This window comes from Apodemus sylvaticus, chromosome 6, assembly GCF_947179515.1.
Source record: "Apodemus sylvaticus chromosome 6, mApoSyl1.1, whole genome shotgun sequence".
Taxonomy (NCBI): Eukaryota; Metazoa; Chordata; class Mammalia; order Rodentia; family Muridae; genus Apodemus; species Apodemus sylvaticus.
The window spans coordinates 92,555,536-92,679,946 of record NC_067477.1 but is presented as its reverse complement, the minus strand read 5'-3'; the positions used below and the strand labels follow the sequence as shown (position 1 = coordinate 92,679,946).

Below are 124,411 nucleotides of genomic sequence, written 5' to 3'. Positions count from 1 at the left end.
CCTGGCCATAAGACAGACTCTTCTCTCAGATATGAGCTCTCTCAATATCTCCAAAGTCAACCCCACTTCTGAATATAAATGGTCATTTCTAAAACAACAATAGAGGACATTATTTAAATTTGAAATAATATATTATTAGGACATTTTTATTGCAGAAAAACATCATGAAGTCAGGAAAAGTAAGTAGGTATCATTTAACATTTGAAGGCTATATAGTAACTTTAAGGGTGGTTCTTTTTTAAAGTTTTTTGTTTACTCATTTTGTTTTTTTACATGTCTATGCCTGTATATGCCACCTGTATGTGAGTACCTGCGGTAGCAAGAAGAGAACATCAAATCCCCCCCCTCCACACACACACACCTGTTACACCTCATGCTGGGAACAGAACTTGGCTCTTTTGGAAGAATACTCCTTCACTGTTGACCCATTTCTCCAATCCCACGTGTGGTTATCTTTAAGCAACTACAAATTAAGGATTCCACAATTGAAAGCTATTTCTCTTCTTAAAGAAACAGGTCTCAAATTTCTAGCCCACTGTTGAGTATCCTATTACTTATTTATTTGCTATGAGTCACTAATGGTGGAGAACTTGTATTATTTCCGGTTTTTCTGTACTGAAACAACACTGTAGGAATAATCTGGTGCATTTTCCCCTCAATCAGGTCTAAAGCATTTTAAATTAATATGTATTTCAGATTGGCTTCCTGGGAAGCATAGTTTAATCTTGTAGATAACTGTTTATACTGCTGTCCTTATGAATCTCATTACAGACAGAGCAGCTAGTGCCCGGAGACACTGACTTACCATTAGCCTGCTACAACTTGAGCTTCTGATATGACCAGGAGGTAATTACCCATTAGCAGCTTTCATGAAACTTATACTCTCTTCATTGCAGTACTGAGTAGCCACTGAACAAATTTATGTTGAATTCACAGTTTACATTTTAGTATCTCATGTATCTAAATCAGAGCAAATGATCTGTCTTTTGTCTAGCCTACTACATGAAGTGAATCTGCTCTATGCATTAAATACTGCTCCTGTGTATTGCCATGATGTATTCTGGTGAAAGACTGATTCATCGGTCAAGGACTTCTCCAAAAGCTCAATGGCTATAGCCCCAGGCATTTATTCCCTCCTACTGAATGCTCTCAACAGATACCTGATAAGCATCTCTTGGGAGGCAGCCCTGTGTACACCACTGTCTATTCTAAGATGCCCTCAGGGCATTTAAAACACAACACGCAAAACAACCATATTCATACAACGCCTGGTAAGTTAGCAGATCCCCACTGCACAGCTACAGTCTGTTGTGCTCCTGTGCTAGTGCCAGGGGCATAACAGTGAGTAGCGGAGGCTATGACGCCTGGACTCATGGTTCATCTGTTCTAGAACGGCCCAGAATGTTTTTTTCCTCTAATAAGCATGTGACCAGGTCCTCACTGTGCCTGGGGTAGGACTGAGAAGGTCCTATGTGTGACCAGCCGTCAGTGCTAGGCTGGCTGTGACATAAGGAGAAAATGGCTTGGTGAGAAAGAAGGCATTTCACAAGGAAGGGATGGGAAGAGTGGAAGCAGGGTCCTAGTTCTATAAGCCGTGTGAGTGAGTACCACTCGCAGTGATGGAAGGTGAAGCTGGTGGGATGGGAGGCAGACACGTGGGGAATATGGAGACCATGGAGAGATGAAGAAATGGCCAGATTTCAGTGGCCTGCATACTGAGGAAGGGAATCTGGACTTCATACTGTTTCACAGATAAGGAAACTGATGTGCTTGGATGCGAGGGCACTTCTTAGTGACTGACGGGTTTTAATGCCTCGGGCCTTTGGATCTGTATTTCAGAGTAAGAACTTAGCCCAAAGTATGACAAATAGTTCTTCAAAGTATAACAAAATATTTTTACTTCAAAACAGACTTTCTTGTTAGAATTTTTTCTTTGGTTTTTTTTTTTTTTTTTTTTTTTTTTTTTTTTTTTTTTACCAGTTCAGACAAATACATTCTCCCTGCTTAAAAACAAAATTACAAGGGAAAGGCCTTGACACTTAATGTGCCTCTTTTATCATCACATTTTGATATAAATGTATGTTTTTAGTTCACTAGTAATGACTTTGCCTAACATGCATGAAATCCTAGGTTTGAAAAAGATATTTGCTTGCTAAAAATCACTTTATAAGATGATGATCTTAAACGAGCCATTATTTTCCTGGATAGATAGATACATAGATAGATAGATAGATAGATAGATAGATAGATAGATAGATAGATAAATAGATAGATAGATAGACAGATAGCTAGATAGATAGTCTGACCTTCCTTACAAGTAGACTCTCTGTCACTGTATATAGCAGTATATAGCAAATATAATTAATTGGTGCTGAAGAAGAAATGCCTCCTAAGCAATGATAGCGGGGCCACTTCTGGTAGACTTAAGGTGCTAACCAGGTAGGTAGAGCTTCCAAAGCTAAAGGTCAGCCAAATAGAAATGACATCACACTCTTGGGGGGAAGGGGGAAACCTCTTTGTAGATGACTGGATTATGGGCACCACACTTGATGAGCTCTAATCAGGACCACTTAGAAGTCAGTGAGTCTAGACCCTCACTAGAGTAAAGGTATTCTGTTAGCTATGGTGAAGAGAACCAACATGCCCTGTGTCATCCTGGGTTAGCAGAAGGCCAATATTTGAAACAGCACCCAATCCTGGAGTGAAACACAGGAGTGGCTGTTTTCTGATAGGATAAAAATGCATCCAGCTGGGGTGGGCTGGCCTTCCTCGGTCTGATTAGCAGACTTAGCAGGAACAAGCAAAGCACCTGTGAGGAAATGAAAGCTCCTTGGGGGGGGGGGGGGCAGGGATAAGCCCTTTCTTTCAGGTGAACTGTGCTACGGACATTGTGGTGGGAAAGGGCACAGGACTACCCATTCCTGAGAAAGGACACGGCATCCACTAACATTTCCATCACCATTTCCATCCCTTCATCAACACACTGGGGTCCAAGATCCTGTCCTCCCAGGTAACACCTACAGACTGGGAATTAGAAGCTACTGAGAAGCCACAAACACTTAGCACAGTGTTCATCTTGCTAATGAAATCCAGTTCCTGAATGACCCTAGGTAATAATTAACAACCCGTAGCTGCCTGGCGGTTTAATCTACTCTGTTGGTTACAAACTTGTCACATCGAGTCTCTGGGACAAAGACGTGCCCCAAACCCAACTAGTTTGAACCACAGGCAGCTTTTTTTTTTTTTTAAATTCTATTTGCATTTCTTAGTTTTCACCCTGTGTAGTTGGAGCTGTGGGGGAAGGGAGGATTCAGGTGCTTATGGGAAGCCAAGCTTTGACCTTTCAAGTAAAGACAGAATCTTGACTTAAAATGCACAGTTTAAAAAAAAAACAAAAACAAAAAACAAAAAAAAAAACAACTTTAAATACAGGAAAATAAGGAAATGCAGCATCTTCCTTCTGGCTTTTATTGGGTTTTTGAATCTTACAGAGCTGGGAAAGGCAGGTCACATCAACCAGAATAAAAATTTTGCAAACAACCTTTAAAATAAAAATTTAGATGGGTTGTTTTAAAAGATAACGGCTAAACATCATTTTAGGTTGTTTTTTTTTCTACAAAACTTAGCATCCGAGCTGGAGAGATGGCTCCGTGGTTAAGAGCACTGACTGCTCTTCCAAAGGCCCTGAGTTCAAATCCCAGCAACCACATGGTGGCTAACAACCATCTGTAATGAGATATGATGCCTTCTTTTGGTGTGTCTGAAGACATCTAGAGTGTACTTACATATAATAAATAAATAAATCTTATTAGCTGGGCGGTGGTGGCGCACGCCTGTAATCCCAGAACTCTGGGAGACAAAGGCAGGCGGATTTCTGGGTTCGAGGCCAGCCTGGTCTACAGAGTGAGTTCCAGGACAGCCAGGGCTATACAGAGAAATCCTGTCTCATAAAAACCAAATCCAAAACAAACAAACAAACAAACAAACAAAACAAAAAAAACAAAAACAAAAAAACAAAAAACCTTAGCATCCACCACCGAGTTAATACGCAGCTGCCTGCTCAATCTTCTGAGGATGTTTTTCTGTAAACACGGTGAGTCTCTCATGAATAAAAAGCAAAGACAGAATCCAGGGACCATGAAGGCAGGGTTGACGGCTGCATTGGAGTCGTAAGTATTCAGCTGGCAACACTTGTGTTAATCCTGCTACAAATCTACTTTTAAAGTTGTTCTTAAAAGAGCTTCCTCCTGCTCTCCAGCCCCACCTCAGACATCAGTCCCTGTGACTTATTCTCAAAGAATAAGCAACTTAGCAACCAGGTGCCCAAATCCATAACCAGAGAGTAAACAGGGAGCCGAAGAAACTCGCCCCATTAATAGGGTTTCTATGGTGTTCTTGGTAAACATAAGATTAGAACTTATGGCTGGGTGGGAAAGTGCGAGGCGGGCGGGTGGGGTGATATGAGCCACAGTCAGAAGCCGTTTGTGAACTTGGGCTTGAGAGATGGCTCAGCTTGCAGTGCTGTCAGGAGAACGGGAGTTCAGACCTTAGGATCCACATTTCCAGCCAACTCCAGCCCATCCCGGTAACCTCAGCCCTGTGGAGAGCCAAGGCAGGGGGCTTGCTAGGGCCTGATAATTTCCTGCCTAGCAAGAAAAATGTTAGTTCTGAGCTGAGGTTGGGGGGGGGGGGGGAAGGGAGGAAGAGAGAGACCTTGCCTCAAATAAGCAGGCAGAGAGTGCTAGGGGGAACACCAGCAGCCTCTTCTACTCTCTGCAATGTAGAATCTACAAGGACGTGCGCCCTCCAGTACTAGTACACATGCGTGCACACTCACTCAAACAGATGCATCAATCATTGATCAATCGATCTTTTTTTTTTAAGATTTATTTATTTTATATATGTGAGTACACTGTTTCTGTCTTCAGCCACACCAGAAGAGAGCATCAGATCCCATTACAGATGGTTGTGAGCCACCATATAGTTGCTGGGAATTGAACTCAGGACCTCTGGAAGAGCAGTCAGTGCTCTTAACTGCTGAGCCATCTCTCCAGCACTCTGGACTGGGTCTTGCCATCTTCTTGGGAAGTGAAACGCAGTGAGTATGGAGACTCATCAAAGCCTGAAAAGCTTGGACAGGATCTAAACGGCCACTTCAGTGACTGTTTTAAAGAAAGCTGCCTAAATCTTAAGCTAAGACCAAATTTATTTGTCACTCATGTTATACATCCAAACATATTAACCAGCTTAGGGACGACATCCAGCTCCAGATACAGTGGAATCGTGACACTTCAAGGTGGTCCTAAAGATACACCTACTGCTTCTGCCTGTGTTGGCCCCAAGTCCACACAGCCGCCACCACTGTAGGCTGACAGCCACAAAACTCTAAGTTATAGGGACTAAGAGGTCCCAGGAATTCACACACACAAAATCTCAGTCACTGCAAAAATGTGAGCGTCACAGCCATCTCTGAAGCACACACTGGAAGGAGGGGGGTGGTAATGGCTGACCACCATTGGAACCTTTAGGTTGGAATGGAGAGTACTATTCCCTCAAGGCAATCTGAGGGAAGTTACTGGAGGAATAGAAGTAACACAAACCACAAGCACAAACAACTACTTCTATTATAACGTCTATGGCACTGTGTGCCATGACCCCCTGGGCTACACTTTCCCTATGACAGAGGGTGACAGTAATGTGCCTGTGCCATCTTTAAGCAGTGAAAACAAAAGGCTATTATTCAATTCTATTTATTCATCCGACAGACAAATGGTATTCAATATCTATAATATACTAGAGCCCCTTCCCGAATGGGAAAGCCAAGTTGGACAAACTACAGACATAGCCTTCAAAGAGTTATCAGGGACAGGACCACAGTTACAGAACTGTGGAGCACTGATCTATGTAGTATACAGTGGTTACTTTTCTGTTCCCATGATAAAATACCATGACCAAGAAAAAAGAGTTTATTTTGGCTTGGGGTTCCAGAGGGATGAGAGTTTGTCACGGTGGGGGCCTACACAATGAGCAGCAGCTATGGCGGTAGGAACAGAAAGCTGAGAAATCACATCTTCAAACCCAGCCAGGAAGTAGAAAGAGGGAACTGGAAGTGGGGGGGGGGGATGTGCTTATAGCCACCTGTAACCTCACGTTTTCCCACCTGTCTACTTTGTTCCTGGAAACAAAGACTCTGAGACTTCTTATACATGAAAAGCCAATAGCTTTGGCTCTGTTCCCCAGCTAGCTCGCGTCTCAGTGATCTAGTTTATTCTATTTTCAGCATGCCACACGGCTGGCTGGTTACCTTCTCAGTTTCATGTGTCTGTCTCCTCTTCAGAGTTTGGGGCAAATCTCTTTCACGCCTGAATCTATTCCCAGAAATTCTCTCTGTACCAGAACTTCCATTTTCATCTTCATATTTTCTGTCTAAGCTAATAGGCCAACAGCATTTTATTGACAGATGATGCTTCCACACAGTTCAAGAGATTCTCTCTACAGGGTCAGGCTATGAAATCTCAAAGCCCATACATCCCTAGGGACAAATTTGCTCCTGCAAGGCCATACTTTCTAAACTTCCCCAAACAGGGCTATCCACTGGGGACTCAGTGTTCAAATGCTTAAGTCTATGGAAGACATTTTTATTCAAAACACTGTAAGGGGTATGCACAAAGGTGCCCTGAGATACCCAGTTGTTGCCTTCCAAAGCAGCAACTCATTCAGGAACTACAATACACAAGAGGAACTGGTTTGTGAGTGAAATCTGGTATTCCTGAAATGAACTAAGTCAGGTAGTGTTGGTTTTTTTTTCTCCTTAATGAGAGAAAGTGTGATTATTCATATTATTTTCTTGTAAAAGCAGACATTAAGACTTAAGAACTTATAACTACACATACACACACACACTAGAAAGAGAGAGAGAGAGAGAGATCAATTCTGAGTCTCCAGAAATACACTTCAACCTAATTTCAAAGTAGCCAAAATCCAATACTTTTCTGGAGAGCAAGCTTATGTAAATAGTCAGGTTCTCCCATCTAAAGATCAGTCTTGAATGCAAAGTCCTTGATGCCCCACTGTTAATCAGAATGTAAAATGAGACACATACTTGGCATTTAAATACCGTGAAGTGAGATGACCTTGAAAATGGTTCTGGGTGAAGTTTTTCAAGTGGTAATAATAAAAGCCTCCAGGAGCTAGCTGCCCCATATTCTTTGAGCCATAATAGCCAATAACCGGCAATCCCACCTGCCCATTCCAAATCGGAGAGTTCTCCAGAGTGAATATGAATGAAGGTGCAGCCAGCCAGAGTGAAGCCCTGAGCAGGCCGACTACCAAGACAGCCACTCCTCCTGAACTCGCAACATTTTCAGAAAAAAAGGGAAGTCGTATAAAATTTAATAAGCTGCACAAATTTGTTCATGTATAAAATTGGGAAGTATTCCTAAAATGAACTCAATAGGGGAGTGATGTCCTACTAGAAACAAATTCTTATTAGGTAACTAGACATATAAGAATTAAGGATGTTTTTAAAACAGAGACTAGTCTTAACTTTGATTCAAAAACTACTTATTAGTACCTCTGGTGGACCTGGTGGTAGGCTAGCCAGTGTCTGGGTGGGTGGGGGGAAATGTTGTACTTGTCCTTGCCTCATTGTCTCCTGGGAGAGATAAGCGCCTGAGCACATAGTTGGAGCATTGTGTCACAGACGCGCTGTATCGTGCATAATGCTGGAAGAGGGAAAGGCTGTGCAAAAAGCCGTGTGGATAAACAACTAAGTCACTGTAGAAGGCACATGGTAGTCATGAAGATATGCACTATAGCTTTTAAACAAGAGACTAATGTGCTAAAGGCTATAACTCTGAAGACTGCTGTGAGTCCTGGGGAGGAGCTGACTGGAGAGAACAGGATCTGGAAATAAGAATGTGGGGGGAGGGGGAAAGCAGGGGCTAGGGGGCGGGGGAAGACAGCTAGATGCTAGGAAACCAGAGCAGGACCTCATGATTAGGTCAAAGGAGTGCCTGAAGAAGATGTATCCATAATTTGCAAGCTGGGCTGGCTTCATTGACAAGCAATTTATACACTCTGCTGTCGCTGTCATTAGTAACAACATTGGGGTTCCAAATTCATTCCCCGATAATCATGCCAGGTCACATGAAAGTCCCTGGCTTTCTAGGTAAGGGGTGAACCGTAGCACCTAATCATCCAAACGAAAATGAACTCATCCTGTTCTCTAAAGCTGGGTGGAAAGACGAGCTAGCTCAGTTTTGCATCGATTTTACGTGCAGTTCATCAGCAAAGTGAAGCTACTTGGTGGCCTGTTAGCAAGTTCTGAGTCAGGTAAAGGATACAGATGTAGATAGACAGGAGGACCAGGCCAGTCAGTGGAGTCCTGGATGTGGATGAATGTGTGCAAAGGGGGGAAACAGAGAAGCTAGGACCTTTGGGAACACTGATGCTTACAGGATCAGAGAAAATGAAGAGAAATGGAAGAGGTCAAATCCAGGGAGAAACATCCGAATTGTGTCCTGGGCGCAGGGACTGGAGGAGTCTCGCAGAGGAAGGGTAGGGTCATTTGAAGCATATGTCCCTAAGAGGTCAAAGAGGACCAGGGTGATGTGTGTGTGTGTGTGTGTGTGTGTGTGTGTGTGCTCTACTATGGTAGAGACTGAAGCAGGCAGGATTGTAGTGGGGCAAAGCAGGAGCTGGGAGGAAGCAGCGAACCTAAGGACAAGAGTCCAGGCTACAGGGAGGGAATCATGGAGGGCTGGGGGCTTGCAGGGCTCCTTTCACTTCTAATTAAGAGGAAAGAAATCCAGCAGGTTTTTATATGAGCAGGTTGCTCTTAGGAGAGAGGAGGAGTGCTCTGCAAGCTCCAGATTCGACAAGATACTGTCTCAATAAATAAGGAGGAGAATGGAGAAAGACACCAGACGCCAACAGCTGGCCCCCAAGCATGCGCACGCATCACAGTTTTTGTTTGTAGTAGTGTTGGTTCCTGTGAGCGAGGTGGTCAGGAGAGCAGCCAGTCTCTTGAGAAGTGTTGAAGGTGACTAACCGTTGGCAAAGAGAGAGGACACTGGGCCTGGGGGGGAGGGGTGTTGGGGATGTTGGGGGAAGGGCGTTGGGGGGAGGGGTGTTGCGGGGGGGGGGGGTGGGGTGGTCGGCCAGCAGGACTTGTCTGCTACTGTAGCAAAAGCCAGTCTCAGGAAAGAGGAGTTGAATGTCACTTTCAACTTAAGTAGATGTAAACCAATACAAAAACTTTGGTCCAGGCCCTCAAGGCTGAGCAAGGAGCACAGACGTTTGTAGCGTATTACTCTTTTTCTTAATGTCTACAGACACCCATTGCAGAATTAGACCCTTTCAACAGCAGGGTATTCTCAACTCCCTGCAGGCTGTGCAGCCAGCTCCTGGGAATCCCAAGCATCTGCGGGGTCAGATTTTGGAGAAACTGCATCAGGGCAAGTGTTGAGTTGGAGAATAATTAACGCACGTTTCTAAACTTGAAGAACAGTCTACTCTATGGTCTAATGATTATAAACTTCCCTAGGCCCAATTTCATGTCAGCTGAGTTAAAAACTGACCAAGCAGCCGCTTAATCCCTTCTCCTTCTGAAGGCAGGAAAGCAATCAACTGACTGGTCTAATGACCGACTTACACTCCCTCCACTCATTCCAGGGTCAGACTAAGGAACGCTTTAAGGCAGTCGAGTTGGGCTCTTACAAAGGTTGGGGGTCTGGTCCCCAACCTCTTTTTCTGTTCTAAGGTCTCCCCAGTAACGGGACCTTCTGCTTACCCCCCATCTAACCTGGCAGTGCTATGAGAGGCTTCCTTAGAGCCCCTCCTCCCCCCTCCCTACATGCTTTAAGGTGGAGTTACTTGCAGGATTCTGTGTGTAGTGCGGAGAAGGGTGTCTCATCAAATATCTTCAATTTCCTGTCTGTGTCAACCCTTCCACCATGAGGGGGGAAAAGGAATTCAAGAATTTACCTGGGGCCAGGTAATACATAGGTTATTTTGTGTCTAGTCGAACGGAAGAGAATTCTGAGCCACAACTCCCTGGGTACCAGAGACTACAGGTATGTCCCGGATAAATTCGTGCGCAAAGAATGTACAGCTAGTGGCGTCCTTCCTAGGAAATATGAAGACACCATACATGTAGCACCCACCCACGCAAAGCTCTAGCTCTTTGATGCTGAGATGTGGTGTAGGGATGCTTATAGGAGCTTAAGTTCCTAAGAACTTGACAGGTTGACCCTCTTTCTAATGGCTTAACCTAGCTCACCTCCCTCCAGCGCTAGTTGCCAGAGTTCCTAGCCTTGGGCACACTTCGTGACTCACTACTTATAAACGTAAATGTATGAGTCTGCGGTAGGTCCTACCGGCCCCCTTAGCCGGCCGATCTACACACCTACCTCAGGGACCAGCCCCGACGCATCCCTCCCCAACTTGCTCCGCTCGGGAAGCACGCCCAGAAATGGACCCGCCAGCCCACGCTGGGAACTCAAGTACCAAAGCCCTACAGCTTCAGCAGACGCTGCCTTAAAACAAAAGAGGCGCCTGGGGAGGTGGGACCTGGACCTCAACCCCCACCCACAGCCAACTTGCTGTCCTCCGCCCCCGCTCCTGTGCGCATGAGCAGAGACGCCTCCCTCGGTTCCTCCCTAGGCGAAACTTTCTAATTCCCTTCTTTGGGCCGGTGGGCTGCCAGGAGCGGCTAGAGCGCTCACCCAACTGGGTGAAGAGAACAAAGTAGCTAAGCGACTTGACCCCCTTCCTGGGTCCAGCCCCCGCTTCCGTAGGAGCGGCAGGAAATGGAAAGGCCCCTCTCCCCTCTCCCAACATTTGCCTTTTCCCCGCTCTACCTCTCCAGAAAGGAAGACACGAAGAAAAGACAGGCAGCTTGCCTGCCGCGTCCTCCTTCCCGTGCTGCGTCCCCTCGGCTGCAAGGACTGGACATGGGGCTGCTCCAGGTGTTCGCCTTTGGTGTCCTAGGTAACTCAATAAGGGTTGGGGGAGGGGTGTGCTCCGGCGTTAGGGGAGAAAATCCCCAAACCGGTTTGCCCCAGCTTTGAAAGGAGTCTTGGGGGATCGGGGAGGGGAGGGAGTGGTTAGAAATGACGCCTTGGGATCGATCGCCACCGCTCTTGCTTTGGTGGTAGCCAGGGACCGCGCACGAGGAGCTCCGCGATCCCTCAACCCCTGGGTCCTGCGCACACAGCTCCGCGCTCCTGCAGGTTTCCGAGGTGATTGATCCAGGGGTTTGCACCTTTTACCAGTTAAACGCTCTTTCCCCACCACGGAAGGCAGGCTCCCTGGTGTGGCTGGGCAAGCTGCGGAGGGTCCGGGAAAAACCAATTACGCACAAAAGTGTCGGGGCCCTGAGCAGGCTTCGACTTTGGGAACAGATTGGAGCCATGTGGCTTTAATTAACCATCCTTGTTTGTCTCGGGGTGGCACCGTGAACAGTTGGGCCGGGTGCTTTGCTGGAATGGCGAAGCATTGAAGCCGCTACAGAGCTACAGAGACACACCAGCGGTCTCTAGCTTAGGGAATCAGCTTCTGTAAGCAAACGCGGTGCCTCACCCCGGCGTGATCGCCGGTGACCCTGGCGCGTGCACGCGGACATATGTTTGTGTCCCCCCCCCCCCCACGCCCTCAGATTTCCCACCCTCACACCGAGGATGCGCGCACTGCCGTGTGCACGCGGGTTTTCATTAGCGGGTGTGCAGCGCGTGGCAGGGTCAACCTCACTGCGCCCTAGTCCAGGCACGTCGAAGTGACTGGGTCACTACGTCCACCTTCCGTAGAGCGGCTCTGCTAGGCTGGGGCAGATCAGAGTAGACAAAAGAATCAGTTGGATTTCCTCGGTGCTGCGTTCAGCTGACTGCTAGTCAAACCTAATGACGAGTCTGGGTCCCCCCCCCCCCCCCATCCTCCCCTTGTCCCAGCTCTCCAGGCCACTGTGTTTTACTATGTATTCTCCTTTCTCTTGAATTCTCTCGTCTGCCCCTCGTGCTGTTTTTCTTTTGCTCTGGCTTGTCCGTTGCTTTCTTCTTCCTTCCTCCTAACCTTGTTGCTTTTTCTCTTCTGTAGCCCTATGGAGCACCCGAGTGTGCGCTCAGGAACCGGAGTTCAGCTATGGTTGTGCGGAAGGCAGCTGCTACCCTGCCACTGGCGACCTTCTCATCGGCCGAGCGCAAAAGCTCTCAGTGACCTCCACATGCGGACTGCACAAACCAGAGCCCTACTGTATTGTCAGCCACCTGCAGGTGAGGCGTGAATGCATTGTGGGCTGCATCCTCCTCCTCCCCCCCCCCTCCCCCATCAAAGGGGCTTGCCCAGGAGACTCCACATCCTGCTGTCAATCCAGATAGGAAGTACAACCCGCGGAGGAGCCCTGGGATTAAGCCAGTAACTCAGCCTGTCAGCTCACCCTGTCTTCCCAATCTCCATTTGCACAGTCGCATCCGCCTAACATTTCCTGCCACCTACCACCAACATCGGTAGGGGAAGCCCAGACTGCAGATGAGCTTGGCTCCTGTCCTGTGCCCTGTAGGGTCCCGTGTGTTTTGTTTTGTTGTTGTTTCTGCTCTTTGTTCAAATCCTTCTGAAATTGTGTGTTGAAGATAGTTCAGCCCTCTTCTATGATCGTTAGTGTTGGATTTTTCCATCTTGCGCTTGAGTCTAAGGATGCTCTAAGCACTGAAGTCTTTCGAGGTGATTCAGCCAGGATCAGACATCCTTCCTTATTGAAAAGCACTCCGGTTGTCATGGCATCGTGAGAGTGGAAGACCGAAATGAAATTTCTGAGCAGCTCATGCTTCTAAAAGTGGCCTCAGGTTTTAGATTTTGTTGGTCATATGTAGATAAGAGCTGGTGTGAGAAAAAAGTCATACGGTATTCTGAAGCATAATCTTTTTTGTTTAGTGTTATCCCCACCTCCCCCAACACCCCCTACCCCCCACTCTCCCGGAAAAATAAAGAGGCTGGAAATGGAATGGTGCCCCTGACAGGAACAGGTGTTAGTCTCACATGCAGGGCAACCTCCAAGGATTGCATGAAAAGCCTTCCAGGCCACCCATGTTCATGGATGACCTGGGCTTTGCACATGTAATATGATGGAGTCACACGTGGCAAAGTGTATTCCGCTCATTTGCTTCCAGGTTTATACAGAGCTGTCTAGACTGCTTCCTCCTGATTAGAAGGGAGGCTATAATTAAACTTTTTTTTTTTTGCAGTTCTGGTAATTGTTCTTCAGAACTAGTTTCCTTGACTACAAGTTAATGAAGGCAATTCATGTTACCTTTTCTAATATTAGCTTTTTAAATTTCTCCTAAAATGTCTTGCTAACATTTACTTCAGAGGTCAGGGTGCTCTGTCAGTGAGTCACCAGATCCTGAAATCAGCTTTGTATACAGCGGAAAAAGTCACTTAAAAGCAAGTAGAGCCAGACCCCCTGATGTGTGTGATTAGCTGCGACACTGTAGAGTGCTTGTCTGAGATCTCAAGATCTCTGTGAAACACTGAGGAGTATGCAATGACAGGGTACTGGAGTTCCTGATCCCTTTGTGCCCCCTCCACTCCCCACCCTGATTGTCCTCGGTGTCCCGCCCCCTATCCCCAATCCTCGAATCTTGTGGTGAGAAGTTAATTAAATAAATGCAATGTTAAAGTACAGTCTATATTGACATTACATCACCTCCAACCAAATTCTGTTTATAAGCTGTGTATTGGTCTGTAGATGTTCATTATCAACATCATTCTTAGAAGCAGAAATAATATGCATTGCAGAGAATGTAGACACGGAACCAAGCTCCACGTGGGAACGGAAGCCCTTAAGTGTTGTTGATGGTTCATTGTGACATGCTGTGAAGAGTAGAGATCTTATGCTGGAGTGGTTGTGACGGCCATTTAGGAAAAACAAGAAAAAAAAGAAAACAAGAAATGAGTTTACTTCTATGGAAGCCAAGGTCTGCCCTCATTCTAGCCTGTGCTCATGTGGGACCCTCAGAAGTACCCTCCATTTATAGAGAGCCCAGCATAGGACTTCCTGTCCCCGAGACTCTGAGCAGTTTTCAGGTCAGCCTGCTCGCCATCCCCCATCCTTTGACAAAGCGGAAACGTGGAACCTGGCTCCCAAGGCCTCTCAGGATGGGATGCGCTTGTTCACCTGTGGCTCCTGCCCATCTGTGGTCCCTGCTCATCTGTGGTCCCTGCTTCATGTAGACTTTAGAAAGTCAGGCCCACTGAATCGTTTCCTGTTCTTTTGGTTTTTTGTTATTGTGTTTGTTTGTTTGTTTTCCTTTCCTTTTCAGTTTGCATTATGTCAGCAAAAGCTCTGATACCTCTTTTGCATTTTACTTCAGAGTAAGCTGCACACAGAGATCAAGATGTAAACTGAGACATTTAATTTTGATTAAATTAGTAGCTTATGGAAACAGTGCCCAATTTTACTCTCTCTCTCTGTCTCTTTTTTTTTTTTTTTTTTTTTTTTTTCTTTTTTGGTTTTTCGAGACAGGGTTTCTCTGTGTAGCTCTGGCTGTCCTGGAACTCACTCTGTAGACCAGGCTGGCCTCAAACTCAGAAATATGCCTGCCTCTGCCTCCCAAGCCTATTTACTCTTGATCTTAAGTTGCAAGAAAGGAGGAAATAGTTTTCTGGAGCATTTTAGACAGTTCAGTAAGTTTAAAAGTCAGAAGTAGGTCATACGTTGTATAATTTTTTCACATTCATCTTTCTTGAAGGTGGTCATTTATTCTTTGTTCTGTGGACTTAATTTCTTTTTTTTTTAAATGACATTGCTTCGTGGTCTCATGCAACTGTTGTGTTTTTAGGAGGACAAGAAATGCTTCATATGTGATTCCCGGGATCCTTATCATGAGACCCTCAATCCTGACAGCCATCTCATTGAAAATGTGGTCACCACGTTTGCTCCAAACCGCCTTAAAATTTGGTGGCAATCTGAAAATGGTACGTGATTAGTGTGGGGACAAGTTCCATGGAGTGTGTCTGAGTGTTAACTGGGAAGAAGGTCCCGTGGGAGTTTGTGCCGTGGACCTCTGGTTAGAGCCCCTGACAGAATTACTGTCCGGAGCACCTAGCTTGCTCAGTCAAATATGACCCTCCTTCCTGAAGTCTGTGCCCTGTCAGGAAGCAGCCTTTGATGTGAGACCAAAGGAGTATGTGTAAGCCTTACCCGGAGGGGGCTTCTGGGGAGTGGGTGTGTACTGAAAGGAGTCAGGAGAGAGCATGGGAAGACTGCACACCTCAGGACCACCACAGAACACAGCACCTGTTGTTGTTGTTACCAGCCCTCCCTCAAGGATGGGTAACATCCTCTCTGCTCCTCCCCAACCTTCCAGCCACAGAAGATTCACGAAACAACTGAGAGTTCCCATAAAATAAGAACTGAGGAGATTGTGTAGCATGCCTCCTTGTTTAGCAGTGATGGGAATGCAGCCTAATCAATCACTCATCAATTAGATACGATAATGTGGCTTTGAAACTAAGACTGTGAAATCTAGGGAATAAAAAAGTGGGTGTATTGGTTACTTAACCATGTAACTTGGTCTTAGTTTTTTTGTTTTGTTTTGTTTTGCTTTTGAACAACCTGTTACTTTATATAAAACACAGATTGGCTTTAGACTTGAAATCCCCCTACCCCAGTCTTTAAATTGGATTCCCAGCTTGAGATTACAGGTGTGCACTGCCAGTGCTGCACCTCGTTACATCTTTTTTTTTTTTTTTTAGTTATAGAAGGAGTCCTTGTGGTACTGAACATAAGCTTGGCCATACACAACCTGGAAACAGCTAGATCTCCTCCTTCCGCATCCTGTATCTTTGGATACAGGCTGGTACCTGTTATTTATCCCATTCCTTTATGGCTTTCAGTGACTGGCTACAAATTGCAGGTTTTTAGAAGAACTTGGATTCTAGCTTAGATTATTGGTCAGTCTTGAGAATCCTATCGGATACAAAGTTGCCTGAGAGAAGGATGAGCCCTCTGAAAGCATGTAGCTAACTTTTCAGAGTCAGTAGTTTGTACAAGGGGATACACTGGTTAGTGTGGTTCCCTGTGAAAGACTATGTATGCATCTGAGTCACAGGTCTGCAGAAACAGCTTCAGCCTTTCCATGAGCAGAGAAGTCAAACTCTTCCCAACCTCCCACGCTCTGGAGTGACCCTGCAGTGAAGTAGAAATACATTGCTTCCTGGACATTGGGAGGATGGCCCCATTTTAGCTAAGAAATGTTAAAATAGTTTTCTATGTGGTTAAAGGTTTTCTTAATGATGTCGGGAGTTCATTCGTTTCAATAGCTTTGAGGGGAACAAAAGGACCCAGATGCCAGGAAGATTTTGCAAACAGTGGGCTCTGAGCTCTGTCACAGAGAGAAGATGAGATTAGACAGATGGGGTTTGGCAGCCAGAAAGTCATCCATTGTTACTATACCTTGTTGTCTCTGTTGTTTGATAGCTCACACTGGAAGACCCTCTGTGATGCAGACTTTATCTCCTTTCTGGGTGTTGGGTGGGTGCTGGGCGGGAGCTGGGCGGTTACAGGGTGAGGTTGAATCCAAGGCCTCAGGTTCAGGGACTGGCCTGGAATCCCCAGTGACTTTTAACTCACTCTTCCCAGGGTTTTGTTCTTTGATATGACAAGTTATACACCGTAAAATAATCTTGGTCTCGTCTCTGTGGATTTTTTTTCTTCCCGTATTAAGAGGAAAGCCCCCAGACCACCCTGCTTTATCAGACTGTGAATCAAAACGGAATGCGAGTTGGGGATACAAGATATAGTCCCTTTGTAACAGGAAGGTTGCTAGTCCTGCTTTGTACTTTACCTTATTTCATTATTTATCTCTTAGTTCTGAACAAAATCACAGGTTTTTCAGAAATCTAGAAGAGGAAAAATGTATAGTTGCTTAGCTAATACTTCACTCAAAAAAGAACTGCCCAGAGTAATCTTGCACGATGGTTCTTTTGAGCAAGTGAGATAAGGCTAGTTGCTACGATTGCGGTGTTTTTCTTTGACATTCCAACTAACTCGCATCCGTTCCAGTGACCACTTTTCCCCCCTCGGTCGGCTTGGCCACTTTCCAGCAGGCAAGTTTATTTCAAAAGGTCCTACTGACTTCCTGAGACTATACCAGCTGTAACATGATTCATGCTGACACATTCCTGTCTTCCAGACTTCTTTGCTTGGGAAGACAGACCCTGGAGGCATCTTCTTACAGGGACTGCAGAACAGTCCTCTTAACCCAGGGAGGCATCTTAGAGCTCGGTCTCTGGGGGTTAGGGGAGGGGCTTCTTACCCCTGGAATTCCAGGGGCTCTTTTTTTTTTTTTTTTTTTTAGTGTGTTCAAGTGAGTCTCTGACCCTGGGGCACCGGTTGCAGTGCAGCTTTGTTTTCGAAGGCTTTCCCCTCTGGAAGGGAAGAAGTTTGTGTTTGTTCAGGGACAGGTTTATTTATCTGACTGGTTCTTTGCCTCCGACCCAGAAGTGTAGTGGGAGGTTGCTTCCATCAAGGATGAGCTTCCCTGACTTGGCACAGATTACCCCTGGGTGCTACTCACCTGCTTTCTTTGCTGTCGGTTAGGGGGTAAAGTGATTTATTTGTATTTCTTCTGTGTCTCTGCAGACTGACCCCCCTACTGTGCGCCGCAAGTGTGTGTTGGGGGAGGGGTGCATTTGGCTTGGAGGGAGGGTTGGGGGCAGTGGATGTGGCTTCCCTTAGTGAGTAGCATTGGGAGGCTTTCTGCCAGATGTCTGTGGCAGTGAAGAAATCCAGTAAGAGGAACTCCAGAGGGATTTATGGAAAACTAAAGAATCATTCTGACTTGCTTTTCACCACTAAAATAAGTGGTGAATAACATCAACTCCAGCCTTAAGACGCAAGGGGAAACTTGGTATGAGGCTTAAGGACCATTTAGGAAGAGAGTCAGCTGTTCAGAGGCATCCCCCTCGGTCTTACCATTTCCTTTATTGCTGTAAATATCCAGGTGTGGAGAATGTAACTATCCAACTGGACCTGGAAGCAGAATTCCACTTCACTCATCTCATCATGACGTTCAAGGTAAGGCGTCTCTGCTGTCTCCAATGCAGACTCAAGAGCTCTGTGACTGCCGCATTCAGAGCCAGTCTCTCTTGCAAGTTGGCCTAAACCAGAACTTAAATGTTACTGTTGTCATAAGTTACAATAATTGTGGGGCTTTCAAAACAGGGGCATGAATAACTGCCCTTCACACATACTAGCTTCATGTCAGTAAGTAGATTCTCCATCCTAATTTATCTGCAGACTTTTAATTAGAGATCTCTTTATTCCTCCCATAGAGAAAGGCAGTGCTTGACTCCCTTCCAAACCACAATAAAACATTTGCAGAGTACATCTCTGATCCTTCATGTTTATATTTTACGGCTGAATTTCGTAACTGAAAACGAAGTATGTTTTAAATCTTAGGTTCCAAGATTTTGCCAAAATTGTGGGAAGAGTTTTACAGTTCTTAAAGAAACATGCATGGCTTCTTAAATGCAGATCTCTCTCTCTCTCTCTCTTCATTTTTCTTTTCAAGATGTAGAATGACTCTAGGACTAGGGAATGTCTCTGTACAAAGTGCCTTTGTGTCTGAAGCAGCTGCCTGGGAATGACAGACTTCACATGGCTTAAAGTACACGTTGACACACACAAAACTCATAATTTACTTATTGCTCCCCAGACTAAAATCACCTTTGAGTAGTTTTCAGTTGGAATTGGGGTTTGCTGGCATCCTCTCAGGGTTAGGAAAAGGGGCTGGGGATCAGTTTACCCCACTGGCAAGGCACCACAGAAGTCTCGCTTCTGTCTGGTACCCAAGTATGAGGAGCAAGAGCGAGGAAGGGTAGGAGTGGGAGTCAGAATGGGACTGGGAGGGGCGTCTAGCTCCGTGGTTCCCAGGCCTCTGTACCTCACCCCTTTGCTGTCCCCCAGATGACCCACTGACTGCTGGAGCAGGAAGGGTGATAGAGACACCTAATACTGACAGTGGTTGGATAAGGGCTGTTACTAACTTATCAGGGGCTCCTTGCCGCCAGCTGTCTCCTTTCATTGGCCACACTCAACCTTAGTGGTTCAATTCAAACTCTGCCCCATGTGAAGATGGCATCTTCATGTTTCATGACCTTTAAAACATTAACAATCCTCTTTACTGATGTTCGTGGCACCATCTGACTTTGGAGAGAGCATCTGCTACATGGACATGGATGGCTCTGAGTTCTTTCATGTGCAAAATCCTTTGAGTGCCTATTCTGTGGTTGGGTTCAAGGGAATAGTGGGCCAGAGATGAGATTCTGTTCTATACCTAGGTGCTGAAGGTTAGGCTGAGAAGGTGCTGAGATGTGGACTGTGGGCACAAAATGTGAGCCTCAGTGTAAGGGAGAAGGCTCATCCTTCCAGGTTCTAGCTTCTGGGAGACAGCAGAGCCCATACCAGAGCCGCGCTTCCCGTGCTCTGGGCTGGCTCGTCTGCCTAGTCTGCTCCTTCACTCTGCTTTAAAAGAAGGTGGTGAGGTTAATTAATGTTAGCTTGTATTGTGAGAAAACTTTTCCTGCGGAAACAAAACACATTCATCTGCTCATACCCTAAATAGGAAACCCAACCAATGAGTTTTATTGGAGTTGCAGGGATTGGTGAACAAGTAGCAGTTACTTATAGGAATATGGATGAGGAGTTAGTAACAGTAGCAGAAATGACTCAGATAGTTGCAGCTCCAAGGCCCACTTCGGCGTTGGTGACAGCTCACAAAAGCTGGGAAACCTGGAGCACACTGCATAGCCTGCAAACCACTCAACAGGTTAGAGAGTGTCCTTTCTATGTGCCTCACTTGAACTAACCCTCTTCAGGGTTAGATTCAGGCAGCTCAGCTAATTACTGCTTGTCTGGTAGCTGGTTTTGTCTGAGAGTTTTCTTTGTAGCTTGGCTTCCTCCTCTCAGCTTATATTTGGGACCTCGAGAATCTGGTCGGTTTCAGGGACTTCCTGGAGCTGTTTTGAGTTGTTTCCCTTCCTGCTCAAGGAGCTTCCTTCAGGATGGAATGTTTAAATCTTTGGAGGAGAGTATTACACAACAACCTGGTATAAGGAAAAAAACTTCAGGAGTGGAGACCAGTCCTGCCCTTTACCCTGGGCCAGGAGAGATGAGGAAGATTTCAGAGGGAAGAGATAGAGGAAAACTACTGATGGTCTGAGAGCAGTGAACCTTTTATGCGCTCTTTGGGCAAGGCTTGTTCAATAAGTACTGCATCTGTTTGCTTCAAGGCAGGGAGGAGAGGAAAGTAAGCATAGAGAAGCAGATCCCAGTCAGTAGGACCTCATCTCTTTGCTGAGGAATGGAAACTTTATAGGCAGTAGGGAACCACTGACTTGTTGGTCACAAAAATAAATTCGCAAGGAAACCCAAATGAAGGCACAAAGCCCAAACTCCAGCAGTTGGGTCTCAGTGGGTTCAAGGCCAGCCTGATCTATATAGCAAGTTCCAGGCTAAGAGTGGGATACATAGCCACACTGTTTTGTTTCTTAAGCTTTAGATTATAGAGCACTTTAAGTTTCCAAATGTCAGAAGCTCACCTGTCCTTAGAACCCTTTACCATGTATTCACATGCGTCTATATTCATGCGTCTGTGCTCCACTGCCCTTTGCCCCTGTTGCTTTGAGAACCAGAGAGGAGGAGGCCCCTACTTCCTGAGAATGGTCACTTGGGTGCTTTAGAATCAAAGGCTGGCCTTGAAGTGTAGAAAGCTCAGAGGCAGGTCAGGGGAAGGAAAAGGGCCGTGTCCAAAATAGCCTGCAAGTCTAAGTCCTTAGGAAGATGTGGCTCTCCTTAGTAGCACTGTAAAGGAAAGCAGGGACCAAGATGAAGAACTCAACGTTTATCCTCAGTCAAGCTGGCTCTGGAGATGGCTGCTCACTAGGTGGACGGGGTCTTCTTAGATTAGAAAAGCTCGTTTCTGTTCATGTGCCAGTATGCTTTCGTTACAGGCAGCCGTTTCCAGCCTCTCTGTTTACTATGCATTCAGCAGTCCCTGTGCAGCAATCTGGGGCCTGAGCAGGTTGATGACTAAGCAGGAGGTGGGAGTGGGGAGAGGCTTCCGTCCTTTAGGTGAAGTGTGTTGTTCCGGTTTCCAGCAGCTTCTTAACTCCGCAGGAAATTGGATGACTGGTCAGTGGCCCCTGGGATTTAGAAGTTTCCAGAGTGAGAGACAAGGAAGCACAGCCAGGACAAGCTTCTGTGTGTTTCTTCTCTGCTGCCTTCTGATACAGAGATGTCAGGCGAGGTGTGCCCCGCCCAAGCCTCTTGAGTCTTCCCCACTGGGTGCTTGGCCTCATGGGATTGTCTGTGCCTGCACACCCGCCATACTAGGTTCAGATGGTCAAAGGCGTTTTTCAATTTCTGTTCTAAGATCCTTAGTCTACAATTCTCTGCAGTTTGATTTAAAAAAAAAAATGTCTTCTTCTGTGCCTGGATAGGCAGAAAAGCAACTTTACATTCGTCAGTCAAGGACGCTAGCAGGTAGGTTAGCGGATTTTTGCAAGTTCCCAACATCAGCATCTGCAAAAGCTCCTTCTGCCGAGTGATGATGTTACTTAATTCAGGAACTCGTGTTTTCAAGCTCTGTTTTCTAGGCTGGCTGAGCTTGCCTTTGACTTTTCTCCACAGCAATTTGGCTTCCTCTTCCTAAAAGTGCGCACAGCATGTTCCCGGCTGTGAAGCATCTGCCCTGTGGCCCATTTCTAGAGTTCCGTCTGCTTTCTTTTCTTATTTACTCTTGACTGTGTCCCTCACGGCCTCCTCCTGAAGTCTTCAGCATGATTTGAGGGTCTTGTCTTTCTCCTATTCCCCTGGCCTGTTTGCTTTTCTGCTGGCTGGCGAGGAGGAAGATGCGCATGCGTGAGCACACAGAGCTGAAGGAAAAGGCAGTGACTGTTCCCGGCTCCCGTTCTCCCATGTCCAGCCTGCTGGGCATTTTCCTAGAATGCTGACCTTTCTCTTGCCATTGGCTTTGTTGGAGGGAATTCAAGTATTAAGTGATCACAGTGACTTCCAAATCCACATTGCACAGCTGAGTGCCACTCCCACGAATGGCTGGCCCCAAACGAGCATTCGAGGCTCGCCCATGTCATTTTCAACCCAGCCACCTGTGCTTCGGGGCCTTGTGCTTCTTTCCTATCTAAGATCTTCCACTAAGATCTACTAGATCCTGGATAACTCAGTAAGTACAGTGTGCTGTCGCTAACGGGACAGTAGACTTCATATCTTTCTGTCCGTATCGCAGCTCTTAGAGTGTGAGGCCTTCATCTTTCTTTGGTTCACCTGTTTCTTGTCATCTTCCATGCTTAGTGACAATGCTGTCAGTTATTTTCTGTGTATAATCTCTTCATTTTGTTAAGTCCCATAAAGCCTGTTAGTGTGTCCAACACTCATGCCTCCCTGTGCTGCACTGACCACTGAGCCTGGGGCCTCCCTCAGCTGAATCCCCAGCCCTTGAGATCCAGTTTGATGTCATCTCTCTGAAACAGCCTCTGGGTTTTGGTTTTTCCTTTAAAAATGTTTACTTTTGTGGTACAGTATGCGTGTCAGAATTCCCCATTCTTGTGTGTACCACTTACATATTAGACATATTCAGGATATCCCAAATCTATCCTCAGTGATGCTAGACATAGTCAGGATATCCTAAATCTATCACTGCTGTCAGCTTCTAGAACTTTATTGTCACCTTAGATAGGAAATCAGACTAGTGACTGAACAGTCACCCCCACTGTCCCCACCCCTCTTCCCCATGGCCCCTTTCTGTTCCATCTAAAATCCTAGGTGTTTCATATCTATGAACTCACAATATTTGAAAATTTATATGGCTTATTTTACTTAGTACAGTGCCTTCAAGGTCCTTGTGTGTTACAGTTGAGTACGCATCCCTTCTTTCTGCAACTGAACAATAGTCTATTGTATTTATCTCATTTTGTTCTTTTTTTGTTAGTTTATTTACTTATTCACTTTACATCCCTATATGTCCCCTCTTTCCAGTCCCCTCCCCCAACAGCTCCTCCCTTTCCTCCTTCCCCTTCTCTTCTGAGACAGCAGATATTCCCTGTATAACACCCTCCCACCCCCACCCCCACCCCCAACTCCCCACCCTTGGCTGTGTTCATCCTCTCCCACTGAAGTCAGACAAGGCTGCCCAGTTGGACAATGGGCTCCACAGGCAGGCAACAAGTTCAGGGAGAGCCCTCACTCTAATTGTTAGGGGACCCACATGAAGACCAAGCTGTACATGTGCTACATGTTGGGGGGAGGGGGACCTACGTCCAGCCCATGCTTGCTCTGTGGTTGGTGGTTCAGTCTCTGGGAGCCTGCAAGGGGTAGCTGTTGGTCTTCCTATAGAGTTCCTTTTCCTTCCCGGTTCCTCATCCTTACCCCCAAGTCTTCTACAAGGCTCCTGAGCTCCCTCTAACATTTGCCTCTGGGTCTCTGTGCTTCTTTCCTTTGGCTGCTGGGTGAAGCCCAGAGGACCATTCGCACTTCTTTCTTTACCAGCTGATAGGTGCTTTGGCTGTTGCCGGTCTTTGGCTATTGTGAATAATGCTGCTTGTTTTTTGCATTTTCTGTGATGGTAGTGTGGTGCTTGACATATTGTACTATGTTCGTGTGTGTGTGTGTGGGTGTGGGTGTGTCTCTTATTAGACTGTGTGAAGCATATGGATGTTATATAAGCCACTGACTGATGCATCTATAGAATGATTAAATGAAGCAGAGAGAAAACAAGCGTTCAAAATCAGTTCTCTCCTGGGCACGGTGGTTAGTATACCAAAGTGTTTGCTGCAAGGGCCTGTTCAAAAAGAAACAGTTTGCTGAGCTACCAGGTGCTGCAAGTGCTTCCTTGCAAGAACAGCCGCCACAGAAATACCGACCACACAAAGTCCGCTTGAGGCACACTGGGAGTGATGTTGTTTGAAAAGGACAAATTAGCAATCAGAAGCATCAAAAGAAACTTCTCTCCTGCTTTTAGACATTCCGTCCAGCTGCCATGCTGATAGAGCGGTCTTCTGACTTTGGGAAGACGTGGGGCGTGTACAGATACTTCGCCTACGACTGTGAGAGCTCATTCCCGGGCATTTCAACTGGCCCCATGAAGAAAGTGGATGACATCATCTGTGACTCTCGATATTCTGACATTGAACCCTCAACGGAAGGAGAGGTTTGTATGCCTCTGATTGAGTTCTCTACTTGTTGGTCTGCTTTTTGATCATTGTAAAAATACCAACCCTCTTATCTATTTTTAGGTGATATTTCGTGCTTTAGATCCTGCTTTCAAAATTGAAGATCCTTACAGTCCAAGGATACAGAGTAAGCTGTTTTGAAATAAATGCTTAGGTGGGAAACCGCTCTCGTAGAGGGCACCGTCCTACCCGGTGCTGTGTTACCCGACATCTTGATACTCAGTCTAGCATCCACCTAGATCTTCTTCCTTCCTTTGTAGTCTTCCAAAAAAAACTGCTTCAAATTACCAGTAATCAGTCTTCATTGATAAGGAACACATTTTGACTATGTCAACAGAACTCCAACAATTATTCTGACCAGGCCACCTTCTATTTTTGATGCCCAGTATATAAATTAGAGTGCAGATTAAACTGCTGTGATAAAACACCCCCTAAATATAGTTTCTGAAATATAATTGATATTTCTTTTGCTTGTATGAAATCAGCAGGATGTATTTTACCTGCATGTATGTATGTATACCATGTTCATGCCTGGTGCTCTGGTAGCCAGAAAAGGGCATCATATCCCTTGGCTATGGAATTACAGATAGCTGTGAGCTACTGTGTTGCCTGGAAATCAAACCCAGGTCCTCTGGAAGAGTAGCCAGTGCTTTTAACCACTGAGCCGTCTCTCTAGCACTTGGAAGGATTCTCAAAGAAGAACTACAGTTCAGTTGCCATAGTTTCACTGTATAAAATACAAGATGATACCCAGTTAAATTTGAATGACAGATGAATAACATGTTCTTTTTTTAATACCCCATGTAATGAATTTACTGGTACGGGGGAGCCCTATCCAATATTTATAGTTTTATGGTTAGTATAACTTTTTTTTTTTTAATGTATGCTATTTAGGACTGACTTAAACTAAAACTGAGGGTTTATTATCAATTCAATTTCACTGAGCATCTTTTATTACTTGCTGAATTTGACAGTCCTAGCTATGAAACTCTCTCTCTTCCTAGGATTGTCTACACTAGCAGAGTTAGAACACCATCACTGTCCTCAGTCTGATCTGTAGAGGTCAAGAATAAAGATAAGACTTGGAAGTGGTCAGATCACTTCTGTGCATTGCTATAATTAGTCTTGTAGCTAGAGAACAGAAGGTACTGGGAAATATCTCCGGCAAGATGGCCTGTGCTCTGCTAAAACTCTTGGCAAGAGCTCTCACCCACAGGCAATGGGAAATTACAATACTGAGAAAAACTCCAAGTGCCCATCATGACAAGGGATGTATCAAGGTTAGGACGGTGTAGCCTTTGACAGATGAGAACACCGTGAGTGCAGAGTCTTGCATACCAGATGACGGGGCGATGGAATGGCAGGTGATTCTGGAACTCTGGAGAGATGGCCCAGCCCTTTAAGGCTAGGCTCACAACAGTTCTTAGTTCAGTGCTCTTGGTACTATTCAACAGTTGTTTATATTATTGCAGTACTGCTTGTAAATCTCGGGAAGCAGAGTCAAACTCACTGGCTTTCAAGTTAGACCTAGGTTTAAATTCTGATTCTGTCATAATGTAACTACATGACCTCGTGCCTTGAAACTTTTCCATTCCTTCTTCCCATCTTTACCTGGAGACAGAAATACCAACCTGAGGGTTGTTTGAGGGAAAACGAGTCATCTAAACATGCAGTTGATTGAAACCATGGATGGTGGTGATGTTAACTCTATTTAGCAACAGCTGCAGCTTAGGTCTTGTATCGAGACCGTCCTGACAGAGTGAAAGTCATAGTGTCAGGGTGAAAGAGGGAGCTAGCCTCCCTTGTTCGGCCTTGCTATGAGATTGCAATCAGTTGAGTAGAGACAGGTCTTTGGTTTTCGTCGTCTGTGTGCAACCCTAAGTTTTAACCAAGGTCTCATGGAGCTTCCGTACTTGTAACATGGGAGCTACGAGTAGAAGAAAACCCAGGGGATGGTGACAGAAGAGTTTGCTTCCCAACTTACATTAATTTTAATGTGGCTCAGACTATCTAGGGTTTATAGTTTATTCATTCATTCTATTGCAAAACCAATTTTTAATAGCATGTCCTTGCAGTCTCCGAGCAAGCCACGAGGCTGTTTCTTTAGGACTCAGAATCTGGTTGTGAAAGAGATCCACAGGGGCTCCAGGACACAGGTGAAGTGTGTGCCATTGAAGAATGCAGTCAATTCATGATCTTAAATTCCCCTGGCTTTTGTGGTTTGGTGGCATCTGGAGACCTGTTTCTAGGAAGTACCCATGTTTGCTGATCATGCCTTTGATTTGTAATCAAGGGAACAGGATTTCTATCGCTGAGACCCTGGAGACTCACTTCAAAGTGATGTGCTTCTTAAAAGAGCAGGCAGCCTGAGGCTCTGTTGTCACTCTATATGGTAGGAGAGAGTGGGGAGCTCTTTGCTCTTTTGCGGGCTCTATGAAGTTCAAGGGTCTCCAGATACTCCAGCTGCCCTCCACATTTGTTTTCCAGCCTCTTGTCAATGGTACTCACTGTGTGAGGAGGCGTTGGCAGATGTCGCCATTCACAGCTGCCATTTAGCGCAAGATTGTGGGTTCTTTGTTTTGTATTTGATTTTCACAAAGAGCCTAAGTTTAATACATAGGCTCTCCCTTTCCAGCCCCAGCCATTTCTCTAGTCTTCATTGTAAACTGCGCATGTGTTATAACTTGTTTGAAATGTGCATTTGGTCTCAGAAATGACCTGGTGCACTGGGCTTCTACCATTCTGTCTTGTATCTAAGTTGTAAATATGCATTAGCACAAACAAGTCAAGCTAGCAAGGGGTTTCAGAATTCAGAGAGCAATGAGAGGCCGGCAGATGGGCTCACCAGGTCCAGTAGGGTCCGCTTCAGTAGGAGCTGCTTGGCCATTAAGGAAAAACCACCTGAGTAGCAGGTTGACTGGCCCTTGGTCTATCTAGTTATATGGAATATGATTGACAGCCAGCTTCTGGAATAAGATTAGGCCTACAGACCTAGGGAGGAGGAGGAGAGCGTGAAAGAAGTCAAACCAATTTTATAAGGAACTGTTTCGTAGGAGAAACAATTTGCCTGGCAGCCTAGAACTAAGCCCCTTTGTCTTCCTGTCGCTATGCTGAATGAACAAATATGAAAATGTTTTGCAAAAATATGTAGACTATAATGTTGCTTAAAACTTGCTTGAAAGAGGCTGTTGTGAATTTCAACACATCTGGGGAAACTAGGGAAAAGATGGGGCAGGGAAAGGGAGGGATAATAGAAATATAGTACACAAATATAATTTTAAAAAACTACCATAAGACAAACTTGGTTGAGACATTCTTCTCCTACAAAGGTAGCTTTTCTCTACTGTTAAGTCTGCCCTTGTGACTTGGATTTAAGTAGAAGGAAATTTCAAATAGTGTTTTCTCATTCAAAAGTAAACACATAACTGTTCCTGTTAAAGTTAGAATTGGCACCAAGGATAAATATCCTTTTCTACCTGAAAATAGTTTCTGACTTTGACAGCAGGGGCTGTGGAGACAGAAGGTATGGTGATATTTTAGATTAAGGGGCAGTGGTTTCTGGAACTCTGTGGTTGTGACTGATACTCTTCCTAATCTGAGGAGATTGTGGTGGCCTTCCCTGCTTCCAGAGGCTGTCGCCCTGGGTTCAACCATCATCTAGTTCATTCAAGAGGGGTGAGGTTTACTTAGGCTTCTGTCATTTGTCCAGTCTTTCATCTAAAAGAAAGAATATAGAATTGCTGCAGCACGCTTTCCTGTCTGATTAGACCTTTCCTCTCGGTGACCTCTGTAGATCTATTAAAAATCACCAACTTGAGAATCAAATTTGTGAAACTGCACACCTTGGGAGATAACCTTTTGGACTCCAGAATGGAAATCAGAGAGAAGTACTATTATGCTGTCTATGATATGGTGGTTCGCGGGAACTGCTTCTGCTACGGCCACGCCAGCGAATGCGCCCCCGTGGATGGGATCAACGAAGAAGTGGAAGGAATGGTGAGTGTCCGGGAAGCTCGTACCGACGTCTGAAAGGCGAGGCAGAAAAACCAAAAAACTTGTCCTTAAGCCAGTCACGGTATTTTTTAGGGGTTTTAATTTACTGAAATAGACTTTGCTTTTTTGCAACATGTTGGTGGTTGAATGCAGATTTTCCTCTCTTGGAGAGTCGCCTAGGTTATGAGAATTTGTCCTGACACTACTGCTTTCTTAGATTCTGAGTTCGGTTTTTTGGAAATCATTGCTATAGACTGCTGTTGATGTATTTTAGTTACCAAGGATTAAGAAGTTACATGAATAGCAATCCAGACTGTATTTCCAGTAAGAAAGATTAAAAACCACAAGCATCCAGTCTTCACACTTGCAAGAGCAAGGTGGCCTCAGCCCAGAGAGACTGGAAGTTGTAACCCAGGCCCAAAGCCATCACTTAGAAATCAAATGGAGTTTTCTTCCTGTCTTCTCTGTAGACTTTTCTTTCTTTGCCATTTTCATATTGTTTGCAAATCAAATGGTTTAAAATGTGAGATTTCACTCCGTGGCCAACTGGTTAACATGCCGCTAGTAACTGCTGCCAACTGCTAGCAATGTGCTGCTAACACAACTACTAGTTTTTGTCTAGTAGTTGACACAAACTAGAGTCCCCTGGAAAGAATGAACCTTGATTGAGGGATAGATCAGTTAGACCTATAGGCATGTTTGTGGACATTTTCTTGATAGTGGTTGATGTTCGAGGGCCCTGCTCACTGTGGGTGGTGCCACCTCTGGACAGGTGATCAGAAGAAGGCAAACTGATTGAGGCATTGGGGATCAAGCAGTATCCATCCCTTCACAGAGTTCTTGACCTGACATCCCTCGATGATAGACTGTGACTTGGAAGTGTAAGCCAGATAAACCCTTTCCTTTCCCAAGTTGGTTTTGGTCAGAACAACAGAGAAGCAAGCTATAGCAATTAGAGAAGCCCAGGGTATTGTACTCTAATCCACTTAAGTGGCTGCCAGAAAAATTCCTTGAACCCTTAGGAATTTAATACCAGACAGGATTCTGGAGCTCACAGGACTCAACTAATGCAGAAAGAGGAGACTAAAAGTTAGCGATTAGTAGATGAATAACTAGTGGTGGGCATTGAAACCTAGTCACTACTTCTGCCTCAGGTACCTCCCCATGGTCTCTGAGCCTCTCTTGGTAACAGGTACGCCTTGCTTATTTGCTGTCTGTCTCTTCAAAACTGGTTAGTCTTTTTCCGAAGGGCGCAAGATCAGAACACTCTGCCCTTCCTTCTAAAACCTCTGCCTACCCTTTCTTCCAGCTGCAAGTCTTCATGGGTAAACAAGTCGGCTTTTTAACAGCCTGAAGGGAGGGATGTGTTCTAATCGCTACATCTTTCTGAGAATTCCAGACAGACTTGACTTTGCAGTGTAGCAGACCTTTGTGACCCGACACCGACACCAAGCCATTCTCAGATGCTGCGTTTCTTGTGTGGGCTGGGAGACTGTCTGCTCTTGAGTTCAACACAATGGCAGGGAAAGAGAGGATTTTAATCTCCGCCTAAGTGCACGCCTGTTAAGGCAGGTGCAGGAGAGGAGGGACCTGTCTGTCCTGTTCCCGAATTCCAGTCGGTAGAAATGAGAATTAAGGTGAAAGAAGGGCTTATGCACGTATGCACTTGTTTGGCAGAACTGATGTACGGATCCTTCACAGGCTGCAAGGGTCTCACGCACAACTTGCCGTAAAATGACATGCAATGTGTATCTTGGATCTTAAAGAAAAATTAATTTGTGTCTTTCTCATAGTTCCATCTCCTTACTTGAACACAGGTATTCAGGCAGTAGTTTTTGTTGTGGTAGTGGTTGTTGTAATTCTTAATTACTTGTAAATTAATTATTTTAGATTATAATTACCTCACTTCACTCTTCCTTCCAAAGACTTCTTGCTCTCTTAAATATATAGCCTTTCTTTTCATTAATCGTAGTTATATATGTAAATGAATGTATATGTATACATAAACATATGTATGTATGTATGTATGTATGTATGCATGTATGTATGTATGTATATTCCTAAATATCTGAGTACAACCTGCTCAGTCTGTATAACGCTAACTTGTATGTGTGTTTTCAGGGATGATCATTTGGTATTGGATAACCAATTGGTGTTTTCTTCCCTGGGGAAGCCCAATTTCTCCTGTTGTCAGTGTTCCTTAGCTGCCTGAAGTCCTTTAAAAAAAGAATTAAGAATTTAAGTTGTTAATTTTGCTCATTTGATTCTTTGAGTTGACATTCAGTTGAATGTCCCTTACATCATAGAAACTATCCTAGAAACAAGCATGATAGCCATCAACTCATATGGCCAGAAGAACTTGCTCAGTTGGGGAAGGAGGATAAAGACAGGTTCCTCACCGTGAGGAGGGTATATCTTCTGCTGACTGTGGAGAATGTGTGGTCCATCGTATGCTTCTGACTTGGCCTGTTCTGGTTTGTAATTTCCCAGGTTCATGGGCACTGCATGTGCAGACACAACACCAAAGGCTTGAACTGTGAGCTGTGCATGGATTTCTACCACGATTTGCCATGGAGACCTGCTGAAGGCCGGAACAGCAACGCCTGCAAAAGTAAGCGTCAGTGGTCGGGCTGTTGGAGGCACGGGGTTCAAGGGTCCGTTTTCTGGGGAGCTGCAATCTGCAATTGAACAGTTCGTGGATTGAACAGAGAGTGAATCTGCACTGTTTGCAGAAGGGAGGAGGATTGTGCTGTTCTCCTGACTGTGTCTATCTCAGAGCAATAATATATGTATGCACTGAGGTCAAGTAACAAAAATTAGTATGTTTGGCATTGACTCTGGAAAATGGCAGTGGTGTTCATGACTTTGTATCTGCTTTTAAGACAAGAGGCAAATGAAAGACAGATACAATACAGTGCCTTTCATGCATTGAAGGCTTGGTCCCCAGCTGGTAGAGCACTGTTGAGAAGTAACTGGGTCCCCAAAACAATCACCCGGTCAGTGGGTTAGTACATTGATGAGTTCCTAGATGACTGGTTGACTAGGTTAGGCCTAGTTGGAGGAGGAGCTTCTCAGAGGTCTGCCTTTGATGTTGCTTCTTGTTCCCAACCCTTTCTGATTGTTCTCCTGCTTCCTGACTGTGATTCCACGCCTTTCTGCCTTCACATTCCGTCTTATCACAGAGCCAGCAGCGAGAGCTGGCCGGCTGTGGAGTCTAACCTCTTGAAACTGTGACCCCCAAGGAAACCCTCCTTTAAGTCGTTTTTCCTCAAGTGTTTTGTCTTGGGGAGTAAAGAGGTCTGGCTCTTCATTAACCTACCCTGTGCCTGGAGTACAGGGTGTGTCACCTGCCTGGCATGGCCATCTCACACACATCCTGTCTTAGTCTTCAAACACGCAACCCCAAAAGGCTTTTCTAGGAACTCATCAACCAGTATGCCCTTCAGAGCAAAGAGCATGTAAATCAGTTTCTGCCCTGGGAGAATTGGCACCCCTCCTAGCCAAGTAAATTGGCATAAAGTGGGAAAGATTCATCAGACCCCGGCCCCTTGACTGTGCTGCTTCAGATCTATGGGAAAGCAGAAGCGTCTTAGAAGAAGATAGCAGGGTAAAGCTGAGAGAGAGCTTTCAGAGGTCACCCCAAGGACCTACTCTCTCTTTCCCACCGTCTTCCAGTAATGCCGTTAACTTATGAGTCCATCAGGGGATTAAGCAACCCGGGGCCTTCATGATCTGGTCATTTCCCAACCAAGCCTTTTACACACAAACCTCATCCTGATTGTATTATTCCTAGGGGATTTTGTCCAAGAGTTTCCCATTCATGATAACAGTGTTTAATGTTTTGTTTGGATTTTTTGAGACACGGTTCTCTGTAGCCCTGCCTGTCTGCTCTGACTGGTCACTCTGTAGATCACAGGGGCTCAAACTCAGAGATCTACCAGCATCTGCCTCCCAAATGCTAGGATAAAAGTTGTTTTGAGTCACTGTGGTCTAGCCTAGTGATGTCTGTATTATATAGAGAGTTCACGTTTTAAAAGTTGTTAACCTGGTTTAAAGTGTCAGCCATGATAAACAAGGAGGGCCGACCCCTGTTTCATCACCAGAGGCTTCTCTCTAGTTCCTACTTTACTCAAACTCACTCCCAGCTCTGTTCAGTGAGCTTCCTTCCCACCTCCTCCGTCCCCCATTGGTAAACAGATTTTAAATTCTCGTTCTTGACATCCGTCTTGTCACACAGAGTGTAACTGCAACGAACATTCCAGCTCTTGTCACTTTGACATGGCGGTCTTCCTGGCTACTGGCAACGTCAGCGGGGGAGTGTGTGACAACTGTCAGCACAACACCATGGGGCGCAACTGTGAGCAGTGCAGGCCGTTCTACTTCCAGCACCCCGAGAGGGACATCCGGGACCCCAATCTCTGCGAACGTACGTCGTTGGGAAGCGCCGTTTGTCACTTCTCACGCAGAATAGCTTGTTGTTAGCATCCTTCTCTCGGAGCTCAGACTCGGAGCAGCGTAGCCAGAGTGGTCAGCTAACTGCTGGTTGGGGTGCTGGGAGGAGCCTTTTCTTGCTGGTTGGGTCTTCAGTTCTCTTCCGCTGGATTTGGAATATAGAAGAGAGCATATGTGTTTGTGCAAAAAAAACGCAGCCCATTGTCTGGCGCCTTTAACCTGGACTTGTCCTTCCCAGCGTGTACCTGTGACCCAGCTGGTTCTGAGAACGGAGGAATCTGTGATGGTTACACTGATTTTTCTGTGGGTCTCATCGCTGGTCAGTGCCGGTGCAAGTTGTACGTGGAGGGAGAGCGCTGTGACGTTTGTAAAGAAGGCTTCTACGGCTTAAGTGCTGAAGACCCGTATGGTTGTAAATGTAAGTCTGTGGGGCATTCTCCCAGGGATACAAAAGTCCCCTTTTGACACTGCAGTTCTAAGGCTCAACCACAGCTTTGGACTAACTCGGTTTGTGTATTTCTTTGCTTTTTTTTTTTTTTTTTCCATAAAGCATGTGCTTGCAATCCTCTGGGAACAATTCCGGGTGGGAGTCCTTGTGATTCTGAGACTGGTTACTGCTACTGTAAGCGCCTGGTGACAGGACAGCGCTGTGACCAATGCCTGGTAGGTAACTCCTAGTCTCTGCGGATGAGAAGGTAGTGACCATGACATGTTTATTTTATTTTTGAGGTAGGGTCTTAGTATATCGCCAAGGCTGGCTTTGAACCCACAGTCCTCCCAACCCTGCCATCCAGGCCTTTGTGTGTGCGTACACCCATACCTGGCAGTTAAGGAATGTTTTTTTTCCCATTGTTTTTTTCAAACCTTCATTTTTACGTGTTAATGTTAAGAGACCTAAGGAGAAAAGTCAAAATGTGGATTTCTAGAGAATTATTTTGTCATAATACGACTTAAGAAGACAAGCGAACAGGTTTGTCTTATTTATTTATTTTTTGTAAATGGCTTTGCTAACAGCTGGTTGAGTACATAATGAGGTAGGACTTGTTAGCTTCTAACAGAAACACAGGCCAGCTCACATGGGAAGTGTTTCAGAGAGATGTCTCAGGAGCTAGGAAAAATGTAACATTCCTAACCTAGTAACCTGACTTCTAAGGCTCCTCAGGAGATCCTCAGAGAACTAAAGGGGTATTCCCACAAGATTCATTGCATGTTTATTAAATATGGCAGAAAACTTGTAATCAATAGTGAGAAAATGGTTGCATGAATTTGGGGATCTCCATGCAGTGTGATACGCAGTTGTGGAAAATGATATTAACACATGGAAGTGTTTACATTGTTGCATTAACAAACAGAACAGACTCAAGGTGTGAATAACACTTTATGTAGGAAAAAAATTTCATCAAGACAGACAAAACTCTAGAGGAAGCACACCAACTGTTCCTGCCAGAGCCATTTGGATGAGGAAACCGGATCTCCAAGTGCTCACTCAGAGCCGGGCAGTCATTTCTCTCACATGACACAAAGTCGAGTTTCTTTAATAAGAATATTCCTACCCTTGGTCTGTTTCCTTGGTTGAAAGAAATGCTGAGAATATTGCAGGCAGGCTGAAGCTTGTCCTTTGCTGAGTCTCTCGCAGTCAGAGGAACCTTCACGTGTTTAATCTTCTGATCTGCAGCCGCAGCACTGGGGTTTAAGCAACGATCTGGATGGATGTCGACCTTGTGACTGTGACCTTGGAGGGGCCTTGAACAATAGGTAAGGGGAATGTCTGACCCAAGCACCAAGCAAACTCATGACTTTGGGAGTCTAAGGTTTTGTAGTCACTTAAGAAAGTTTGTAAAGTATGTTCATCTTCGCTTTGAGTACCTACCTGCCAGTCATTTGTCTCAGTGATTTCCAGGGTCGCTTACATGCTGGGAGTGAGTTCTGGAATCTTGTATGTTGGCCCAGAGATGGCTTAGTGGTTGCAGAGGACCCGAGTTTGTTTCCCAGCACCCATTTAACTGCTTGTTATCAAGCTGCAGGCTCCAGTGTCCTCTTCTGGTCTCCATGGGACCTGCATCCATGCACACACACACACACACACACACACACACACACACAACACACATGCACATAATGACAAACCTCAAAAAGATAATTTTTTTAAATCTAGGAACTTTGTCTTGATTTTTTTTTTTTTTAAATAACCCTGTTGTTCAGTTTTGTAGTTTTCTTTGTATCTCTTAAATTATGGAAGCCATGCATGGCCACAGTTTAAAAAAAATATTAGTTTGACAGTTCACAGCACTATACACTGAAATAAAAGCACATTTTTTTTCCTTTTCTCTTTTCCACCTTTCTCCTAGAAGTGCCTCTGTTAGCAGTTTCTTGTTGCTCCCTCAAAATTAATAGTAAGAGTGGAATATGCCTGCTGAAAATTCATGTTGTTTTCTTCTCATCTGCTTTTAAATGAAGTTAGGCTTTATCTGTTGTTGGTTTCTTTGTGTGCCTCTGTGTGTGTGTGTGTGTGTGTGCTCGCGCTGCGTGCATACATGTGCACATGTTTACGGCAGCCTGAGCTTTGAACAGGAGTCTTTCATGCATGCTTTCCCACTTTATCTTTAGAAGTGCACTGCCAGTCAGACCCAGGGGCTATATGGCTAGCCGCTTAGCCCGCTTGCCCTGGGATCCCCTGTCTTTGACTTGGGAGGAGAGGATTCCTGGTAGGTTGCCAAACACTTATCTAGGTTCTGGAGATGCAAATTCAGGTCCTCTTGCACAGCACTGAGCCTTTTATTTATGTTTTAATAGACAATTTCAAAGAGAAAACCAGCCCGTGATTTTCCACTTGCCTTTAATTTCACTTACTTGTGTCCATAAGTGTGCACACACCACAGCACACATGCGGAGGTTGGAAGACAATAGAGAGAATTGAGTCTCTGACTCCACTGTGCTGCTTGGGTCATCACACAGGGTAACAAGTCCCTTAACCTACTGAATGATCTAGCTGGCCCTAAACAGGTTATCATAAACTTGCAAGGTTTCCATTTGTAGAACCTTTGTCTTTTCTTTCTTTTTTTTTTTTTTTAAGATTTATTTATTTATTGTATGTAAGTACACTGTAGCTGTCTTCAGACACAGTAGAAGAGGGCATCAGATCATTATGGATGGTTGTGAGCACCCTGTGGTTGCTGGGATTTGAACTCAGGACCTCTGGAAGAGCAGTCAGTGCTCTTAACTGCTGAGCCATCTCTCCAGCCCCAGAATCTTTGTTTTATACTCATCCACGTCTCTAGTTTCAATGGTTTTCATATCTATCAGGTAAAAAAACATCTGTATGGTAATTTCACATCTTTCCTTTTAAATGTGCTTCTGTGAAGCTCTCTGAAGATGTCTTGGTAAGTACTTGCGTCTCTGTAGAACAGAGTATCAGTGACAAAACTGCTGAGTCAAGAGCGTCCATGCTTGCATTTTCAGAGTGTTATATTGTTCCAGACAGATTAAACCAGCTGATTTCCCTTCTGCTTGTCACAGAAATGCTGGCTCCCCTGGACCCAGCCTTAGCTGGTAGCAGCAATCCTTTTTCACTAATGTAATAGATGGAAAATAGATTTTCATGAATTTTACATATTATTTTTAGTTCCTGAAATATGCTAGTGTTCTTTGAATTGATAAAATGTGTGAATCTCTATGGAAATGTATGTTTTTAGCCGGTTGTTCTTTGTCGTGAGAATTGAGGTAACCACAATTGAGTCTAAAAAGAGCTTTGGTTTCTGTCACTGAATCAAACTCAACATCTGGCGGGGAGAGTGTCAGTGATTGCAGGGACAGATGTTTCTCTGTTGCCTCAGTCTTCCCTTAGAGAACATGCTGATTGATTGAGCAACCTTCGTGTGCTCAAAACTTGACTCTCTGACAAGTTCATTTCCAACTGCATAGTCTGCTAGGAAGGCCTGAGACACAAGATCTCAAGAATGTGTTCTCTTTGGCCTCTTTATTTTGGGTGTGTTCTGTTTCAGAGTATACTGGGAATGCAATATGGCCCGTGGCCTCTTTCTCCAGAGAACTTTTTTCTTAGAAACTCCTGACGGGAAACAGCTGAGATGATTCCATAGGCACAGGGAGGGAAGGCTCTGGTCTGCCACAGTGTGTAATCCCAACTTCTCTACTCACAGCTGTTAGCCAAGTCCTTCCTGAACAGATAGACGTGGCCACTACATACAATTCAGGAATGCCTGAAGCTCCCTGACCCTTCATGGTCTCTGTTCACTTGCTTTTCTCTATTGTACGCACACTTCTTCTCGTCTTGGTCTCCACCCTGGCCCATCTTCTAATCTCTCCTGCAAAAACTTCAAATACTAGAAATATGTTCATCAAAAAACTTTTAGTGAGAACTGTAAAGCAGGTGGTCCCCTGGGCTAGCAAGAGTGATGAGACTCAATGTTCTGTTGAGGCAGGGTGGGGGGTGGGGCAAAGCCTTGATAGATAGATAGATAGATAGATAGATAGATAGATAGATAGATAGAGATAGATAGAGATGGATGGATGGATAGATAGATAGATAGATAGATAGATAGATAGATAGATAGATAAACAGACAGATACCTTCCAGCCCCACAGCCCTACGGAGTCCTGTAGAGTCATTTTCAGTGTTCCTCCAAGAGGAGTTCTGAAGGCGTTGCTTAGGCTTGTCCTTAAACTCTGCACACGTGTGTAGGTCAGAAGACAGAGGACAGTCCTTGGTATGTTATATCTCTCCTTCCACCATTTAGGTCCCAGAAATGGATTTCAGATCAGCAGGCACCCTACCCACTGATCCATATGACCAGCCCCCTTCCCTTTTCTGTGGACACATATTAATATTGAATAAAGGTTGACTGAGTAAGAGAACCTGAGAAACAAAGGGGTTTTAAGATGTAGTAACTACATACATACTTTTTAGGTGAAGCAGTCTCTAAATATGACTCAAACACCCTTTGCTTATCTTAGCTAGGGGCAGAATCAAGTAAAAGATACTTTAAAACATTATGTACAGCTAGCCAAGTGGAATTTGAGTTGTACAGTAAAGACTTAGTCATCCATGCCTAGTATGTTGACAAATAATCTGCATTTTTAAGTATTTCAAGAACTAAGATCTAATTATTTTAAGTAGCATAATAACTAAAGCCAGGTTAATGAATTTTTGTCCAGGTTGTTTACTTTAATGAATGAATAAGAATTAGTGGCAGTGCTTGCTAGATAAACAGTACTTTAAAATATCTCTGTAATATCCTTCCAAATGTTCTAGGTTAAATGTTAGCCCTTAGGTCGGCCCTGGGCGTCTGGCCTGTGGCCCGCTATGTCTTGGCAGGAGCTCAGAGCTATAGCTTCCGTCCTCCATTGTGTCTTGAAAGGAGCATACTACTTTAAGTTCCCAACACTCTCCTGATGTTCTTTTACATTTGTTTCTATTGCTTCGAGTCTCCCCCAGCGCTGTGAGGCGTGCAGACGCTCCGTCATCGAGGGACTAAAATTTACCAACTGTGAAGTTAGAGCCGAGGTTACTAGACGCTTCCCTCAGCTTCACATTAAGGGGTTTCCGATAGCCTACCTTCCTTTTAGGAAGTATAGTTGCAATGGAGGTGATACTACCAGAAGACTTGCTGGGTGGTCTCCAGGTGAACCAGCTCTTATTTGGAGTCAGTCACAGCCGTTGGCTCTTACTTTGCTTAATGCTGCTTTTTAATACTTTAAAAGTTTTCATTGTTAATAGAGAAAAGCTGGACTTGAACTTTTCCTGCTCATTCATTTGTCACTGAAAGCAATTATGTTTCCATTAGAACTTTTAAATGTCTGCATTTGTGAGAAATCTGTGCTAAATAATCTTAGCCTTGACCTATTGGGAAACCTAGAGCCTGCATTAGTTTTTGATTGCTGCCAGAACAAATGACCACACTTTAGTTGCTGAAAATAACATACACTTACTATCTTGCGGCTGGGCGGGGCAGCCGTCTCTGTGGATTACAGGCACACGCTGGTGAACTGCACTGCTTTCCACGGACAATAGGGGAGAAGGTTTCCTGCTTATTCAGGTTTCAGGTAGTTTCCTTGAAGCCATGAGGTGATCCTGTTTTCTGCTGGATGTAACAGAAAGGCCAGGCTGTTCCCAGCCTCTAGAGGCATCCGCATTCCTTGATTCACAACCCCCTTCCACTTTCCTCAAAGCCATGGACTTTGAGCTTTCTAAGCTCACACTTAGACTGAGCCCATGTAGCTGGACTGAGTCCACCTAGATAATCCACTACTGTGTCACATCTATTTCAGGCCTCCTGCCCTTCATCACATCTGCAAAGTGCTTTTTGCCATGTGAGGTCACGGACCAGCAGGACCCAGGGAGGATAAATGTGTCTTTCCAGGCCAGTCCTGTGGCTCAGAGCCTTCATTTCTCTTATGTCATCTTCCGCCACTGATTCAACAACAAATAGACTCTGTATTTAGGTTACAGGAAAACTTGTTTTGGGAGTGTGAAAAACTATATAGCATTTCTGACGGGTAATGTTTGTTTGTTTTAATAGAGGTTGGTAAAGAATGGTTACATGTCATCTTTTGTTAGGGAAGAACTTGGATTTGTGAATGAGTTTTGAAAGCAGAATAATGTTCATGGCCTTGTAGCTGGGAGGAAAGAGGGTAAAGGTTAAGGGGTAGGGAAGGCTGGGTCAGAAGGTAAAGGTTAAGGGGGTGGGAATGGGTGGGTCATGGGGTAAAGGTTAGGGGGTAAGGATGGGGGAGTCATAGGGTAAAAGTTAGGGGGTGGGAATGGGTGGGTCAGAGGGTAAAGGTTAAGGGTCAAGTTCTTCCACTTCTTTGCTCTCATCTTCGCATCTTTCCTCTGTACATCAGATCCATCCTCCAAGCTTTAGGGCCACATCATCTAGGAAGCCTCCCTTAATCTTCTCCATCAGACACCCAGAGTGCTTTGCTCCTGGCTACATCTTGACTTAGTTAATTGCTTCATTGCTTCTCTTCCCAATTAAATTCTAAGTTGAGGAGCGAGACATTCCTCCCCACTCCGCCCCATGTTATTTACCCATAAACAATGGCCTCACCCAGTGAACGCAAGGGTTGATTCAGAAGCAAGTTAGGATGGAGTCAGGCATGGGGGCACCCATGCCAGCACGCACAGTTTCCAGGGACAATATTTGTTTAGTAAATATTTGCTGAAGAGTACGAGGAGTGTGGCTCGTCTGAAAGCACGGGGCTGTGCCAGGAAGACCAGCAGCTGTTTTACAGAGCATGGGCTGTGGAGCTACAGCAAGCCAGGCGGCCGCATCCACCCGGCATGATGAGGTGCAGAGAAATACTCCTGGGCTGTGGGAAGGTGAGCTGGCCAGTGATGGTTAATACGGGAGAGGTCCGTGTAGGAAGATTTAGAAGATGGTGATATCGTGGCCTAAGATGGTGGCAGTGACTGGAGAGAGGAGACTGCTAAGTGCAGGGACATCTTGAACTAAGACTAACATGTTTGGATTGAGGAAGAATAAAGTGTTCTCTCATACCACGAGAAAGGATTTAAAATCTGAGTGTTTAAGAAAGATTGGGAAGGTGGTGAGAGTGGTGGAAGGAGTCTGGGTACAGTCGGGAGAGCCGTACCTGATGCTGGAATGGCAGCATAGCGGTTGGGCTCCTGAGCTGTAAGGATGAAGAACATTTATGTGGGGACGGATATAGCCCAGGGAGGCTCCGGAAACAGGAGTGTGGAATTGAAGCTCTGCTTGTCAGTGGCAGTGATTCCAGTCTGTCACGAGACTGTGATCGACCACAGAGCTGTGAGAAGCAAGGTCTTTCTAGATCTTTTCATGCGATCATGTCTTCCTGGGATCCTTGTACATTTAGAGTTGTGCTGCCCAGAGACAGCGGCTTAAGAGTCAGTCAGTATCTCCGTCCTCGGTCCTCGTCTGTTCTCACTGATCTTTTTCTCATGAGGGTGGGAGCTAGTCAGTCGCCTTTGGTGGTTCATTCGGTTCCTCCAGGCACATCTGCTGTAGAGGAAGCCGTCCATACGATGCAGTACCTGGTGGCTGAATTTCTGAAGATGACAGTTGTTAGTGGCTTGGGCGAAAAGTGCTGGATCCTAATTAGAGCAGACTCTCCTCTCCTGGGAACTGGTTCTGTGGCTTTAAGAACTCCCATCCTGCTGGGTAATGACTTGCTACACAAGCAAGGATGTCCACTGGCCCGTGACAGCCAGGTGAGATGTTTCAAGCAAGCTGAGGCCTGTTCCATCTGCTGGAGTTGCAATTTGCCTGGGGCTTGATTTCCACTAAATTTTGGGAGTGGGCTTAAGTAGGGTTATAAATCACATCTTGACTTTTACGGGAGTGGAGATGGATGCCTGAAGCCAGGTGTGGCGATTCAGTCTGAAATCTCAGCACTCAGGCTTAGGTAGGAGGATGGCAACGTCCAGACCAGAATATGCTATTTACAGAGACTCCCATCTTAAGGAAAATAAAACCAACAAAATAAAATAATAAAATAAAATAAAATGCTAGCATGGGAAGAGTCAAAGAAATAGAGCGATGGAAAACATAAATACATTAGTTCATACAGATGAATTTATTATCTAAAATAATATGTTGTAAGAATTTATCTACCTTAAATCTCTCCTTTATTTAGAACTTTCCTTCATTCATTGGTCCATCCACAGTTCAGTGAGCTTACTCCATGTGCAGAGCCCTAGGCTTGGGTAGACATGGGCGTGGCCAGTTGGGTGTGGAAGCTCAGTCCCGCCGTGAGGATTCCAGTCCCCCTGCAGGTTAGAGATCTGCCAATGATTAAGATAAGGGAGAAAGCAAATGAGTTTTATATGTAAGTAAGGAAGAATCACAGTCTCCAAACACACCACTGACTGAAGCCTTCTGGGAGTTGGTCTAGGCTCTAATGAGTAGGATCAGAAGGAAGGCTCAGTGCCTTCACTTGAGGAAAATGGCAGGCTCTGCTGTAAATAGTAAGCATACAGAAGTAAGGCAGTAGCAAGCAAGAGAGCCTGAATTGTGGAACAGGAGCTGGTGGTCAGAAGATGCCACAGCAGGGAAGTTGAACCTGTAGGTACTCTGCTCGGTAGAGAGGTCATGCAGGATGAAGGAACAGCCCGAGCCCAGGGAGGAGACACAGTCTCTAGGGCATTGAAAGCTGCAAGCCCTGCAGCTTGGTTGGTGAGGTCTGGGGGAAACATTAGGCTGATAAGGACCAAACTTGAAGGTATAGCCCACCTGCAATTATGCATTGTATCCGAAAATGACATGGTTGGTGCCTTCCGGAAAGGCAGTGAGGGGCAGACGTGTGAAGGAGTTGTACTGAGGTTCCATATTTGACAAGGATACCAATTAGAAAACTTTGCTGACTGAGAGAACAGAGCATGTCCAGTGGAGGGGAAGAACACTGAGGTTGGTTCTTGGTGACTCAGTGTGGAGTTGGATGTCATCAGCCCAGTGGAGAACACAGAGGGGAGGAAGACCTCTTTGGATCCATTGTTCTGAGGAAACTCTGGGAGAGCTGAGTCAAAGATATCTATCAGGGAGTTGGGTATTTGGATCTGAGGTCACAAAAGGAGTTGTAATTAAAAGCAAAGCAAAAGTGATGGCTACAGAGATGGCTCAGTGGTTAATGGCACTGGCTGTTCTTCTAGAGGAACTGGGTTCAAATCCCAGGCTCCTCATGGCATCTCACAACTGTCTAAACTGCAGTGTCAGGGAATCCAGTGCTCTCTGCTGGCCTTCTCCAGCACCGGGAATACATGTGGTATGACCATACATGCGGGCATATCAGTCATACGTGTAAGATAAAATGAAGGAACCACAAAGAAAATGCAAACAGTATAAGTAAGATTCCAAAGCAAACAATTTTGTAATACCTGCAGAAAGTCTTGATGGGGTGTAGACGGAGCCTAGGGCAAGAGAAGAGAGTGAAAGTCCGGACCAGAGAACATTCAGGATCATGTATTTAGACAAATCTGGGATTCGTGTTATAGGTATTATTTTCCCCCACATACCTTATTGTTTGAATGAAATATGAAAATACTGGCCCATGCAAAGCCTGATACTGAATGCAGAAGGACTTGTAGTGGGTTCATCGGTGCCTACCATAAGCCCTGATGAGCGTTTGCCTCCTCCTCAGCTGCTCTGAGGACTCCGGCCAGTGCTCCTGCCTGCCCCACATGATTGGACGGCAGTGTAACGAGGTGGAGTCCGGCTACTACTTCACCACCCTGGACCACTACATCTACGAAGCTGAGGAAGCCAATCTGGGGCCTGTAAGTAGGGGAGCTTCCGGCAGCTGGGTGGAGTAGCACTGGGGGAGGGGGCTGTTACGGGATGCACATGCTTCATAAAGATGTCACTTAAGTGTTTTTTAGATCTTGTCAGCACGGAAATAAGGGTGGGGACATGCTGTGGTATTTAAATGTAAGTTGATCTGGGATTCACAAGTAGGCTCTGGAGAGTCCTCTAATAAGGCTTTTGGTTGGTCTGTCTACAAGAACAAGAATTTTCTATTCTCTCTGTTTGTGCTCGAGAGTCATTATAGATCTGGCATCCTGTAGGCCCAGACATACTTTGCTTACCATCCCAAACTTTACTGATTTAATGTATGTCTGGCCCTTAAGCTTAACTGGAACACAGCTGGCGTCGAGACTTCTTCTCACACGACTTGTTGACTTGATCATCTTCACAGCATGGTTTCTGATTTGCAGTAGTAAGGAAGAAAGAAACTGCCAGAACTCTTAAAGTGCTAGATTCTCTCAGTAGTCACAAGTCCCTGGGAGTTCACAGGGAGTGCCTCTTGGTGAGGAAAACTCCTCCCTAAGGACTTGGTGGTGGCCATCTTTGGAGATGACCAGACACCAGTTCTATGTACTAAGTGGAAGTACTCTACTAGAGTGGACCCATCATTAGGGAGGACTCACCAGCGGTCTTAGTTTGGGTTTCAGTGCTGTGAACAGACACCATGACCAATGTAAGTTTTATAAAAGACAACATTTAATTGGGGCTGGCTTACAGGCTCAGAGGTTCAGTCCATTGTCATCAAGGCAGAAACATGGCAGCATCCAGGCAGATATGGTGCAGGAGGAGCTGAGAGTTCTACATCTTCATCTGAAGGCTGCTAGTTGAAGACTGACTTCCAGGCAACTAGGGTGAGGGTCTTAAGCCCACACCCACAGTGACACACCTACTCCAACAAGGCCACACCTCCTAATAGGGTTACTCCCTGGGCCAATCATATACGAACCATCACACCAGCATATCACACTCCTTTTGTGTACTTGACAAGAGGGAGGAAGAGAGAGAAGGGACTGCCCAGGATACGGCACTAGATGCTGGAGTATTTTACCACTTCCAGATTGCTCAGAAGCCGCTGTGTTTTGTTTTTCCTTTGTTTATCCACTGGTATGTCATAGAAGTACGTCCGGGACTTTTGACTTCCATCTCCAATGTTCCAAGATGACTCCAACAACAGAAGTGAAAGCAAACCATTTACCTGTTTATGTGAGAGGAAAGAATCACAAACCTAAAGATGACTTAACTATCTTCAGGGAATATTTGAATCTTGGGACTTTGGCTGTGCGGTGGAGATGCATTCCATTTCATACAAGGAATAACTAGTGTCCTCTTGTCCCCAGGGAGTCGTTGTGGTGGAAAGGCAGTACATTCAGGACCGCATTCCTTCCTGGACAGGACCTGGCTTCGTCCGAGTGCCTGAGGGGGCTTATTTGGAGTTTTTCATTGACAACATACCGTATTCCATGGAGTATGAAATCCTCATTCGCTATGAGCCACAGGTGAAGAAAACCATCAGTATACATCATGGCGGCGGGGCCTAGGGGGTTGTTACTAAAAAAAAAAAACATTATTCCTAATAGCTACTAGAACATTCTGTGAAGACGAGTTTGCATTGAAATAGATACCAGCCACTCTTTTTTTCTAACCTCCTTCATGTAACTTTTTGAATCCAGCTTCTCCTCCAGCAATCTCCTGTTAGGCCCTTAACCTGGCTGAGATAAGGTGGTAATGATGGTGTATCAAAAGCTTTCCTCCCCCTGAGACCTGGCTGCCCAATGACTGTTCCCCCTAGTGTAGTAAAAGGCCGAAGGTGAAATTATAAGAGAAAAAAGTGGTACTGGAAGAGTCATGTACAGGGCACTGGGCCAGGGCTTCTAGAATGTTTTCTAAAGACCCGGATCTAGGGCAGGAGTGGGAATTCCCAGATCTAGGCCTATTATGATGAGTGGGAATTTTTATTAACCATTTTTTTTGTTTAGTTTTTTGTTTTTCTTTAGAGATGGGGTCTTATTTTGTAGCTGAGGCTAAGAGCTTAAATCCTGCCTCATTCTCTTGAATGCTGGGATTAGAGATGTGTACAAAGCACACGGCCCCTAAGTAGAATTTTGACCAGCTGATTCAAAGGGAAAAAAGGAGATGTGAAGAGGGTTTTCTGAGAATCACTCTTAATGCTAGAAAAAGGACATGGTCAGAGCTGCTCTTGGAGAAAGGACCAGGATCAGGAAAGGCTTCCAGCTGTGTACTGAGCAGGAGGTTGTCCTTACATGAGCTTCACTGGGAGGAAGCAGTTGTTAGGGCTGGAGCTGGGTAGTAGCAGGAAGCCTAAGGGACAGAAAGCAAGCAGGCGGTCTGGTTTCTAATGAAACTTAGCCACTGTGGGGAGGTCTTCCTAGCTGGACGGGCTGCAGTGGGCTAGCACCGGATACTCGTTTTGATTCTTTGTTTTCCTGTTCTAGCTGCCGGACCACTGGGAGAAAGCTGTCATCACTGTACAGCGGCCGGGGAAGATTCCAACCAGCAGCCGTTGTGGTAACACTGTTCCCGATGATGACAACCAGGTGGTGTCCTTGTCACCCGGCTCAAGGTCAGTGTGGCAGTCAGTGGGGGCTTACAGACTGAGTCACTGGCTATGGAAGGCCGTCTGTTGGACGATCACCATAAGCTCTTGTTTTTCTTCCTTTTGCTATTATTGGAAGTTTAAATGTTGCTTTTTTTTCTCTTGTGTCTCTCTCTTGTCTGGGGGGCAGATACGTCGTCCTCCCTCGCCCTGTGTGCTTTGAGAAGGGAATGAACTACACGGTTAGGTTGGAGCTGCCCCAGTATACGGCCTCGGGCAGTGATGTGGAGAGCCCTTACACACTCATTGACTCAGTGAGTACCAGGTTCCTGTCCAAATCAGAGAGCCTCGTGGAAAGCCCCAGCTGCCACCCCAGTATTGTGTGGAAGGACAGAGGTGGGCAGTGAGGCGGAATGGGTCCTCTCTGCCTCTCTAGAGCTTATAGCTATAGGGTGACAGATGAGATCCCATTTCCTGGTGAAAATCCGTGACTAAAACCCACCAGTCCTGCCAGGCGGTGGTGGCGCATGGCTTTAATCCCAGCACTTGGGAGGCAGAGGCAGGCGGATTTCTGAGTTCGAGGCCAGCCTGATCTACAGAGTGAGTTCCAGGACAGCCAGGGCTACACAGAGAAACCCTGTCTTGAAAAAACAAAAACAACAAAACAAAAAAGCCCACCAGTCCTTAAACATGAAAATCTACCAATTCCTGAGCGTAAAATCCGACCCATCCTTACCCTAGGAATCTCTACCCTGGAAAACTCTTCCCCCCAAAACCCTATATAAGCCTGTGTCTTGTCCAGTTACCTGCTGTTTCTCCCCATAGCAGAGGCAGCCTCCCTGTGTCTCCTTCAATAAATCTCATGAGTGAAGTATGCTCTGCAGTATGCTGGCGCCCAGCTGCCAGGATACCTTTTCCTTTAGACCTGTAATACCTCTCTCAGAGAAACCTTCCCTTCAGAGCCGTGAAAAGCGCCCACTGGGTAGCCTTTCCCTCCCTCTCAGAGCTGTAACACTTACAATAGGGGTCTACCTTTCTGGGAAGGTTGTGTTCAAACCACTTCCCTGCAACTCTGCGAACCGCTTCAGCGGTAGTTGTTTCAAATCCCACCAAGCAGTATGAAATCTGTCTCAGTATTTTCTGGCCAGAAGATTTATGACTGGAAAGGGTTCTCCCCCTTAAGTCACGAGTGTCATCCGGCACTCTTCCCAGCACAGAAGGCTGTATCAGTTTGGCATGATTCCTTGCCGTGGCTGATGATGCGGGCACATCGCTGGGGTCACCGTGTTCTTCTCGTTCACTTGTAGCTTGTTCTCATGCCCTACTGCAAATCGCTGGACATCTTCACTGTCGGAGGCTCAGGAGATGGGGAGGTCACCAACAGTGCCTGGGAAACCTTCCAGCGCTACCGGTGTCTGGAGAACAGCCGGAGTGTGGTAAAAACACCTATGACAGATGTCTGCAGAAACATCATCTTCAGCATCTCTGCCTTGATTCACCAGACGGGCCTTGGTAGGTCTTGCTTAAGCAACTGCAGAGGCGGCTACAGTTAAGAGTGTACAGTTATAGATGCAATGTTTCAGGCACTGGGTGGTACATTGGGGTACACACCTGTACCTCCCTGTAAGACAGCATGAGGGATGTGGGATCTTAACCTAGTTTGTCTTTATTATTATAAATGGTTTAGTTGGCCTGGGGTGGGGGTGTCTCTGCGGGTCCTGCTGAGGTATCCCTTCCCCCTGAGGGACCAGCCACATGATGGTATAGTATAGAATAGAGTTTATTCAGGGCGTGGGGAGGGGAGTCGAAGGAGGAGAGAGAGAGAAAGGCAGAGAGAGGGGGTAGAGGAGGAGGGGAACGGAGAGAGATGGGGAGCAGGAGCAAGAGAACAGAGCAAGAGCAAGAGAAAGAGAGGGAGGAGGGGTCGAGCAGCCCCTTTTACAGTGAGTCAGGCACACCTGGCTGTTGCCAGGTAACTGTGGAGTGGAGCCTAGACTAAATGCCAGCAAACGGTAACTGGACCCACTGTATGAGGATTATAGCCTGTCTGTAGGCTGTGGACATTGAGGACTGAGAGTCAGGAAAGCATCAGCTAACAGAAAGTTTTCTCTAGAAAAGATCAGACCAGCCTCAGAGGTCACAGGGCTCTAATGTCATCAGAGATTTGAGCTCTGGAGCTAAGGGAAGAAAACTGTAAGGATTTCCTGCTTAGAAAGCTGCTTTGATCTGCCAGGACAGCTGGTTTGCTCCCTCCCGGTCAGCACAGGGGTGATGTGTTTTTAAACTGTAGTTTTCAGAGACAGTATAGGAATGGGGTCGGGGAGCGTTGAGGGAGACAGGGCCAGTTGCAAGGGGATGCAATGTCCTGCTCCTGCTGTCAGCCTAACTGCTGTTCTTCCCTGCAGCTTGTGAATGTGATCCTCAGGGTTCTCTGAGTTCTGTGTGTGACCCCAACGGAGGCCAGTGCCAGTGCCGCCCGAACGTGGTCGGAAGAACCTGCAACCGGTGTGCCCCCGGCACCTTCGGCTTTGGCCCCAATGGATGCAAACGTACGTGTTATTAGAGACTTTGTAATGAATTCCAGGGACAGTCCCAGGGGATCCCCTGGCTTTCAAAAGCAGAACTCTGCTCTGAACCAACCGGATGGCACGAGCCCTGGGGCACAATGGATCAGGGCTGGGCACACGTGAGGGCTTGTCTGTCTAGCTAATGAGTTTCTGTTTGCTTTGTCTACAGCCTGTGACTGCCACGTACAAGGGTCTGTCAGTGCCTTCTGTGATGCCATCACTGGCCAGTGCCACTGTTTCCAGGGCATATATGCTCGGCAGTGTGACCGATGTCTCCCCGGGTATTGGGGCTTTCCCAGCTGCCAGCCATGCCAGTGCAATGGTCACGCTGAAGACTGTGACACAGTGACCGGGGAATGCCTGAGCTGTCAGGACTACACCACAGGCCACAACTGCGAAAGGTATGTGGGCACCACCTCACGAAAGTGAAGATAATGGACAAGGGATGGTGACTTGTGGGGCAGAGGCAAGAGCGTCAGGAGTTTGAAGCTATCCTGGGCTACATAATAAGGTCTTGTTTCAGAAAGAAAAAGAGAGAATGACATCATCTTTGGCTAAGTAAACATTATCCTGGACAAACCACAGAATTAGTCTCCTGCAGGCGCTTTCATTTTTGACTACCTCAGCATTTTCTAAAAGCTTACTCATTTATCCAGTGTGTGTGTGGCGCACACCTGGTTTGTGCCAAGCAGTAGTGCTAGAGATATGGCAGAGCACAGCCACCTACAGTCTGCCCTTTGGGATTTGCCCTGCAATCCAGCCTTGGACTGAGGAAACCCTGACTCTGGTACTTTCTGGCTTGGATGAGAGTTGGGAAATACCCTTGTCTAGTTTGGGTCATCCAAGTTGGACTAGTCACTTTAAATGGCTTTGTTATTGAAAACATTGTATGCACCCAGGTTCCTGGAGACATAAAATGTGCTAGTAAAACTGTTCTCCTGTTAGCAAATGTTAATTTAATAATTACCGTGGATATAAAACACCACCCTAGGTAGACTTTAAGACAAGGACATGGGGTGTGCCTCCAGTGATGTGAGCTGTTTCTCTCAGTCCATTTGTGAAGTGCATGCGTGTGCTGCCTTAGGCTGTTCAGTATAGACTGAGAAAGTCAACATACGTCAGGACCTGCTTTCTGCAGTAAGAGTCATTACCTGCTCAAAATAAAAATATATAAATAAATAAATAAATGAATAAATAAATAGCTGCCCCCCCCCCCAAAAAAAACCCCAAGATGTGATATAATTGAAAGCTACTGACACCCTTCTTACCTGCCCAGGTTTGTAACTCGGGAGTCACATCTCTAGAGAGCATCCCTATCAGCTTCATTGGGTAAAAGCTGGATAGCAGGATGGCTTAAACCCGTGGCCATGAGCTTGCTAACATAGTGTACAGACATAGTAACAGACATTCTCCTTTACTGCCCACATTCCTCATATTCATAAATAGATAGGCTAAGAAGAATAAACCAATAGAAACTGATTTCCTTAAGGCAAAGAAAACGTAAAGTCAGATGTCCAGAGCAGGTAAGCAGGTGTAGGCAAGCCATGGGACAGTGAGGCCCACATGGAAAATTATTTCTCTGAGGAACAGTTGGTAAAGGAGAACATCGCACCAATTCAGGGGTGTCGCCCTAAACACATGGTCTTGCAAGTGCTTCCCACATCAGCCAGCATCAGCACCACCAGGAACCTTGCTAACCAATATTTGGTAAAGCAACCTATTGAAACAAATCCTCTGTGGAATTCTAACTAAAATTTAAAAATGGCTATTGTTCATGGAGACCAACAGAATACAGTTTCTAAGCCTTTGCTTATGACTGGGTCACGGCTCATTGTCTCCTATACCCCGGGTAGGTGCCTGGCTGGTTACTATGGTGATCCCATCATTGGGTCAGGAGACCACTGCCGCCCTTGCCCTTGTCCTGATGGTCCTGACAGTGGACGCCAGTTTGCCAGGAGCTGTTATCAAGACCCTGTCACGCTCCAGCTTGCATGTGTTTGCGATCCTGGGTACATTGGTAAGTCATGCACTTAAGAAGCAAAGAGTGAGGAGAAGAAGATGTGTCTTTGAGTTCATTGTTAGTAAGACAAAGATAAAGAAGAGCAAACCAGTTAAATTCACCTTTACATTCCTTCATTAAAACTTAAGGGACATAGGACGATCCTGCTCTTTACCTGGTAGGTAGCATGTGGGGGCAGAGTTGGTCTGTCCTTGGATGTGGAAGATAATGGAGTTAAAGCAACAGGATCTCTAACCTGACCTCTAGCAAGGGTCTGGAAGCTATGAGGACGCCCTGAGGTAGGCTAAAGAAAAGATCCTATGGAGAATTGCCAAGAACAGGAAGGGTCATAGCTGAACACGTTCTACCAGGTATACTCAGTTTTCTGTTAACATTTGGTGAAGTCAGCCATTTGTGTGTGTATGTGTGTGTGTGTGTGTGTGTGTGTGTGTGTGTGTGTTAGGGGAAAGGGGGCTCCTTTATTCTAGCCATAAAGCCACTGATCAACTGCCAGACAGGCTTATGCACAGCCCAAGAAACACTTCATGCATGCATGTAATTTTAGGGTTTCTTAGGAAACTGGCTCATCCCCGAGGAGTTCAATTTCCTGGCCACTCACAAAGGATCGCCAATTCTTCCTTTGTATCTGATGCTTGGGTTGGGATTTTAACACCCAGCCACACATGCATGATCTCATCTCTGTTTAGCTCCTGGCCTACTCCACCCATTATGACTAGAAGTGAAGGCTCTCCTGGCCGTTGTGCTGTAGCCTCTAAGGCTGCTGTGGCAGGGTCGGGGAGCACAGAATACTTTCCCCTCAGCAAGAAGCTGTTCCTCCTCATTGAGGTCACAGGCACTGGACTTGGTAAATTATGGATGAAAGTAATAAATCATTACATATATAAAATTATGGATGAAAGTAATAAATCCATTCCCCCAGGACTGCAATGCCACTGGACTAGTAAGCAGGCTTTTAGACGGGGTGAACTGAACATTTTGCTTGGTTATATTTTCCTATAGGCTCCAGATGTGATGCCTGTGCCTCTGGATTTTTTGGCAATCCCTCAGACTTTGGGGGTTCATGTCAGCCTTGTCAGTGTCACCACAACATTGACACTACTGATCCAGAAGCCTGTGACAAGGAGACCGGAAGATGCCTCAAGTGCCTGTACCACACAGAAGGGGACCACTGCCAGCTCTGTCAGCATGGCTACTACGGTGATGCTCTTCGACAAGACTGTAGAAGTAAGACGCCTATTCATTTAGCGTGCACACGACAGTGATTCCCACCCCACCCCCTCCTTCTCTTATCAGGGTTTTGTTGTTGGAGTACTTATTTCACCAGGAGAAATCCTTGTTCATTGAGGCAAAATTGCACATTCAACAAATGAAAGATGAGACTGATTTTTTTTTTTTTAATCTCTAAATCCTCATTCTTTGAGCGAGACAAGTCTCAAGGTGTGGCTCTGTGCCAGGGGAAATTGTGGCTGTCATCAAGATAAATGCCAGGCAATAGAGTGCGCGGTGATGTGTTCTTCCCACGAGCCTGCCGACTGGGTGGCTCTTAGAGACCTGAATTCCCACTGTGGGTGGCTTTACCTTTCTAATGTCATTGGTGGAATCCAGCCTCTCTCCTCTGGCAGAGACAGAAGTAACAGCAGTAAAAGCTTTTTTCCAGACCTTATTATCTCTGTCTTATCAGGAAATCAGTCAGGCTTTCTGCCTGCAAAGCCCACAGGCCTCTGTTTTTATTTATAAACGTGTGGAATGTTGGGGACTTGCAGGACTGGATTTTTTAAAGTCTTTTGAGCTTATAGGGTTTCTAGCTCCTGCTTCTGACATATGCTGTGGCTGCTTCCTGCTAGGAATTTGAAATCACTGGATGTCTCAGTTCCCACGGGTGTGTCTTTATAATTTTCAGTTAAATTTTAAAATTTTGAAATGACTCCTCCCCCTTTGAGTCTGTATATCACGGGAACACGCACGCAAGCAAAGTCAGCCATAGCTTGTGTGAACATGTCACCTGCCTGGGAAGCATCAGGTGCATGGTGTGTATCCTGAGAACTTCTAAAGGATGCGAATTTTAGTATTCTTTTACTTTTATTTTTTTTCTTGTATGACAACTTGGAGATTTGGAGAGGAGCTAACTCTGCATTCTGTGTCGTCACGAGAGTGACCATCGGATATAAATTTGATTCTGCTGTTCTGTTTCAGAGTGTGTCTGCAATTACCTGGGCACCGTGAAGGAGCACTGTAATGGCTCTGACTGCCATTGTGACAAAACCACTGGTCAGTGCTCGTGTCTCCCGAACGTGGTTGGGCAGCACTGTGATCGGTGTGCGCCCAACACCTGGCAGCTGGCTAGCGGGACTGGCTGCGGGCCATGCGATTGCAATGCTGCACATTCCTTTGGGCCAGCCTGCAATGAGGTGAGGGGCTGTGGTCGGGATGCCGCGGAGAGGCTCAGGGACAGCTAGCCCATCAGGTGACGCTGCCCCGTTTGGAGGAAGGCCAGAGTGTAGGTTGGCCATTAGTACCAACTTGTCCTTCTTAGCTGAGGCAATGCTCTTGGACACAGAGTCCTCATTTTAACCCATCGGTAGCATTTCAGTACAGTGTCCAGCTGTGGATGCAGACTCAAATGTCATTTCTTTCCCTTTTCTGGCCCCCAAATTAAATAGTTCTTAGTGTCGTTCAGCATGAAAGAAACTACAAAGCCATTCTCAGGACTGCTGACCCAGGCTAAAAGTGACACTTGCCCAGAGTTAGATAAGCCAGGGGTGGCCTAGGATTAATGTCGATATATGAAACTAAAAGTGAGGACGCACAGAGATCCTACTGTGTTAGAGACTATTCCAAGCCCCTTGTAAGAGAACAGCTAGGAGGTGCTGGTGCGGCGCCCTCTCCTGTCTACACCACAGGTGTCCAGGTTCCACCTCTGTCATGTAACTGGGTTGGGGCAAGTTACGACTGGCCTCTCCACAGACACCACCTGACAGGTCTGTATTTGGACTGCAGTTCACAGGGCAGTGCCAGTGCATGCCGGGCTTTGGAGGCCGAACCTGCAGCGAGTGCCAGGAGCTCTTCTGGGGAGACCCCGATGTGGAATGCCGAGGTGAGGCCGGGCGCCACGCTGATGCTTAGGTGGGATGGGTGAGAACAGGAGCCTTAGGTCCACAAGGGCGGCTGGTAAACGCTATAAAGTGCAGTCAAAATGACATCACAAGTTTGTGCTTTTGGCGGGGAAGGGGGGGTCAGAACTTCTAATCTAGCCTTGTGGATAAATGTGACTACTAAATAGAGGATGTCTCAATTCTTCAGCCCCGCACCAAGGAGAGGCATTGGTGTAGTCACACAAACAGGCAGGGACATGTGCACATTCTGTAGTAAGCACAGTCACTTTTTAAAGTGATTTTCAGCAAAGTAGAGCTATATGAGCCATGCCAGCTAATCAATCTTTTTATCTCAGACCGATGTACTGTGGGCGGCTTCCCTGATCATACATGTACAGATATGGCTCCTCAAGTAAGATCAGGCAATTACACAACCCAGGCAGACTCTGGCTACAGGGTGCTAATACAGTGTTCACACCAGTGAGACTAGGAGGTGGAGGGTGATACAGAGCCTTGAGTTAAGTGGATAGGGGTGGAGTTCCAAGTCTTTCTTTTCAATGGGATTCAAACCCAGACACTTATTTAGGCTGAGAGAAAGGGGACTTTTTTTCATAATCGAAACTTTCTGCTGGGTGTGGTGGCTCAGCCTGTAGATGCCCAATGCTTAGGAGTCTGAAGCAGAAAAAGCAGAAACTCTAGACCAGGCTGGTCAACATAACAAGAACTCACCTCAAAAAGCAAAAACAAATGGGCTGGAGAGATGGCTCAGGGGTTAAGAGCACTGACTGCTCTTCTGAAGGTCCTGAGTTCAAATCCCAGCAGCCACATGATGGCTCACAACCATCCGTATCTGATGCCCTCTTCTGGTATATCTGAAGACAGCTACAGTGTACTTACATATAATAAATAAATCTCTAAAAAAAAAAATGGATGGTGGTGGCAGCGCTCGCCTGTAATCCCAGCATTTGGGAGGGCAGAGGCAAGCGGACTTCTGAGTTCGAGACCAGCCTGGTCTACAGAGTGAGTTCCAGGACAGCCAGGGCTACACAGAGAAGCCCTGTCTCGAAACAAACCAAAAAAAACCCAAAAAAACAAAAAACAAAAAAAACCAAAAACAAAACCAGCCCAACGACTAAACCCCACGAGTCATAAGGATTGTTTAAAATACTGTTGCCTTCGCTTTGACCAGGCAACTGATTTTATAAGCTGCTTAAACTATCTCCCCTCCGCTTCCTCTCTGTTCTTTTCTATTTTTAAGCATACTTTGGGGGTAAATATTTCCTACGGTTTCTTACATGCTCCTTGGTATGTTTTTCTTATAGGTCCTTGTCTAAATCAAAATATAAGAATAGCCTTTTCCTCTCTTGGATACAATAACAAGAAGTAAGAGGTCTTCAATCTGTCACTAGCACATTCAGTATCTGACAGAAACTGGAGCTTTAGCTGCAGGAGAGGGAAATGATGACTGGGACCTGAACAAATCGCTTCTGCTCTGATTTTTCAGTGAGGCTTGCAGACATCTTAGGTCACGGTCCATGTCACACAGGGATGATGTTTATTACATCCATCAGTAAATGCATTTCCAGTGGTAGTTCTCTAATCCAGATGTGGTTTCCTAGTAAGGTTCGACTTTCTATTTCCATTATAGAAGGGCCTGAAAGTCGTAGGACCAGCCACTCTAACATGTCACCAGATGTGCCTGCCCTACCTGCTGTTCCCTCTGTATTTCCTTTTCCTCTTTAAGATAACCAGACTCATAAAGAAACTACCAAGGTCAGTATGCTGGGATGGTCCCAGTGTCTGCAGTGTAGCAAGAAGGCAGGCAAATGGAGTGACCCATGGCAGAGGGTGGGTTTACAGGGCCAGCTGCCTGATTTCAAGTCACCCAGAGCCTCTACATTAGGAGAATAGAGTCCTGGCTCTTCTGCCCCACCCCACATACACCTCTCGCTCAGTATGGTATCCATCCTTCTAGTTCTCTAGTTCTGCATTATTACGCATCTTATACATACATAGTTTTCAATATAATATACACAGAGTTTGCTTCTAAAGATTGAATCTCAGACCGTTCCACATTTTCACCCTTAGATTCCTATCCCTTCAGCCCAACATTAAAAAGGTTTTAGAGATTGGCAGGACCTGAATTTAGACATTCTATTTCTCCTCCATTCCTCCTAAACCGTACCATCATTCCAATCTCTGTTTCAGACAGAGGCTGGGAAGTTCCGTTTTCTAAAGTATTAAGGTGTAGGGTGAAAGTCCTTGACCTGCTTGTCCACATGGCAGCTTGGTTATAAACTGTCACACTTTCTTGAACATTAAGGTCTACATTGTCTGATGGCCTGGTTGCTGCTAGTACTTGGTGTCCAGGAACTGAAAAATCATGTTCTAAAGAGCATAGGCCCCATTCAGGCAGGCCTTTAAACAAGAATTTGTTGGTCCCCAAATGCTGTTGAGACTCTGTGAAAAATGCTCAGACTTTTCAAAACCCCCAAAGAGAAGATTGGAAGTTGCAGAGTTGGGAAAGGGGATTCATTGCTAGCCCTGGGGCTGTGTATGGCCTGGGTGGCAACAAGGCTGAGGGCAGGGACAGCTACAGAGTAAGACATAGCTCAGGGTTCTGTTCGTCCTGGAATGTTTGACCACGGGAGAACCCCAGAGGGCAGCAAGGACAAGAAGTATCATCGGAACTTAAAGACCACACTCTTCTGGAATCGTGTAATGAATCGCCAGAAATATTTTCAGTTGGAATGGTTTGTTGGAAGGCACAAATGCAGACTTTCTGCTGCCAAGAAACAGTATGCTTATAGAAGGACTAAGGTCATAACCAAGTAGTCTCCTTATGGGAAAAAATGTAGTTATGTGGAAGACAAATGCTCGGGGCCTCCAGCATACAGACGGTTGAATGTTGCTATTGTCCAGGCAGCGTGGGGCTCTTGGCCTATTGTGCCAAGTCTGAACAAGCCCACCACTGTGCTGGGATGGAAAGTCTCATAGACCCAGTGCTGAACCAGCTGGTTCAGTCTACAGCCTGAAGCTTTGTTCCGTGCCCTGCAGGGGTTGGGGTCACAGGAGGAATCTTTCTGTCCATTCATAGATGGCAGAGGGAAGACTGTGGTACCCGTGTAGGGCCACAGGCTCCCTGAAAAGACAGTGGCTTTCTACTCAGAAGAACTGTAACATCAAGGCATAGGTGAGGGTTTGGGGTGGTGGGCTGGGTGACTCTGGGCCTCAGCACTTGGCCTCCCATATGGGAAAACCCATTTCTCAATATCACAAGAAAAAAAGAATGGGGGAGAGAGAGAGAAAGAGAGAAAGAGAAAAGAAATGTCGTGCGTTCCTTGACTACATACATATTCATCTTTAGAATGCCTACATTCTTTTCTCAGGGTTGAAATTTCTTCCACAGTCAATCCCCTTCCTGCTCCCTCTACCCTTTTGAGATAGAAATTCATGTAGTCTAGGCTGGCCTTGAAGTCCCTATCCCCATGTTTTGACTTCCCAAGGGCTAGAGTCGTAGGCGTACACTGTCAAGTCTAGCCTATCGTCTTTTACTGTTATTTCTGTTGTGGCTCAGGAAATCAGACTGCATTGGAGCTTTTAGAGACGCGTGATTTCAGTTAACAAGAAGTCCTGTATAATCCTAATAACATTAATAGAATTTTCCCCTTGACAAAATAAGCCAGTTCAAGCCATATTAAAAGTATAAAAGCAGGTTTATTGGGGGCAGCTCTCTTGGTCGGGTTCACTGGTCTCAGAAGATGAGGCCAGGGAAATCACCATGCAGACTGGGGAGTGAGACAGAGATGACAGACAGAGACAGCACATGCAGAAATGATGAAAGTAGGGAAGGGAGTGGATCTGGGGTAGCTAGTGGGCCCTTTATCCACAGCACACATCTGGCACACCTAATGATGTAAGCAGTTGCTAGGTCCCTGAGAGCAGGCCAGTGGAGTTGGTTGTATGCTAACAGAGGTCCCGTGTTTGCAGCCTAACAAACATGTGACCCGCAGAGTGCAAGCTCTGCATTCATTTCCGGATAGGTTGTCATGGTTCCTTTGTGCTCCGGTTCCAGTCTTGATAGTCGGGACAGGCAGAACCTTACAAAGCCTAACATGCGAGCTCTAGTCTCCACTTACAAGTGTGTGGACCAGAGGCAGGATGGGCGCCGAATCCGTTATCCTTCAGCTTGCACTACAGAACTGAAGTTTTATTGCCAAGGTCAAAAAAGTGGAAGGGATAGGAATGTCAGAAAAATGTAAGCTGCATCTAAGAGGATGAAAGTATTAAGATTTCCTTGCTGTCGAAACAGTTTTTAATATTTGGGGGCTGCTATGGTACACATAAGTGAATGAAAAAAAAAAAAGAAAAGGAAAACGCATGACTGCTCCTAGGTGTGGTGGAGGAGAAAGTTCACTTCAGATAAAGGGGCGATCATAGCCAGAGGCAGGGATATCTGGGAGAGTCCATTGTGGTCATACCCCTGAGCCATGTTGGGAAGGGTAGAGAGAGGGAAACCAGGTTCCACAGCTAGGAGGTCAAAGGTCCAGAAGGGCCGATAACCAAGATGGCTGGGTTATATCGGGAAGAGCCTCTGGGTTATATGGGGAAAGGCAGCTCAGCCCCTGGGCTGGAGATTTCATGGTAGAACGTGGGGTATGCCAGACATATCCCGTAACAGGTAAGAACTGAAGAATGCTGGGAGAACCTGGAAGCCAGGTCCACTTTGATATGCTAAATGGGCACCTCAGCCATTTGTCCCAGATTTGAAACTTAATAATGAGGTCGGTGCATGTCTTTGTCTTAGTGGAGTCTGTTCAGGCCTCTGTCATGTGACTTCTGGATAGTAAACTCCCTTGGTGGTCATCGCTGTATTCCTGTCCTTTTAGTGAAATAGGAATTTTCATGCAAACTCTCAGCAAGCACAGGCTGGGTCATGGTAGGCAGTTAGAGTAGCAGATAAACCATGACCTGATTTTCACATTGCATCATTTCTGTGTTCAAAGTCAGATTTCAATTCCCAAATGCACAGGTGAACAGTCTTACTAGGTGTACAGTGGAAAGTGAGTAGGCTAGACCTGATGGTATACACTTGTAATCTTAGCTCTTAGGAGGTAAAGACATGAGCCTCAGGAATTCAAGGCCATTCTTCACTACAGGAGTTAACTAGCCTGGGCTCCTTGAGAACTTATCTCAAAAGGCTCTCCTGCTTTAAACCAGAAGCACTAAATGGGTTATTTCGGGGAAATGGGACACATAAATTTTCAGAGAAACTTTTTAGTAATGATCACTTTTTAGGTTTATTACACACATATTCTTAATCTTATGGATGCAACAAATAACCTGTGCAGATGAACAGATCTCAGGCTCAGAGGGTAAGTAGCTTGCCCAGAGCCAGCCTCTAAGGAGGGCAGAACCAGAGGCCAGGCCCAGGGCCCTCGTGCCTAGTGTTCCTGTTGGCAGCTGGCATTGAAAGAGAGGAAGTGACTGTCCTACCTAGAGGGCATGAACACCAGTCAGGTCATAGCATGCTGTGGAAAGGGCCTTAGGAAACAGTTTCAGCTTGAGTCAGGACGAGGTTTGATTTCCCCAGATAGAAGTCTTAATGCCAAGTTGGTGAGGGTGGACTCTGTTCAGTGGGCAGAGGAGGTCCAGAAGAGAAGGCTGTGAGGAAGCAGGAGCCTCACATCTGAGCAGCAGCTGTGTAGGTGAATTCCTATGGTGAATGCAGTTGGCTAGTGTTTCTTCTGGGGTTTAAAGGTATTGAAGTTGGTGCGATATTGTTTGTAGATTTACAAATGATTTAAAAATCAGGATGTTAAAAAACCCTTAGTGATAGAACAAAAGTATATTTAGAAATAATAGGAGAGTTGGGTTTTTGTTGTTGATGATGATATTTACTAGTTTTTGATATATATAATTAACATTTTGCTTTTTTTTTTTAATAACAGCAAGTTGGGTTACACACACACACACACACACACACACATACACACACCCTCAGAATTCTCAAATGTATGACAGATTACATCCTTTGGGCAGGTTTTATTCCCAGAACATTGAAACTTTAGCTATGACAGTAGCTACCTCGTCATAGAGTGACATCCACCACGCGTTCGCTTTTGGCACATTCTCAGCAGGTTCGTTTTTTTCTCCCCGTGATAGCAGAGAATGCTGTGGACGCAGTTGCCAGCTGACTAAAAACATAGTCAGCAGAGAACATGAAAGAGCAGGTCATCTAAAGTCTTTTGCAAAATCTGCGGAAAGCAAAAATTACTAGATGCCATTCTGTCTCATGGTACAAAATGATACTGGTTTTGTGGGCTGTGTGAGCATCTCTTCATACTCCTTCAGTAATGACAGGTATGCAGTGGATGTGCTTCCAGTGAAGACGTGCATCCATCTGTGTTTCCTTTGTGGCCCAGGCCTTTGTCAAAGGTGATGTAGTTGTTAACTTGTTGTGGACAAGGTCTGAATTAGCAGCAGATAACTGCGCAGTTTAAATTCTTCCATAGTCAAGACTGTGGGCCACTGTAGTCCTTCTAAGTGTGTTTAGAATTGTTTTGTCCCCTAGTATCACACAAGAGCAAGCAATAGTTAAAGTTATTTTAAGAGTCAGACTTACAAAGCAGGCATTTGAGCAATAACAGAGCCTACCTAGAAGTGTAAGGCTTATCCACTGCATGTCACTTAGAGGACCATATCTGCTTGTTCCTTACACATAGGCTTTTGTGGTCTGTTTGTTTTTTAAGAGCAGCCAGCTCACATGTATTATAGCTAAGACCCCCTGTGATTAGTTGACATGATACAGTCTATCTTTCATTCATCATCACCTTCGATGAATCCATCTTCAGATTTCTTTACATCATTCATCCTCTCCGAATAAAAGGATTCCCTCTCTCTGGTGTCCAGCTTGTCATAGAGTTTTCTGTACTCTTTGGGGCGGACACGAGTGTGTGCATGCATGTGGAAAGGGACAACCTTCATTGCCCTTCCTCAGGGGCGGTCCACCTTGTTGTTGGAGACAGGATTTCTCTTCCTGTTCACTTGAAAAGCTGACAGAGGCTTGGCCAGGGCTTTCCCTGACTTCTCTGGGTTGTCACTACACATTCCACTACAGTATCCCACCGTGAAAATGATTTAAAGTGAAGCTTGACCTTTGCTTTGACCTCTGTGACTTTAGTATGCTGCTTGCTGCCACCCCACCCCCACTGTGTAGCACTGGCTGGCCTGGAACTCAGATATCTGTCTGCTGGGATTAAAGGTCTGTACCACCACCACCACCACCAGCAGCAGCAGTGAGATCTCTTCTTAATCTTCAAAGGGAAGATAAGCTCACACTGACCCTAGGCCTGAGATGCTTTTTTTGAGGAACGTAGAGAACAAATAGTGCACATATCGTTCACAGCTTAAGTGACTTCTCCTTTGATAAATCATTGCCTTTCAAAAACAGGAACAACAAAGGAGTTCTTGCTAGAAAAGTTGGGACTGGGGATTGTTGGTTTAATTTTGAAATTCTAAAGTTTAGTTCTAAAACATGGGTATATCCAAGGAACATGTATTTTACAGTCCTGAAATTTACTAGAATATGTTAAACTTTAAATTTTTGAATAAGCTATTATTGGAAAATATACCAAAATAAAACCAAGACAAACACACACTCTCTTTCCGCCTTTATCCAGTGGAAATGTGATCAGGCACCTTGGAGCAGGAGACCACCAAACACAGGGACAGTAGGGACAAGGGAACTGACTGTGAAACTAGCTAGTAACAAGTTCTTGCAGGTGCTCTCGCCAGTACCTCAGAACTCTTGTTACAGATGTGGAAGCCCTGACTCCTTTCCAGGATTGGGTTTTTCCCCCTTTGTCCTAGCTTCCTTTCCTTGCCCTAGGACACAGGAGTTTGGGGAAAGACAAGGTTTATAGCCGCCACACATAATTGTTCTAACTGTGGTGCTGGGTTCCTTAACCTTGTTGTTAAAGGTGATAGACAGGAAGTGAGCAGCAGAAAGCACCATGAGGCAATGCCAATCAACCCGTCCAGCCTGCAAACACCGTCGTGGGTTACCTTGGAGATAAGCGGCTCTCAGTACTGCCAGCCCAACTGATTCTGGATGATACTGTAGGCAGAAGCATTTAGGTGGCAGATCTAGCTATTGATGTAAAAAGTGTTGGGTTTTGTGCTTTGTCACAGAGGCACTGCCACTTTAGCTGGCTATTTCTCATACTGATAGGCGTACCGATGTGTGAAATGCCTCTTGAATGCTTACACATGATGTTAGGAGCTCACTGGGTAAAGGCTGTTGAACTCATGAGGACAAGTTGATTTTTTTCCTTGGTACCATGTGGGAAAATGGCCTTGGACAGCTGTGCCTATGCCCTGGGAGTCCATGCTCTGCGTAGGGAAACGAAGGCATGTGTGTCTTACTTTCGCACCTTTACCCAGAGCGGGCTTAAGGCCAGGGATGCATGTACAGACCCTTTGTTGTTCAAACTCTACAAACTCTGGGAAAAGGCAAGTATTGATGGAAAGATGATGTGGTTCTCGCCTGTGGTTCAGACTTCTAAGCCAGGGTGAGAGGCATATGTATTATAAGCAGTGTCAGTCAGCTGTTGGCCAGAAATGCTAGGTTTCCCCTGTGCCAGGCAGGATTTCAACTTTTGCCATTTGGCTCTGGGTGAGGAACCAACTACATTGAATCAGTCATAGAAAACGGACCCAGTCGTTTCCCAGACCCCCTGGGGTCACTTCTGATGTTTTCGTCAGTCTCTTGCTCATACTGTGAGGGGATTTGATCACAATGGCAGATAAGTGGGAGCTTTTAAACCAGGGATCCTAAATTCTTCATATTTCCCTGAATTTGGTTTTCTGTTATCTTACCAAGCACATGGCACTTTGCTTTGTGAGCAGGTGGGTTTGATTAGTTAGGTGCTGCTGGTCCTTTAGGGTCTATCTTCTGGCAAAGGGTTCACTTCAGGACACAGCCGGAATCATCTAGGCTGCCGTTTGGAGGAAGAGGTGGGATGGAGGCCAGGATAGGCTCTGGAGGTGCAGAATACTAAATCATGTCCTTGCTGTGAGACTCTGAGCAGGTCATATAATGCCTCTACCTTGGTTTCCATTTCAGAGAAATAGTGATGTGATAACCATGTTGCCTAGACACAGGGATTGTGTGAAGGTTGAATGGTGTTATATACATTGTTATGCATATCCAATGCTTGTCACAAAGTAAGTGGTTTGGCAGGCTTATCTACTGACTTTTTAAATTACCATTACTCATAAGAAAGGGACAACAGGTTAAGTCATGCATGCTAGGGCAAGCCACTTTTAGGCTCTAACAGTGATTGGGGATTTTAAATGCCAGATTTTGTCACTGAAGCTTGTAATGTCATCAGGCAACTAGCATTTCTGATTCCCTTCCAGCCTGTGACTGCGATCCCAGAGGCATTGAGACACCACAGTGTGACCAGTCCACAGGCCAATGTGTCTGTGTGGAGGGTGTTGAGGGTCCTCGCTGTGACAAGTGCACCAGAGGGTACTCAGGGGTCTTCCCTGACTGCACACCCTGCCACCAGTGCTTTGCTCTCTGGGATGTGATCATTGGTGAGCTGACCAACAGGACCCACAAACTCCTGGAGAAAGCCAAGGCTTTGAAAATCAGTGGTGTGATTGGTCCCTACCGAGAGACCGTGGACTCTGTGGAGAAGAAAGTCAATGAGATCAAGGACATCCTGGCCCAGAGCCCAGCAGCAGAACCCCTGAAAAACATTGGCATTCTCTTCGAGGAGGCAGAGTAAGTAGTTAATGAGTCAAAAATTACTCACTAAGGCTTTTCAATTTTTGAATAGCAAAGATTTCCTGGAGAGGTACTTCTGCTAGGTTTTCTAGTCTGTTACATAGGCCCTGGGGCCCTACTTTATCAGCAGCATTTTCTGTGAGCGGGGTAGATTGTGAGGCTCAGTACTCCACTCTGCTCTGCTGCAGCAGGACTGGACTTGAGGCAGGAGGTCTGCAGAGTCTGAGCTTTGCCATGTGTGGGGCTCAGAACTTGGGTGGCACACTGATTCCTGCCTCTCTCTTGCCACTGCCCTACAGTGTAATGCAAGGACAACACACTTAGAGATAAATTACGAACCTCAGTTGTCATTTTAAGTATTGCTACTTACTAGGGAACTCCCATCACCACAAATATAACCCTCATTCCCAAATTATTTTTCTGTTCGGCTGTTGTCTCATGAAAGGCATCATTGATAACATGATGAAATGTCTGTTCAGAACAGCCTCTTCATTGGGCCTTCTGTGGATATTCATTTCTTTGATTTAATACTGTTTATTTTGTCCAGTTAAAGCACTTGAAAGTACATCAAGTCCTACGTTTGCTCCCCAATACAGTAAAAATATTAAATGTATATTAACAATTGTTGATTTGTACATGGGTAGGCATGTGCCTGCTATGGTGTATACTTACTGGAGGTCAGGACAACTTGTGAAAGTCTTTTCTGTCTACTGTGGGGGTTCTAGGGATCAAACCCAGGTCATCTTCAGGCTTAGAAGCAAATAGCTTTTTACCTCCTGACCATTCTCACCGGCTCTAGATACATGATAATTTTATTATGTTTGTTTGTTTCACTGTTTTGAAGACAGGATTACTTTGTGTAGACCAGGCTGGCCTCAAACCCAAGAAATCCGCTTGCCTCTGCTTCCCAAGTACTGGGATTAAAGGCATGTGCCACCAATTAAAAGTATTAATTGCAATACTTTTGAGATCTGAAAAGAAATGAGAGCCATTAATAAAAGTGAAACTCAGGAAAAAAATTATTACCAGGAAAGTCATTGCATATATTCAGTTCTACAAAATCCCATAACCCTTTTTAGTGCCTGTTCTCTGTGTTGGGTCGTTCATGTACCCTCTCAACTTAAGGAGCATTAAATGCATGTATGTATGTATGCATATATGTATGTATGCCTGTCGGGGGCTTATTGGGCTTGCATCTGCCTACATTGAGAGACGGTTGCCTACACTCATCCTTGTTCATTTTATATCAGAGGCTTAAACTACTTCTCTTCCTCCCACACACAAAAGAGCTGAGGGCTCACTGGTATTTTTCTTCAAAGTATTTGAAGGTGTTAGCTTCAATTGTCTCTTAATGGGAAGAAAACTGAAACACAGAGGATTATAACTGAGCTAGTCTGAAGATGGAGGGTGAGAGATTGTGCTAGTGGAAAACCTACAAGTAAGACTGACAGTTTGGGCCAAATTTAGATAAAGTTACTTTTCTTTTTACAGGAAATTAACCAAAGATGTCACAGAAAAGATGGCTCAAGTAGAAGTGAAATTATCTGATACAGCTTCACGGAGTAACAGCACAGCTGGAGAGCTAGATGCACTGCAGGCGGAAGCAGCGAGCCTTGACAAGACCGTGAAAGAGCTGGCAGAACAGCTGGAATTTATTAAAAACTCCGACATTCAGGGTGAGAACTCTTTGTACAGAAATCTCAAACCTGGATAATAAATGACCTTGTGTCTACCCTCATAATACTTTCTAAAAACAAAAAAGGTGTTCTAACAGTTTTAAATCTTTACTAATTGAGTTTTTGGCACAAATGGGGCCCAAAGTTCTTGGTTTTCCAGTATAAGACCTGGAGACAAAACATGGTAGAGGCCCTACTGCGTTAAAATGTGATCTGTTACCCAGTTTAACTCCCTGGCCTTTCCTTAGACTCTGTGACTACTAAAATACTGTTTAATCTGCGAGTCTCTTCACATTTGAGATTACTGCTTACTTAGTAACTCAAAAATAATTACTATCACAGGCTGTATGATAACCTCTCCTAAAAGCAAAGGTGACATCCATTAATGACAAAATTCTGCATTATTCATTTTGTTTTAGTAAGTCCCTATAGCTAAAATGTACTGTGTTCTTTATGTGTGTAATAATTGTTTGAATGGACCCAAGCAGATAGAAACAGTCACCTGGACATCTCCAGGCTGCCTGCCGCCAGGATTGAGATATTTGCCTAAATATAGAAACTGTGTGTGCAATGAGTGCATGATGGCTTGACTTCTTTCACACCAGTGTTTGACCATGTGCTGATGGGACATAAGAGATTCACTGTTCACTAAAGTGAAACTCTGCTTCCCCCACATTTTTTTCTTGAATCCTAAAGCCTTACAGTATAAATCAGGGCCATAACATACCAAATATGGGCACTGTTTGGTGAGGAACCAGGGACAAGGAGATTAACTGTAAGCAATTTCATTCCCTGTCCTAGGTGCCTTGGATAGTATCACCAAGTATTTCCAGATCTCTCTTGAGGCAGAAAAGAGGGTGAATGCTTCCACCACAGACCCCAACAGCACTGTGGAGCAGTCAGCCCTCACCCGAGACAGGGTAGAAGACCTGATGTTGGAGCGAGAGTCTCAGTTCAAGGAGCAGCAGGAGGAACAGGCACGCCTTCTGGATGAACTGGCCGGCAAACTGCAGAGTCTAGACCTATCAGCTGCAGCAGAGATGGTGAGGCTGAGTCTGGTCTCATTAACTTGTGGTTTCTTTAGGAGACAAAGAAAACAAAAGCCTTCCGCCCTTACATAAGCCTATAGGGGAGACTCCAGTGCTCAAGGTGCTGGACTGCACTGTGGTTTAGCCGTGGTCAAGGCATGGGGAACAGAGGATGTGCTTCCCTGCTGCTCCTGCCTCAGCTGTCCTCTGTGCGGCCACTCCCCATCTGTATTTGCTGAAGGACTTCTTATTGAAACTAGATCCTTTTTAGAGTGTGACCTTAAAAAAACAAAACAAAAAACAAAAACAAAACAAAAAAACCAACTTGTTTGTTCCGCTGTGAACTGCAACATCCAAGTGGAAGAATTCAAAGTTGTTCAGGGATAGAAAGCTTTTCCATTGGTATTTGCTAAAATGTTCCTTTGTTCCAGTAATATTACCTGGTAAAGATTAAGGTCTGAGCTGGCCTAAAAAGCAGATTAATTTCTTAGAAGCTTTTAAAAAGTAACTCTGGAGCCAGATGAAGTTGAGTAGTGAGTTTAATGAAAATCAGGCAGAAGGCCAAAAGGAAGCCAAGCCAGGTTTTTCCTGAAGTTTCCTTATTCTTTTTCATGGGAGAAACTGAGACAACTGAGATATATTTTTTATATATACACCAACGTTATCTTCTAGTTTTTCCCAGCCCAGACAGGAATCTTTAAGAGTCAGGTGGAAAGCCCACAAAGACACTCATTTTACGGCCCTGGGCCCTAGGCCCAAGGTAGCTTGGATAGTTGTACCAAGTACTTCCAGGTTTCTATCAGGGCATGAGGGTGAATGGCTCCACCACAGACCCCAACAGCACCGCAGAGCAGCAGAACCTACTCCCTTGTAGCAAGCTGAGCTGCTTCTCACTTAAGAACCCAGATGTACTAGAGACAGGGAAAACTTGCCATTCTGTACCTGCCACCATCCCTCTTGCCCCCATGTCTGCAGTCAGAAGCAGACAAAGTGTGTCACCTATCCTGTATTGTGATCAGTTTTTTGGACACATGCAAAGTTTGGAGTTTGGTATTATCTTCTGTATTCAACAGAGTGGAAGTTAAGTGTGGATGGTAAATGGGCGTGGAGAGGTGGCTTTGGCCTACAGATGAAACCCTCTCTGCAGGCTTTTCTCTAAGACATAGCTTCTTGGTTTTTCTGTTTTTGCCTTAATCATCCCATGATAATTTCTGTGGGTTCTTGACTGCCATTTTCTTGTGAAGAGATTTTTCCTTGTGTTCTTCAGTACTTCCTGTTCTTCACTAAGAAAAGCTCAGCCGTGCTGGCTTTCTATCCCTGTTCATGTCTGTCGAAACAAAGCAGATCTAGTGTGCTGCCAGCGAGTTTTTAGAAAACACTCCTAAGACTGTAAGTTCGAGCCTTGAGTGGGACTCATATTCTGCCATAAAAAATAGAATACAATTATTCTAAAGTGCTCTTTGGCTATAAGCCAGATCACTATTGTATATTTAGGATATTTAGGATTATAGGACTTTACAACTATTCCCGCCCAAGAGTTCACAGTATCTCTACTAAAAACACTGTATCTTTAAAATGATACTTTTCTGTTTGGGGGTATTCTGGTAACTGCTTTCCATTGCAGTAAATCCTGCTTGTCTTCAGTACAGTTTCCATAAAGTGCCAAATATAACTTAGTTCCTACACAACCCTTTCTGTATTGTACAGCATGCCTGTCATTTCCCTGTTTACATCTGTATGCCATAGCCACGTGGTATGATCTTTAAGAAGTTTCTGGTAAGGAAAGAGGACTGCGTGCTAGCTGGATGGGGTGGTTGAGTTCATAAAACTGTCTTACTTTCCCATCTGAAAAGTTCTAGCACTTTCTTTACTCAAATCCTACCCTCCAGCTTCCCTGCCTGCACTAAATTCTCAGCTTTTCTCACTACATCTTCTCTACTGAGGATGCAAGCTATGTCCAAGTTACATGCCAGACAGCAGACCGTATTCACCAGAGCTCCTGGTGCTGAGTCTAGTCAGGACTCTCACACTGGCAGGCAGAACTTGATAAAGCAGATAATGCTATCCTTCTGCATCTGGGTAGATGGTATGGAGTCTAAAGTCAGTGGGAGCAAGCTGGATGGTCCATGCATCTCCAAACACTTACCCTGTCCACCTTTGTTCTCGCGGACACCCAGCCATTCTGTTGCTGACTTACCTCGAACCCTTGGCTTATTGCAGACCTGCGGGACGCCTCCAGGGGCTGACTGTTCTGAGAGTGAATGTGGTGGCCCCAACTGCAGAACTGACGAAGGAGAGAAGAAGTGTGGGGGGCCTGGCTGTGGTGGTCTGGTCACTGTGGCCCATAGTGCTTGGCAGAAAGCCATGGATTTTGACCGTGATGTCCTGAGTGCCCTGGCTGAAGTAGAACAGCTCTCCAAAATGGTAAGTCAGTGGATGGCCTCAGGTTTCGTTTATTGGCCTGCAGTTGTAGGGAAGATCTGAAAAGGAGTTATTCCCCATGCTGACTAAATTCACTGACTAGTGTAAAAGCTGATGTTTCTATGTAGTCAAAAAGGTGATGAGGTTTTTAATCACTTAGTCAGACTAGGAATTTGCTTTCTCTTGGGAATGGCATAGGTGTTAGGAAAAAGCAGCATAAATCCTAGATTAACAATATGAGAGAACATGTAATTATTATACTGCACAAAATTGAGCACTGTTCTAAAGTGGCATTCTTCTTAGACCACCAGGTGTTTTAGAGCCACAAACAGCTTTGAAAACATTTCCAATGCTAGCCCTAAGAATATTGAACAGGAATGTGCACACTGGGTGCTTAAGTCTACATAAAAGCATAATTTTAACAGATGCATTTATTTCTAAGTTTGTTGCATTAGACTGTCTGACCTGCTTTAGAGAGCAAGCTGGTTCTGTAAATGGCTTATTCTCCATGTTTAGGTCTCTGAAGCAAAGGTGAGAGCAGATGAGGCCAAGCAGAGCGCTCAGGATGTCCTGCTGAAGACAAATGCTACCAAGGAGAAGGTGGGCAAGAGCAACGAGGACCTGAGGAACCTCATCAAGCAGATCAGAGACTTCCTGACTGGTCAGTAGTCCTTAGTGCTTCTTCTACTTCCAGACATTTGTTCCTGTGAGATTCTCTTTGAGAGGCAAGAATTTCTAAGTTGTAGGAAATTTTCTGGCAAGAAAAACGGGAAATATTCAAACTGAACTTGTAGGTGCATGTCTGCAAACCTAGTACTTGAAAGGTAGAACAGGAAAATCAGCATTGGTGATAAAGACTAGAGGGGACCCAGCCTAAGGGGAAAAATGTGTAGCACATGTGTGTGTACAAAAGGTGCCCAGAGATGCCAGAAGGGATGTCAGATCTGCTGGAGCTGGAGCTGCAGGCATTTGTAAGCTGACCAGCTAAATGCTGAGCTCCAAACTCTGGCCCTCTGATAGGGCAGGAAGTTGAGATGCTAAGCCCTCTCTGTAGCCCTTCTTCTTGAAGTAAATGTTGAGAATTACCTTCCAGATGTCCTGCAGGCACTGCCATACCTACTGGGGCTCCTAAGCAGGTTATCCAGAAGTCAAAACATTTACTCTGAAAACTGAATTACAATTTCTATCTTAAGACCTTGAAGGAGTTGTTACTTTGGCAATGCCCCCAAGGCTTTGTCATCTATGTTCAGAACCTAGCAGTTAGCATCTTCTGTGGAGAAATCTCTAGAATCTGGCTCAGATTTTCAGTTTTGATTATAGTGCACATACTGTCAACATGGATATTACTGGTGCAAGACACAGAAAACTCCCAACTGAATTAGAATTAAGAATTTATATCATATAACAAGTCCAAAAATAGTGTAACTTCATGGGTCTGGGACTGCCTTGCTTTGCCTCTCCTCTTCTGCCAATGTCAAGCCTATCAGCCTAAGCTGTAGTCTGATGTGCTAACAGTGGCCGGAGAGGGAAGAGGACCCCTCCCTTTTGCTCCAGGCTTTTAGGAGGCCTTTAGGCATTGCCAGGCATCTCGGGCCAGGACTTAGTCATGGTCCATACACAGATGCCTCTGAAAGTGGAATGTGCCTATAAAAATTGGCAGACTAATGATGATTTAGTGATTTTCAGATAGATGTTCTGTTAACAGAAAGTAGAAATGACTAATAAAAACTGTTTTCCAATGACAGCTGGAAACAAATGTGAAGCCATGACTTTAACTATACATTTCCCCCTGTTTAAGTGTTCTTGGGTCCATATTTATGTTCTTAGTAAAAAAAAAAAAAAAAAAAAAAATTGAAAACACCTTAAAGAGATCTACCTCTGAAGTTTGCTGATGATACACTGTCTTGGCTCTTACTGCATTCAATCCCTTCTAGAATTCTCATAACTGGTAAGGAATATTGATACTTTTTTCCTTTTTGAGATAGGGTTTCTATGCAGTCCTAGTTATCCACATTCATTTTGTAGACCAGGATAGCCTTGGCCTGGAACAAAGTGAATACCAACCTCATTAAGTGTAAAGGTTTTTGTTCCCTTGCAGCCCTAGCTCTAAACGCTGGGCGCCCTCAGAACCGCGTGGTTCCCCAGCTTCCATGATCTCTCCAGCCTACAGCAAACTCTACTGGCACCACTTCCCCTTGTGAGGGGCCTGTCTCTAAATAGCAAGAGTATGTCTCTCGAAGTGGCAGGCACTTGGAATGCAGCTGAGTGAACCAACTCTATGGTGTTTTGGTGTCTGTTTTTCACAGAGGATAGCGCTGATCTAGACAGTATTGAAGCAGTTGCTAATGAAGTACTGAAAATGGAAATGCCTAGCACGCCACAGCAGTTACAGAACCTAACAGAAGACATCCGGGAACGAGTTGAAACCCTTTCTCAAGTAGAGGTTATTCTGCAGCAGAGTGCAGCTGACATTGCCAGAGCTGAGCTATTGCTTGAAGAAGCTAAGAGAGCAAGGTATCTGAGTATACACACTGACAATCCAGGGGTGAGGGGTGGGTGCTAGCTGCTGTAACTAGCATACTGTAAAAGGGACTTCTTTAACAAGGGGTCTTTCAGGTGGATATATGCTTTCAAAGAAAATGCTGTTTTTCCAATGGAAAAATGGTTTCATGTTAAAAGCAGTGTTTGTTCTTCTGCTCAGCAAAAGTGCAACAGATGTTAAAGTCACTGCAGACATGGTGAAGGAAGCATTAGAAGAAGCAGAAAAGGCCCAGGTTGCAGCAGAGAAGGCGATTAAACAAGCTGATGAGGATATTCAAGGAACCCAAAACCTGCTAACATCGGTAAGGTGCTCAGGCTGGGCCGTCTGGGGGAAAACATCGATTCCCATAACACTGACAATTACTTTAACACTGCAAACTATCCTTTTAAATAAATCAGAACTGTTTCTCTTAGCACCAGTGTTTTTCCCTCCTTTAAAGTGAAAGTGTTTCAGAAATTAAGCACTATTGCTTAAACAATTTTATTATTAATTTCAATTATTCACACCTTTTCTCCTAAGTTAATGGTACACATAAGAGGCTGAGAATCTTTGATTTACAAATTTTGGCCTGTGCCTCTGCCAATATCGGCTTTGATAAATGTTTTGCTATTCAGTTGGTTTTGTGGACACACCTATCCTTGAAGCTCACTTCTAAGGGAAACTAAGACAGTGTTTGTCCTTCCCAGGAGACCAACTATAGACACTTAGCAGTTGCCCAGGTGACTTGGTATTTCTAGGATCCAGAGTCTTCCCATCTTCAGTTAATCCCCCTTCACTACCAGAGTCTTAACACCGAGCTGATAAGACTATCTAAAAGAAGACTGAAGTTGCCAGTTTACTTTTCCACATAATTTGGAAATCTTCCTCACAGCTGGCACATGTGTGAATGTTGTTTAACTAAACACTGCTGAGATCAGCAGTGTTTAGTTAAAGAACTAAAGTGTGATGCAGAGGAACTGAAGCTGGCTACGTCATCTCAGCCAGCGCTTCTCAACCTTCCTAATGCTGAGACCCTTTAATACGGTTCGTGACCCTGAACCATATAATTATTTTGTTGCTATTTCATAACTAATTTTGCTACTGTTATGAAAATACCTGATATGCAACCCACAGGTGTAGAACCACTCCTCAAAGCTGTCCTAACTCTGTCAGTGCTTCTGATCTAGTGCAGACTAGTATAGGAGCCTCTCCTCCCCTGAACTTGTACTAAGAGTCTGGATGATTAATATTATACCTTTAGATTGAGTCTGAAACAGCAGCTTCCGAGGAAACCCTGACCAACGCCTCCCAGCGCATCAGCAAGCTTGAGAGGAATGTGGAAGAGCTTAAGCGAAAAGCTGCCCAGAACTCTGGGGAGGCAGACTATATTGAAAAAGTAGTATATTCTGTAAAACAGAATGCAGATGATGTTAAGAAGGTAAGTAACTCTTTGTAACTTCATAGCTAAGTTGATAAATAGGTAAATAGTTTTTCTTTACCTTCCTTGACATTAGTAAGATACAAATAGCCCAATGACCTATTTTAAAACAGAAGTCTTTTGGATAAATGAATAAAGAATGGATTATGAGATAAAACTGTAAACATAGGCCCTGAGATTTCAACTTGGATATGCGTTTACAAAAATGAATTATATCTGGGGTGGTACTTTAAAAGCATAACACTAGACTGGTATTTCTGTACCGTAGGTTCAGAGAGAGCTCTTTTTGACATAGCAGTTAACCACCCAGCTGAGAATAATTTAAAGACAGGATTAGGAGTCTTTTACAGAGTAGCTAGTAGGAAATCAAATCACTGACTTTTTTCTCTCATTGAAAGGTGCTGTATTTAGCCAATTTATGTTTTACACACACATTTCATTTCGAAATTTACTTCCAAACACAGCTTTTTAAACTTGAAAGTGAAGTCAGGATTGTTAAATCTGTCATATAACCTAATTCTGATTTCTTCCTATTGAAAAACTTTGAAAAAAAAAAGTTTAAGTTATTATTGCTTCCCAGTATTACATAAAAATAATTTCTGCACATCTAAGAAAAACTACTTGCCAGGTCAGACCACTGTTTCCCAATCCTGCTTCTCTAGTCTGAAGGTACAAACTTCCCAGATAGTCTCCTATGGCACTGAAAAACATGACACTACTGAAAAATCTCAAAGGTCTCGGAGTGAATTTTCACTATCAGTTTGTACCTATTGTTTCTAACCCCATGTTCTCTATTTGGAGGGGAGGGGGGTGTTGTTGACCAGGCTGGCCTCAAACTCGGGTCTCCCTCCCGCTACTCCAGAGTGCCCACATGTAAGTGTGTGCGCGCCACAGCCAGCCTCTTTATGTACATGCTACAGTGGCAGACTTGTAATCCCTAATTTTCCTTGCATTGTTTTTAAAATGTACAACTTAATATGAAGCCCAAGTACTTTGATATTCCTTAATCTAAGATGTTTGTCTGAAAAAAGAACTGTCTTCCATCTAAGGCTCTTAAATGTAATCACTGACATGCCAGTGTCACCTTTCTGTCTTCAATTGGACCTGCAGACTCTAGATGGCGAGCTTGATGAAAAGTATAAGAAAGTAGAAAGCTTAATTGCCCAAAAAACTGGAGAGTCAGCAGATGCCAGGAGGAAAGCTGAGCTGCTACAAAATGAAGCAAAAACACTCTTGGCTCAAGCCAACAGCAAACTGCAGCTGTTGGAAGGTGGGTCTTTTCTTCTCACTTACAGTTTGTTTATAAAGGTAAAGGCTTTTTAGCGGTCTTACTTTAAGATCATATGCTATAAGCAGTTCATACTTAACCTTACTTTATCTCCACAGACTTAGAAAGGAAATATGAGGACAATCAAAAATACTTAGAAGACAAAGCTCAAGAACTGGTGCGACTGGAGGGTGAGGTCCGCTCCCTCCTTAAGGACATAAGTGAGAAAGTCGCCGTTTACAGCACCTGCTTGTAACGGAGGGAGAGAGGGGCTGTAGAGCCCTCAGTGACCAAAGTACACCACACGCACAAACTGAGGCAGTCATCTACAAATAACTCATCATCTATTTAATGTTTTTAACCACCTACTTTTGTATGGAGTTAAATAAAATACATTGGTTTTGTATAAACATATTATGTTTCTTTTATTAAATTTACTTTCTCTATGAAGATGGACTTGTGAAGCACTTTAGACAACACTAATTTGTATTATGTGTATGAACAAGCTAATACTACTCACCCATTTGTTAGGTCAACATCTATCTTCCAAAACTATATTCCTTTAAAATCCCCCAGTGGGCATCCTTGGTAGAAGTTAAGCAGGAAGGATATAGGGTTGCCTATGCCTATTTATTGGTTGCTCCACCATCTCTTAAGAATCCTAGCTTCCACATTTCACCATCTAGAACAGGGCCAGGATTACTGATGGGCAGAATCTTGGTGACTTAGGCCAGGGTAGGGAAACTGTTCATGCCAATGGAGCAAAGCTACTCCAGCATACGACTCACACTCTTAGCTATTATATTCTGGGTAACTTCAAGATCAGATATTCTGAACAAGTACCTAGCCCAGAGCATAATGAAGATCACCTCCATGTAACTGCTAGGTTTTTCAATGATACACTAAATGAGTGAGAACAGCCTGGCCTTTTTACATATTCTTAGACACCCCCAAGCTCCAATATTCAATACCGGTGTAAAATATTCTGGTCAGGGATAAAGGTTATATAAACAGCTATAATTAAAACAAGGCAACTTCTAATCTAAAGCAATTATTTCTCCCTTTTACCTAGGTAAGGATCTGAGTAAATACCAAAACCACCATAGTTTGCTATGTCTGGCTCACCTATTTAAAAAAAAAATGCAAAGATACTCTACTCCCACGCCTTTCCCACAGAAGCCCTTCCCTTTATACACTACACTCAGCGACCAGGATTGTCCCTAAGCTCCTTGCATGTGCTTGTATTCTCATACTGAATGAGAACCCTTCAGTTGGACAACTGGTGTTTTTGTGCAGCTACATAACTAAGAGATTATAAAATTATGTTTTACTATTTCCAAATTACAAATTTCTCGGCGAAGAGGGGCACTCGTTATTTAATTTAACCATCACCCAACCTAAAGTTGACATTTTAGATTTAAAAAATACAGTCTTCACTTCCACTAATACATCAGCACTACAGCACCAAGTCTGTTAAATGCAAACTGTGAACAACCACTCCTCCTCCAAAAAAACCCATAAAGGTACTGCAAAGTAAACACTAACTTAAACTTTAGGCATAAACAAAGGAACAATTTCAGCTAAACTGTTAAACAGTTTGTAGTTGAGCCAATTTAACTGATTTAAAAAATGTACAGAGAAGTGATTAAAGACTAGAAACAAGTAAACTTTTGAACTGCGATTGGTTGTGCAACAATATTAAAGCATCTGAGTGGTCACTGACCTTTCATTTCTTTACAGATAATTAAAATGTTTAGCCTGTACTTTACACAACAATATTGTTAGAATCAATATTATTCCCACTTGGCTTAAAATTATATCCTTTAAGTTGCAGCCAAGTGAATACCTTTTCTTTGTATATTTTTAAGTAGTTATCAATTTAGGAGGTACTCAATAAATCTGAAATGAAAATTTAGATGTAACACATAAAGTGTTTGTGTTCAGTTCATTGCCTTTGTTGAGATACATTCAATAACATCAGTAAATTTAATTTTGTAGCACTCCTAAAAAATGGCCATTTACTAAGCCAAGGAAATCTACATAGGAAAATACAGCACATTACAGATTCCCTTACACTCCTCCTCCTAAGCACAAGTTAAACATTTAGTAGTTATCTGTAAAACAAATGAAAGGGCAATGACCATACAAACACCTTAATGCTGTTGTACACGTGAACATTCAGTGCTACAGATGTAACAATTAAAAGGTAATAAGAGGTAGTTAAGAATTAGAACCATCTTAATATACACTCAGAATAACCAGTAAATAAATATTTAAGACATGTTTATTTTGGTATCTTCATTCCCTGGTATAATCATAAATCTCCATTTAATAGTTCGTGGACAAAATCTCCTTTTAGGCAACTGAATGCCCTTTAGACTTACAGACCTATAACCTTAAGGTTTAAACACGTAATTCTACCTCTAAACTGCCAGGAATTTGGAAGTTAAATAAAATGAGAGGCAATCACTTTTATTTACATAAGTTGTTTGTACATATTTGAATCTTGCTCTAGTCACCAACTCGTTTCCAATATGAAAACCAAGTTTAAAGTAACTTCGCCAGTTACTTTAACTTCTTCAAGTTGTTCACACGTACTCTCCAGCTCTTTCCTTGTCCACAGATTTACCTCCACTGAATTAGAGGTAAAATCTATTAGTGCTAATTCGATGAAGTCGGATCTTGTAGACAATATCAAAGCAGGTCAAAAACTTTCCAGGATGCTACTATATGTAGCTTTCTGTTTGCATTAATGCACTGGAACAAAATACTTGAAATATAGGTACAAGGTTATTCCAATCTGTTCAAACCCACTAGAGACCTTCCAGGAGTTTCATAATTTCATCCTACAAATTCTTGGAACTGGGAGATTATCCTGTTCAAAAATGTAATGTTGACAAAAGCTTCCAGATTTTAAGAAAAACGATCTTCTAATTAAAAGTTGATTGGTTTGCCAAAAGCTGCAGCCAAGTTTGCTTCTCTAAAAGCCTCTGATAAGGTCTGTAAGGGAAGCAATGGACAATTAAATGTGAATAGTTATGGATCAAAAGAAAATGTGGGTAGCCATTAAGCCAGTGTGTACTGGTAATTACCGGGTGTGCGTGGCAGACTCTGGCTATATCTTCACAGGAAGCTCCGTATTCCAGTGCCAGGGCAGCTTCGTTTACCATTTCTCCAGCACCCTTGAAAATGAAAAATTATGTTTTTAAGGCAAAAATAACTCCATGCTATGATTTTGAAAAAAAGAAATTAGGCTTTTAGGCATTAACAGTTTAAATTCGTCTTAAACTTCTATTATCACAACAGTTGACAAAAAGTCAGAAAAGTTTCCCATCAAGAAAAACATAGGAGAAAATATAACAAGAGAAGAAGCTTGAGCTCTGAAGCCACTTTGCTATTTTTGTGTGTTCTTTGCTTGCCTGAAAAATAGCACCTCTCCCACAATACTATAAAGGTAAATATGAACAGTGAGTTTTAAGTCATAAGGAGTGTCACAGGAAGCACTTACATACTGTTAACTTTGCTGTTCTAGTACACAGCATGGAAAGAGACTTCAGACTCCATGATGCCTAAGTCTTCCCTCAGGAGCAAACAAAAGGAGGCAGAGTGGCCCACACCAAGAGTACAATAAGCATGTGTACAGGCCCCAAACTGCACACCAAGCCTGGCCTGTGAGGCAGGAGAGATGGCACTGGCTGCTCTCACAGAGGACCCGGTTCGGTTCCCAGCACTCACAGGGTAGCTCACAACTCTAGTTCCAGTGGATCTGAAGCTTTTTCCTAGCCGCTTTGGGTACATTATGCATGTAGTGCACAGACGTGAATGTAGGCAAACACCCATACACATAAAAATAAAAATTAAAAAAAATTAATGAGCGAAGAAGAGTAGAAAGATGAGGTGAGAAAGAAGGGTGGGGAGGGCAGAGCACAGTGGGACCAGAGTCAGCAAGGCCTCACCCAACAGTCTGAGGCTGGCTGTCAGAGAGCATTCCTGGCACTCGTGGGGCACTGGGCAGTGTGCAAGTAGATGATGCAGTAAGCACAGCTGCGAGTGCTGTTGGGGTACCTTGCTAGGAGCAATGCACACAATTCTTACTCAAACTTCCATTGACAATAGCAGAATAGCAACAACAAGTATACCAAATTCCATCTATTAAGTGATTCCCAGAGATCTTACTGGGTTTTCGGACTTTGCAATACTTACTGGTCCTAGAATATGTGCTCCCAGTACTCTATCTGTTGATTTATGTCCAAGAATCTTCACCATGCCATCTGTGTCAGCATTTGTTTTAGCTCTGCTGTTTGCAGCAAATGGGAATTTTCCAACTTTGAACTCAATACCCTGGGAAGAACAAAAATGAGAACATATATTAAACATTCTATCAGTTTTTTCCCATTAGTGAAAAAACATCATCTCCAAATGTTAAGAAAATCCCATGAAAGTAATTGTTCAGGGCACACAGAATAAAATTTAGTGTAGGAAGAAATGGCAAGTATAAATACCATTTGCTGTATTCCAAAGCCAAATATACATAAGCTATAATGTTCTACAGAGTTACTACAAGGAAAGATATGTTTTCTAGTCACTAGTGCCATTAGCTTAAATCCCATGATGGAGTAAAACTGCCCGTCCTTAGGATTACCTCTTCTTTCAACTGTTCTTCTGATTTGCCAACCCAAGCAACCTCGGGGTGTGTGTAAATCACTGATGGCACACAATTATAATCAATGTGCACAGCACCACCTGCCATTCCTTCAACACAGATGATGCCTTCATCTTCTGCTTTGTGAGCCAACATTGGACCAGCAATCACATCTCCAATAGCATAGATACTACCAGAAAAAAGAAACATTGTAACCTTCTAACATCAAAGGAAATTTAGTTATATCACAGAAGCATAGGTCTAACTAGTACAGCACCAAAAAGTACAATCAATAAAATGCAGCTCTCTTTAGAAACTAGGGCTAAATATCTAATCTTTGAGCCATGAAAAATTCAATTACTTATATTTAATTTACACAGTCTTATTTTCAAAACAGTATCTAAAATAAATTTATAATTATTGAAAATGCCCAACACTTAAGAGCCTGAGATATAAGGATCACTAGAGTCTAGTATGAGACTATCCTGGACCATAGAGCAAAATTTCATCTCTAAATAAGATAGACAGTTGAATAGCAAATAAAACATTTTCAATTAAAACAGTAGTAATTAGGAAGGATTAGTAATTAGTAATTAGGAAGGAAGTAAAACAGTCTTCAGTACTATCACTTTTATAACCTTTGTCAAATTACTGGAGTAGAAATGCTAGATATTCCTTTACAACCTACTCACTATATGTCATTTTTTTATCTTTAGAGAGAGCCAAAAATATGCATATAACATTTTAAAAAAGAAAATACAGGTAATTATTCAACTTACTTTGGAATTTTCGTTTGAAATCTAGAATTGACTGGAATTCTACCTCTGGGATCTAGTTCAATTCCAAGCTCTGCCAGTCCCAAATTCTGAGTGTAGGGCCGCCGACCAATACAGACCAAGAGCACGTCACAAGGGATGACTTCAGCCTTGCCACCAGAAGCAGCTTCAACACTAAATAACCAACAGTGTTAGCTGTTAAACACATACCTACATAAATAGCTCAAAAGAGCCATGACATTTCCAGTGTCTATTTCATTACACACATGAGTCATGCAAATCTTAAAAGTTTATTCATCTCATAAAACTAGGCAGTGTTACACAGTGGTAAGAACAGTCTCATGACTGAGGATGTAGCTTAGTGGTAGAAAACTTGCTTAGTATACATGGCGTCTTTAGGGTTTGGTCCCCAGGATCTCAAAAAAAATAAAAAAATAAAAAAAATAAAAAGATCTCAGATCCATGCTCAAGCCTCTTACCAACTGTCTGATTGTGAAGTTACTTTGCTAAATTAAGTAAATATTTAATGAGTATCAGATAAATGTTATTAAGTAAACCATCATCAAACTCTAATGCTAAATGAAATAATCTAAAACACAAGAGACTTTAAATTTTATGAATATATACAATGAAAAATATCACAATGAGACTATCTGATAAGATTTTTTTTTTTAGTATCAACTAATTCATAAATTTTAACTGACAAATTTGATGGGCAATACTGTGTAATACAAAGCATTAAGATGACTCTAAGTTATAAAAAGTCTAGGCTACACTTACTAATCTGAAAATGAGTACTTTTTGAGATAAGGGTGACTTGCCAAAACCAAATGTATCATACTTACGACACATCAATTGTTCCATCCGACTTCTTAGTGGCACCAGTAACTTTTGTATTCAGTTTAAACTTAAATCCTTGTCTTTGAAGTATACGTTGGAAATTTTTAGATATCTCCATGTCAATTCCAATTCCACCCACATGACCCAAAAATTCAACTGCTGTCACATCTGCACCAAGTCTTTGCCAAACTGAACCCTAAAATTAATTTTTAAGAAAAAAAAATCACCTAAGTTTCCATAGCAACATGTACTAATTATCTCGAATATTGTAAATGTTTAGAGAAAGCTCTAGGGTTTAAAAGGAAACCCGGTTAAGATTATCTATTCTTCATCTATTCCACATTTACTTACTATAAGCTAGGTCCATTGTAACCATTAGGTGTATGTTACTAAATAATAAAATTTGGTGTCCCTGGGAACTTTACGATATGGTAGAGGAAGTCAACAATACATCAACTTCATGCTGGAAGATAATGAAGGGCTATAAGAAAGAGGAGAAAACAGATCCAGGGCCATCTTAGATAGCATGATTGCAGAAAGCTTCCTTCCATCTAAGTAACATTTACATGGAAGAGTGAAGAAAAGCACCTATGACCCTGACTGAGAGAAGACTGTCTAAGGCAGAGGAAGTACAAGGTCGGAAGACTACAGAGGCATGATGCTGGTCTCACACTGGCTTCAGAGCAAGTTGCTTCAGCTGTAAACCCAGGACCTGCCCTGAACCTGGATTAATGAATCTCTCAGCCTTCATCACAGCAGCCTCTTTGTGCAGTAGATGGTGACTAATACAGAAACACACCAATGGTCACTGTGCAGAAGAAATGAGAGGCTATAGATCTCTAGAGCTATAGCACATCCCTTCCCCCAAGGCTCAAAATCATTGCAGAAATTGGGATAGAAAGATTGTAAAAGCCAAACATCTATAGCAAAACAGTATTTGCTGGGCATGACAGGGCTAATGCACACAAGGAACTCATAGTGGCTGTGACTGCATGTATGAGACTGTACAAGATTAAGACCACTAACATCTTCGCATGAACAGGGAGGGGCTGTTAAAATCCCACTCCTAGATGAGAACGTACTGGCAACTGGTAGTCCTGGAAAGGTAAGTTTTCTTCAGGAATGGAGTACCAAAAAAGCTATCCATGCTCCAGTAGGTGGCCCTACACCCATGCACGCAGCACTAAATGAACTCGGTGAGTTTAAAAGAGAGAATACACAAAGTTGACAGGGGAAAAGTGGAAGGACAGAGGAAAGTCTGGAGTGGGGAGAATGGAGGGTGGATATTATGAAAATGTAAGCATGTAAGAATTTTTCAATAAAAAAACCAGAAACCTGAATAAGCAATTTTTTTAAAAAAAAGATAAAACCAGAAGGTAGATGTAAACCCTGCACAAGATGGAAAAAAAGAATGAATGGGGAAAAGGCTCACAAGAAGGCTTACCGACATAACTATAAGCATGTCTGCAAGGAAATGCACCTGAGCATGTGTGACACCCAGGTATAAACAGAGACATGTTCAACAATAAATCACAAGGAAAATAAACAAGAACTCAGGTGGCAAAGGCAGGAAGATTGCTGCAAGTTCAAGGCCAGACTCATCTACATAGCAAGTTCTAGGCCAGTCAGGGCCATATGGGACCTTCTCTCAAACAAAGGGAGTGAGAGAATAGCAGGTAGAAAGCAGACCAAGTTTAAAGAAAGACAAACAAACACCACAGAACCAAGTCATTGTGAAAGCAGAAAAACATACTATGAAGTACAAAGGAGAGGTGAAAACGTTATTCTTAGGGAAAATTGTATTTTCCCAACAGCAGGAAGAACAACAAAAGGAGAACAGGACACAAAGGTACTTTGACATCTGGAGCATGAGCATGAAGCAAGGAGTCCGTCTAGCCCATGCTTTCTCCTGCATGTTACTCAGGAAGTCATGGAAAGCAGGAGGAGGGGGAGACAACGTGTCAGTAAGGAAGTGGGAGACTAGTTGGCATGGCAGAGCCAGTGCTTAGCAGGGAAACAAAGGATCTTCAGCCATGCTGGGGCTCGCAACAGGGGCTGTGACATCAGTAAGAACCTATACAGACACCAATCCAAAGGTCTACTTTCCTGCAGGTACAGACATCACCCTGGGGACGGCATAGGAAAACTATTTTTCAGTATGTCAAGGGTTATCAGATTAAAAGAGAGACCAGTTTCAATGCTCAGAATGATGAAAAAACAAAGCAGCAGACTATAAAACAAAGGGCATACTAAAGACTAATGATTCACCTAATTAAGTAATATTGGAAGAAAAGGTGGTGTATCTGTTATTACTGGAAGTTTTAAGCAAAACTCAACAATGAATGACCTCAAATATTATAGCAATAAATAAATAAATAAATAAAAATCAAATAAAAGTAGGTTTTTTGTTTTGTTTTGCTTTATATAAATGGGTGTTTGCCTGAATGGGTGTCTGGGCACCATGTATATGCCTGGTCTCCTCAGAGTCCAGAAGAGGGCCCTGATCCTCTAGAACTGGAGCCACAGATAGTTGAAAGTCACCATACAGATGCTGGGAACTGAACCTAGTTCCTCTCCAAGCGCAGCAAGTACTCTTAAGCACTGAGCCCTCTCTCCATTTTGCCTACTACCTGAAACTGTCCCAATCTTGTCCCCTGATAAATGGTGCTGTGACCATTGAGCTATCCCTCTAGCCTCCAAGAAGAGGCTTTAAGTCTCGTTCAACTCCATAGCAGCAAGAAAAGGAAGATCCTACTTACCAATTCTACACCAATTACTCCTGCACCAATAACAACCAGCTTCTTTGGAACTTGTTTTAAAGACAAAGCTCCTGTAGATGACACTATAGTATCTTCATCAATCTATAAAAAGAGCAAAAACATTCAGAATTACTTGTGAAAGCCTAGTATGTCATTATCTTGATCTCATCTAATACAATTTTAAGTCATTTATTTGCTTTGATGTTATCTATAGATATATTACAACTCCTTTAGCTCTCATTCAAAATGCTACTCTGAAATTTGACATTCCAAACTATCCATGTTTTGTTGTGTTTTATTGTTGATGTGTAAGTGTGTATATGTGTGTACACGTGTGGAGGCCCAAAGTCAGCCTTAGCCATCACAGGATCTCTGCTGGGATGGCAAGTCCATCTCCCCACGACCAGCTGTTTACACAGGTGGATGACAAGCACTTCGTCAACCAGGCTATCTACCTCACCAGCTCTTTGTTCTGAGACAGTCTTACTATGTAGTCCTGGCTGCTAAATCTGTAACCACTGAGCTTATAACTATCTTCCTTTCCTGCCTCTGCCTCCCAAATGCTAGGATTATAGACACTCATCACCATGCCTGCTTAACTTTATGCTGAACTCAAATATAAAGTATTCTATATCTTATCATAATCACCGCTAAATCAAGAGAAGTAATTCTGCAATGCTAAATAGCTGCCAAATTAGTGTTTCAGCAAACATTTTATGAATAGGATAAATTTATAAAAACCTGTTTTGTAAAGAAGGTTGTAAGAGATGAATTAGAAAGCATAAATACCGTGATTCCAGGAAAAGGAGTAACTTCTGAGCCTGTAGCTACAAGGATGTTCTTAGTACTAATAACCTGAGTGCTGCCATCAGCTTTTGTGGCTGTAACCTGATTCTTGCCGGTTATCTTTCCAAATCCATTGACGTGAACAACCTTTATAAAGTAATATTTATAAATTCACAATGTTTAAATGTTTTTCTGATAGGAGTAACAAAAACAATAGGTAACACAGCACATAAAATGCTTCCTTAAAAATATACAATGCGTGTAGCAGCAAAAACACTATCTCGGAGACATCTGTTTCAGGGTAGTGTTATTTTGGATTTCCTTTTGGTTTTTATTCTCTGTAGGGTTTGATGATAATAAATGCACATTACTTTTTAAATGTTTTATTATTATTAAAAATTAAATCAAAACCTCACAGTAGGCCAAGATGATAAAACATGGCTATTATCATAAAGCAATGATTTCGTGTATATAAGACAGAAATCTGAGCGCTGAACACCAACCTTATTTTGTTTGAATAAGTGGGCAATTCCCCCCGTTAATGCTTTTACTGCAGAGCGCTTCTGCTCCATCATCTTGTCCAAATTCAAGCGAACTTCTGATACTGTAATTTGTTAAATAAATCTTTTTATTATTTAAATTCTGAAAGCAATATGTGACAGTTCCCAAGATCTGAAAATATTCATCTCAATTTTGATAAAACTATGTTAAAAGACAACATTAACTTCTAAAACATAATGTCATGACCACACCCAGCAAAGTCATGTCATAGGTCATAAATACAGATCCTATTAAGCATTGTTAGATGTGCATCTGTGCCAAAAATGCAGTCCAAAATAGAATCTCCTATTTCACTGTGGCACATCCTACAAATACTTTATGATGGTTATTAGTCTGGAAGATAGATAAAGTAACAATGGCAAAGTAGAACATCACCTGAAATTATAAATAAAGGCAAAGGTTAAAACTTCATGAAACAAAAACAATTACGTATATATTTGAACATTCCAAAATACAAAAAAAACTTAATGAACTAGGTTTTAAATTCTTTTAACTCAAAACATTAAAGCAACAATGTAATTCAACTCACAGAACTGCAGAGGTAACGACACAGCAATCACACCAGGAAGCCAACACACAGACAGACTTTAGACATTTCTGACTGACAAAGGCCACCAAGCTAACAGGAAAGGCTTGCCTATATTGCACATCTCCTGACACTCCTGTGTCTTCTAACATCAGGGTATTTTCACAGAGTGTGACATACTTGCTGTAATACACACATCATCTATATGCTGAGTGGACTGCCTACACGGCCTCTTTCAGAAACCGAGTACTGTAAAAATAATGCCACAAAGAGCATTAAGTCTGTCTTATGTAAGTATCTGTCAAATACAACTGGAGAAAAGGATGAAAACAGCTCCCAAAGACATGGTGACTGAAGACAATACAGACCCCATGCACGTGCCATGAACAGTCCTCTCTAGAGCCTCTCCCCGTTCCCGCTCCCTCTCTCTGCTCTTTCCACAACTCAGGTGGCGGCTATGCATCCCCTTTCAGTCTTACCTGCAATAGCACAGCTATCAGGAATCTAGCAAGTTTGAGGGAAATAAAAAAATCAACTCTTCACTGACACCCCTAAAAACAGAACTTAGGCAAAAACTTGCAAAGGCATAGAAGTTGGCATGGTAGTCTGAACTAAACAATCTTATGTAAATCTCTCCAAATTTCAAGATTTTTATCTCACTTATCCTTCAATAACCATCTGTTCACACACATCAGTATTTAGCATGAAGAGTCAAGTACATATGGTACTAACTATAAAAGGTATACTTACTTTCAATTCCCCTAGATGCAAAATCTTTTCCATGGGCCATATGGTAATAATGAGAATTATTTAATAAAGCCTAAAAGAAGTAAGGCAAATTTACCAAATACTCATAAATACAGGCTCTGCAACAAGAAAGCACTTACAAAATGACATTTCTATTTAAAATAGTACATACTACCTTACAAATTCATCTTTCCTTTTCACACAACTAACCTAAGATAAATAATAGTGACATGAAACATAGACAAACAAGAATAAAAAACAAAACAAAGCTATTTTCTTTAAAAATAAAACAATAAGAACACATTTCAAAGTGCCAGATTAAAAGGGATCTGTTTCACAGGCAAGAACTTTAAGAACAAAAATTTTACTAATTATCTTTTCAGAAGCAATGGAAAGCTCGAGAGAAAACAAAAACAAATCCAGAACACTAAAGTCTAGAACAGGAAGAACTTCCAGTATATATGACATTCAAGAGGGTGTTAGCACTAGAAGGTTTACATAGAAAAAAAGTCTTATAAACATATTCAGAGTCCTTATAAGGAACTGTATCAGATTATAAAGTTGGTCTTACTACATCTCTGCAGCCAGCAGCTAATATAAAGCAATCTCTGCGGTGTGAAATACATGCTCACCTTTGAAGGAATACAACCAACGTTCAAGCATGTTCCACCTAGTGTCTCATTCTTCTCAATGCAGACTGTCTACAATCAAAGAGAACATTATTTAATAACAGGTAACATGCATGGTTTTTTTCCCTAAGATTCCAAATATATGTCTTAATTGCTCTGCAAAGCAAGCTACTCAACCTGTGTTTTTTCAGACTCAAAGTACCCTCTGAGGGCCAATCCTGCAGATCCAAAGTGCAGGATCTCCATGACACAGGCAACAACAGGATATCTGAGCATCCCAGTGAGGATTCGGTGGTATAGTGTGTGTAGCAGAAGCCAGTGGCCTGAAGCCAGACCAATGACTCACTGCAATGAACATCTACAAGTAAAGTGGGTAGAAGGGTACACTGTGGAACACACTGACACACTACACCTTCCACAAGATGTTTTTCTTTTTTTTATTCTTTTCTTCAATTTCTTTGGGGGGGGGGTTGCAAGGACAGAGGGGGGAATGGAGAGAGATGAGTGGGATTGGGGTAATTTTACATGATGTAAAATTCATTTAGAATTAATAAAAAGTTTGTTTTATTTTTTTAAAGAACGCTTTGAATTCTATCATCTGAATAATAAAAACTAGGCTAACTCTAGAGTGAATTATTCTAAAAAGATTTTTGTACAACATTACCATATTGTTTTGCTGTTAACACTGTTATCTCAAATATATTTACAAACCAAAATCAAGTATTTCAGAAGAAAAAGAGCTGGCTTTTCTATACTATGAGACTTCTACAATTAATAAAGCCCACCAATCTCAGGTTTACAAACAATCAATAGCTAAAACAAAATAATTTCCTGAGCCTGAGAGGTGGCTCAGTTGGTTAAGAAAGTAGCCGCTCTTCCAAGGCACCCAGGTTCAATTCCCAGCATCTACACAACAGTTCACAACTGTCTGTAACTCCAATTCCAAAGAATCTGATACCATTGTCTGGCCTCTTGTGGGCACCATGTGCATACAGTACACAAACATACATGAATGCATATAAAACATCCAAATACAAGGAAGATTTTTTTAAATATTTTTAAAAGTATTTCCCATGTTTTTACCTGCAAAGCATTGTGTGACTAAAACCAGCTTGGCCCATGATAAAGCAAAGCAACCTCTACTTCGGGCCTATCTTACCTTAAAGCCTAACTGGGCAGATTTGATGGCAGCAACATACCCTCCAGGGCCAGAACCTATCACTGTCACATCAGCATCAACTGCAATAAGAACAGATTGATATAAAATGGTAAATTACTAGCATTTTCTAAAACACTCCAAACAATCAGGATGTTCAACACAGCATTATTTTGTTCCATTTATCTGATGTACTCTGATGCTACTAAAAATAGTACAACATTTGAAATCCCATTTTTATCTTCTAGTCATAAGATACGTAAATACAACTAAGTCCTAGATTATGAACCCTATATCCAGCTGCTACTTATTGGTTATTGTATACCAGATGACATGACACTATTAACATGAGGAAGGTAGGGATGACGTAAGAGGCCCAGAAATAAACTGACTAGCCTCGACTATCTACTTATTGACTCTACCTCTGGTATTCTTCCTTGTATTTAATACAATCCCACTCTTTAGTTTCAGCCTTCATATATTAAAAGTAAAAAGCAAAGCTTTACATAGCAGCCCTATTTATAATTGCCAGAAGCTGGAAAGAACCCAGGTGTCCCTCAATGGAGGAATGGATACAAAAAATGTGGTATATATACACAATGGAGTACTATTCAGCCATTAGAAACAACGAATTCATGAAATTCTTAGACAAATGGATGGAGCTAGAGAACATCATACTAAGTGAGGTAACCCAGACTCAAAAGATCAATCATGGTATGCACTCACTGATAAGTGGATATTAGCCTAGAAATGTGGAATACCCAAGACATAATCCACATATTAATTGATGTCCAAGAGGAACGGAGGAGTGGCCCCTGGTTCTGGAAAGACTCAGTGCAACAGTATAGGGGAATACCAGAACAGAGAAATAGGAAGGGTCAGATGGGGGAATAGGGGGAGGGAAAAGGGCTTATGGGACTTTCGGGGACTGGAGAGCCAGAAAAGGGGAAATCATTTGAAATGTAAATAAAAAATATATCAAATAAAAAAAAAAGCAAAGCTTTAAACTACTAACAAGGTGACCTTGGGTGAGTAATCTGAGCTGCTTCACTTTAACCCCTCATCAGCAAAATAACCACACACACACACACACACACAACCTTCCTTTATAGTCATAATATAGAATGCTGAGGGCTGAAATGGTTTAAACTGGCACTAGCCTTAATCTCTAAGCTATTCTGCAAACTTCTCCCATAAATATGATATACTCACTCTTATCCCAAAGTGTTCATGATCTGAAATCTTAAACTGAAACAATTCACTTTTTGATCATAATCTTAAAAACTTTTAGACTTTAAGAATAAAATAAGAAGAAGGCATCAGATCCCATTACAGATGGTTGTGAGCCACCATGTGGTTGCTGGGAATTGAACTCATTCTAGCAACAGCCTGCACTGCTACCCCTTGACCAGATGCAGCTCAGATCTAAGTTCCTCAGTCTTCACTAATCCCCCTGTCTGTTACTCAAACAATTCTACCTTACTAGTTATAGCACCTACATCTTTTCAGTAGTTCTCCAATCTCATCTCCCATACCATTCTGCACACCCATTAATACCAAGCTTCAGTAGTCACTTACATGCATGGAATTAACTAGCCTACATATATACATTGTTTCATTATCTAGAACTACATACTGACAGCATGCACTTCACAGTTCAAACACTTAAGCTCTTGGAACATATATACATGATAATTACCATGCCTCTTATAATCTGATTAGTGAAAAATAAAAAATTACCACAAAGTCCAACCTGTAACCACAATAATATTTAAAATAAACTTGACCCTATGATAGCTCTGCTTAAAACACCTTACTGACTCCAAACTTCCTATCCACGAAATCAGCTTCGATGTGTCAGCACTGTGTATAGTATATGTATATGCATATGCATAGTAGTTTAAATAGACTGTGCTTCTTTCCACATTATAATAGTCACCCATTTCCATTCATTCCTCTTCAGGCAATGTCTGGATTTCTTTTCTTGTTGATGTGACAAAACACAGCAACTTAAAAAAGAGTTTATCTGGGATCCCAATTCAAGGTACTTTAAGTCCATTGTGACAGGGGACATCAGGAGTTTGAAGAAGCTGGGGACATCATATCCATAAACAGCGAGCAGAGCTCAGCTCACTTTCTCTATTTTATACAGTTAGAATTCCCTGCCCAGGTAGTAATCCCCTCCACAATTAAAATGAATTTTCCCAATCAATTAATGTAATCAAGGTATCTTCAAAGGCTAACCTAACCTCACGGTAAGCCCCCAGACTTTCTCCTAAGTGACTCCAGATGCAGGCAAGCTGACAAGTAACAATAGTCATTACATAAACATAAAATCCTCAAGAAAGAATTATGTAACCATTCCCTTTCCATATACAGAGTTCATAAACCCCTATCCTTAGCCACTAGACTGTTTAGCATAATTACAAGTATCTATTAGACGTTTGTCTTCCTCAGGAAGACTGTGAAATCCAAAGAAGCTGACTTTTGTCTGTTTAGATCACTGCTATATCCAAGCAGTTAGCCAAAGAACTTAGCACAACTTATTGAAATAATGAATAAAACAATGAATGAAAATATGATATAACTGCAATGAATATGTATCTGTGGTGAACTACAAGGTCTTTCCTTATCAATAGGAACAGGACCTCACACAGCCTGATGATTTGCTTTATAAGAATATCCAAACATGCCTGGCGGTGGTGGCGCACACCAGTAATCCCAGCACTCTGGGAGGCAGAGGCAGGCAGATTTCTGAGTTCAAGGCCAGCCGGGTCTACAGAGTGAGTTCCAGGACAGCCAGGGCAACACAGAGAAACCCTGTCTCTAAAAAAAAAAAAAAAATTCAAACATCTCCTAGTCGTTGTAACAGATATCCTATCACAAGCTTTGATTTCCTCAAGCTGATCAACCAATACACTGCCACAAAAGCAGAATAAAAATAGTGGGTCAAAAGGCTTCTACTTCTCTAAGAGCTTCTCTATTCCTGGCACAGGAAGGCTAACAGAGAGGCATGGCCAAAGCAAGGCAGACATAAGACTGTCTGGAACAAAACGAAGCCCTACATGTGTTAGATAACAGGACTGGCATTTTAGCTGGTACTATTCTGTATGGTGACCATGCTGAATATTCTGTGATATAGTAACTAAAACAGACAAGGCCACAGTATTCTTTTATTGAGTAAGCATGCAGTGAGAACCAAATGTGCCATCTTAGATACTAAAGAAAAGTCAGTCTTTGCCCCAATAACGCTTCTATTTTTTGAGAGTAAAAGCTATTAAGTAAATAGTTCAGTTTCATGTAAGTATATAAAATTATTGCTATTTCATCTATCCTAAAATTATACTAATTTTATATTTGCAATTTGACAATGTTAAGAGACCCCAAACTTCATGATTAAAGGTTATTGTCTCTTAGTTTGTTTCTCTGTTGCTGTGATCAACACGATGACTAAAAGCATTTTTTCGGGAAGGGTTTCATCTTCACAGATGCCAAGACAGGAAGGAACCTGAAGGCAGGAGCTAAAGCAGAAGGCCTGAAGAATGCTGCTTGCTGAGCTTGCTTTCTCACACAGCCCAGGCCTTCCTGCTACAGTGGACTAGACCCTTCCACATCAATCATCCATTAAGAAGACAAGCTACACACATGCCCACAGGCCAATCTGATGGAAAGAATTTCTCAAATCAAAGTCCCTTTTCCCAGGTAACTCTAGTTTGTGTCAAGTAGACAAGAACTAACCAGCATGGACTCACTCCATTAAAATCTAAGTGTCTATGCAAAGACTGAAAACAGAGGCTCTGAATATACCATACATGACATCCAAGGCTATCCTCTGACCTCCACACCTGCACTGTGGTATGCACACAGGTACTCATACACACACACGCATCATAACAGAGACCAAAATTAAGAAGTAAAATACTATTAAAATCAAACTTTAATGGGTCCAGTAAAAGGATCACTTCAAAAAATTTTTGTAGGTTAAATACCTTATCAAAAACCCACTTATCCCATTCCAAGTACTTATAAAAAAACAAAACACCTATCTTTTACAGAAAATTCAAAACTTCAAGAAAGCATTAAGAAGGAAATTATACACCCCACAGCTCCCTTTTCTGTAGATAATGGTAGTCTTAAAGAATTTCATTCAAGATTTCAAAAATCATCACAGCTTTGAAACAACCAACACAATCTGACCCAGTAGACAAAACGAATTCTTAAAAGTTATAATACAAAAAGTTGTTCAACTCAACACCCACCTGAGTTTCTCCATCACCAGTGGAGTAAAGCCCATACCGTCTGCCTAGAGAGTCTTCCGAGATCGGGTAGATCCCTCTACCTTTCTGATCTTACTTCTTGGGACTTTGCACAGCCACCAGTCTTCTTGCTTTTCCTGGAGGTTCCCAAGTTAAGATCCATCTGAGACCTTTCTGACTGACGTAACTTTTCATATCCTCACTCCCTCTGAGGAGACACCAACTCTGGAAAGGCTTGCCGGACATCCTCTCCCAGAATCCTAGTAACCTGCTTTAATTTTCAGTTTCTTCTCCAAACACTTAGGACCCTTATGTACTATTCACCTTTGAATACCAGCCTCTGCCTAAGAACGGGCTGGGCCATGCTTACCTCTGGTAACACACTGGGTATTCATCAACAATAAACAAGCACATAGCTTAACTCTAACACTACGAAGTTACTCTATCATTCACTTTCCTTTACATAAAAATGTGAAAGAACTGTCAGCTAATCTGACTGGAAACTGCTGTATCAGGTACTTACTTGATTGATCTGCATAAGTTCTTAAAGGAACTGAAGAAACTCCTTGTAGGCCATGAGATATCCGATTGAAATGGCCTTTCTAGAATAGAAAAAAAAAGACAAAAGAAATTTTCCTGTTAAGTAAAATATAATTTTTAAAACAGGATGGTGAGCAGCTCACTGGGTAGAGGCTCCTGCCACCAAGGCTGACTTCCCAAGTCCAGGCCCTGGAAACCATACGGTGGAAGAGAACTGACTCTCATAAGCTGTCCTCTGGCATCCTTACATGTACTACATCATGCATGCTTGTGCCTACATGCATGCGCACAAGTAATAAATGTAATCTAAAAGGTAGATGGCAACTGAGGCAAATATATCAAGCACGAATACTTAACGGACTTTCTGTGCCACAAAGGGGTATCCTACCAATTTTACTTTTTTGCCCATAATATTAAACTTTCACAATCTTACCTTGCCAGGTCCGCCTCATTATCATGAACATTCAATGAACCATCTCATATTAAACCTAATAAAAATATACTCAATGGCTTACAGGTTCATTAAAACTTCAGAAAGCATGGTTAATTTTAATGCCAAGGATCAGTTTAGTGTTCTAATTAAAATCCCAAAACTTTGAATTCAGATATTTGAGTATTTCAATAACATTCATTTCATTTGTCATTACGCTCCCTAATGAATCTATTAAACAGTCTGTAATCATTTATAACATCTATAAAGATGTTCTTAAGCCACCAACTGTGATCGGAAAGCTAGACTAGGAAAATGTACCAACAATGTTGTGTCCCCACACTCTGGAAGTTCCACAGATTGCATCATAATCTCACACTCTCTAAGCATTGTGCCTACCATTTCCTAAGACCAGGGCCACAAAAAGAAAGCAGACTTCCAGCTCCTATCACAGTGCGCAAGCAATGGACAGCAGTGACAACATACTCTGATGTAGTAATGTTTTTTTTTACTTGAAGGCAACTTCTGCACCTGAGATCAAGACATGGCAACCAAAGAGGGGCAAAGAACTGTACCGAGAGTTAGCCCCCCCACACCTTCTCCCTAAAACAATGACATTTTGCGTGCTACATTCACTTTTAAGGACACAGACGACTCAGATGTGGAGAGTCTCATCTCTGTATTGTCCTTAAAGTTCTCATGCTACCCTGCCACTAGGCCTCATACATTCAATCTGGGTAGTTAATTGGCAGGTGAAATGGAAAAGTTGTTTGGACGATAGACCGTTGCAATTAAAAACATAAGCCCCAGGGCCTGACTGATGGCAGAGTGCACTAGTCTAGAGTCGTGAATGAAAACAGAACCTTGGAGGAACTTGCAGGACTGTGTGTCGGGGCTGACCACGTCTAGGCCAGTAGGGCCTCAAGGTTACTTACCCGCTGTTAGAAAGTAGGCCACCCCCGGGTCATTAGGATGAGACTAAAGGTATCAAGGGGCAGGCCGCGTGTGGCAAGGGTGATCGACTCGTCCCCGTACCCGGGTGAAGGCCCAGACCCCTCGACCCGCGTCCGGATCGTGTGGGGCTGCGGGCTTCCATTCCGCACCAGGGCCCTCCCTAGCCCGGGCTCGAGCTCCCCGTTGCCTCGGGAGGCCGGACTGTACCGGCACAGAGGCGGGGCCGCAGCGGTTCCCGGCGGCAGGCCGCGTCCGGGCCCACAAGCGGGCGTCTCTGCGCCTGTGGTCCATCATCACCCCACGCGGGCGGCCCTCACCTTGGCCAAGGAACAGTACACACGACTCCAGCTCTGCATCTTCCCTCGTTCCTGTCCCTACAGGCAGGGTTTTCACCTCCGCTAAACGCCTGGTAGACTTATCCAAGGTCTCCGCACCCTGCGCGTGCGCAACAGGATACGTCATCGCCGAGGAGCAACGCGATTGGCCCGAGAGGCAGAGGCTTTCTGGTCGCTGCGTCGTGCGCTGTCGTGAAGGGCGCCGCGCTTTATGGCAGCTGGGGAATTGGGAACTGTTGCCAAAGTGACTGGAGAGGAGTTGCAAGTTGTAATTGAGAGACGAACTAGATAAATGAAAATGTTGCTTGTTCAGTAAAGCCTACAGAAAGTAAAGTTTAAATAGGAAAGAAAGAAAAGTTTGACAATTTGACAAGCTCATGGTTGTGCTAGGCACGTCTAGCTTTACAAAAGCCGTGTGAAGTGTTTCCATTTTCTGGATGGAGCCCTGAGAGCTTGGAGAGGAAACTGCAGCCCTACGGACGAAGGCTTTGGTTTTAACGGCTGGTTTATAATCTCCGTTCTCAAAGGCAATGTGAGGGATAGATGAGCCACAGACTCAAACCTTTCTTCACCAACATCCTGTTCTGAAAACTGCGCTAACAAGAAGTATAGAAAACAAACTACCTAATATTTTTGTAATTTGGAAGCATGCCTTCCTTGTAGAACAAACTAGAAGGGTTGGCATGGTGGGTGAGATGTCAGGTTTTCATCGAGTGTGCACTTAAAAGATCGCTAATTGTTGTCTATAAGATTGAGCACAGGTCTAAGGCCTGAGTCCCACTTTGTATTAACAGTCTCTAGTTTAAGTTTGCCTTAACTCTACACTTCTCAAAAGTTTACAGCCCAGGCACTGTACTGAACAGAGTTAAGCATTAGATGAATATTACTTCTTACCTATCTGTGCCCATTTAGAGAGAACACGAATAAATGACTATTTTTAATGTTATGACAAAAGCTAGCTGTTACTACCAAATATTAATCCCCACCCCACCCCCTTTTTGTTTTCTTGAGAGAGAGTCTCATGTGTTCCAGGCTGGCTTCACACTCATTACAGAGCTTAGAATGACCTTGAATTTACATCCTCCTGCCCTCATCTTGAGAGCTGGGATTACAGGTGCCCGCCGCCATTTTATGTGTCGCTGAATTCTGGGGATGGAACCAGAGCTACTACTATGCCAAGCAAGCCTTCTGCCAGCTAACTTACATCTTCAGCCCTTATTTCCCCCTTTCATATACTAAGAGATTGTTCAGCTGGACAGATAGGTATTCAGAAAAGCAGCTACCTTTGCCAGGTTCCGTACAGCTATATGTAGGCATATGATCAAATACTGGACAATGATCTTCTCCATTTATTATGTTAAATTACTTCTGATAATCTTTGATGGAAAAGCTCTCATTATAGTGTATTTAAACCAAGTCCAAAGTTTAACACTTTTCAAATTAAAAAGTAAACTCCATTTCACTCCCTCTTTTTAAAAAAAGATTTATTTATTTACTTATTTAATGTATATGAGTACACTATAGATGTCTTCAGACACACCAGAAGAGGGCATTGGATCCCATTACAGAAGGTTGTGACCACCATGTGGTTGCTGGGAACTGAACTCAGGACCTCTGGAAGAGCAGTCAGTGTTCTTAACCACTGAGCCATCTCTCCAGCCCCTCACCCCCTCTTGAATATGGACCAACCTTAGACAAATGTTTCTTCCAGTGAATAGAATGCAGCAGGAAAAGTGATAATGGGTTACTCTCAGGCTAGGGACAGAAGTCCTCTTCTCTTCCTCCTCCTCCTTTTCCTCCTCCTGTTCCTCCTTCTCCTCCTGTTCCTTCCTCTCCTCCTCCTCCTCCCTCATCTCTCTCTCATTACTTCTCTCTCCTCTCTCCGCCTTCCCTCTGCCCTCCCTTTCCCCTCCTTTCCTCTCCTTTCTCTTCCTCCTCCTCCTTTTCCTCTTCTTCCTCCTGATCCTCCTCCTCCTGCTGCCTTAATCTTTCTCTCTCCTCTCCTCTTCTCTCTCCCCTCTTCCTTCTACCCTCCCTCTCCCCCTTTTCTCTCCTCTTTCCTTTCTCCTTCTCTCCTCCTTTCTCCCTAACCCCTCGCTCTGTTGGCAGTGTCTAACCTAAGTCCCTTCAGTTGTCGCATTTATGAACAAAATAAATATTTTCATTGTTTTAGCCACTAAGCCTTTAGGGACAGTTTGTTGTACAGCAATGGATAGATTAAGCCCTTACATGCTCTCAACAGTCAGGGCAGTTACAGCTGATTTTCCTTCCCAGTACCGATCTTCTTACTCTCATCCTCTCCTTTGGTGCTATTAAAATATCTCTCTGTGGTGCCATTACCGTTGCCATTGTTCATTATGAAAGCAATGTTCATCCCCACAGCTGTTGCCATTCTGCCGCCAAAGTAGAACAGGCTATGCAAATTTTCATAGAGAGCCAGCTGTTACAAGACAGCTTCCCAGAATAATGAGCCAGGAATTAATTTCTCTCATATAAAAGTCTACACTGGTGTTCCTGGCAGACATGACCCAGGAGCAGATCCTCAACATCTCTTTTCTTTTGGCTCTCTGCCTTTATCAAGATTCTGCCTGGAATCCTTTGTCTCCAGATGGCGGTCCGAGTCCCTGGAACCATATAGCTCTGTGGCTTTACCTGATTCTGATGGACTTTTAAAATTACTAACTTGGGGGTTTACTTTATATCCTTCATCTCTCACTGGCTCCCTGCTACTCAGGCTAAAGCCATAGCCTTCACCAACCCCACTTTTCTCCATTAAGTGCTGACTTTTATATCTTAAAAACTATTTTTTCATTTCTTTTTTCTTTTATTATATATTTGCTTTATTTACATTTCAAATGGTATCTCCTTTCTGTGTTACCCCTCTGAAAACCCCCTATCCCATCCCTCCTCCCCCTGCTTGTCCCCCCACCCCAATTTCCTGACTTGCATTCCCCTATTCTGGGGAATGGAGCCTTCACAAGACCAATGGCCTCTCCTCTCATTGATGTCTGAAATGGCCATCTTCTGCTACATATGCAGCTGGAGCCATGGGTCCCTCCATGTGTACTCTTCAGTTGGTGGTGTAATCCCTGGGAGCTATGGGGGTACTGGTTGGTACATATTGTTGTTCCTCCTGCAAGGCTGTAAACCTCTTCAGCTCCTTGGGTCCTTTCTCTACCTGCTCCATTGGGGGACGCTATGCTCATTCTCTTGGTTGGCTGTGAGTCATGGGTATTTTGATCCACTTTCCAATAAGGATCAAAATATCCATTTTGGTCTTCCTTCTTCTTGAGCTTCACGTGGTCTGTGAGTTGTGTCTTGGGTATTCCAAGCTTCTGGGCTAATATCCACTTATCAGTGACTGCATTCCATGTGTGTTCTTTTGTGAATGGATTACCTCACTTAGGATGGCATTTTCCAGTTCCAACCATTTGCCTAAGAATTTCATGAATTCATTGTTTTAATAGCTGAGTAGTATTCCATTATGTAAATGTGCCACATTTTCTGTATCCATTCCTCTGTTGAGGGACATCTGTGTTCTTTCCAGCTTCTGGCTATTATAAATAAGGCTGCCATGAACGTAGTGGAGCATGTGTCCTTATTACATGTTGGAACATCTTCTGGGTATATGCCCAGAAGTGGTACGGCCAGGTCCTTAGGTAGTGTTATGTCCAATTTTCTGTCCAGAGAGGTTTTACTAGCTTGCAGTCCCACCAGCAGTGGAGGAGTGTTCCTCTTTCTCCACATCCTCTCCGGCATTTGCTGTCTCCTGAGTTTTTGATCTTGACCATTCTGACTGGTGTGAGGTAGAATCCCAGGATTGTTTTGATTTGCATTTCCCTGATGATTAAGGATGTTGAACATTTCTTCAGGTGTTTTTCAACCATCCAGTATTTCTCAGTCAAGAATTCTTTGTTTAGCTCTGTACCCCATTTTTTAAATAGGGTTATTTGGTTCTCTGGAGTCTAACTTCTTGAGTTCTTTGCATATAATGGATATTAGCCCTCTATCAAATGTAGGATTGGTTCAAAAGCTAATTATAAAGTGAGCTATTGTTATGACTGGGGAGAGTGAACCCAGGAGAAAGATTGGTGGGAGAGGGGTCTCACAGAGACTGAGGCCACCAACCAAAGAGCATGCCTGGGCTAGACCTAGGCCCCCTACACATATGTAGCAGATGTGTCGCTTGTTCTTCATGTGAGTTCCCTAACAATTAGAGCAGGGGCTATCTCTGACCCTGTCGCCTGCCTTTGGATCCCTTTCCCATAGCCATGCTGCCTTGGCTGGTGTCAGTGGGAGAGGATGTCTTTAGTTCTGCTGAGACTTGATGTTCCCCGGGTGGGTTGTTACCCATAGGGGGGCCCTCCCCTTCTCTGAAGAAAAGAAGATAGAAGAATAGGGGGGTGTCAGGGTGGGGTTGGGAGGAGGGGAGGAAGAGGGCTTTGATCATGCTGTAAAGAGAATTAATTAATTAATAATGAGGAAGGCTGGGTGGTGGAAACTGGAGAATCACTGAAGATTGCTGGTGACCAGCCTAACTCCAGGTTCAGTGAGAAATCTTGTCTGAGTGAAATAAGGCAGAGGGTAATAGAATAGGACACTCAGCACCCTCCTCTGACCTGTGTGTGGGCACCAGACACACGCTTGTACCACAGTTACACACCTACCTACAGGAAGGAAGACAAAGGGGAGATTTTTTTTTTTTTTTTTTTTTTTGGTTTTTTGTATTTGGCTTTTTTTCAAGACAGGGTTTCTCTGTATAGCCCTGGCTGTCCTGGAACTCACTCTGTAGACCAGGCTTGGCCTTGAATTCATAAATCCACCTGCCTCTGCCTCCCAGAGTGCTGGGATTACAGGCATGTGCCACCACCGCCCAGTGGGAGATTTTTCTTAAGCACTAAAATAGAAAGTTTGCTGATAGCCGGGCAGTGGTGACGCATGCCTCTAATCCCAGCTTTTGGGAGGCAGAGGCAGGTGGATTTCTGAGTTTGAGGCCAGCCTGGTCTACAGATTGAGTTCTTGGACAGCCAGGGCTACACAGAGAAACCCTGTCTCGAAAAAACCAAAAATCAAAACAAGAAACAAAAAAAGACAACCAAAAAATATTTAAAAAAAAAAGAAAGTTTGCTGATATTTGGGTCATGTGATATTTATAGGAATAGATGAATAAAGGTAACACCTAAAGAGGGGCTTACGAGGGAGGGGGAAAGAGATGGCATCCTTAGCACAGCGCTAGGCTCAGAGAAAGTCCCGCCTGCAGTTTGTTCAATTATTTTTTACTGTCTTTTTGCTAAGCAGATGGCACTGGGCAGAAGCTACACATTATCAGAGCAGTGTTAGGAACTCTTAAGTCAACTTACTGTGTAGCCTTTAACAGATGCTCCCCACTGCCTTGTCTGGTTTTTAGTTTTCTGAAACATGGTTCTGTTATGTGCTGTTGACTGACCTCAAACTCACGTGTAGTCCCAGCAGGCCTTTAGCTTGTAACCTTTCTTCCTCAGCCTCCCAGTGCTGAGGCTACAGCATTGTGCTACAACATCCTGGTAATGACCACTTTTTAATGTTTCCTGATAATGACCCTTTTTTTTTTTAAATATTTTTATTTTCTATATTCTTTGTTTACATTCCAAATGATTTCCCCCTTCCAGGATCCCCCCTTCCCATATGTCCCATAAACCTTCTTCTCTCCATCCCTTCTCCAATCACCTCCCTCCTTTTTCTCTGTTCTTATATTCCCTTCCCATGCTAGATCAATCCTTTCCAGGCTCAGGACCCTCTCCATACTTCTTTATGGGAGTCATTTGTTCTGCAATTTGTGCCTTGGGTATTCAGAGCTTCTGGGCTAATTAATATCCACTTATCAGAGATTGAATTCCATGTGTATTCTTTTGTGATTGGGTTACCTCACTTAGGATGATATTTTCTAGATCAAACCATTTGCCTAAAAATTTTGTGAATTCATTGTTTCTAATTGCTGAGTAGTATTCCATTGTGTAAATATACCATATTTTCTGTATCCATTCCTCCTTTGAGGGGCATCTGGGTTCTTTCCAGCTTCTGGCTATTATAAATAAGGCTGCTATGAACATAATGGAGCATGTGTCTTTATTGCATGCCGGGGAATCCTTTGGGTATATGCCTAGGAGAGGTATAGCAGGGTCCTCTGGAAGTCTCATGTCCAGTTTTCTGAGGAACCTCCAGACTGATCTCCACAGTGGTTGTACCATCTTACAGTCCCACCAGCAGTGAAGGAGTGTTCCTCTTTCTCCACATCCTCTCCAAAACCTGCTGTCTCCTGAGTTTTTGACCTTAGCCATTCTGACTGGTGTAAGGTGAAATCTCAGGGTTGTTTTGATCTGCATTTCCCTAATGACTAATGATGTTGAGCACTTCTTAAGGTGCCTCTCGGCCATCCAAATTTCTTCAGGTGAAAATTCTTTGTTAAGATCTGTACCCCATTTTTAATAGGGTTATTTGGTTCCCTGGGGTCTAACTTCTTGAGTTCTTTGTATATATTGGATATTAGCCCTCTATCAGATGTGGGGTTGGTGAATATCCTTTCCCAATTTGATGGTTGCCATTTTGTCCTTTTAACAGTGTCCTTTGCCTTACAGAAACTTTGTAATTTTATGAGGTCCCATTTGTCAATTCTTGATCTTAAAGCATAAGCTATTGGTGATCTGTTCAGGAACTTTTCCCCTGTGCCCATGTCCTCAAGGGTCTTCCCCAGTTTCTTTTCTATTAGTTTCAGTGTGATAATGACCCTTTTTAATGACTTACTTTTTCTTTAGGTAAACTAAAATGTTGGAGATTGGGATTATATTAATCTCGCCTGTCAGGTTACTCTTGTGTCTGTATTCACTGTTTGAAACACTCCACAGATCTCCCTCAGACTGAAGAGCAGTTGCTGTTGCTGACTCCCGAAACACAACCCCGGCTCCTACAGGCACTTCTCGCACACACAGCTGTGTCAAATAGCAAGTAGTGATTGTTCTCCCCTTCACCAGCTGTTTCCACTCAGGACAGAGCAGGAGATTCCTCTTGGCTGCAGAGAAGACCTCTAGCTATCCACCCATCCGGCCATAAACGTGGATGATCGCTCTCTTGCTGATGTTGCAATGCTAGGCCTAATAAAGGACGTCTCTGGAGTGTTCTGTCCTTGCCTACTTTTGATCTTCATCCTTAGTGAAGCAGAGTGAGGGGGTGACAGGAAAATCGAGAACGACAACAGAAGCAATGGTGGAGACAGGCAGAAGTTACTGTGGTGGGAGGCAGCTGACGCATTCCAGAGAGCAGCCAGGATGGGAACATTAATAACAGAAGACGAGGTGGCAAAGGGTGGCAGAGTGAGTAGTACCAGAGGACAGAGACTTAAGGCTGAAGAAAGATAAAGGGCTGTGTGGAAAGAGAAGAGAGAGTGTGAGCCATTTTGTCTGGAAGAGGTCCACAGAGCTGCCAGGCCTTGGAGGCCCAGTCTCAAGCACACTGCTATTAATGGCTGAGGATGACAAAACCCTGAATCTACTAGCACCTGTAACACTTGCTGTCATAGGACTGAGGGTCCCAGTACCCCAAGGCTGTATGAAAACTCTGATACAAGAAGAAGCTACCTGCTATAGGGTAGGTACTCCTGCCTGCTGCCACCACGCACAGCCGCCTGAAGCTAGGCATCACCAGGGCTGACAGTGCGGAGTCACCAGTGGGTGACTACAGAATAAAACAATAAGACTCCAAGTCTCTGAGCTCAGAGACACATATGCCTTTGCCATAATGCCTGGAGAAATATTGGAACTATAAGCCTCTGGGTCTGGCCATCAAGACTCTAGACCCTGGTCACTTAAGAGCTTAGCATTGGAAAAGCTTCTTGCCCTCCCACAATTCTTGTCCATATAGAACAGAAACACCCAAGCCAGCTACAAGGCCTAGAAAGGCTGTTACAAAAACTTCAGGGGGCAGAGACAGAACAGGCGATGTCCACATAGTAGAACTTGAGGGAATCCCCTAAATGAGCCTTGACCCAAAATAGTTCTACTCCACCGAATCCCATCCTTAATTCCTGTCTTGAAATCGTCCCGTTAAGAGAGTCATTCCTATTGTTCCTTCTCCAAATTTTCTCTCATAAGACCAGGGGCTGTCTCCAAGTTCTGCTTTAGGGAAAGGAGGCACAGATAGAATGAGCATCTGTTGAGCAGATGTGCTGAGTGCTTTGCCAGAGCATTTTTATCCTTTCTGTTTATTCTGTTTCTTGTGTAATGGCTTGTCAGTGGATTTTCTTCTGGATGGTTGGCCAGGGATCTGGCTGAGTGAAGGGCTTGCTCTGGATGGGAGGAGTGGAGCAGAGTGAACGTCATGGATACATCAGGTAAATGGCACAGACAACAAAACTAAGGAGCCAGATGGGCAGGCAAAGAAAGCCGGATTGGTGAAGTGCCCTGCCGCGGGCCACCCGACAGCTGCCTTGAATATGAGTTCCAACAAGAAGAGGAGCGCTAACAACACTGACAACTTGAATGTGCCCTGTCGCGACCACCCTCGCCGGCAAGGAATGACGCAACACAGGAAGATCTTCTTCAAGCAATTTACTCAGGACCCTTGTACGTCTTCTCCCCTGTACTTCTTCTTCCCCCAGAGAATCAGCCCAGCCCTTAAATACTAATAGCCAGCCAATCAGGCTTAGCCACGTGGGCATTGCTGATAGGTTGTATCCACGAGGAAGGCGCAAGACTCAACAGGCTCCACCCAAATAAGGACTTGTTAACAGTTAACGACAGTTAAGGACAGTTAACGGGCAAGCAGCTCCCTACAGTGCCCTATTGTTTGCAAGCTCACTGATCAGAGGTGCAAAAGAGAACCATCCTGTGCCCTTGTGGCACAGCGGGAATACAGTTCCACAATGACAGGGTTCCAGGACAAGTGACAGGGAGAAAAGTGCGGTGACCTAGGAGGATCTGGCCCCCCTGAACAAGGTGGTGGTCGCTGGCTCTCCTGAGGAAGTTGTGCGTAGTATCCAAACACAGGCGTGGTTGTCCTGGCCGGGAGGGTAAAGTCAGTGCTCTAGGTATAAAGCACTATCACCTCCATTCTCCGGGTGGGATCCCAGTGAGAAGGGATGTTGTAAGGATGCTGGACGGACGGAGACTTGAGCTCTGGCCACTCCATCACTCTCGGTGTGTAATCTACTACAAACCATCTTTTTGCTTTTCAGTGTCCTAGTGTCCTAGAGGACACCTCCCAGCCCTGGGGTTACAGACATGTGCCACTACACTCGACTTTTACGTGTGTGCTAGGGATCATGTCCCCAGCACACACACAGAACCGCTCTCACTACTGGTGGAATTCATTACAAACTCCACTTCAAAGCCCTGCTAGCCATTTCAGGTTCTCGGTATTCCCAGAAGGCAGAGTAGGCACAACAAGGTAGCTCTACCAATCAGATGCACTTACCTGAGCCCGAATTAAGAGTGGCACAGAGGGGAGCTGGGGAGATGGCTGAGTGGTGAGAGCACTCATTATCAGATGTGAAGACCTGAGCTTAAATCCCCAAACCCACACTAGTGAGCCAGGCCTGGTCCCTCCCTCATCCCTACCCTCAGCACTGCTGATGCACATAGACAAGACTGCCAATGGGGTTTGCTGTGCTGAGCCTAGCTGCAGGGTCAGTGGGAGAGCCTGTCACCAGGGAGAGAAGGTAGAGAGCAGTGGATTGGGGTGCTTGATGACCTTCACGTCTCTAGTCTTCATGGCTGTGTGTGTACAAACATACACCACACACACACACACACACACATACCAACACTCATATGCACAGAGCATTAAGGGAGCAAAACAATGGTTTGGTATGAAGGAATCAGACCACCTTAGACCTCAATTGGGCAGCAGCAGAAATCCTATGGCAGGAGGCTCGGTGTGGCAAGAACAATGGCTTATCCAAACTTCCTACACAGAAATCTCACAGGACCATTCAGCTTCTGCCGGTTTGCCAAGCCCTACTTTTCAAATCTTCACATTGATTCTGTAGTTATTGGGTAACCCCCCCCCCCATGCACCAATAAATCATTCCCTTTGTTCATAAGTGAATGTGAAATGATCTCTCGGAAGTCATTTGCAACCTAGAATTCTGATGGGCATGCTGCCTCTTATTGAAAAGCTACCTTATAACAAACATTAAATGAAATACTGCTCTTAAAATAATAACTGCAAGGCTGGTATGATTCAACCTTGTTTTATAGGAGAGGAAAAGGAGCCCAGTGAACCTAAGGTTTTGGTCAGTAAAGGTCAGATTTCAATATATCTGCCCCAGCTCCTTCAACATGTCTACGCTCTGCTTCCTCATACCAGACACATTCCTAGTTGCTAAGCAACACAGTTGCCTGTATCCCTTTGGGGGTGCATATGCACATGCACATGGAGGCCAGAGGTTAATATCTGGTACTTTTCTCCATCACTATTTTATGTTTTGATATAGGGCCTCTCACTGACCCTGGAGCTCTCCATTGAGTGTGTGATCTCCCTTAACTGTAGCACAGGTTCACCGGGGTTAAATAGCCCTCACCCATTTTGAGCAAAACAACAAACAAACAAACACCAGAAGAACAGGTCCAGTGGTTTTCAGACTAATTGCTACCTAGCCCATCATTGGGTGCATCTGCTGGTTTCATTATACATCACACCTTAAGCATTTCCTTTTTCCTGAGATATTTCTATCTCTTACATTATTTTTTAAAGAAAATTTTGCATCAAACTAATAATCTGAGCAGCAGTGGTTGGTTGACCTACTACAATGTTAGCGTCTAAGCCTCTAAGTGGGAATTTAGCCAAAAGCTGCTGGCACTCACCTGCCAGGAGGTGGCAGTGTTCCTCCACCGTGTGCTTACCTTATGGCCACTGGTGAGACAGGAGGAAGCTTCCAAACAGCATCTCTGCGTGTTGGTATTCACACAGGATTCCCATAAGGCTTCAAAATAATTCTAGAATCACAGACATTAGGTTACTGATATGCCATAATCTATAAACCAACCACTGCCAAGCACTTGCCGAGAGTCTACTAGGTTGTCCCACAGAAGAGGATGCACAAAGGTTACCAAGTCCCCCTGATTTCAGAGAGGTCTGAGTCTTGTTGAGGAGATGGCCATCTATGCAAGAAGTATAGAAATATCAGCCAGTGTGCCAGCCTGGGCAGGGAATTTCACCCATGCACCCCCTCTCTCCGCCGCCGCCCAGCGGTACCCACGTGACTGGCTTCTTCACCCCTTTTGACTTTTTTCATTTAAAATTTTACATGTATATGAGTGTTTTGCTTGCACTTACGTTTGTACACTGTGTGCATGAAATGCGCATGGAGGCCAGAAGACGACAACGATAGATAACTGTTAGCTGCCAGGTAGGTGCCTGAGAACTAATGCCTCTCCTCTGGAAGAGCAGCCAGTGGTGGCCTTAACAGCTGAGTCAAGTCTACAGGTCCCTCCCCCACTGCCTCCTTCTTAAGGGTCACCCTTAATCCCCATTCTGGCGGTGGGTGGGGGCCGGGGGGCGGGGTGGCTGTCTGGACCACTGTAATCTCTTTTCTGGATGCTAACTCTCCCTGCTCTGGCACTTCTTTCCCGTGACAGTTATCGTCTTCTAAGGTCCTGTGTCATTAATTTATCTTCATTTTTTAAAATTGTATGCTGCCACCTGCATCTACGCTGCATGAAGGCTCTGGCTCCTGTCTCTCGCGTTCACTGATACACCCCCCCCCACACCCAGTCTAGTGCTTTCCACGTGAAACACTTTTTAAAACTTTGAAGTTATTTATTGGAGGTGGTGTGTGTAATTCATGTGTAGGTCAGAGGGCAACCTGGTGAAAGTCAGCTCTCGCCTTCCACCATTGGGTTCTGGGGAGAGAACTCAAGCCGTCACTCAATGAGTGAAGCCCCTTCCCACTCCCCACCACCCCCGAGACAGGTCTTAAACAATTGTCTTATGAATGAAAGTGAATAGAGAGTGCGTGAGGGGCTGAAGGCCCTTGAAAGGTGGTAAAGATTTCATGAGATGCAGAAGAAACACCAAGACAAATGTGGCCTCTGAGGCACAGAGGCATGGGGAAAACAGACGTAAGGGACATGGGCATAATAATTTCCAGCATGGTCGACAAGAAGCAATACGATTTCGATCAGGCCTGCAGCTGGGAATATTCTTTCTGCAATTCTTTTGCTTGTGCCCGAGATTAGTCTGTCTGTCTTCTCTAAATGATGTGCTTCTCATTAATAATAATAATAATAATAGTAATAGTAGTAATAATGATGATGATGATGATACAAATGTTTCCATTGAAGAATTTTAGAAGAATTAGAGAAAACTTACAAATCATGTGTCAGAAAAAGTACTTCAAAACAGAAGCTCGCACTCTAGGCCTTATATAGACGTGGGTGCTTGTCAGACAAGTTAATTGAAGTCTTTACCAAATGAACCCTACGCCACTTGACTTGAGCCTCTCTCTGCAAGTGTTCTGTAGCGAGTCTTCTACAAAGGATTAAGGAGGCAGCTGTGAAGTGTAAGGCCTCCAGGGCTTCTAAAGATGGGTGTGTTTACACTGTGGCTCTGGACCCCTGGCGGAATTCTGCAGACACTAGGCCTGGTCTATGCAGTGAGCCTGGTGCCAGTGTCATCAGGCCATCATTTCTGGTAATAAAGTAGGAGACTTCTGCTTTTATAAGATTAAGCTGCTATTTGAAGCTCTCGTCTGATAAGTGATTAATACCGACTTCATAGCCAGGGTTTCAGATTCCAAGAAGGGCCAATTTTTTTTTTTTTTGTGGGATTTCAACCCACACAATTACACTGTTGGTTGGCTCAGTCAATTGAAAGAGAACCAATCTGACGACCCCCTCAGCAAAGCAGAGATAAGAGGAACTGGAGAACTGAAGTGTGTCCCTCACACCATTTCCTGCCAGCTTAAGAAGGATTGCCTTTTCACAGTCTTTGTCCTCACAGAATTAAACCTCTTCAAGTGGAAAAGGCACTTGAGGGTAAATACCTTGAAAATGCACGTTATTTTCCCCATTCAATCCACTTCATCTGATGTTCCAGTGAAGGGGTTCTTCCTAGCCACGAAGACACTGCAAGGAAAAAGGAAATTAAATGATCAAAACATTAGGGTCACACAACTAAATAAGTCCATGTTGAAGCTGGAAGATTATTGTTATGTACAGGATTAGTGGAACTAGAGATAATGTAAAAAAAAAAATGGAAGTATCAGAAAAACTATTAGGGGACTGGAGAGAAGGCTCAGTGATTAAGAGTACTTGCTGCTCCTGCAAAGGATCCCATTTCCAGCACCAGCATGGCAGACAACAACTGTCTGTAACTCCAGTTCCAGAGGATCTGACATTCTGATCTCTGTGGACGTGTCATGTACCCAGTGCCCATACATTCATGCATGCAGAATGCTCATACAAATGATGGTGGTGATGATGGTGATGGTGATGGTGATAGTGATTGTTTCTTTTTTGAACAAAAATATGTATTTATTATTATTATATCTAAGTACACTGTAGCTGTCTTTAGACACACCAGAAGAGGGTGTCAGATCTCATTATGGATGGTTGTGAGCCACCATGTGGTCCCTGGGATTTGAACTCTGGAAGAGCAGTCAGTGCTCTGAACCCTGAGCCATCTCTCCAGCCCAATGAACGTTTCTAAAAGAGAAAAGTTATTATGTTCTAGACATGACAGGGTTTAAAGAGGAGCAGAGGAGCGAGTTTGAAAGGTAACTAGATGTAACTGGATTAAATGCAAGCAGCATGAGAGCTTTAACTACTGTAGAAACACAGTATTCTTGGGGCTCTTCCATGGGTTTTCCAATATAGACCTTCTGAATGGCAGGTCATAACGGAAAGTGGGGGATTCAGATTGCAGGTGACTGCTATCATACCCAGATCTCTATGTGGATGCTAGGATCCAAATTCAGTTCCTCCTGTTTGCTCAGCAAGGGCTTCACCCCGTGTTCCATTTCACCCAGCCTCTTTGATGTCTATGTCTCTGAAGGAACTTCAGAATTTCCTTAGAATGGCTACCTAAATACATCCCTATCTAATTAGTTTCTGTAAGTGCATTAGCCAATTATTATATTTTTTATTTTTTATTTTATTTTATTTTATGTTTTTTTTGGATTTGCTTTTTTCAAGACAGGGTTTCTCTGTATAGTCCTGGCTGTCCTGGAACTCACTCTGTAGACCAGGCTGGCCTCAAACTCAGAAATCCGCCTGCCTCTGCCTCCCAGAGTGCTGGGATTACAGGCGTGCGCCACCACAGCCCGGCTATATTTTTTTATTTTTAAAGGTATATTCATCATACTTTATATTATGGATGTTTTACCTGCATATGTATGTATGTGCACCATGTCTGCTAGACTCTCTCTGCAACTGGAGTTATGAATGATCGTAAGCCACCCTATGGAGGGTGGTGCTGGGATTTGAACATGAGTCCTCTCTGCAAGAACAATGAGTACTCTTAGCCTCTGAGCCATCTCTCCAGCCCCTCCAATTATTTTTTTAGTTTATCTTTTTGCTTTGTTTTGTTGGTTGGTTGGATTGATTGATTGATCTATGTATCCATTGCTGGTCTGTTCACTGTATAGAATAGGCTGGCCTCAGATCTGCAGTTATCTGCTTGCCCTTGTCTTTCAAATGCTGGGATCGCAGCATTGACGTGACCCAGAATGCCTTTTTTGTCTTTTGAGTTTGTCTTTTAGGAAGGCAATAATAACCTGCCCTGAAACAATGAAGTCCTAACCCATGGCAGTAACTAACAGAGCTGCATGCAGTAGCCAAGGCATGCACAGTACTACATAGAGTGTTGGGAAGAATATGCAATTTTGTTGCTTTTTTACTGTTTGGAGGGTAATTTAAAATATACTTCAAAGAGACAAACTAGCATAATGGTCCCCCTGCACTTCTTGCCCAGTTTCAACAATGATTTAATTGTGGCCAATATTTCTTCATCTTGTCACTGTCTTTATCTGTCCTTCTGTTTTGTTTTTGGGAAAATTCAAGTCATTGTACCATTTCATGCACAAGTAGTTCAGGATACAACTACAAAGACGAAGAATTTTGAACCAGACTTATAAAAAATAGAACATAAATTTTAGTTTTTAATATGTCAGCAAATAATGAGCCATTGATCAAATTTTAATATTTGTTTTCTAATAACATTACAATGTTCTTCAAATGTACCATGAATATCTTTTCAAAGCATAAAGGTGAGGTTATCATCCAATACTTAATGACTAAAGAAAGTAAGGCTTGAGGTGTAAAAGAATCTGCTCCATTATGTTCTTTAGAAGAAGTAGAAAATATGCAGAAATAGAAACAGGATTGCCATGAACGGTGGGTTTTAAGGACACCAAGTCTGATGTAATACACAGAGGGAAAACCATAATGGACATGGGTAAGATGATCCACAGTTACCCCATGACGATTCCAAAGTAAAGTCACTTCAAGAGCTTGTGAAAGAAAATTGCCAGAAACATCAAGGGCTCAGGAACGCCCAGCTTCCGTTTTGTTTATATGGGTGTGATATATATTATGACCAGCAGAGGACAGCAGTGCAGCAGTAACAGTAGCACCTGTGTAGCCCTGGCTCCAATCCAGTGCCAATCTAGTGCCAATCCAGGCTTCATCCCTGACTGACAGCTCAAACCTGTCATCAGGCCTTTCTCCTCTGACCACTCCAAAGATGAGTTTGGAAACACGGAGGAGTAGAGGTGTCTTGAGGATACTGTTTCTCAAAGTATGTCTCAACCCACCCTGCCGGGCAGATTGTGGTTTGAAAGCTTAGTTAAAATGATGGGTTTTGATGTCTCAGTGTGAATAAAGATTGTAAAATGTCTCAGAAATGTTAATTACATGTAAAAATAATAATATTGTGTTTAATTGGTAAAAAATCAATCTCTCTCTTTTTCTCTTGCACGTGTGTGTATACACACACATACACCCCCCCCCACACACACACACAAACACACACACACACATACACACACACATTGCTGTGTAGCCTCCACTGGCCTTGAATTCATAATCCTCCTGCCTCAACCTCCCAAATACTGTGTAGTGATTATATGTGTGAAAACACACCCAAGACCCCTGTTCCTTTTTTACTTAATAAAAAACCAACATGGCTGTTAGAATAATTTAAATTTATATATGTGGCTTTTATCTGTCAGCACATCTGTGGCTATCACTTTATCTGTATTGGACATCTCTGCTATGAAAACTATGGGTAAGACAGGCTGACTCCATGACAGGCTTCAAATAGGCAGTTCAGGAGACTAGGCCTAGATCCCTGTTTCCAAGATCTAGGCCAGTCCAGGCAAGTCCAGGCCCCACCCCCTGGCTTGAGACAAGGACAATGGGTCAGTGGCAGTTTCCAGACTTCCTCAGCAACAGCTTCCAGCCCCCCAACATCCCAGCAATGGCTCTGGAATGTCCCTAGAGGTAGAGCCAACAGATTAAGATAGAGGTCACCTACCCTGGAATTCCCCTAATGTGCTTCAAATAGGGACTGTGAGCTCACTGGGGCACTTCCATCATTGTAAATGCTAGACCCCAGCATGCTGGACTTCTGTAGAATAAAACACTCTTTGCTTTGGTATACTATTTGAGTCTGGGGTGTCATTCTTTGGCTAGTCATGGACCCTTATATGGGTAGGGCTGGTTACTCAAGTGTGGTCATGGTCATTAGTTCACAGACCTTCAACACAGGAAGAAGGAGGAGGAGGAGGAAGAGGAGAAGGAGGAGGAAAAGGAGGAGGAGAAGGGGGAGGTGGAGGAGAAGGAGGAGGAAGGAGGAGGAAGAAGAGGAGGATGGGGAGGAGGAGGAGGAGGAGACACATTTGTTTCCTTTAGATGCTCCAGTGGACACAGAGATAAGACATTGCCCTGTTTTGCTCCAAGTGCATCTTTAGAGTAGATCAAATGAAAAGGAATTTAGAGCAAATCAAAATAAGAAACCTAATGAGCCCTGGGGGAGGCCATGCTTGCTCCTGTTGTGCTTGGCTCTTCTATCCCTGCACTATTCAGCTCTAGCTAGCTAACGTATTGCTTTGCATTAAAAAATTGGGGGTTGGATCTCTGTCAGCTGCAACAAGGCAACTAGGTCACCTTGGCATTAATGGAATGGCAAACAAATAGTTAAAAACAAAGGTAGAAAGGTTGGGAAATGCCTTAGCTGGTAAAGGGCTTGCCAAGCAAGCATGAGGACCCTAGTTCAGATCTCCACCATCTATGTAAATAAACTCACTACAGCAGCACACGTCATAAGATGGAGTACAACTGAAGAAGGCATTTGATGCCAACCTCTGGCTTCACAGACACCCACACATACATGCATGTGTGTCTGCATGCACACATACATGAACACATATATACACACATGCAGCACACAAAATAAATAAGGGAATTATTGTTCAAGTGAATGAAAGCTAAGTAGCAAGGATACATTAACACGCTATTTGGTGATTAAAAAGAAAAGATCAGTCTAGGTTTGCTCAAAGAAAAAAGCGGGCATCCTTCAGTTGCTCGATCGCCTTGGGTAGCCCTGGAATGTTAGCTCTGCCTGTTTCTCTGGCTTGGAATCGGCAAGAAAGAGTATTTCCTTATCTTTCTCACTCAAGAGGATTAATTTTCAGAGTTTCTCTTATCTTAAAAGGAGGAGTTCTTGAAGCACCCACCTAAAGCACAAAGTGTTGAGTGCTTGAACTGTTAATGAAATCAGAGAAGAGACTGTGCGATCATTCGGATACACAAGGTAAAGGTCAGTACTTGAGTCACTAGGGAGTAAATAAGAGAAAACCAAGAACATTCTCTGCTTCCTGGCTCGGGATCCTTAGGCTTAAAGACCTGAAGAGTCGACACAGTGGGAGCAGGTGTCTGGCTGGAGGCTCACAATCGTTTTTGTATTCTCTTAGTGGGTGAGGAGACTCCCAAAGCGTCCCTTGTTATCTTTTTTCCTACCCACGATACGACTTCATGAAATCCTCGGGCTCTGGCGCTCACTCACCAGTCAAGAACTGGACGCCAGTCTCCACCTTATCTGCCGTGGATGCTCTTCACGATCTCCCAGAATGCTCAGCCACTGCTCCACTCAAAGCAGCTCCTCGCATGGCAGCAGCGTGGCTGGATGCTTAGTAAATATCCACCAGGGCCCAGGAAGCTAGTCTCCATTGTGGCGAGGCACCCGAAGAGCATTGCTTTGTGGGTATCTGTGTCCGGGAGCATAAGCACGCCACGCAGGCGGAGAGCGCTTCCTCCTTCTCCGTGTCACCATGGCATTCTCTTCCTCCTCCATTTTCTGTTGATAGCCAGTTCTTCTCAAGTCTCTTCAAGCTCAGCGATGAGAAGGGTTACCCTTGTCCTGATGCACCTTAACCCCTGCTCTCATTTCCCACAACACTTCTCCAGGTCAGCCAGTGTTTTGTGTTTTGCCCCCTCAAAACCTGTCCTCTTTCTCAGATGATCTGAACCACCTACTGCCTTTTGCTTCTTAATTCCACCTTCCGAGTGCTAGTCTGCTTTAGTGGGCTTGTCTAATCCTGGTTATGCTGCTGGTTGGCTTTTTTTGTTTGTTTGTTTTGTTTGTTGTTGTTTTTGTTTTGTTGGTTTTTTTTTTTTTTTTTTTTTTTTTTTTTTTTTTTTTTTTGGTCAACTTGACACTAGGGTCACATGGGAAGAGGGAACTTGGACTGAGAAAATGTATCCATCAGGTAATCCTGTGGACATTTTCTTGATAGATGCTTGATGTGGAAAGATAAAGCCTACTATGGATGGTGCCATCTCTGGGTAGGCAGTCCTGGGGTGTATAACAAAGAAGGCTGAGCGAGTCACAAGGAGCAAGACAGTGTGTGGCACTCCATAGTCTTTGCTGCTTGAGTTCTCACCTTCAGGTTCCTGACTCTCTAACATTATGTTGGCAAACAAGTAAGAAGGTCCTTCTTCATTCTTATTTGGGTTTCAGGCCAAATGTTATCTCTATGGAAGCCTTCTTTGATGACCCTAGAGGTGTCCCTGTTTTATCTGTGTGTCTCTCTGAGTAATCTAGTTGGCTTGGATTCTCTCTGTAGACTGAGCTGGCTTCAGACTCACAGAGGTGCACCTGCTTCTGCCTCCTGAGCCCCACATGTGCCACCACACCAGACCTCCTGTTTTTATCAATCCTGTCTTCCAAGTCGTTCATCTCCTCCTATAATTATCTTGCTGATTTGTTTGCATTCTTTTACTTTATCAAGTTAGAAAGCTTCCGCTTATTCTTAGAAGTTGGGACCCTGTCTGCTCTACCCCCAGAGCACAGAACAGTGCATGGTATAGAATACTTGATAAATACTTACTGAATAATGGGACTAAGTGACTCAGAAGGCAAAGGCTCCTGTGGCGTTAGCTTGTGCCCAGAATTCAGTCCCTGGGAGCCACATAAAGATTTTAGGAGAAAACTGACTCCACAAAGTTGTTCTCTGATAATGTACACATCATGTCTCCATGTGTGACACCATGCACATAATGCACATATATACACAATAAAAATAGATTCCTTCCCCCCTCTCTCTCAGGTTAAAGACTCATTCTAATTATCACTGCTCCTTCTCACTGCCCCTTCCCACATTCCTTCTCTTTGGTTTAAAAAAATTTCAATCAGATTAACTTGAAGCTGCTCCAGCTGACAGAGATGCAGGTAACACAGGGATGATTTGTCTCTTCTGTCTTCACTTGCTTCTTATTTAACTGGAGTAAGAGAACACGCGAGCCAGGAAAAGGTCAGAGATTATAAGTTACATAAGACGGATCATAACATACTTCAGTATTTACTGAAGGGTTCATATGTTCTTAAAATAGGATCAATAAACTCTAATCCCCAAAGGATTCTTGTTACTCTCCCATTACACACCTAGACACACAAACACTTAGGAGCAAACACAACAGTGTTTAAAAGAAGTATGATTCCTGGGTTTTTCTTTTTCTCCTCATGAATCAATCTTGACTGAAGTGTATTCAAAACAAATTAGAAATTTATGAGTTTTGCCCAAAGAAAACTCCACCAGGGGTTTGGCTCAGGATATAGAGAACAAACTGACTGCCATTGGGTCAGCCCCAGTCCATACAGTTGCTTTGCCAAAAATCTTCTAAAACCTTCTTTTTAAACTGCATTTTCAATAGCAGCTGTCAGCCTGAGCTAAGCAACCCTGATCCCACTGAGATCTCACAGGCAGTTGTCTTCAGTCAGTCTATGCCTGGCTCTGTCTGAAAATCTGCAAATTTGATATAGCTGCAGTAAACCAGAGTTTGAGAACTGCTCCTTTAATATCTCATTAAAGTCTGCATGTTCTTCTGCAATGTGGTCCCAAGCACAGTGACTATATGTAATAAAAACTTAAGTAAAAATTATTGCTATTATAAATATTCAAATAAAGGAAAAAGTTTATTAGAGATCAAGGGTAAGTGAAATGGAAACTTAAGGGTTCTTTGGAGAGTTGGTTGGGTGGTGTTTTGCTGGGACAAATACGTGAAGGACTGTTTCATTAAAGCGGACAAAAGTGTGAATGGCTAAGGCAGACTCGTGAGGAATGTTTCACTGAAGCAGACACAGGAAGGAGGATGTTCTGCTAAAGCAAGCACATGTGAAAGGACACGTGATGAAGGGTTCTTTGCTAACAACACGCATATAGTGGCCTGCCTTACACTGTGTAGTTGAGCTGAGCCACTAAGTTTACAAGGCATCAGAAATCTTCTGGTATGCACTGCAGTTGGTTGCAGCTTCCAAGGACTGGCCTGGTTGGGTGCACGGGCTGAGGCAAGGCATACGGAAGACACGTGATGTCTGGAGGGTGTAAATAGGACTCCACAGAGTGATGGTACAGTTCACTCTACCATCACACTGTGGGTCTTGAATCTTCACTGATCTTAGCTTCCCTGAGAGAGACACAGCCAAGAACTTCTCCTGGTGTCCCTCTGGGTCCCTCCTGCTCACTTAAGCTGAGGCTGAGGCCTGACTGTCTCTGCTAGGTTGTGCCACCTCTGCTGATTATTAGTGTTTGCTATCCCAACTCTACCAAACTGGACTGCTGGTATACCCGTGAAGTGTCTGCAAGTGGATCAAACTGCTGCTGCCTGCTAACCTGTGCCCTGAACTGCCAATTTCCAAACAACAGACAGGAGTTGCTCTAAAGAACCTTTCAAAACAAATCCACTTCTCTCATATCCTTTCTTTTCCACTACTTCTGGTGGGTGGTGGGCTACAAGGGAGGTTAAAGAATTTAAGAAACATCATTAAAAATAAGGTTTGAGGGGGCTACAGAGATGTCTCAGCAGTTAAGAGCACTGACTGCTCTTCTGAAGGTCCTGAGTTTAAATCCCAGTAACCACATGGTGTCTCATAACCATCCTTAATGAGATCTGACAACCTCTTCTGGTCTGTCTAAAGATAGATACAGTGTACTTACATATAATAATAAATAAATCTCTGGGCCGGAGTGAGCAGAGGTCCTGAGTTCAATTCCCAGCAACCACATGATGGTCACAACCATCTGTACAGTTACTGTGTACTGTGTATAAATAAATAACTCTTTAATAAAATGAGGTTTGAAAAAAATTAAAGTTACAGTTAAGGAAATTAAAATTGTAGGCAAATAATTGAAATAATTGCTAAATTTAACCTAAAAATGATAAGTGAAAGTGTTTATAAAGAAAAATCATGTTTACAGAATCCAGTAAGGAAATCATGCTTACGCTTAACAAGGTAAGAAAAATGAATACAATTGGGGTATAAATGATATGTACATCCTAAGGTTAAATCTCACAGTCACAAAAATACATGCAGTGGGACTGCTGTGTCAGGAAACATTCATAAACCCCAAAAGGCCACCAAGGAGCCAATTCCAATGTAATCAATTGTATTAGGGACTCTTTAAGTTTGAGCTGAGGTCACACTGTCTCTGACATAGGAGAACAGGAGAGGGCCCCTGAGCCCAGTTTTAGGCAAGTTTTTATAAAGGCAAGAAGGGGATATCTAGCCTGGTACACATTTGATTAGGGGACCATTATGGAATTTAATATAATTGCCTGGTGCTGGGAGCCAGACCATAAACTTAACTTCTGTTTTTTGTTTTTCCTGATTGGTGGTTGTTAGGAAGTGAAGTGCCAGGGAGTGTAGATTTGTTGGAGAATAACCTGGAAACTGGTGTTAGACTTTTGTCTTTTAAAAGGGAGACAGGCCAGAGGGACCCAACTTTCCCTAGGCTATTGGGCCGAGGATGTAGCACAATTGATAATGTGAACATTATGATTGTTGCAGGGTGTGTAGACAGAATTATTGTAGATGGTGCATAATGATTATTTTTTTCCTCCAAATAAAGTAAGATGTGGGTGGGCTGGACAGATTTGACTCTTTGACAGTTCTCAGATCATTCCTTTGCACCTAGCCACTTTGATGGCAGAGCTGGTGGCAGATCTGCTCTTGTTTAGGTGACAAGCTGGAGTCTTGTTATGACAGCCAGGCACTGAACAGTTCCTGGAAGCCTTAGCAGAAACCACCTTCTAACTACAAGGAGCACTGTGTTGGTGGATACCTTCCAAGATGCAGGAATCCTGATCCCAGCTAGTGACTAGATCTTGTGTGCTTAGTCACGGACCTGCTAGAATCGGAGCATTAAGAATGGACACAGGACAGATCGTTTTTTCAATCCTAATGGTATAAAGGAGAAGAGAGCAGCCAAATTTCTCTTCTGTTTTGTTATTTTAAGCTACTTGACAGTAAATACTTTTGAGTTATCCCTGCTACACCTAACAGGAAAGAGGCCTTCCTCCTCGTCTTCACTAGGGAATCTCAACTTGTTTACACATTGGAACAAATATTACACACACATGTAACAAATGCAATTTGTTTGCCAATGCAAATTGTGACTTGCTTCACTAAGTACCTGGATCTAGACAGTTTTGAAACTCTGATATAATCACTACAAACATCCAAAGTGCTACATTAAACATCTAACATCTGGGTATTATCATGATACCTCTTTTCCCTTAAGCGCGTGCGCGTGCGCGCGCGCACACACACACACACACACACACACACGGAACTGGAATTTTTGGCTACCTTATTGGGTTGTTATACCTACCACCCTTTCCCACCCCAATCCCTTCCAATCCTTCAACACTATATAGGCAAGAAAGAAGATTAAAGGGGAAGGGGACATAGATCTCTTTAGACTACTTCCTGCTCAATTCCTTAGGCAAGTCTAGTAGTTTTTGTCAGGATATCTCCAACCACCAACCACCAACCACCAACCAGTAACCAGTAATCAATAATCAGTAACCTATAATCAGCAATCAGCAAAACCAGCAGCAAGAGGCAGCAGGGGGCAGCAGCAGCTAGCAGGCCTCTGACAATTTATACTCTCTCAAAAGTCCCCAGAATTCCAAATGTAAACTATCTTCAGCTGGCAGAATCTCACTCCGGCCAGAGCACAAGACAAATCCTACTTAGCTGCTGTAGACAATCTCAAGCAGCCCCATCCACATTCTACACCTGGGATGAAAACAAAAGCAAAATTCACATAGTATTTCTATGTTTTTAAAGAAATCAAAATTCTCACTACACACACACACACCTGAGTAAAGTTCTAAAGGCCAGTACCCGTTCTCAATGATGCTGAGTTCTGACCTTCGGCTGAGAAGGAGCTCAGGGGCCTCTCAATAAAGCACTAACTTTGTCTGACGTCTGTAAGATGGCAAAGTAGCCAGACCTAGGCGATAATTTGGGTCTTTTTATATTCATGATTTATCGTTCTGTGTTTGTTTGTTCAGTGTATAAGCCAGACTGACCTGGAACTTGCAGCAATCCTCTCTGCTCAATCTCCCAAGTCTTCCAAATTTCGAGGTATAAAGTTTACTCAGAATTTAAAGCAGATTTTCAACCAATAACAATTTCTGCACTTCAAGATGTGCCAAATAACACAGCCTGAAACTGCCTACTTTCAGGTTCCTGAATGAAATCAAACTGAAATCTTAATCAGCTTATATAAACAACCCTAGGTGCCCCATCCCTGCATGAGGCTGGCAGGATTGTACCATACCTGTGCCCTTTCGATTCCAACACAAAAGCTGCTACAGAGGTAACTTATACCTGGGGTTTTTACCAACATCTGATTTTAAGGAAAACAAAACGGGTTTCTATTTCACTCAGTGGATGGTATCAACTATTTAGCACTGAATTTAATCAGCAGCTGGCCAGTAACCCCCTTTTCTAGACAAACATACCAATCATACACAGGACAGAAAATTATGTTTCTAAGAATTCACAGATTAGTATAGTAAACGGTTATGAACAATCACCATGTGGGGAGCTGGTGCAGTTAAAGGACTTCATATAATAGGGTACATGGAGGAGTACCCAACCCTAACGTGGACCAGGCGGATAAACAAAGAGTCCTGAAGACAGGAGAGGAGTGAGACCAGAGGGTTTATCTTCCTTGTGCTAAAAGTTTGTGTTTAAATTTTAGAAAGAATTCTTGGAGCCAAGCGGTGGATCTATTCAGCAAACACATTGGCTAATGCTTGCCAAGATCCGACCATTGTTCTCAGTGTTCCTGTATAATAAACCATTCAATCTGCGCAACAACTCTCGAGGCAGGAGCTCTTATCACTCCTGCTTTACACACAAGGAAGTAAGCACACAGAGATTAGGCAACGCTACGGAGTTGTGTGGCTATTATAAATCAAAGCCAAGATGTAGAAGTCAAAGACTTGGCTCCAAGGGTGCCACACTTTGTCCTCGTGGTATGCCCACTCAGGGAGGTGGACTGAAAGGAAGGTGAGTGGCCACCTGCAAGGTTTATGCAAACATACAACAGAAATGTATAGGAAGTATGTCTGAGATGGAATAGACAGGATCGTGGAGCCAGGAACAGCAGTATATACCTATAATCCAAGAACTTGAGAAGTTGAAATCAGAAATTCATTGTCATCTGTAGCCACATTTCAAGTCCATGGCTAGCTGGAGTTATGTGAGATCTGGTCTCAAAACAAAAGCAAAAGCAAAACAATAACAACAAAAAAACTAATCTATCAACCAAACAAACAAATAAAATAGGAAGGAAAAAAAAGACAAAAGATTGGCATTCATACCTTGATTTCCAGCAAGACTAGGTAAACTATGCAGCATTTATCTGAATTTGATTACATACAGATTCAAGTTTCAGAAACACATATCAAAATGAAGACAAAAATGGAAATATTTATAAAACAACATTTATGTTTCAGACACTGTACATAGTCACTTTGCTAAATTCTTTTTTTATTAGCTATATTCTTTATTTACATTTCAAATGATTTCCCCTTTCCTGGTTCCCCCTCCCCAAAAGTCCCATAAGCCCTCTTCCCTCCCCCCTGTTCCCCAAACAACCCCCTCCTACTTCCCTGTCCTGGTCATCTCCTACACTGCTGCATCAAGCCTTTCCAGGGCCTGGGGCCTCTCCTTCCTTCTTCTTGGACATCATTTGATATATGAATTGTATCTTGGGTATTCCGAGCTTCTAGGCTAATATCCACTTATCAGTGAGTGCATACCATCTGTGTTCTTTTGTGATTGGGTTACCTCACATAGGATGATATTTTCCAGTTCCACCCACTTGCCTAAGAATTTCATGAATTCATTGTTTTTAATTGCTGAGTAGTATCCCATTGTGTAAATATACCACATTTTCTGTATCCATTCCTCTGTTGAGGAACATCTGGGTTCTTTCCAGCTTCTGGCTATTATAAATAGGGCTGCTATGAACATAGTGGAGCATGTGTCCTTATTACATGCTGGGGAATCCTCTGGGTATATGCCCAGGAGAGGTATAGCAGGGTCCTCTGGTAGTATCATGCCCAGTTTTCTGAGGAACCGCCAGACTGATTTCCAGAGTGGTTGTACCAGCTTGCAATCCCACCAGCAGTGGAGGAGTGTTCCTCTTTCTCCACATCCTGGCCAACACCTGCTGTCTCCTGAGTTTTTGATCTTAGCCATTCTGACTGGTGTGAGGTAAAATCTCAGGGTTGTTTTGATTTGCATTTCCCTGATGACTAAGGATGTTGAACATTTCTTTAGGTGCTTCTCAGCCATTCCATATTCCTCAGGTGAAAATTCTTTGTTTAGCTCTGTACCCCATTTTTAATAGGGTTATTTGACTCTCTGGAGTCTAACTTCTTGAGTTCTTTGTATATATTGGATATTAGCCCTCTGTTGAATATAGGGTTGGTAAAAATCTTTTCCCAATTTGTTGGTTGCCTTTTTGTCCTATAGGCAGTGTCCTTTACCTTACAGAAACTTTGTGCAGATGATATGATAGTATACTTAAGTGACAAAAAAAAAAAAACAAAACAAACAAAAAAAAAAACTCCACCAGAGAACTCATACAGCTAATAAACAACTTCCAGCAAAGTGGCCGGATATAAAATTAACTCAAGTAAATCAGTAGCCTTCCTATACTCAAAGGATAAACAGGCTGAGAAAGAAATTAGGGAAATGACACTCTTCACAATAGCCACAAACAATATAATGTATCTTGGTATAACTCTAACCAAACAAGTGAAAGATCTGTATGATAAGAACTTCAAGTCTCTGAAGAAAGAAATCAAAGAAGACCTCAAAAACTGGAAAAATCTTCCATGCTTGTAGATTGGCAGGATTAATATAGTAAAAATGGCCATCTTGCCAAAAGCAATATACAGTTTCAATGCAACCCTCATCAAAATCCCAGCTCAATTCTTCATAGAGTTAGAAAGAACAATTCTCAAATTCATCTGGAATAACAAAAAACCCAGGATAGCTAAAACTATTCTCAACAGTAAAAGAACTTCTGGGGGAATCAGTATCCTCGACCTCAAGCGATACTACAGAGCAATAGTGTTAAAAACTGCATGGTATTGGTACAGTGACAGGCAGGTGGATCAATGGGATAAGATTGAAGATCCAGAAATGAACCAACGTACCTATGGTCACTTGATCTTTGACAAAGGAGCTAAAACCATCCAGTAGAAAAAAAGGTAGCCTTTTCAACAAATGTTGCTGGTTCAACTGGAGGTCAGCATGCAGAAGAATGCAAACCGATCCATTCTTATCTCCTTGTACTAAGCTCAAGTCCAAGTGGATCAAGGACCTCCACATAAAACCAGACACTCTGAAACTAATAGAAAAGAAACTGGGGAAGAGCCTTGAGCACATGGGCACAGCGGAAAATTTCCTGAACAGAACACCAGTAGCTTATGCTCTAAGATCAAGAACTGACAAATGGGACCTCATAAAATTACAAAGTTTCTGTAAGGTTAAATTCTTATAGTCTAAACTGTGGGTACTAAGTATGACAGTGCTGAGGGTCAGAGGCGTTCCGTGAGGTCACACAGCACAGTGGACATGTGCAGATTTGGGCAGCAGACCTCCTAGGAGTCCCTTGGTTTTGTCTCCTGGATCACACAGGGATTGGAGTGTCCCATCCCTGCCTGCTATGGAGATCCCAAAGGAATGACATTCTTCTCCTGAGGTCTTGGGAGTAGTCAAGAGGTAAACAGGATGACCAGAGCTGGTTCTGCTTGCTTACAGCTTAGACACATGGTGAATGTTAACACCAAATTCCAACCAGTGCCCATCCTTCTCCATGACATCCCACAAAGCCCATAGCTTCCAACTTCAGAAAGTGTGTACCCGCAGCTGATCACCCTTGGCTCAGTAGGAAACCTTTTCTATAAACCACTGGGTGCCTATTCCAGGGGCAGTGAAAGTTTTTGATAGACAATCAAGTCAAATTAGATTTATGAGATTTAATTTATATACAACATTTTATATCATTTAATGAATTGTTCTTATGCTTTCTTTCACAGACATACAGTCAGGAAATAGCCATCAAAATGAACATTGAGGATATAGCTAAGCTGTGGAGTGCTCGCTTAGCACATGGCCTGGGTTCAATCCCTTATATGAAAATCCTACACAAAATGAACCCTAAGGCATTCACCACCAAAGAGTTCCTTCTTGCTATCCCTTTATACAGTTATAGTTACCCCTACCAGCCTGGTAACTACTGCTTGGTGAGACCCAGTAATTTTCCTTTTCCCAGAACACCACGCAAGTGGAGTTTTACTCTGTATGGTCTTTACTCAGCAGAATGCAACTAAGAGTCCTTCATAGGTTTCCACAATCATTAATTCATTTATCACATCAATTTTACTGAGTGCTAAATTTGTTGTCAGTTACTCAATAACTATTTATTAGGCTTGACACTGTCCCAGGTACTGAGACTACAGCAGCAATTAGAAGAAACTGAGTCCAGCCTTTAAGGAGTAGATATCACAGTGTAGGGATGAGGGGTTTGGGGAGGAGCAGATGGGGTGATAAGCACATAAATAGATGTTTTTCAATTTAATCTCAAGAATTGGTAGGTGCGGAACAGCTATGATAGATGGGATAGAGTAGGGGGGGCTGAGGGAGGGGGCTGGCTTACCTAGAATGGCTTGTTAAAGGGCTCTCCCAAGAGGAGATGAGGATTGAAACCCAGATGATGGGTAAGACCAAGCATGCCAAGATCTGGGCAAAAAGACAACAGAAGAAGGAACAGCGAGTGCCAAGGCCAACAGGAGCCAAGATTAGTGTGTGCAAGAGACAGAAAGAAGGCTAAAGGAACTGGAGTGTCTTCCCCCAGAAGCAAGTCATTCAGAAGGTCCAGACAAGGAGCCCAGTAAGGTAGGTGTGATAGGCCAGAGCTGGAGAATGAGTTCTGAGCTGTTTAAAATCGGGAAACTCTGAGGGTTTTAGATCAGAAAGTTATATAATCTGACCTTTGTCTTATAAAAGTTTCTCTGCTATCTGGTGGATGGACTCATTGTTCGAGATGCAGGGAGGTAGCTTAAGACACAGACAGAGGGAGCTGGGTCACTTAGTAGACAGCTCGCCTGGCATGCTTAAAGTCCTGGGCTCAAAACTCTCGCACATAAATCCAGAATTGTGGCCCGTATCTGTAATCCTAGGACTCGGGAGGTGGAGTCAGGAAGATCAGAAGTTCAAAGTCATCCTCAGCTATATGATGAGGCCAGTCTGGAATACACGGGACCCTATCTGAAAGGAGGAGGAGGAGGAGGAGGAGGAGGAAGAGGAGGAGGAGGAGGAGGAGGAGGAGGAGGAAGAGGAGGAGGAGGAGGAAGAGGAGGAGGAGGAGGAGATGGAGGAATATATGACAAAAGCAATCCAAGGTAGGAAAGAATGGCCTGATGATTCATGCCTGTAATCTCAGCACTCTAGAGAGTGGAGAATTCCAGGCCAGCCTAGGCTACATAGTGAGGCACAAAAACACTGGAGACAGGAAGATGTGTCTGGAACCTTCCTTGGCAGTCACTGTACAGCTTTAGTGACAGGACCAGGATGGAAGCAGCTCAAACAGTAAGAAATGCTCAAATGCAATACTTTCACAATACCATAAGAGCAAAAGGAAAAACCATGCTCAAATAAATGAACTTTATAAAAAGACTTCATTTTATCAATTTCATTAGTGTGAGTCCAAGAAAACACACCAAAGTTCAAAACTCTCTATAAGACACAAACTAGGTCAGTGCCTAATCTGCCCAGTGCAGGTGAGCTTGAGGACAGAACCCGGGGGAACTGCTTAGCCTTAGGGCACATCCCCAACCATTAGCCAACATAAGCTTGTGGTTCACCTTGCCTCTACTTTGTGCTGCCGAACAGAAAGCAATGAGCACACAGGCGTGCGCGCGCGCGCGCGCGCACACACACACACACACACACACACACACACCTCTAGATGTTCTCAAGTGACACCTAAATGTAAAAGAGCTTGAATGTCAGTTAATAAAAAAGGACATCGGGAAAAGGGCTCATCGCCATGTGAGTACCTGGTCAAAGTCACGCCATGCCGCTCTTTTGAACTTTATGGCCTAGAGATGGGAAGCATTATAAAATCAGTGCACAAACTCTGCTGAGTGTCTAACCAGAACAAACTACTGCAAATCGCTGCTCTCCTCTGGCCTTCAGCTTTTCCTCCCAGACGCACTCCCTTCTGCTGGGACATTAAGGCTCATGTGAAAGATATCTGGCGCCGAGCTCCGAGATTATCATTTTGATCATCTGACAGCTGCTTTTCCAGCCAGTCCAGCCTCCCTTTTAAACACAGGTCTGTTTTAAGGACATGAAGGAGTGCATCTTAATGAAGTGTTCCGTTCTTCTAGCTGTTCGGAACTTTGTTTGTTTCAAAACAGCTACCCAGTCTTCAATCCTACACACCCCTGCCGTCTCTGGATCGCCAACAGGTCAGACCTGAAGAACAGCTGATCGCACTTTCCACGTTCTCTGCTATCCCACCCCCACCCTACCTCACTTCCGGTTTACATTTTGGTTTTGTTGTTTCCGAGTACCAGATCAGAGGCTTGTGAGTGCTCGGCAGGTGTACTATCTATCCCTGAGCTACATCCAAGCTCTACTTTCATTTGCTATTGCTTTGCTTAGTTTTGTTTTCATGTGTTTTGAGACCGCACCTCCAGCCCCAAATAGCCTGGAACTCCTAATCTAGCCAAGGATAACCTTGAAATTCTGAGACGTCCTGAGCAGAGAGACTGCAAGCGTATGACAATTCACGCAGTGCTTGGAGTTGCACCTTGGGGCTTTGCAGATGCCAAGCACGCACTCTACCAACTGAGCTACACAGTTGGCCATTCTTATTTTGTTTTTAAGAGAGCATTTTCTCTGATCCACATTTACCACTCACCTCTGCAGGAATATCATACACACTGCTGGAAAAGGTTGGCTCTAAACAGGAGTAGGGTATGTGGTGTGTCATGTTAGTATTCGCTCAACCAGTAGCAAGAGAGGACAGATGGGGAGCAGAGCAGGTCCAGGAGAAGCCGCCTCTTCTCTCCAGGATTGACTCCAGGGATGTGACTGGTCATGCTCCAAAGGCACATCTGTAGGCTAGGAGACCAGAAAATACTTGAAGAAAGTGAATGATCAGTCAGGAAAGAATGGAGAGAGAACCAGACAGCTTCCAGAGCTGTCTAGACAAGGATAGTCTCACGATTCCCCAAGCCATAAGATAAGCGTA

General features: G+C 43.7%; 2 protein-coding genes across 2 annotated transcripts; one reads left to right on the top strand and one right to left on the bottom strand.

The window, feature by feature from the left end:
- The first annotated feature begins 10,648 nt into the window (after window positions 1-10,648).
- Lamb1 (laminin subunit beta 1) lies at window positions 10,649-73,781 on the top strand. The gene is made up of 33 exons (XM_052185999.1): window positions 10,649-10,992; window positions 12,094-12,269; window positions 14,835-14,970; window positions 18,000-18,073; window positions 24,036-24,224; window positions 24,310-24,373; window positions 28,040-28,242; window positions 30,730-30,850; window positions 32,477-32,665; window positions 32,930-33,109; window positions 33,242-33,354; window positions 34,367-34,446; window positions 42,826-42,961; window positions 44,327-44,485; window positions 45,443-45,570; window positions 45,734-45,857; window positions 46,851-47,055; window positions 47,949-48,092; window positions 48,280-48,511; window positions 49,964-50,127; window positions 51,130-51,354; window positions 52,324-52,538; window positions 53,128-53,224; window positions 62,646-63,015; window positions 64,510-64,694; window positions 65,496-65,737; window positions 67,943-68,146; window positions 68,660-68,804; window positions 70,450-70,657; window positions 70,845-70,986; window positions 71,926-72,102; window positions 73,213-73,372; window positions 73,489-73,781. Exons 1-33 carry the CDS (start codon window positions 10,812-10,814, stop codon window positions 73,623-73,625), a joined length of 5,505 nt encoding a protein of 1,834 aa, XP_052041959.1. The 5' UTR covers window positions 10,649-10,811; the 3' UTR covers window positions 73,626-73,781.
- Window positions 73,782-75,635: 1,854 nt separating this feature from the next.
- Window positions 75,636-93,429, bottom strand: Dld (dihydrolipoamide dehydrogenase). Its single transcript, XM_052186000.1, has 14 exons — window positions 93,289-93,429; window positions 91,571-91,649; window positions 86,795-86,874; window positions 85,639-85,707; window positions 85,010-85,079; window positions 83,676-83,776; window positions 83,176-83,319; window positions 82,387-82,488; window positions 79,633-79,823; window positions 78,791-78,961; window positions 78,012-78,201; window positions 77,573-77,710; window positions 76,462-76,551; window positions 75,636-76,369 (listed from the first exon to the last, which is right to left on the bottom strand). The coding sequence occupies exons 1-14, from the start codon at window positions 93,325-93,327 to the stop codon at window positions 76,304-76,306; spliced, it is 1,530 nt and encodes a 509-aa protein (XP_052041960.1). The 5' UTR covers window positions 93,328-93,429; the 3' UTR covers window positions 75,636-76,303.
- Between the last annotated feature and the right edge of the window lie 30,982 nt (window positions 93,430-124,411).

Bases quoted from the DNA above. Each gene is read 5' to 3' on its own strand.
- Lamb1 (XM_052185999.1), top strand. From the start codon at position 10,812: ATGGAAAGGCCCCTCTCCCCTCTCCCAACATTTGCCTTTTCCCCGCTC. The intron at 32,666-32,929 runs GTACGTCGTTGG...TGTCCTTCCCAG, and splicing joins GGACCCCAATCTCTGCGAAC to CGTGTACCTGTGACCCAGCT. The intron at 64,695-65,495 runs GTGAGAACTCTT...TCCCTGTCCTAG, and splicing joins TAAAAACTCCGACATTCAGG to GTGCCTTGGATAGTATCACC.
- Dld (XM_052186000.1), bottom strand. From the start codon at position 93,327: ATGCAGAGCTGGAGTCGTGTGTACTGTTCCTTGGCCAAG. The intron at 83,777-85,009 runs GTAAGTATACCT...AACAAATTACAG, and splicing joins TGCATCTAGGGGAATTGAAA to TATCAGAAGTTCGCTTGAAT. The intron at 77,711-78,011 runs GTAATCCTAAGG...TGTTCTTCCCAG, and splicing joins AAGAACAGTTGAAAGAAGAG to GGTATTGAGTTCAAAGTTGG.